A 144,179-nucleotide genomic window follows, 5' to 3' on the forward strand; every position below is an offset into this window, starting at 1 on the left:
AAGACCAAAGCTTTGGTGGTTAGTGATGAGCACCAATCAAGTCAAGGAGGGAAAAGTTTTAGCAACAAGAAGAAGAAGCAGTGGAAGTAGAAAACACAATCTGAGACACAACAATCCTCCTCACAGCAAGGCAATTCTTCTTCCAACAAGAAGGGAAGTAATGAAAAGAAGGACAAACTTTTTTGTGCATACTACAAAAAGCCAAATCATGACGAGCATCATTGCAAGACTAAAAGAATTGACAAGTTGGAAAACCTACTTAGGAAGAACAAGATTCAAGTGCCAGGTACTTCCAAGGATTCAACTCCAACCTCTTCATAAGGAAAATGGCAAGCACTTATGGAAAATTCAAGTTCTTCTTTGGAATGGATACTTGACTCAGGTGCCTCCTACCATATGGGTTCTTCAAAGGGAGACTTTTCTTCATTGAAGCAGTCAAAGGTACTGCACATCTTCGTGGGAGATAATACTATAAAAGAAGTTAAAGGGAAAGGACATGTGAAAATGGAAAATGGGGAATTCAAAGATGTTCTCTATGTTCCAAACCTTAACTCCAATCTCTTATCAGTTTACCAAATCACTCACCTTGGAGATGGTCATAAAGTTGAGTTCCTTCTAGATTCAGTGATGGTGCGCAGTTTAAGGGATGATTCATTGGTTGCGGTGGGGAGAGTCAATGATGACAAGTGGCTTTATTCCTTCTCCCACTTTGTGCCTAAATCTCCTTCTCAAGCCTTGTTGACTCACTCTAATTCACAAACTACATTATGGCATGAACGGTTTGGTCATCTTGCCTTCTGCCATCTTCAACAACTTTTCTTCAAACACATGGTCAAAGGTCTACCTAACATCAACTTTTCTAAGGTTGATTGTACCTCATGTTCAGTAGATATGCATATCAAGGAGAAGTATGATAAAGGGAAGTCTTCAAGAACTCCAATTGTTCTTTAGTTGGTTCACATGGTTTTAGCAAGTCCTTTTGTAGTGACTTCAGTCAGCCAAGGCCGCTACATGGTTACTTTTGTTGATGACTTTTCTGTAATGAACCCTTTTTGGAGGTCCATTTTTTATGTGTGATTTTCCTTTTTATTTGTCTCTCTTCTTCCGTAATTTTCCTTAAATGATACCCGATGCTGGAGTTCTGATTTAATTGTGATTCTATATGTATCTAATTATAAATATAGTCTGCAAAGTCGTAATCATTGTTGCTCCTAATTCTTGCCAATATGATTCCAATGATGGCTTGATATGATGATAATTATCTATAATGTCCTTTTCTTGGATCACCCTATACTCTGCCCTTTCTCAATGCTAGTTCTAGATCTCACTGAAAGATCATCATGGCTGTTGGGTTTATACATTTCTGCAACTGAATGATATCTTTGAGGAATACATGTTTTTATGTTCTTGATCGATATTCTTCTTGTTGGTTTGTTGATCTCCTTATGTCAGGTTCTAGCTTGCATCGATTTTGTTTGATTGCCTCTCTCTATGTCATTAGTTGGATACCCTTCCCTCCGCACTTTGCTTTAATGTCGTTCCATGCTTTTTATTTTGTGAATGGGATTCAGTGCGGTGATAGCTGATACTATCTCCTTATATTCGTCCAATGTGGCTACTTACTACTCGCGACTTGGTGTATATCCCGATGCGGTGATGATTCACGTCTTTGTAATTGCGAATGATGTATTCCATGGTGTATAAACTAATCCTCATTATTCCATGCCATTCACATATAAACCTCTAATCTGAAGTTCATTCTATCTAAATCCCTATTCAATGATTTATTAGCCAATTCTATATGTTCTTTCCTTCCTACGGCGATGGTGAATTTGATGTATTTCTCGTCTAATGTCTGCTCATGTCCAAACCTTTGACTTCGTTATATTTTCATCCATACCTTCGTATTTCTATCCTTACATTCTTAAATAGGTTGAATCAGTTTGGAGAGGCATGAATGAAAGGACGCAACCCATGTTTATGATTTGATTTGTTATTGACTTTGTTATTTATCGCATATATGTATGTTGAATATATATAAAAGGTGTTTGTAACATAATTATATAAAAGTTATAGTTATTTGAAAGAGTATTTGTAGTTGATGTATTTTTTATAAGATATTTGTTATCATAAGTGTTTAAATATGTTATATAATATTATATGTTATTATAACATATTTAATTATATGTTATGTAAATATAATACCACATTGTATTATTATTTATATTAATTCTTATATCAATAATATATATAATATTATACCGATTAATTTATTAATCAAGTTATTATCATTAGTTATTAATTCAAATGTGATAATGTTTAAATATATTGTAATCTTTTATTGGTTTATAGTGTAACTATAATATTTATTTATTATTAAAATATATGTAATACAAATGCTATCGGCTAGGCATATATTGCATATATTTTATTTATTCATTAATGTATATCATTAATAATTTTTATATTTATTATTATTATGAATACTATAAATAATTAATAAATAGTTCATAGATATTTATCCATATCAATATTATTTCTTTTTGGAATAGTATATGAATTATTATTATATTTTATCCAATAAGTATAGGATTCTCTTTAGGAGGGGTCATGACATTTTCACATTTCACATGGGTATACTTCCTTCATCATAAGAATGAAGTGGTTCATAAGCTTCAAGCCTTTAAGAGTCATGTTGAACACAAATCTAGGAAAGCCATCAAGGTTCTACGAGTGGACAATGAGAACATATATGTGAACAAAAGACTTAGACACTTTTGCAAACTTGAGGGAATTGATCTTTAGAATCCACCAGCATTCAATCTACACAAGACAGATGTTGTAGCTATGAGGATTAAGACTCTCAAGACCATGGCAAGTTGCATGATAAAAGCCAAGTCTATTGATCCTACATTAGAAGTTGAAGCCATTAGCAGTGCTACTCACATACTTAACAGGTCTCCTCATAATGCCTTACATGGAAAGACTCCTTTTGAGGCATGGTGTGGCAAAAAACTAGTTGTGAGTCACTTTAGAGTCTTCAGTTATCCAGCATGGGCAAACATATCTTCCAAGGGATGCAAGGTACCGTCACCTAGGCCTTATACCTTCATCGATTATGAAGACAATGTGAAGGCTTACAGACTAATGGATCCAGAGACATGTGAGATCTTTGTGGAGAAGGATGTTCACTTTGAGAAAAGTTGACCCAACTTATCCTCTACTCCTCTCTACACTTCATACATAGTGGAAACTGATAGTGACACCAGTGATAGTGGTTCAATAGATTCAAACAAGTGGGGTTCTATTAACAGTTGTAGTGAGAGGTCACTACATCAGTCTAGTCCACATGCTTATATTTCCATAGTGAAAGGTCCAGTAAAGCAGGGTACATATTGTCTTCCAACTCTAGCTTTAGTTGATGACTACATGGCATACATTACAAGTTTATTCATGGAGTCACACACTGCAGACTTGGGAGATAGCCTTGAGGACTTACATCTTCTCATTGATGTCAATGATCCTTCTATAGTTTTTGTGAGGGCTTACTCTAACCCTCATGTCCATTCTCTACATGATCAATCTTTATAGGTTGGCATGATTGTGGATCCTTATGAACAATAATTGTCGGAGGTCTCTTTGTCAGTTGAGGAGATAGATGGTTCATTGGGACAAGTTCAACAGACATCCTTGCCAGATTTGCATTCATTTTTTTAGCATAGTTGAAAGGGGCAAACATCAGCATCAGCATAGGGATATTTGAGTAGGTTTCAGGACCAAGATACATCTTCAGGATTATACCTTTGCCATTGTTTCTTCCAAAGGGGAGGAACATCATTCAACACTCTTGGACTAGCTTCTTCCTTGGAGTAGCATTCACTGATCGACATTCTTCATTTGGGGGAGGGGACTACCTTGCCTCTCTTCCTCTTCTTTCTTATGGGGGGACTTTTTCCTCTTATTAGGTTTAATTCTTCTCCTTCTTCACTTTTTTATATACTGGATGCATTTTGTAATGGGGCGGGGGGGATGGGGGTGGCGTTTGATTACTCCATCCATCCATGCATCCCTATTCATCTCTCTTTTTGGGGGAGAGTTTTTCCCATGAGGTTTTCCCTCTTTCTCTACTTTATGAGAGATTTCATTTCATTATGTACATGGGTACCTAACATGGCCTAGTAGTCGGGACCCATTATGCCCTTCATCCTAGTTTTCGTAAGCTTAAGGACATTTGTCTAAGTTGCACTTAAGGGGGGGTGTTGGTGTAAATAAGTATACTATTTACACTTTACTTAAGTTTAGGTTAATGCATTATTTTATTATTATGCATTATTTTATTATTTTTTAGGTGAGACACTTAGGAGTCTGCATACTCTTATGAGTTGTCATGTTGACAACACTGGAGTAAGCAACTCTAATTCAACACATGGTGTCTACAACACTGGAGTTTGCAAAATTAACTAAGTTGTCATGTAGACAACATAGTTATTCACACTCCTAATTTAGCACATGGTGTCTATAACATTATTTTGCATGCTACACCTTTGTAGGCTTATCCTTTCATCATCACACTTACGCCTGTACTAAATGGAGGATAACCCATTTCTGGTGGACATGTGCCTGGTTGTATGACTTATCATGTTGTTGATTCCTATGCATTCTAGAGGCATTTATATATAGGTACTCCTAGTGTACTTTCATATTAAATGAATATCATATCATCATTTTGATCACACTCTTTTTGGTCTATTGTTGTGCTTATGCTTGAGTTCTTTAGTCTTGGGTGATTTTTCCCTAAGGCAAACTCTTACATGGTATCAGAGCTATACCAAACTCTTACTCCATCTTCTTATTTGTGAAATGTTTTACTCCTACAACAATACTACTTTCATTGCAATTCGTTGCAATTAGTTTTAACAATACTACTTTCATTCTTCACCACTGCAGTTACTATGACACTTTCACCTCTTTGACTTGATTGTTTGAAAATTATTTCTATTTGACACTGCTTGTAGCCACTCATTTTGTTGATTCTAAGAAACATGTTTACTCTGTAGTTCTTGTTGTAGCTTTGACTATAACATATATTGCACTTATCTCAATTTTCAATTATCGATTAGACAAAAAGTTTCAAGTTAGAATGACTTGTTTATTTAATGTTTTATTTTTTGGCATAAAATTTCAACACATTTGTTGTAGGAGTAAAACATTTCACAAATGAATGTCTCCCTTTGATACTATTGTTGATCAACTATTCAAATGATCTTATCTCTGCTAACCATGCTACATAGGAATCAAACATTTCCACAATCCTTCATTCTTATGTCATCATATTTTCCTCTTAGAATTTTTTCTCTTGCTCTCAACACATTCTCATCTCTACCCTATACAAGTATTAACTCATCCCACATTTATTTTTCATTAGTATAGTTCTTGATATCATCAAACTCGACATCATTAAGGGTAGATGCAATCTCAATCATCAGACTATTATGTTCTTTCATCTTTTCCATCTCTTCCACAATCATAGGAGGGTCGGAGCAATGGATACATTTTTATAAGCTAATGTAAAGTATTATCTCCAATACCAGATACATGTAGCCTTATTCTATTTTTCCATGAGGAGAATGTATTCTCATTTATCTTCGACACTTCTCTCTTGTACATCTTTGGATCTTTAGCTCAAGTTCCTTCTAAGTTTTTATTCAAGCACTCGACATTGATGCCAATCGTTAGATAACTTACAGGATGGGTGAATCAATTATAATTATTTATCCTACATACCTTTAAAATAATTTAGTACCAAATTAAACTTCATACTCTTTCACAACAATAACTTTGGTAACCTTACTCAACATCATATCAAACTTATATCAATGTTACTTCAAACTGTTATCTCAAGTTATTCTTTACTTTATCGAGTATCAAAGTATTGACTTAGCTTATATCAAATTTTGTACTGACATGCATCCACACATTTTGACATAGATATCTAATGTGAAAACCCTAAAAGGGAAAAACCACATGGGAACTAGCAACCCAAAATTTTCACTCTTCTGAAGTGAGCTCTATCAGTAGTCAGCCTTGTTAAAGGTTTACAAGCACATTTATAGTATGGCCTTGTTGGAGGATTTCAACCAAAGATCATATAGACCTTATCACTCCTTGTCATTACTAAAGAGTGATTTTCTCTAAAGGATTTACAAACATCACTAATCGATGTTACCATATAGGATTTCAAAGACTTGCTAGGTCTACTTCGTTAAGATGTTTTATCTGCTACAATGGCAAGAAAGTAATAGTCAAATGATTTTCTAGGTTTACCACTACCTTTCTTGTTTGAATGTATTCTTCACTTGGTTTCTACCTTCTGATCTCTTTTTGGTTGATTCATAGACTATCTCTTTCACTTTAGCATCTCTCTTGCTTGATCTATTCACCACTATTCCACTTGGTTCACCTTGTCTTTATCTTCTTCAACTCTTGCACTTCATCAACAATATCAACAAATAATTAGCATCCAAAAATGTTCTTATTCATCTCCTTGAACTTCTTTCATCTATATCCTTCTAGATTTTTTCATTTAATTTTAATTGTAAATCCCATATTCATTGTATCTAGACATTCAGTCAATATTGGTTCACCTCAAAGTTTGTGTTAGTTCTAAAAATAGAAAGTATTCTCCATAGGATCATCTTTGAATTATTCCATCCATTGATCTCACAAAAAAGTTCATCCTCATGCTTTATGCTTCTCAAACATTCTCAATTTTCATGATTTGTCAACCTCAAATTAATCTTTTCTTTTGTTCTTCACTCAGTGAATGTTGCAACTTGACTCAGGTAATACATCACTCATTTAACACTAGAATTACTTCGGCCAAGTAGTCAGTGACAACTGTAATCATTTAGTTAATATTGCAGTCCTTTTTTCACAATCTTACCAGTTATGAACTTAATCACAACATGGCTTGATTGTAGAACAATCAAATAAACATTATACCATCATAGTCCAATTCATTCAATTACCCATTAGATATCAATACTTATCAACTATTTCATCATACTTTCTTCAAATCCTCTTCATCAATCAAAGGATATGGTATTCTACTAAATTAACATAATGTCTAACCAACTAAGGCTTGACATTAATGACAACATAATAACTAATGTAACACTTTTACATACAATAACAACATTGTCAAGTACATATCAGTTGGGGCTAACACCCATAAATGTTTGTACTCTTTTGGAATACATTTGGTTAAGAGCTAACCGAGTTAAGGGTTACAAAAGCACTCTTAAATGCTAAAGGGATTTTCGTAGAGACCTATTAGATTCTTTACCCTATTAAGAGAGTTTTAGACACTCTTTCAAGAATACCATCTGGTTAGACGATTTTACAGTATACCAATTAGGGTCACCTAATTAGGGATTTTATCATCACAATTTTTAGAGAGTAACAACCAACAAATGATCTATAGTTTGCATTATCCTACTAAATCAGATCCAATACACTTCCACAAACATTAACATATTTCCTTCTTCACTCTGATATCCAACCACACTTTTTCTTTTCACCTTGTCATAATACTGTGATGCAATAAAACGTCTTCCTTCTTCATCCTTAAGTACCAATAATTTGATCACAAACCCTAAACCTAAATTCAATTATCCAAATTAACTTCTTACTCTTTTAATCATTTAGTCGACCTCATATCTCATCATTTCTATAATTTGTTTTGACCTTGTACAAAATTTTCAATGAATCCATCCTTAAACTTATTTCCTCAATCTTTGTGTCGTCACTACATGCCTTGAAATACACTGTAGTCTTCCAATTGTCCAATACATTTCTTATTCTTCAATATCAATTCAATTTTTACTTCTTGATATTTATCCATTGATAAGACTTGCTTATTTTATAATTACCTTTTCCTTTATTTCAATAAGATCCTTTGTTTCAATAAGTTCACTCATCCTTTTCTCCAATAAAAACTTAGTTTATCGATAAGTCCATTTCAATTTGTCGATAATAATTGTCTCTTTGCCTATAAGCCTGCCAAGTTTACCTTTAACCTTGTATACCTTCTAATTGATTAAATCACCATCATATATACCCATTATATAATCTTATCTTGACCAAATCCTCTAAGCGTCTTCATAAATCATATCTAACAATCAAATCAATAACTCCCTTCATAAATTTGACAAACCATTCAAATCACTCAACTATGCTCATTGTCTTATTCTAATAGTTACCCTATTTGGTTCTTGTCTTCAAACTCTTCACAAACCTTTACTCACTATATAACCCAACTTTATCTTTCTATAGATATGTAGTAAACAACATTCCAAGAAGTTTGACATCAATGACACCAATATAATTGATTATCTTGATTATGTCATCCTTATACCATCATCCAATCAACATCTTTGACTTGTTAACTTAATAATCAATTATGCCTTACAAATGTTAGATAACTAGGGGGAGGTAGGGGTGAATCAATTATGCTTAGTAATCCTACATGCCTTTCAAACACTTTAGTATCAATGAACTCATTCAACTTCACAATTCAATCTTGTAATCAATTTACTTCAAACTGTTATCTCACTATTTATGTAATTACTGAGTATTAGAAATATAACTTAGATTTTACCTTAATTATTACCTAGATTTTACTTAACTATCACCGAGTTGTATTATTAAGTGAATACCATGAAAATCAACTTGCAAGATAAAAAACATTCACACATTTGATAACATGGTTTAACATGAAAACTCTATAAAGGGAAAAACCACCTGGGATTGGCAACCCAAATAATTTCACTCTTCTAAAGTGAGCTTTACTAGGATCCAACCTTCTAACTGATTAAATCACCATCATATATACCATTATAAAAGTTTGACATTAATGACACCAATATAATTGATTATCTTGATTATGTCATCCTTATACAACCATCCAATCAACATATTTGACTTGTTAACTTTAATCAATTATGCCTTACAAATGTTAGATAACTTGGGGGGTTGGGGGGGAGGTAGGGGATGAATTAGTTATCCCCAATAATCCTACATGCCTTTCAAATACTTTAGCACTAATTCGACTTCATGAACATTAATAGCAATAACTCGATGATCTCATTCAACTTCACAATTCAATCTTGTAATCAATTTACTTCAAACTATTATCTTATTTTTTATGTAATTACTAAATATCATAAATATAACTTAGATTTTACCTTAATTATTACCTAGCTTTTACTTAACTATTACTAAGTTGCAGTATTAAGTAAATATCATAAAATCAACTTGCAACATAAAAAACATTCACACATTTGACACAACGATTTAACATGAAAACCCTGTAAAGGGAAAAACCACCTAAGACTGGCAACCCAAATAATTTCACTCTTATAAAGTGAGCTTTTCTAGGATCCGACCTTGGTAAAGGTTTACATAAACATTTTTAGTGCGACCTTGTTAGAGGGTTTTAATATAAAGATCAACTAGACCTTATCACTCCTTGATCATGTCTAAAGAGTGGTTTGCTCTAAAGGACTTACAAACATCACTAATCGGTGTTACCATACAAGATTTCACAAACTAGTTAGGTCCACTTAGTTAACACATTTTTTTGCTACAATGGTAAGAAAGTAATAGTCAAATGATCTGTAAGACTTAGCACCACCTTTCTTGTTCAAATATATGTTCTACTTTGTCTTCTTCCTCTTTTGATCTCTATTTATCTAATTCACTTCCTTACACTTTCACTTTTTTATAACTATGCTTGATCTTCCTTCTTCTCTACTTGGTTTACCTTTCTTCTTTCCTTCTCCTTGGTTTGCACAAATCTCCAACTCAACAATATTGATCAACAACCAAAAACTTGTTCCAACATCTCCTTAAATAGTAAACTCTTTGCTTCTAGATTCTTTTAGGTTTTATCGCTTAACCACATTTGTCGATCTCAGATTCAATGGATTTAGTCACTTAGAAAATAGAACTTTCATTGAACTTTGTGTTCATCCTTATCTTGCTTAAATCTCCATCATTAGATCTTTATTGTATTTTTGTAGTTGTAGATCTTGCAACAAACTTTGACTTTAGCCTTTGAACTTCTCAAACATTCTTTATTGTCACCATAAGTTAGCTTCACATTCCATCTTTCTTAAATTGTTCTTCCAACTTATACTCGGTGAACATTACATTTTACTTAGGCAATACATCACTCGGTTAACACTGAACTTCAACTTTTCATTTCCAAATGCTTAGTTAATATTGTACTCCTTTCACCTTGTCACTCGACGTATCTTGCATAGCTCCGTGAATACATATATTTCATCATCACATGATTACATGATTGTAAAACAATAAAACCAATATTGCAATTACATGATTACATGATTGTAAAATAATCAAACCAATATTGCATTGCCCATTCAATACCATACTTATCAACTTTGTCATCATCTAACTTTCTTCAAATCCTCATTATCAATCAAATGATATGGAACTCTACATAATTAGCATAATGTTTAGCCAACTAAGACTTTGATATCAATGAAAATATAACAACTGTTATGAATATTTTGCATACATTAATAAAATTCTTAGTTACATCATTGGTTGGGGTTAACAAAAAATATGCATTATGTGCTCTTGTAATGTCTTATTTAAGATAAAACTATCATCTACATAAATTATGAAAAACTTACCCATAAACAATTTCAATACCTCATTCATGAGTTGCATGAATGTGTATAGTGCATTGGTTAGCCCGAAAGGCATGACTTCCCACTTATATAATCCCTCCTTTATCTTGAAGGCTATCTGCCATTCATCTTCTTTCGGATCTAGATTTGGTGATATCCACACTTTAGATATATCTTTGTGAAATAAATAGATTCACTCCAAAAATCCATAACATCATCCATCATTAACAAGGAAATTTATACTTGATAATGATCTTATTGATAGCTCAAAAATCTATATAAATCCCTCATTATCTATTTTCTATGGTGCTAATAATGTTTGTATAACGCATAGACTCAAACTCTCACAAATCAACCCCTTCTACAATAACTACTAAAGTTGTTTGTTCAACTCTTCATTTTATGTTGGTGTCATTCTATGTGATGTCTTGATTGGCAAATTGGATCCTAGAATCAAGTCCACCTGATGATTGATCTTTCTCATAGTTTGTAATCCATCAGGTACATTATCATATACAATATCCAAAAACTCATGCGACAATTTTGCAACTTCTATATATGCATCTTCTATTTTCTCTTTAATAACTTTTGGAATTAAATTAAGACACATATGTTCATGCCTCATACCTTCTAAGAACTTCTTTCCATTAACTATACATATTTTTGCATTACTACATACCTTTTTTTGCTTCCTTCAATGGCTTCAACTTGTGTCAAACTCCATCTCTTGTCAAAGAATATGTATTTGCATATCCATCATGTACTACATGATGATCAAACTGCTAGAGCCTTCCTAACAACGAATGAAAAACATCCATAGGCATAATATCACACAAAACCTCATGATGATAGTTCCCAATCTTAAACTTTATCATATATTATTCATTAACCAAGGCCTTATGATCCTATTGCAAGCAAGCAATCAAATAGGGACTCAAATGCTTATTTCTATCTAACTTCAACTTGTTAACCATTTCCTCATAAACAAAATTATTTATGCTACCATTATTAATAATGACATTTATACTTTACTATTACATTTGTACTTGGTGTGGAAGAAATTCTTCCTTGTTCAAGTTAATTATCATCACTCAACAAGGCTCTTCTTGCAATGAGGACTTCTCCTCATTCAACATCTTTAAAATGTAATGATTTGGCATCTACTTCTACATGTGTAACTCATACAATTGTTTATCCCTTCATACTAAGGGCAACCATAGGCTCTAGGACCTCCTTTTTTGCAATGGAAACATTGTTAGAGTGGTAATTGTTGTTGGACCTAAAGATTGACACATCAATGCCTGATACAACCATCAAACTTATAGAATTCAAATAAGGTGATTATTCCCTTGTCATGAATTCTGAGGGGAGTATTGAACATTTTTCTAGCAATCTCCCCCTCAACATTACTCAAGGAGATTAAAACCTGTGACCAAGTCCTAATACAACTTGTTAGAGTGGTGATTGTCATTGCACAAAAAGTTTGAATTGTCAATGGCCGATACAATTATTAAACTTATATAATCCATAGGAAGTTGCTAGTCCCTTGTCACAAATCTTGAGGGGGGCACTGACCAGTTTGCCAACAAACATGTCCCACAAAAACCTCTTCTTCATGGTCCTTGTCCTCTTCCTCTTCCTCTCTGATCCCTATTTTTATGATAATGAAAATGGTTAAAATTATTTCCCCTATGATTATGATTGCTACTTGACTTATCATTATTTTTTAATCTTCATTTTGACCTCCTTATGACCATCCACTAGATCTTCCACCAATACCTCTTCCACCTTACTTATTTTCAAAGTTCTTCTTCAACTTTTTTCTTACCCTTAAGGTATATTGGTATGCCTCTTTTTTTGAAAACAATTGATCAATTGTATATTGTCTTTGATGTTACACAAAATGTCATATCTTTACCAGTCAGTGTATGCTGAGCTCACTCGGGCAATAAAAACAATTTCCTATGTCAAGCATTCTAGTCTTTTCCAAGTTCAGAAGATAGTGCCTATCAAGTTCACTCAGGCGTCGAAGAGAAGCTAGCTGAGCTTGAGTATTAACCAAGCTCACTTGGTTAACAAAGGAAATTTGGATAGAACCAATGCTAACTAAGCTCACTCAGTTACCAAAGGAAGTTTGCAAAGATGCAGTGTTAATTGAGTTCACTTGGTTACCATAGGAAAATCATTTTTGAGTTGGTGTCTATCGAGCAAGGTTGGCTAATGAAGGATTTTATTGTTTTGGCATATTGAGATGAATTGATTTTTTTATTGGTTCTAGCCAACCAAGGAGATGAATATTAATTATTCTAAGATGTATTCAAGTTGACTTGACATTGTGTGTGATATAAGTGTAATGTCAAGTTGAGGACTGAATGTGTGTAAATGGATGGGAGAATAGAAGATTCTTAGAGGAAGAAAATTAGAAGGATAAGCATAATATCCTTGAGGAGTTGCAAAGATACATTTGATGAGGAAGGATCAATTATTCATGCTAGAATGATATGAAATCAACAATACAGTTGCATCAGAAATCAAATCATATCATTGTTACTCTCTAACCATAGTAGTAGTGTATCAAATCTCTTAATCGAGTTAGCTTAATAGTTATTTGCAAATCCTCTAACAAGGTGGCATTTCTAGATTGAAGTGTCAAAACACCTCTAACAAGGCCACTCCTAACACACAGATTAAATCCTCTAACAGGGTCACACTTAATAGCATGTTTTGTAACCTATAACAAGGTTAGCTCCTAACAAGACTCACTTTAGACGAGTGAAAATCAATAACTAGTTGCAAGTGGTGGTTTTTCCCAAATTAGGTTTCCACATTAAATCTTGGTGTCACTTGTGTTCATGCTATTTCTTTTATGTGTATGCAACTAAGTTAATTAAGGTTAAACACAGATAATATCTTAAGTTCTGCATGTTCAGTATTTTCCAAGTAACAATTATTATTTCAATGGTTATTCAATTACAACATATTGATAGTGTTAACTGAGTGCCTATGTGTTAACTGAGTAACAACAACTTCAACAGAGTTTATGTTTAGTATTAACATCTAAGGGATATGGGATTTATTTTTGTGGCAACTGATTCACTCCTCTTCTCTTAGTTACTCCTCTTATATTTCCAACATCTTTAATATTGGTCTTTCTAACTAGACTCAACTCCTCTTGAATACTTAGCTTTAATCCATTAAGGTAACATGCAACATTCTCTTTGTCAACTTTCACATGGCCTATTTTGATGAGGACTCAATAAAATTCTTTTATATACTCCTAAATAGATATTTTCGCTTGCTTTGACCCTTCTATTTTCTTTAGCAAATCAAACTCATAATCAACAAGAGCGAATGATCTCTTTAATTTCTCCACCATATGATTCAATCTTGTAATTTGCTCCTTTCCTCTTCTATTTCACTCCAACTAAATCTCTTGCCACTAAATTTTTGCATGACCCTTTAGTTTGGCCTTCCCAAATTTGACCCTCTAAGGATATTTAATTTCTCCATACTCAAAATACTCTTCTAGATCATTGATCAAGTCAATTAACTCCTCTAGGTTGAGATTTCTCAAATTTGTGGGGACTTTAATCTTGTGTCTTTTTCCAATCCTGACAATTGCCTTGAAAAGCCCATTCTCCTGAAGATCCCTATCCATTTATGTTCCTTCATGTTTAACATTCCCTTCTTCTTCAAAGTATTCCTCACTTTCATCCCTTTATGTAGTATTCATTCCTCTATGAGTCTCCTCTTGCAATGCTTGCACTCATTTCTAGAGGCTTCTAAAACCCTCTTCTATCATATCCCTACTATTTTTCCATGATTCCTCCATGGAGGTTATTTTGTGCTTATCACTCAAACACAATTAAAACATTTATCTTCTTTAAACAAACTTAACCATTCAAAAAAAGTAAATAACAACCATAATAAAATGCACATAGACAATTACACCAGGTATGTTGACTAGGGAAACCCTTGATCAGAGGAAAAACCCCAGTGGGAATGATGCCCATAAGATGATGTACTAATATAAATATTTCTTGTTAGAGGATGGGCCCTATTAGGAGTTTATTACAATATTTAGTACAATGCATCCTTATTAGGAGACTTTGAATCCCTGTTAGGAGATTCCAACCCTGTTAGGAGTTGTAGTACAAAGTATGCAAGATGAGCCCATTGCCCAAACATGCATTTTCAACTACAAGAAGAGCTCATTTCTCAAACAAGTAATTTACTATTATCTTCCTATTTTCTTTGTCCTATCAACTGGACCAATCACTGTCAGACCTTGTAGACCAGGCCACGAACCTTAGATCCAAATATCAAACCTTGGATCACTCAACAAAACCTCGACAATGAAGTTTCCTTCACTTTTGCACTCCTCTTCTCACTTCACATTCTGCATTCTCTACTGCTTATCATCAATATAATTCACGTCTTCTAAGATAAAGAAAAATTTCCTTCCTTTATACCAAGTCCTCAAATCAATTCCTTGAGTCAGTTGTTAGACCTTCTCAGTTAATTACTATAGGACCACATTAAGAACACATTACACTTAGTGATAACATTGATCTTCTGCCTTGCAACTTGAATAACTTTCCATACACACAATATTATAAAGAGAGAACTTAACCACATCATCCTCAACATGTCTTCTTCATGTCCTCAACCTTGATCCTCATAATAATAACTGTGCTAAGAGATATAACAAGTTTACTAGGACATGCCTCTGTAAACTTCATCTCATAAAAAACATCACCAAAACTTACATAACCTCTTCTAGACTAATCCTTTCTTCTTTTGACGTTAACTGCATATGCCAAATACTTAGAAGTATCTCCTATAACCTCAGATAATGTAAACACTCAACTAGTCGTCCATACCAACTTGATCTTTTTGTTGTTCTTCTATTATATACCACAGAAAATTGCAATGTTGACATCAATGACAAACTCAATCATGAATGTAACATATCATCATAGTAACATATCTAAAATACTCCCACATAGGAATATCATCAACATTCATGCTTGCAACAATCTTTTAACAATCTCCACCTTTGGCATTGATGGCAACATAGATGAAAAAAATCTAATTCCAAGAATGCCAACAAAAGATTGTTAATCTTCTTTTTCAAATCCTCTTCATCAATCATCTTCCCCTATTGATATACCTCAATGTGCTTTCTTCCAAAATGTCATTCCATGTTGTGCTTCTTCCAAACTTACTATACTCATGCTGAAAATCTTCCTCATCATAATTTTTTTCATGCAATATTCTCCCCCATTGACATCAATGTCAAAGGTTTCAACAACCAACATCTCTACATCAAACTCTGCAACAACTGATACTTACTAGCTTGAGTGTCAAAAGACACTATTCAAAATAATATCAACAACAGTCCTAGATGACTCTATCCATCACAAATACTCCCCCATACAGGAAGCATCAACATTTAGTCTAGACAACAATGGTGCTCTATTACATTGGACTAATGCACTTTTTCATCCTTTACTTTGACGTAGGAAGGGGCATAATGCCAAGCATACCTCGTAAATACTCAAAAGTCTCTTTGGGAAGAGACTTAGTGAAAATATCTGCAATTTTCTCTTTAGTGCTCACATACTCCAATCTAATTTCCTTTTCTGCAACTTTCTCTCTCAACATGTGATACTTAATAGAAATGTGCTTAGTCCTTGAATGCAATATTGGATTCTTAGACATATTTACTATGCTTTTGTTGTCACAATGTATGACAACAGGTTCACTGATTTCTATCCTTATATCCTTCAGCATCTACTTCATCCAAATGATTTGATTGCAATTATTTGTTGCTGCAACATACTTTGCTTTCACTGTACTTTGTGATGTACAATCCTACTTCTTGCTTAACCAAGAAACCAATCTTCCTCCAAGAAAGAAGGCTCCACCACTAGTGCTTTTTCTATCATCCATATTGCATGCCCAATCAACATTAGTATAAGCACTTAGAGTGAAATCATTGGATCTATCATACCATAATCCAAACTCAGATGTTCCCTTTAGATATCTAAATATCCTTTTGACTATTGCATAATGTGTTTCTCTGGGACCAGCTTGGAATCTTGCAACAATTCCAATAATATTTTTTATATCTGGCCTTGTGTGAGTCTGATATTGCAATCCTCCAATCATAGATCTGTACTTCTTCTACTCAATAGTAGCTTCTTCTGCTCAATAGTAGGTGTCTCATCCTTTGTAGATAACTTGTCTCCAATTACCATAAGTGTTCCAATGGGTTTGCATGTTTCCAAACCAAAGCTTTTCAATAAATCTTTCAAGTACTTAGTCTGAGAAATAAAGATTCCTCCTTTATTTTGTACAATTTGCAATCCTAGGAAATATTTCATCTCTCCTATCATACTCATTTCAAATTCTTTCTTCATCTCCTCAACAAACCTATCATTTCCTCCAAATATGATGTCATCAACAAATATTACCATCAAACCATCATCAATTTCTTTCCAATACAGATTACTATCTACCATACCTTTACTATATCCAAGCTTTGTCAAATGTTTGTCCAACCTTGCATGCTAGGTTTTGGGTGCTTGCTTCAAGCCATACAATGCTTTCCTCAATCTGCATACTATGTCCTTGTCATTTGTCAAAGGACATCCTTCAGGCTTCTCAATGTACACTTCTTCAAGTTCTCCATTTGAAAATGCTGACTTGACATCCATCTGATATACTTTGAATTTCTTTTGTGCTGCATAGGCTAAGAATAATCTTACTGCTTCTATTCTAGCCATTAGAGCATAAGTTTCGTCATAATCTATCCCTTCTTGATGTGAGTAACCTTTACATACCAATCTTTCTTTGTTTCTTACAACTTCGCCTTGTTCATTCATCTTGTTTTTGAATACCCATTTAGTTCCTATCACATTCTTGTTTGCTGGTCTCGGGACCAATTCCCATGTCTCATTTTTTACTATATGATCCAATTCCTCTTTCATAGCTTGTTTCTAATAATCATCTTTACATGCTTCATTTGCATTCTTAGATTCAACTTGAGATATCAAACATAGTTCTTCATTGACTCTGCTTCTTGTCATTACACCTTTGTCTTTGCTTCCGATGATTTGTTCAGATAGGTGATTCTTTATCATATTCTTTCCTAAAGTAGGAGTTGCTATTTCAACTCTTGGCTATACTCAAGGTTCCGAGATTTGTTCCTACCTTGGCTCTCCTTCATTCTACAAATCATTGTTAGTCTCAAGAAAAACCTCATCATTCCTTGGCTTAGTAACAACATCATCATCTGAATTGTAATCAACTATTTTCTCTTGTATCCTAAATTTCTCATCAATTCTCACCTTTGCACTTTCCATAATAGTCTTAGTTCTTTGATTATAACATCTATATGCCTTTCTTTTCAATGAATAACCAAGAAATACACCTTCATCACTTCTAACATTGAAGTTAGCAATATCATCATCTCTTTTGATATAGCACTTACTTCCAAAAATTCTAAAATACTTAACTATAGGTGAGTGACTAAACCATAGTCCATAAGGTGTCTTGTTTGTGTCCTTTCTGACTTGTACTCTGTTCATAGTGTAGACTGTTGTATTCACAACTTCTCTCCAAAATTTCTTAGATACATCATTCTCTGCTAACATAGCCCCTGTAACTTTTGTGATTGACTTGTTCCTTCTCTCTGTAATCCCATGTTGTTTAGGAGTCTTCAACTCAACTCTTTCTTTTGTTCTAAGATCATATCTTTGTTCTTCAATCTAATTCTCATTTTGCAAATCATTGTTAATGTTAACTTCCACATTTTCATGGTTAGCCTTTGAATCAACAATAGTTACCAAAGCTATCTCTTCTGCTACTTCCTTTCTCTTAACCAAATTATCTTTATCATAGTCATTCAAGAATCTTTCCATACTTGCTTTAAATTCTTCATCTTCATCATAAATCAAACTCTTTCAAGATTTTGTCATTCTCTTAGGGCATGTAGATGCATAATGACCAAACTCATGACATATCCAACAAGAAAAAATTTCCATGCCTTCTTTTTCTCTTTTCATAACTAGATCAATACCTTCCTCAATCTTCACGTCTTCTTCGGATAACTCACCAAGAGTTTCTATCTTCTATGTTGAAATTTCCACTACCTAACTTAGGACTATCTTCTCTCACCATGATCTCCCAAAGCTATTAAACTTTACCTTTAAGGACCTGATGCTCTGATACCAATTGTTAGAAACAATAGTCCGCCAAGATAATTGAGAGGGAGGGGGCGGGGGGGAATTAATTATCCAACAATTAAAACATTTATCTTCTTTAAACAAACTTAACCATTCAATCAAAGTAAACAACAACCATGATAAAATGCACATAGACAATTACACTAGGTATGTTGACTAGGGAAACCCTTGATCAGAGGGAAAACCCTGGCGGGAATGATTCTCACAAGATGATGTACTAATATAAATATTGCTTGTTAGAGGATGGGCCTTGTTAGGAGTCTATTACAACATTTAGTACAATGAGCCCCTGTTAGGAGACTTTGACTCCTCGTTAGGAGATTTCAACCCTGTTAGGAGTTGTGCCAACCCTATAAGGAGTTGTAGTACAAAGTATGCAAGATGAGCCCACTGCCTAAACATGCAATTTCAACTACAAGAAGAGCTCACTGCTCAAACAAGTAATTTACTATTGTCTTCCTCTTTCCTTTATCCTATCAACCAGACCAATCACTGTTAGACCTTGTAGACTAGGTCACAAACCTCAGATCCAAATATCAAACCTCAGATCACTTAACAAAACCTCGACAATGAAGTTTCTTTCACTTCCACACTACTCTGCTCGCTTTGCATTCCACATTCTTTGTTGCTTATCATCAATATAATTCATGTATTCTAAGATAAAGGAAAATGTCCTTCCTTTATACCAAGTCCTCAAATCAATTCCCCGAGTCAGCTATTAGACCTTCTCAATAAATTATTATAGGACCACATTGAGAACACGTTACACTTAGCAATAACATTGCTCTTCCACCTTGTAACTTGAATAACTTTCTATACATGCAATTTTATGACGAGCAAACTTAACCACATCATCCTCAGCATGTCTTCTTCATGTCCTCAACCTTGATCCTCAGAATAACAACTCTACTAAGAGATATAACAAGTTTACCAGAACATGCCTCTGTAAACTCTATCTCAGAACAAACATCACCAAAACTTACATAACTTCTTCTAGACTAATCCTTTCTTCTTTTGATGTTAATTGCATATGCCAGATACTCAGAAGTATCTCCCATAACCTCAGATAGTGTAAACACTCAACTAGCCATCCATACCAACTTGATCTTTCTACTGTTCTTCTGTTAGATACCACAAAAAACTGCTATGTTGACATCAATAACAAACTTAGTCACGAATGTAAGATATCATCAGTAACATATCTACAATACTCCCTCATAGGAATATCATCAACATTCATGCTTGCAACAATCTTCTAACAGAAGGGTACTCCCCTTAATAACACAAACACATAACAAAAACAAAGAAATGACAAGGAATTGGAAGAATATAACTTTCGCTTCTTATTATCTCGGAAAGCATGGAATTACAAATTTAAGAGATATAACATGCAAAGCCACATGAGAATTTTCATACAATCTTTTGTAAGCCAAAGTCACTATATACATCCCCATAACTATCCTAGACAACCCTGCAAACCTTTATACATGCAACTTTCCACAACCCAAGAAGATTTTACCAATTTTAACCCTAGACCCTAAAGTCGATCAACCTTAAATTTCTATTATTTATAGTTTCTTACATTAGAGTTGGCCCCAACAACTTTTGGAACTTTGAATTTTTTTTGAAGGAAATTCATTTTCGTCCATTTTAGGTGACACAACATCCGAAGACCAAAACTCATTACTAGTTGCTTTGATTGGCTATTATGACACTATTTTGGAAATACCATGAACTTCTCTACAATACTTGAATTGCACAAGCTCTAGTCAGTTGAGGTTTGACCACTTTCCATAGCCTCTAAAACCTTCAAAATTGAATTAAAAGTTTTTATACCCTGCTACCAATATAATATTTGTAAATCTTTAAAAACAGACTTGATCTTACAATGAAACTTTATTAGTAGATTGCTATATCCAAAGTGAACCTCCAAGGAAGAAATCAAAACATATTGAGCTCAAATGATTTACTTCCTAAAAATAGTAAGCTTCTAAGAATAGTAACTTTGCACTTAGATAACCCTTATTGAAAAAGACAAAAATAAAAATACTTTTTGGGTGATGCAAGATTGCCTTGAAATCTAAGATGCTTTTATATCATTATGCTACAAATAATAATTACCACACTAGCACACACATTCACAACTAAACACTAAGTTAGAGGAAATAAAAGAATGGTCTTGTAACATAGGAAAAACTCAAGAGCATTTCACAAAGTTAAAACAAGTAAATAAAGTTGGTAAGTGTCAAATTCACAATACACATGACATGAAATTAAGCTATTATTTGCACAAAACCTTAGCCATAATCCACATGCCCAATCAAACCATAGCATTTACTCTAGAAATTACCATTAATCACCAACTTAATAATTTCTATAATACTCCATAAAAACAACTTCAATGTTTTCGAAAAGCTTAAAAGCTAAAATTCCATCCAACGACCAATATGCAATTGACTTACTAAAAGAACTACTTAAACATTTTCCAATAGTCCTATATAAAATTAACTTCATTGAAACAATATAAAGAACATTATTTCATGAAGCACTAAAACCTCCTTACAAAATACAACTTATTCTAATTCAAACAAAAACGATTACTCATAATTAAAATCACTCCCCATCAACAATCTGCCATATTTGACCACCATAAACGAGAAACACTAGGTATCAATCGTACCATACCCACCTAATCTCCCATATGCAAAATTACCTCCGAAAAGAGGCCGAGAATCAGCTTTTAAAGAAACAAACATTTCTAATCATCAATTAAATTTTTTTTTTTTATTATCATCTATTATTCCTTTTATGAGAGCAATTTTGAATTTTATTTATTTAATATTATTAATTATTAATGTTAAGGGCAAAACCCAATTAATTGCCTAAAGAAGGTTTGACGTCTTCGAAGCTCTCACAAAACCCACAACCTCGGTAGAGATTTTGTCATATTTTCCTCCGCAAGCCGAGGCTTATCCTCTCTTACTCTTTCAGGGGTTGAAGCTCTCACACCATAACAATGGACGCATTTGCTTGAACACTGTTCTTCTCTAGCTAAATTCAAAGAGAAATCCCTTTTCTTCTGCATAATTAAGGTATTTATATCCTTATTCTTATGTACATTTTATGTTTATCTACATTATCCTGTTCTGTTTTGAAGCTGGGTCGTCGTTGTGCAAAGTGCCTCAAGTTAGTGTTTGTGCACAGACCAACAGTGGGGTAAAAGTCTGTTTATTCTTCTTTATGTAGAGTTTAAAGTGCTATTACATATGAGTTTTTAAAATATACGCGACAAAGTATAGGGCAGGATAATTTATGTTGTAGGAAAAAGCATGCGGGGAATTTGTATTTTGGAAACTCATTTGAGATTTCTTACGAACTTTCCGAGCATCTGAAGAATGGCAAATCCAGACAAGGATGCTGATAAGAAAGTAGAGGGTAATGATAGTGAAGAAGTACAGGATGTTGACGAGGAAGATTCAGAGGATGTTGATAAAGAAGGGGAGGACAGTGACTCTAACTCATTAGACGGAAGACTTAATCCGGCTCCAGGCTTTGAGGAATATAACTTCCCTGAGGATCCGGAGCAATGGACTGCAGAAGACTTGGGAGAAATTTGGATTAATGAAAAAGTATCAGACCCTGAGGATTCATTAGATGACAGTATAGATGACACGGAATCTTCATCCGAAGATACTGATGATATTACAACAGATATCTCAGGTTTTACATCATCAGAAGAAGACGAAGAAGAAGAGGAGGAAGAAGGAGAAGCAAGAGGAGGAAGAGGAAAAGTAGGAGGACGAAGAAAAGAAGCAGAAGAAGATGACGGCGATTGGGAGGATTTAACATCAGATGTTGACATGTCTTACTTATATCCAGGTGACGACTACCCACCAGACCCATGGTTAAAGTTTCAAAAACGCTCTCACCCAGATGGATATAAATGGACAGATTTTAATGAGGGCTTTGGATGGGACCCTGAGATGGCAGGCAGAAAATCAAAGAAGGCAAAGAGGATGGAGATATTTGATGATGATACAGATGATGATATATACGATGATATAGAAGATTATACGGAAGATGATACAGAAGATGATACGGAAGATGAGACAGAAGATGATACAGAAGATGAGATCTTGGACGATGAAGAAGAAGAAGACGAACTTAATTATGTGCCATATCATAGAACGTTTCCTCGTGTTCCACTTAATTGGTATGAAGTTAGCGATGAACATGAAGTGGTGGAGGAACTGGATCGTATTGAAGAAGCTCTAGTATGGCGTAGCTATGTTTTTGATAATGGATGCACGTGAGTTTTTTAAGATGCATCTGATTTCAGTCAAATTTACTTATGTTCTTTTGCTAATGGCTATTTTAGATCATTTTTGTAGATTAAATTGTCCAATTTGTAAACTTTTGTAAGAAAAGAAAAAATCACACATTTGTATTAAAATAACTCAAAATGACATATTATCGAAAACCCAAAAGTGGTAGCAGTAACTTGTATACGCAGTCTTACATATTGGCATAGAATAGTTATGTTTATTTTTAATGAAATGAATGCACTCACAGTCTATAATATACTAATATTCCTGTATAAATAATAATCTATTTGAGGTATCTCATCTCGCATTCCATAGTTTCCACCTAATTTCCCCATTCTTGCACTATCTGTGGGACTTGGGCTTTAGGGAGATACTATTAGTCAAATTTTTAAAAGGGTTTCAGTTTTCATGAAAGTTAACTGTAGCATTCCTACTTATGTTTTATGTTGTGTGCAGGGTTAGGGGGCTTTATCTTCTGTGATGTCAGACAAAATGCATAAATGACAGAGCTTATGCTTTGTGCTTGAGAGTATGCTGCATTTTAATATTGATGTATAATCAAACTAGCCCAAAGAAGCCAGGCCTATAATGGTTCACTGTGACATTTTGTTCTTTTGCTATTCAATCCTTAGCTTATCATTTTTTTAATTTTCTGGATTTTGTTTGGTGCGATTTCTTACTACACCCTCCCTCTTTACTTTGCTTGGTGATTAACAAGTTCTTTTTGCTCTTGAAGTGGACGAGCTTGTATTAGTTATAAAGCTATAGTCTTTGTTGGTAAACATACAAGCTTAGTGATTGCCACCCTTGCTGTCATGTTTGAGTGTTATAAATAATTACAGTGTTTGTTTGAGCTGAACACTTTTTGTTTGATGTTTGCAATTACTGACAAAAATGTTTATTTTGTATCCATAAGCACAAAGACAGCACAGGTAAATTATTTCAACATTAAATGAACTGCTTTGCAATTTGGATTTATTTCCTGTGCATTACTGTCTGATCGGATGATTTCTGTACATTATAAAGAGTAATTTGGCTGCCTTTAAAATACTCTGTTTTCAATTTCAAATTTTTTTTGGAAGATCAAATTTGAACCTGCTTCTGGTGGTTGTTTTCAATACTGTTTCCTCTATGTTGGACCAGGTATGAAGGGACCATTTGGGATGATCTTGCTCAAGGAAGAGGTGTATTTACCACTCCTTTGGAACTTTGCAGGTTTGTTAAAATCTTAAACTTTCAATGGCCTAATGTCAATAGACGAGGAGATGAAATACACTGTTGACAATATTTAATGAATTGAATTGTTTTGCATACACAGTATAATTTTATAATTTTTTCTCCAATATACAACTCAAAACAAATTATATATAATGCTTGGAAGGAATGATTGATGGAACTTAAATATTATGTTTGATCAGATACATATTTGTTTAAGTTGTATCCTTTGCCAGAAATGATAAAAATGAAACATAATAGACAAATGGAATGGGCGAGTTAGGGAGTTGCATGATTTTTAATAGATTCATCAATCTTACATGTTAATGGCTGAAAAATTGCAAAAATAACATGGTGGACTTGGAATTTGTTTCAACATGAGAAAGGACAAGGCAGCTAGCAACTAGCGAACACTGAAAAAACATGTTTGTCTCGAAGACATTTAAGAAATGAAAAAAAAACACCTGTAATTAGAAATATACATTCTCAGTATTAATCTGTTTTGGTGTTAGAAACACGAGCCAGTATGATTGCAGCTAGAGAGTTTAATATTTATGTTTAAGTTCTGGATTATGCTTTCATAGATTTTAACAATTGTTTAACAAAGTACAAGCACCGGAGAGTTCTGTTTGTTTTGAAATATATAAATGTTTGACATAATGTCTAACTATGCTTATAAGGAATAAAGGAATATCACGATTATAACTTCTAAAATCTGCAAATATAGACATACTTTGTTTTTGAAATTAAATACTTAAATGAAATGCTTTTCCAACTAAGAAAGAAATAAAACTTATAAGACATGGGGTTGCAGAGTGTCCTTGGTGATTTGGTTGCAGCTATCCAGAAATGGGAAAAGGTATCACTAAGGTGTTTATCCACCCAACGATGGATCATGCTTGATCCCCCTTGCCCACTTCAACTCCTGAAGTAGACCCGACCCTCCGCAAGGGATGGTGAATGATTGTGACAAGAATCTGGGATCTGTGTGAGATGACCTACAATTTTAGTTGGTTGTACCTGTTAGCTCATCTGCCAACTCAGTGGAGCACCTGACTACAAATGCATCCAGTGATTTTTATTCTGACTAACATCTAGCAGGGTACCTTTGTTCAAGTTTTTGTCTCAGAATATTGAGTCAGCTTCTCACTTTCTCTCTTGCACATAGTTTAAATATCACTTATTTGGACTAAGTCCTTGAAGGAGTTTTATGCTAGACCTTCTAAGTTTGGCTCAATTTTCTTTATCAACTAACTTGAGTAAGTCTGTCTAATTTGTTTGGAGTCCTACAGACCTGATCTCAGTTTAGTTTGTATGAGAGTAGTAATTAGTACAATCTCGGTTGACTAAGTAATGTTTTCTGTTGCAAATATGTAAGAGATTTAAGGGGCATCATATCTCCTCTAGACTGGACATCAGGGTGATTTCCAAATCCTTAATTTATTCAGTTTTATTTTGAACTAGAACTCTAAGTTGGTCTTACACTCCTAGTTTTATACTGTGTATATTCTTATTCATTAATATCCTAAAGTTAAGCTTTGGCTCAATTCTCTTTATCAATTTACTTGAGTAAGTCTGTCTAATTTGTTCCGAGTCCTACAGACCCGGTATCAGTTTAGTTTATATGAGAGTAGTAATTATTGTATTCTTGGTTAACTAGGTAATGTTTTCTGTTGCAAATATATAAGAGACTTAAAGGGCATCATATCTCTTCTAGACTGGACATCTTGGTGATTTCCGAATCCTTAATTTATTCAGTTTTATTTTGAACTAGAACTTTAAGTTGGTCTTACACTCCCAGTTTTATACTGTGTATATTCTCATTCCCTAATATCCTAAAGTTAAGCTTTGGCTCAATTCTCTTTATCAATTTACTTGAGTAAGTCTGTCTAATTTGTTCCGAGTCGTACAGACCTGGTCTCAGTTTAGTTTATATGAGAGTAGTAATTATTGTAATCTCGGCTGACTAGGTAATGTTTTCTGTTGCAAATATATAAGAGACTTAAAGGGCATCATATCTCTTCTAGACTGGACATCTTGGTGATTTCTGGATTCTTAATTTATTCAGTTATATTTTGAACTAGAACCCTAAGTTGGTCTTACACTCCTAGTTTTATACTATGTGTATATTCTCATTCACTAATATCCTAAAGTTAAGCTTCTTGAATACTCAGTTTGCAACAGGGACTAACTGAGAGTGAGTTCTATATGCAGTGATAGCGAGCATTATTCGATTGGAAGCTCCGTGAATTTAATCTGCTAGTTAGGATTAAATCTGCTATGATAGGATGATGGTCTTTCCTTCATTTTTTTTTGCCATGATTTGGACTATTGCTTGCTAAAGACGAAGGATTCAATTTCTTTTGATTATACAATGACAAATTGTTCTCTCAAATTGGACTGAGAACCAATTTTTTAGTGTATCTAAAGGAGTAAAAGGAGTTCTACTTCCTATGTTAACTGTCTTGTCTTTTGTTAAAATATTATTTGTTGCATAGTACGGTATTCCTTATCGAAGAAACAATATTTTCTTTTCCCCAAAGTAATTACCATAATTACCATTGTCTCCTGCTCAATCTACCTTACAGATACAGAATGATACAATGGTGTAATAACGGTATTCTTTTTGCAAGCTACGAAGCTGTAAGAAAATAAACTCAATCTGAGTGGTTTCTGTTAAAGGAAAACTAAAAGAAAGAGGTCCAGGTAACAAGATTATTGCAATTTAGGTTCCTACCGTCAGCTGGGTAAGGCCATGATAAATCCCCATGATTAAGAACAACTGTGACTTGAAAGGAATCGACCGATGGCAAACTAGAATCAAAGGTCTTGTCACCCTTAAGACTAAGGAAGAGAAGATATCGTTAGTACCTGCAGTGATTTAGACTTTCAAGAAGTTTGCTATGATGAGTATCCACGCAAGTCTATGTCCCAGCTACAACTCCCTTGTTATTTGTTGTGTCCTTTCCTTTGCTATCTTAGGAGCTGCAAGAATATCCTCCTACATTTTTTATCACCACAGACTGTTAAGCCTCCATGAATTATTATTCTCTCAGAGTGACAGACTGGATTAAGAACGCATGCACTTAATGTTTTTTTAAACGTTTTTCTCCAAGAAGGTAGCTCAAATCTCTCGAAACATTCTCATCACCTTCTTATCACCTACCCTATCTCTTCAAGGCGGATCAAATAAAAGATCTCAGCTGTAGGATGTGTGAGGTGGTCCTGAAGATCTGCCACCTGTCCATTGTGCATATAGTACATGGCGTTTCAAAACTTAGCAATTCAAACATAATTACCCCTACTAAGGCCAGCGATTCAATTAAATAATTCTTTCATGCTTATGGTGTCCTGCCAGCTTAGAAGACCCATAGTTGATAATAATTATAATGTAATATTGAGAGGCACGATTCCAAAAAGGAAATGGAAGTCAACTCAACTAGAATCTCCATTTTAACAATCAATGTGTTAAGGTTCATGAAATTAATATTCTAATTGCTCTTAACACCTAAATATGCATGAAGGCTTCCTTGTGGACAAGAAGATTTAATAAGATGAGTATATAAATGTAGTAAGGATCTTACTAAAAGCTTTGAAAAGATTTCCTTTAATAATAATTTTCTAATTTCTTAATTTACTATTAAAATTTGTTTAGTAATGAAGTGAAATGAGACCCATGAGAGAACATAAGGGGTGGAGGCTTTGTTAAAAGAATATAATGTCAAAAGTGATTGCCCGATCTTGAATGTGACAAGGCTTGGTAAGGAAGCGAAAGGTTTCGAACAAGGAGTTTCAAGTTTGCTAGGAAGGGGCATTGTTCAACAATCCTAGGACCTAATAACGTTAGGCACCTAGGTTCACTATTTCCATGATGTCTAGTCTTACTACCTGCAGTTTGTCTTTGTTCTTAACCATTCAACATCCCCGTTTCTGGGTGATACCTTCTCCACTTCCTCATGGCCACCATACTCCTGCGTCCAATTCCAGAATTGGTAGTTAGAGTAATACAATTAAACAAATCAAATATTACTTGACATTTATCAAAACTTATGCTATCCAATAGAAATGGTTTCCGATAAGCATTAAACCATTAGATCAAAGAAAGTTCATTAATATCCTTAATTACAATAAGAATACATCAAAACGTAATTATATCATGCAAGATTCATTAAGCAATGATCTTGAAACTAGAAACCGGAACTTGCTTAGGGCACAACTTGTGAAACTGTGGTTTAGTCCAAGGAAAACCATTTAGGGCACACTTGCAAAACCACTGCATAAAATAAAATTGAAATCATTTAGGGCAGAAAAACCATTGTTTAAGAAATTGAAAACCACCTAGGGCATATTTTCAAAATCACTGTTTAATGCAAAGGCAAACCGTGTCATAAAATATAGTAGTTCTAAAAACGGGTGTGACACCTATAATAAATAAGTTTCACTACTACTTGGCATTTTGAACTGCATTACCACTCATAATGTTATAGCAAATTGATGTTATTGTATTACATAGAGTAACAAAAGTTCCTTATATAGATTTACAAAGATGATGTTTCTAAAAAGAACAGACATTAACATTAGACAAAATAGGAGACTTTCCTAAACACGCTAAAGACGATTAGATGACCGTTAAGGAAACATTCTATTATCCTAATAACCTCCCTTAGTGGTCATCATCCAACTACCCTGTAGAAGACCACATCTCTTGTGGTTGTAAATTCTTCAAAATGTTCAACTACTACTGAGACCCTCCTTGGATCTACAAAACGTTAATGACCAAGATGCCATACAATCTGATGTTGAAATAAAGGTAGTACTCCACATAGCCAAATGCACCGAGATGAAACGAAAACCATGGTTTTGAGAAAAATTTGCTAACCCTTTTGTAGATTAGCTCTATGCCCCAAAACAAACTACAAGATGATTCACCAAGAACTTTTGCACATGAGCATTATGACCCAAAACAAACTACAAGAAGCCACAATTTTTAAGGAGAAACATCAGATTAAGTAGACACAATTTTTTAGGTGAAAAATCGATCAAATCGAAGACAATATTTGAGACATGGACCAAAGAATTCAAAACTTCATTTTTGAGAAAATAAAAAATTAGTAAAACCCAATAGATAAATTTTTGAGGAAAGCATTATTTAAACCCAACATATAATTTTTGAGGAAAAAAATATTAAAATTCGATAAATAACTTTTGAGGAAAAAAATATTAAAACCTAACAGATAATTTTATTTAAGGAGTAAAAGTAGAAAAGCCTATTAAGGGAAAAAAATCATAAGAACCCATCATACATTTTTTTAAGGGAAAAAAGTCATAAGAATCCATCAGCAATTTTTTAAGGGAAAAAATCATTAAAATCCATCAGGGAAACCTTAATGCTATTAGAATATTTTTATATTACTTTAATGGTCAACTATGCAATATTTGTAAACATTTGTAGATAAGTTCGTTTGTTAAGTTTCTTATTTCAATACTTTCTATTCTTGTAACCTTGTAAGTTCTTTATAATGATCTATTGGATCATTTGTTAGTAAAATCAAATGATTTACCAATTATTTCTGAGTAATATGGTATCAAAGCTTGCAAGATAAAAAATAATCTTTTCTAAAAATATTTTGATTTTTCATAAATTTTAAGATTTTAGAAAAAAACTTTTTATTGGGCCGATTTTGCAGAGCTGTTTTTTTTCAAACCGACCAGTTTTTGTGGATGCCATTTTTGAGTTGTAATTTGCAACTCACGTTCGTTTTCTCTCTACAAATAACATGAGCTTTCTTTGCAAATTGTACATGTTCTTTGCAACCTACATCGTTCTTTTTATGGTACTCCGTAATGTTTATTTATCTGCTACTGAGTGTTGTTCTTTGGTTTGCTATTTAGTGTTGTTTTTTGGGTTTGAATCACAACCATTTTCGGGCTCACATTTGTCTCAAACAAATATTTTATTTGAGAAGTTTCTCCACCTCCTAAGCACCACGATTTCTTCTACAACTCATGCAGCTTTGTGACTCGCATAGGTTTGCAACTCACAAATTATTTTCTTTCTGCTAGTTTTTTTTTGCATCTAACGGCCTTTTCCATCTTTTTTGACAAATTTGTGAGCTTGTATGGTTGTTTCTCTGCAACCAATTGTTGTTTTCTGCCATTTTTTGAAGTTTTTTGCAAACAAGTATGGTTTCTTTTGAACTCTCTTTTCGAGTACTAGATTTATAATCTAATTGCAAATTCTTGGTGGGTTTTTCGAAACCTCAACTAGATCGTTGTTAGAATTTTGTGGATGCCTCAAGTTTTGCTCCTCAAATTCCTCACCAGCCAAAATTTTATTCTAATTTTAGATTCTTTCTGAATTTTTAAAAATCTCTTTTGGGTCTTTGTCATATTGTTTTTGGTTAGCCATATTTTTTGCTCGAAATTCGTGCTACTTAATTATTTTTTGGAGTCAATACCTACATTTGCTTCTATGTTCTACATTGGATTCGTGTTTCAAAGTTTGTGCTATCGCGTCTTCTTTATTCTCGTTTTTTGTGCATTGGGAAACGTGCAAGATTGTTTCATTGGCCAACTTAATGTTGGAGGGCAATCAAAATTCAACGACAAAAATTATAACACCTAGAAGCAAATGCATATTAACAACCTTTGAATATTTTGGCCTTGATATGATTGTTTTGGGAATAGAAACTCACCCTACCACAATCCAAGTAGTCTAGGTCAAGTTTGATGATCGAAATTGAGAAGTTTTTATGCTTCTTAAGCTCTTTGTCACAGATGATTAGTTGTCTCAGATTTCTTCTAGCAAGTCTACATTAGACATCTGATAGCATATAAAGGAGTTGCATGTGACATTTGACAAGAGCCGAGCATTCTTTCTGAAGAGCCAATTGTTCTCCATCATGATGGATGAATGCATGTCTTTATAGGAACATCTTACAAAGGTTAAGGACATTCGAGGTTAGTTTGAAGTTGTTGGTCAGAAAATGGAGGAAGAAGGTATGATAGTCATCACCTTGAAGAGTCTACCTAAATCTTATAAGCAATTTATAGGGTCTCTCAACATTAGTTTGACTATTGTTGATCTCAAATTTCCAGAGTTGTTACCCCAGGTTCATTGGGAACAACAGTTTGGTAACAATGCTACCTTGTTCTCCTTAGAGCGAGCCTTTGCAGCTAAATCCTTTCATAAGGATAAAGGCAAATCTCAACAATCTCAGTTATCTCAGCAAAAGGGCCCAAGAAGTCATAAAATAGTTTGGAGAAGAAGGTTTAGTGTAAGTATTGTCACAAATATGCCCATTTTCTCAAGGATTACCGCAATCGGTTGGCTTCCAAACAATAGAAGCAGGGATTACCGCAATCGGTTGGCTTCCAAACAATAGAAGTAGGGAGGGTCTTAGCCAAAAGCTAATGTTGTTGAATGCGCAAAGTAGAAAGAGTCTGCCTTTTATGCTTTAATGGCTAAAAGACTTACATACCATGAAAACAAAATCCTGCTTGGTATATAGATTGTGGTGCTTCTTGGCATTTTACTCACAAACGTGATTGGTTCATATAATTTTCTCGCTTTACTAATTCAGTTATATTTGAAGGAGTTGAAGAGTATATTGCTGTCGGCAAAGCAACATTTAGATACAGTTTTGTGGGAGGAATCTCATTTTCCTCAATGTATACCATGTTCCTGACATGAAACATAACCTATTCTCAATGAGTCAGGTCATGCAACATTCTCCTCAGCTTGATGTGGTTTTCAATACACACAAGTGCTCAATTATTGATTGCGCGACAGACATTGCTGTAGCTTTTGGCATTGAGGATCATGGTCTATAGAGACTTGCGGACACAAATGATTCTTGTGAGCATGCCTTCACAATAAAACCATCTTCTATCAACACTCTTTGGCATCAACAATATGGTCACCTAAACATTCACTATCTTGCTCAACTTATTTTGGATGATTTAGTACATGGCCTACTTGAATTTCAAACTCAAAACCAACAAGATTGTGGAGCTTGGCAAGCTGGATAGCAACGCAAGATGTTTTTCAAGGATGACAACTTGTGGCAAGCCTCTAAGGTACTACAATTGGTCCATGATGATTTGTGTGGTCCAATGAATCCTGTTATTGGGTGCAAGTATTTTTAACTTTTTGTTGATGATTTCAGTCGTTAAATGTGGGTGTAATTTTTTAGACCAAATAAGATGTGTTTACAGTATTTTAGAATTTAAGGCCTTAGTAGAAAGGAATTTGGTTGTTCTATTATATCTCTTAGCTCTGACAATGAGGGGGGGGATGATGCAGAGAATCTAGGGTTCTAGTACTTATCTTCTCTTAGTTAGAGCTTGGCCCTTTGAGCCATCCAATGGTCCCTTCCTTCTATGTCCTCTCCACCAACCTTGATCTCCAAGACCCTTAGTTCAACTTGCCTCCTAGGTATAGTTGGGTTGATGTAAGAACAAAAACCAACTTGTTTAGGAACTAGTCCTACTAGCCCTTGCTTACCTTGCTCCTTCCCCTAGAACTCCAAACCCTTGCTTAGGATCTTTCCCACACACATATTAGGTCCTTACTAGGGTATTTGTTCCTATCCCTTTTAGTCCTTTCAAACACTTCTGGTCATGTTAGCAATCACTTTGCTATCGCTACCCACAAGTAGAGCTAATTAGGCCTAATTTGAATTAGGTTTGTTTTCGCTGTTTTGGTCAAATGCTGCCAATTCTTCCACACAATCCTATGGAAGACCATATGCTTCTTAAAGCTATTCCCTAGCACTTCAAGAATCCCAAATTACAGAGCTTCAAGTCAACCACAAGCCTAATTGCTCTAAGGCCTTAGTTCCTAGGCTATCTTTTAGGCCTCTGGACCAGTCACAACAAAAAGCATCCAATAGGCCTTCAAACTTCATAACAATTCCTGCAACCATTCAATCCTCTAAGATTCACTAGGGCTCTCAACCATTCCATTGAGTTGGTCATTTTAGATCATGGGTGCACTCTCCAAGCACATCTTCTCGCTGTCTTGGCTCACCTTCTCCAAGTAGTCAGCCTAGGGTATCACTCCAAAATTAGGAGGTCAGTTGCAAGAACAAAAAAGGAAACAAAATCACTACGTACAAGTCCTAACCTACCGTTCCACAGGATTTCATGCATTTTCAACCATGGATGATTAGGTTAGGGCCATTTTAGTTTCTGCAACTTTGCAAATGGAAGTTGTAGACACGGTCTCCTAAAATGTAGTATAAATTCTCAATCCCTCCACTTGGAACCAAACTTGAATATGCAAAAGAAAGCTCAAACAAAACTCTATATTGTCATGAAGTCAGATTATGCAATCCAATTTGTACATAGCCCTACAAGAGTGCAAAAACATTGTGAATGCAAGGAAAACTCAGAAAAACCTTTGTACAGTCTGCTCACATGTATGGTCTTTAATTGATCTTCATTCTAACCTCCAAAAATCTTCATCCCATGCTCAAATACTCGAGCATGGGTGGTTACAACCGCCCATTTCTTCATTTGACATGTTCTTGCAAAAATTGCAAAAGTTGCTTGAGTGACTTTTGAGCATTTTTGCAATTTTGAGCATTCTTGCTTTTTGAGTGTTTTAGGCAAGTGGGTGCTCCTAAACCTATCCTAGGACCCTATAGGAGACCATGTGCCCTAGTTGCTCAAACTTAGCAACTTTTGACCCACTTGACAACATTTTGACTCTATGAGCGACTTTTGCCCGTACAAACAAATTAGGACAAGTTTGGATCCAAAGACCACTAGATTTTATTAGACTCACACAAAGACTCTTAACTAACCCTAAACAACATCTAAACCAAAACAAAACCAAAAAGGGAGGTGCTCCGCACTAGGGGGTTCTACTGCTTTCTCTACTTCTGTGATACACGTCATAAAAATTTAGTTAACCACGCCATACAACCCTTAACAAAACGACATTGTAGAACAACACAACCACACCATTACGAAAATGACAAGGTCTATGATGGAACACAAGATTTTATGTCAAATATTGGGCAGAAGCAATGTTTATTGCCATTGATCTCCTTAATTAGTCTCCGACACATTTTGCACCGAGGAAGCATGGACTCGCCAACTTATTAGCCATTTGAAATTTTTTGGCTCTTTAGCATATGTAGGGATCTCGGATGCTCAATGCTCCAAGTTGGATTCCAAAAGTTAGAATCTTGTGTTTACAGGATACAATGACAACCGTAAGGCTTATCAACTCACTGATTGTCTTCTTTAGTTGAGATCTTGTCTTTGATGAAGAACATGGACCGTTTCAACTTTCCTTGTATGAGTAGAATTCTGAGGATCAACCTTTGAAGGCTTCTGATTTGGGTCCTAGTCTTTCATTGGGTTCATCTGATGGGAGGGATGATGCAAATTCTCCATTTGGTGATGCACTACCTGACTTTCCTTTGGATGATGCTAATCTTCCACACGCAAATCCTCTTTCTCCTCCAACTCCATTTATTACTTCTTCATGTAATGTTGGGACATCTACTCTCGGCCTAAATGGTGGGTTAAGACTACCAGTGCTCTTTGTCTTGATGAGCTCATTGAGGGTAGATCTTCTAGAAATAAGGGCAAGTGACAAAATATAGTTAACTTTGCTCTCATGGTCAACCTTCATAATATATACGAGCCTCAGACATTCGAAGAGTCAAAAGAGATTCCAAAATGGGAACATGCTATGGATGTGAAATACTAGAATCTTATGAACAACAACACTTGGGTTCTCTCTGATCTCCCTCCAGGAAGAAGCCCATTAGTTACAAATGAGTTTATAAGGTCAAGATTATGCAGATGGTACCTTAGATAAGTAGAAGACCAGATTAGTTACTTAAGGATTCAAACCATAGGAGAGCATTGTCTATGATGGATTTTTGCTCGTACAATGAAGATGAGTACAATTCATCTTCCTTTCACCATTGCAACTCAGTTTGGATGGAGAGTCCATTAGATGGATGTTAAGAGTACCTTCCTCACCGGTGAGTTTCAAGTTGAAGTCTACATGACACAACTTATTGGTTTCAAGCTTCTTGGCCAAGACCACCAAGTGTGTTGACGCAAGAAAGCATTCTATGGACTCAAACATGCCCCTCGAGCATGCCATCAAGATTCATCAGTAATTTCGTAGCTCATGGTTTTCAGCATTGCCCTTCTAACAATAATCTGTATATCAAATGCTCTAGTGATAATATTCTTGACAACTCGGTCATTACTGGTAGTTCAACACATGATTTCAAAAATCAAATAAGACCTATGGAAAGATTTTGATATGACAGATTTGGGGCTTCTCCATTATTATTTAGGTGTTGAGGTATGGCAGATTGATGATAGCATCTTTATTTCACAGTCTAATAAATATGCCTTGAACATGCTTGACAGGTTTCAAGTGCAAGATTGTAAATCTGCTTCCATGCTTATGGAGAAGGTACTGAAGTTGTTAGCCAAGTCTGCTTCTCTTGTTGATGAAACCACTTACAAACAACTAGTAGACAATCTCATCTATCTCACTTCTAGTAGACCTGATCTCAGTTTTGTAGTGAGCTACATTTCACGCTGCATGAGAGCCCTCAGTGCTAATTGTTGGGTAGCAGTGAAGAGTGTGCTGTGTTATGTGAAGGGCACCTCTGATTATGGACTTCTTTACAGTAGGATTCATGATTCTAGACCTAGTGGGGTCACAAATTCAAATTGGATAGGTCTGGTTGATGATAAGATGTCAACCTCTGGATATGTGTTTAGTTTGCAATCTGGTGCAGTCACTAGGACTAATAAAATGTAGCATGCAATTTCACTTCTCTATAGAGGCAAAGTATTAAGAAGCTATGAAGGCAACTTGTGAGGTAGTTTGGCTTCATTGAATACTTGCGGATATGCATTTATCTCAAGAAAGTTCAACTCCCTTGCTCTTTGATAATCAGGGAATTCTCACACTTGCCAAGAATCTTGTGTTCCACAAAAGAACCAAACATGTTGATGTTCATTATCATTACATTCGGTAGTTGTTGGAAACCGAAAATTCTATTGCAGTGTGTTCCAACAACGAATTAGATTGCAAACACTCTCACCAAGCCTCTTGGTCTAGATAGGTTTATTAAATTCAGGGGAAAACTTGGCGTTGTTAATAGATTGATCATTAAGGGAGGGTATGAGAATATTATTATATTACTTTAATGGTCATCCATGTAATATTTGTAAATCTTTGTAGATAAGATTGTTTAATTTTACAAAGTAATTGGAAAATATTTGTTAATATGATAGATTGATCATTAAGGGAGGGTATGAGAATATTATTATATTACTTTAATGGTCATCTATGTAATATTTGTAAATCTTTGTAAATAAGATTGTTTAATTTTACAAAGTAATTGGAAAATATTTGCTTGATATTAACAAAGACCAACAGGTCAATTTATATAAGAGACTGAACAATGTTTCCTTAAGAAACAATTGTAAAGAATAGGAACATTCTATTCTAGAAACAGATTACTAAATATTATAAACATTCTAATATTTACAGAAGATTACAATAGATAACCATTAGATCCTAGATAAAATATGTTGTCGATTTTTGGATCAGCTGGCTCGAAAATTGAGGCACAAAAATCAAGGCACCTAGAAAAATTTGACAACAACCCAGTTGAGCTCTTAAAAATCCCATGAAGGATCTGGAATAAAAAAAATTCCGAACTCGAATATTAGGGTTTTGAACAAAAGCAGCCTTGCTGCAAACAACTACAAAAAATGGCAGAAATATACAGAAAAAATAGATGGATCTGGACAGAAATGGGTTGTTGAACCGAACTAGAAGTTAGCAGATTCAAATCTCTTAGAACAGAAACCCTAGTCAGATCATAGAGAGAGTTGGAAGCAAATATGCATGTAAATAATTTCAAAAATAAAAAAGAGATAATTTCAGCCAAGAAATTATAATTATTTTCGAAAAAATTTAGAGTTTTTGCTCTGATGCCATATTACGAAGTAATTGAAAAATATTTGTTTGATATTAACAGAGACCAAGAGGTCAATTTATACAAGAGACTGAACGATGCTTTCTTAAGAAACAATCATAAAGAATAGAAACATTCTATTCTAGAAACAAAAAACTAAATGTTAGAAACATTCTAATATTTACAGAAGATTACGATAGATAACCATTAGATATTAAACAAAGATGATAGATAGCAATTTCTTTTCAGTAATAAATGTAGAAAAAAATGAGACTTCACACGGTAATTACAACACATGAGACTCACAAAATGCACATTCAAGCAACATGCAACATGTTATGGTAAATCAATGTTGTTGTAGTTGTATCAAACAAAAGAGATGAAAGCTCCTTACATAGATTTACAGAGATGATGTTTCTAAAATAAACAATCGTGAACTAAAGATAGAAATAGAAACTATTAAATAAACTAAAGACTTACCTAAGATGACCATTAAAGAAACATTATAATATTCTAATACCTTCCCTTAATGGTCATTAATTGATGTCTTTTTGTTCACAAATTCTTCAAAACTCTTTGCTGCTGCAGAGACCCTCCTTAGACTTGCAAAATGTTAATGACCAACAAGCCAAAATTCACTCATAAAAGAACATAGAAGGGTGACCCCTTTTTTAAGAATGTTTGGCAACAAGAGACAAGAGCCTGCCACTAAGATGAGTCTACCACTAACCCTCCTAGAATTAGCAAAACATTTGACTAGAAATCATCACAAAATATCCAACCCGATGTTTGATAACGAAGTTGTTTTTCTCTAGAGCCAGAGACAAACACTGAGAATATCTAGCACGATTTTGAGAAAAAATCAACAAACCATCTAAACTTTACAGATGAGCATGATGCCCCACAACAAACCACAATAAGCCATGATTTCTGAGGAGAAAAATTGATGAAAAGCCAACACAAATTTTGAGGTGAAAAATTGATCAAAACCCAACATGATTTTTGAGGTGAAAAATCAATCAACACCAGACAATACAAAACTTCATTTTTTAAAGAAAAACAGTAAAACCCACTAGATAATTTTTGAGGAAAAAATTATCAATTCACAAAAGAATCCCACACAACTTTGCGGATTACAAAATGAAAAATTTTTCTAGGGAAAAAATTATCAAAACCCATCAGAAATTTTTAAGGGAAAAAATTATGAAAACCCATTAGAATTTTTAAGGGCGGCAAAACATGAGACTTCACATGGTAAACAAGCACATGCAAGCACAGTACATGCAACAAGCATGCAAGTACATGGAACCCTAAAAAAAGAGACTTTTGCTGCAACCAAGAAATCACGGGATTAAAACCCTTAACTAGGCTTTCGATCTCTAGTAAAAATCCTCGAAGACGAATCACAAAAGTTTCATAAAATATCTCTAATGATTTTTATTTCTAAAAAGCAAAAAGAAAATTTCTGAAAACATTTCAAATCAAAAGATGCTCAAATTTTTTCAAAAAAATCGGCCAAATTTTATGAAATCCCATCCACATGCTTTGATACCATGTTATGGTATATCAATGTTGTTGTAGTTGTATTAAATAAAGGAGATGAAAGCTCCTTATATAGATCTACAAAGACAATGTTTTTAAAAGAAACAATCACGAACTAAAGACGGAAATATAAACTACTAAATAAACTAAAGATTATCTAAAATGACCATTAAAGAAACATTATAATATTCTAATACAACAAACATGCAACTTTAAAAAATTGAAGACTTTTGCTCAAACTAGGAAATTATGTGATCAAAACCCTTGACCAAGCTCATGACTTTCAGCAAAAATCTCGAAGATAAATCACAAAATTTTCATAAAATACCTTGAACAATTTCTTATTTTAAAAATTTGGAAAACAAATTTTTGGAAAAAATAATAGATTAGAAGTTTGAATTTTTCTTAAAAAATTCCCACTGTGGTACTATGTTATGGTAAATTGATGTTATTGGATTAAACAGAGGAACATAAGTTCCTCATATAGATTTACAAAGATGTTGTTTCTAAAAAACACAAACATACCAAAGACAAAATAGGAAATTTTCCTAAACAAACTAAAGACGACTAGATAACCATTAAAGAAACATTTTGTTATCCTAATATATAAAACTCTATAGACTGCTCTCAAATGCAAAATCCAAGAATAGTAACATGAAAGGACCCTTCTACAAGTTACAAGGGAATTATTGTAGCCTGTGCTTCATTTGCATGAGAAATTGAAGAAGCCAGGTGTTTGCAGAAGTTCAGAGTAATACTCATTTCCGTGTTCTCTGCTTGTCTTATTTTGATTGTCACCAAAGGGTTTTAACTGCTAGACTGTTTGACACTGACAGTTTTGACTGCAGTTAAACCACTAGTATATGGAAGTCTTTAAATGTTATGAAGTTTCCATGGGTGTCTGGATCACCTAGGATTTTCCCCTTGAACTATTTCATAGCCACATTCTCTTGCAAATCAGGCTTTTGTGTCATTCCTTCCAAGGTGAGTCTTGTATGTGTGATGTATTTGGAAGGATCTATTAAGCAACTTAAATGAGATTGGTAATTCTCTAGACCAACACAACCTGATCCATTTCAGATTAACAGAAGTTGAACTTATACAAATTACACTCTTGATAAGCATCAATGCCACAGGTTTTTCTTGAGAACATTATGTTTTGTCATTTTCGAATAATATGTAGCAGAAGCTATTTTTGATGCTGGAACTACATTAATTAAGTAGGTATGTAGGTGTTGAAATTCTTATTTTTAAATGTCATGTTAATCCAATTTGATGTAAAAGTATTCCATATCTAGGTATGAAGGAGAGTGGCATCAGAATATGATGGAAGGTCATGGTGTGCTTGAGGTGGACATTCCTGATGAGGAACCGGCACCAGATGATTCAGAGTATGTAGATCAACAGTTGTCATACACTTCTTGAATGTAGTTTAGCAACTCCTATCATTTTTCCTATATTTCAGGTCTTTTTTATTTACCGACATAAAATATTAATGATCTGAGAATTGTGTATGCTCTCTGGTTTTCAATTAGACTTGTGGAAGAGATGCGAAAAGAAGGGAATATATTAAAGGCAGATTATATGAGCCCAGAAGATCGGGAATGGTTGATAAAGGATATAAATGATCGTAAGTTAAAAAGAGTACGAAGGGATGCAATTTATGATAATCCAGAATGGATTGACTATTTTGGAGATCTGCCGTAAGTTTCCATCTTTGCCAAACTCTTAGGTTTTTCATTGATTGTATTTTAAGCTATTTGTGCAATTATTATTGGCTTGTGTGGCTACTGTGGCACATTTTATATGTCATTTCTCTGATACCATTCATCAAACAGTTGTATTAGATTCCTTTCATGTACTTCAGAATTTTAGCTGTTCATCCTTAAGTCATCTATGCATTATACTTCAATTTATGGCAATGTTACTGAAAGTAGTCATATTCAAAATAGTGAAAGTATGAAAAAATAAACTTAATGGAAAGAGACCAATAAGTAAATTCAATTTGTGTAAGGAAAGCTCTTTTTAAAGCATTTCCTGAGATATCTTGCATATGCTGGGCCCGGTGAGATTCTTTCTTAGTTGCATATGTTAATTTTTTCTTAAGTCAAAGTTTGTGATGGCATATAATATCCCTCATAATATTTTTAAAAATAAATACCTACTCCAGAAACAGTTCCAAAATTTATCATCATTCCCTATATTTGTTTTATGTATTCACAAAATATACTCTGTGCAATTCATATTTTCTTTCCCAAAGCAGTAAATTATAGCCAGAATCATAGATGCATCTGTAATATGAACCTTTGACGTTTCTTTTCCGGAATAATACAGGGGCTTAATTTAGTAATCAGACCAATAAAATATAGGAACCAATGTGCATCTCATCAACAACGATCTTTAACAACCTCATCTCAATGTTCCCTAAGTGCTCTTTTAGGCCCTGTTTAGAATGTTGTCAAAGAAAATGTGGACATTTTCTCATTGATAAATGAACACTTGGTTTATGCTTGATTGGAACGCAATTGAAGCATTAGTCAAACCAAATGGCATGATTAGAAATTCATATTGCCCGTAGTGGAATTAGAAGTCTGTTTTATGAATGCCATCTCACATGCAATTTTGGTGATAATCCAATATGAGATCGAGGACCATCTATGAGAAGTAGATTGCGACATGTAGTTCGTCTATAAGTTTTACAATCATGGGGACCAGATTTTAATTTTTATTGTCTTATTAGTTCAAGCTTTGTAGTTGATGCACATTGTCATTTGTGCCATCACTTTTCATGAGGACTATAGAGGAACCAAAAGAATCTAAATTCAAATGGATGTCTACTTGATTAAAGTTTCTTAATTTCTCTTTTACTTACCTCCTTATGCGTTCAAGGGTGGTAGTACATAATGGTGATAATGAGCTTTGCTTCTTCCTTGAGCTCAAGAACATGATTAAACCCCTTGTTAGGGGTCTTCCTTGGAGGAATGTTGCTTAATACTTTGTTGTGAAAGTCCAAAATATTACGCAAGTTTGCAGATATGTCTTCTTGTTCTCGGGACAGGTGGGTAGGCATACTATGCACTACTTGGGCCAATCTTCTTGTCCATGGCTAAAAAATCTCTTTATCATCTTTGTGGATACAATCTTAAGTGGTCCATTAAGCACCCTTCAAAGAATTATTTCCTTCCCTTTTAATTGGAATCTCAAGTCCATGATTTGGGGATATCATGTGATCTTTTCCAGAGAATGCAACCATTAATTAGCTAAAACAATGTTTGTGTCTCCTATGCCAGCAATATTGAAGTCGTCCTTTGCATTATACTCTCCTAAAGCTAGGTTTAGCTGTGAGATCTTTTGAGTGCGTTGGATGAAAAAATCAAAAACTGCTTTAGACTAAAGCTGTCAAAGTCCTCCATTTTGAGACCTATTCATGTGAGTTTTATTCCATCACAACATTCAGAAATAGACACTCAATGTTTTAAAGTGTAACACCAAATGTTCAATTCTCTCTTGATATAAAGTTACTTCTTTTGCTAAGCCTGCAAACTAAGATCACAAGGCAACTTCTGTTAATGCAATAGGATCTCTGATAGAATGAACTGTATTTCTGGCTGTAATAGAATATGTAACTTGCTCTCAGACTTGTATATTGCAGATCTTTAATTCAGGACTGTGTTTGTTGCTTGGAGAATCTTCTTACTTGAATAATAATGTGAACTTGTTCTTCAATAATCTGCAAGATAAACAGATCGCTGGGACTGCATATATGACTTGGATTGATATATGTTTGTTCCCATTGATGCATTACAATATTTATATATGATGAGTCATGTTCTTGTAGGGGCATGACTCTACATGGCCAAGGGCCACATAGGGTCATGACCCTATGATGGCATAACTGCCTCTTAGCAGCACAACTTAACAACAATGTTAATATTGCTGGCAGTAATCACGCCCAATACTCATATAACAATCAATGTTTAAATCCCGATATGTATCGGTGATAGCAGTATGATAACAAGCAAGGCCCGATCAGAATTGGTGGTAGAGATATTAATTCTCACATATAAATATATCTATATATATGTATGCACACACACACGCATGTATATATGTTATCCTTTCTTTCGATAATCATACAATTAGATTCAAATGTCTAGAATTACTTTGACTGAAGCTATACTTCAACACTCCCTCTTAGCAAGGGAGAAGTAATAATTTCTCAAGAATACAAAATGTCTGTATACATACCACATTATTTGACTTTAACACTCTGAAAAGCGTATATTATGATCTCTAATTGTCCGAAACAATATCTAGAGTAATCATAATGCATTCGTTATCAATGATTTCCAGCATGACTAGAACAAATGTCATGATAACGGGCCTATCATTTGCAAGATCCTCATCTTATAAAGGATTACCTTTTGAATATAGATGTCCATGAAAGATCGTCACCTTTCATTACATATCTGATGCAACTAAACAACCATAGAAGCATAAGCACACATAAATCGAAAATTTAAATTCAATATTCAATATTACAATTTAATTATACCAAGTTTTCCTTTGAAGTATTACAACTTCACTTTAGCAAGAGGCTTGGTAAAAACATCCATTGTTTGCTCATCAGTACAAATGTACTCAAGTATGATAACCCCTCAATCCACCATATCTCTAATGTAGTGATAAGGAATTTCAATATGCTTAGAACAGTTGTGGAAAATTGGATTAGCTAAAAGCTTGATACAACTCTGATTGTCGCAATGAATCATAGTGGGCTTCAAAGGCCTTTTGAACAAATCAACTAGCAACTTTAGTAACCACACAGCTTCTCAGGCTCCCAAAGTTAAGGCAATTTGTTCTGCTTCAGTAGGGCTTAACACAACTGAGGATTGTTTTTTGTTGAACCAAGAAATCATCTCGGATCCAAGTCTAAAGCAGCATCTAGAAGTGCTTTTACGTTCAGTGGTGCTGCCTGCCCAATCAAAATCTAAATATCCATGAAGATTGATGTCTACTTGATCATATCTGATTCCCATGCCAATAGTGCCGTTTAGATATCTCAAGATGTATTTAGCTGCATGGAGATGTATCTTCTTTGGTGCACACATAAACTGACTTAAAGTGTTAGTAGCATGACATATATCAAGACGAGTATTCACCAAATACATTAAGGATCCAATAATCTACCTGTAGTAAGTAGGATCCGCAGATTCAATTTTGATCATATCATTCTTTAGCTTGTGTAGATTGACTTCCATAGTAGTAGCTGGTTTACATTCCATCATTCCAAATTTTGTCAAAATATCAACAGTATATTTTTCCTGGTTTAGAAAAATGTAGTTACTCTTTTGCCAGACTTCCAATCCTAGGAAGTAGTGAAGAAGACCTAAATCTTTCATATCAAACTTTGCTGTTAGTTCTTTTTTGCACTTCTTTATAAGATGTTCTTCACCTATTATCAACAAATCATCAACATATAATACAAGAATAATCATGTCATCACGCTCTATCTTGAAGTATAGGTTAGGATCAACTTCATTTTTAGAATACCCTAACTTTGTTAGATAATTGTCTATTCTTTCATACCATGCTCTGGGGGCCTGTTTAAGACCATAAAATGCTTTCTTTAATTTACACATGTGAGATTTTCTGTCATGAGTGTAGAACCCTTCTGGTTGCTCAATATAAACCTCTTCTTCAATTTCACCATTTTGGAATGCTGTTTTAACATCCATTTGATGAACTTTCCATCCTTTGGATGCTGCAATAGCCAAGATAGTCCTAATTGAAGTGTATCTAGCAACTGGAGCAAATGTTTCTTCATAGGCAATACCTTTTTCTGTGAGAAACTTCGTGCTACAAATCTGGCTTTTTTTTTCCAATGCTGCCATCAGGTGCATGCTTGATTTTGAATAGCCACTTAGAAGAGACAACTGATTTGTTTTTAGGTCTGGGTACAACATCCCATACGTCATTTATTAGTATAGAGTTATATTCTTCAATCATTGCTTCTTTCCAAGTTTTACTTGATAAGGCTTCAACATTTGAAGGTTCTGTTTTTATAAGTTTAGTTAATAATGCTACATAACATGATTGGTTTCTTGTTCCTTTACTTTCTCAAATTACTTCATTAGGTTCAACATCATTCTTTTCTATCATTTTCCTAGTCCAAAGTGGCCTCTTTTTATTATTAACATTTTTCAGTATCCTCAGGATTTGATGTAGTGGTAGAAGAAGGTTCAATATCATTCTCCTGCTCAATTTCTGCTGAGTGATTTTCATCTATTTTAGTGACAGGTTCCATAAGAGATTCATCACTGTTTTTAGAAAGATTGAAGGCAATATCTTCCTCAAATTTCACATCTTTACTAATCTCAATTGTTCTTTGACCCGGAACAAAAATCCTGTAGCCTTTGGTTGTTTCACTGTATCCAATGAGCATCCCCTTCTTTCTAGATGGTTCTAGTTTTGTTCTTTTCTCTTTAGGAATGTGAATATAAACATGACACCCAAATATTATTAGATGACTTAGATTTGGTTTGATACTTGTAAATACTTCTTCAGGGGTGGTGTTTTTTAATACTGAGTGTGGACATCTGTTTTGAATGTAAACTGTAGTGTTAGATGCTTTAGCCCAAAAAGAAGTATGAAGGTTTTGATCGTGTATCATTGCTTTGGCTGATTCAACAATGGATCTATTTGTATATTTTGCAACTCCATTCTGTTGAGGATTATATGTTACAAAAAACTCCCTCTTAATCCCAACAGTAATGTAAACATTTTTGAAAATTTTAGAGATGTATTCACCTCCATTGTTAGACCTTAGTATTTTAATTTTTGTCTTGACTAATTTTCAACTAAAGCTTTGAATTCCTTGAGTTTTGATAATACTTCAATTGATTCCTTTTGTTTTAGAAAGTAGATTCAAGTTCTTGTAGAATAGTCATCAATAAAATTTACATAATAGAGACACCTATTTAGAGAAGGTACAAAAATAGGACCACAAAGGTTAGTATGGATAAGCTCAAGAATAGTTTTTGATTTGTGAACACTTTTAAGAAATGATTGCTTAGTGTTTTTTCCTAGGGCACATCCTTTGCAAATGCTTAAGTGATTAGTCTTGAGACTAGGTAATCCTTTTACAATTTTTCCTATAGATGATAATGCACGATAGTGAAGGTGACCTAGCCTCCTATGCCAAATTTTGGAAGAATTTGAGGTTTCAAGACTTAGGACTAAATTTTGGTTATTACGAAGTTTTTATAGACTCCTGTCTCTAAACCCAATAGATATAGCTTTCTTTATGTTAGAGTTCTTTTGGCCAAGATAGAACTCTGTCCTCTTGAAAGGTAACTCTGAATCCTTGATCAGCAAGACCGGAGATAGAGACCAAATTTCTTTTTATACGAGGGATGTATAAAACATTTTAAAGTTGAAGGGTAATACCAGAATTTAGGTGGATTGAGCAAGACCCAATACCTATCATTGGATGAGTAGAATTTTCTCCAATAGTTACTTCTTCCGAGGAGTATTCAAAGAAGCTTTCGAATTTGTCTCTAAAACCTGTTATATGCTAAGATGCTCCACTATCTATAATCCATGTATTTTTGTTTGAATTTAATTCACTTGAAAGTGCTAGATAAAATGCCAAGTTTTCTTTTTCCTCTTTCTCATCTTTAACTTATGCTAAAGCTGCTTGAATTCTTTTCCATTTAGGGCAGAAGTTGTGTGAATGTCCAATTTTGTCACATTTAAAACATTTTACTTCTGACCAATCTTGTTTCTTATATGGTTTGTCAAAATCCTTCTTATAACGTTTGAATTTTCTTTTCTTGTTTGAATTTGCATGAAGGGCTTGAATTTCTCCCTCTTGAGTTATGCTTAATCCTCTTGAAACTAGTCTTGATTCTTCTTGTGTGCACTCATTTTTGAGTAATTCAAATTTGGGAAGTTCAAGTCGAGAGTTTAGAACTCTAATAAAGGTTTCCTAAGATAGAGGAAGACCTCTTAAAGTTATCATGCTAAGTTCTTTGTCATCAACTCGATTTTCAATTGCTGCAAGTTGATCTTTTAGTTCAGAAATTCTTAGAAAGTAAGATGTAATTGATTCCCCATTGTTCATTCATCTTTATATATAAAAGATCTTGCTTTAAAGTTAGCAGTCTACTAGTATTATTGATTTCAAAAGTATCCCTAATGGTAGAGAACATTTCAAATGCAATTTTGAGACTGGATATGGAAGGGAGAATATGCTCGTTTACAGAGTCTATAATGATTTTCATAGCTTTGTTATTGTGTCTTTTCCATGTCGTTTTATTTGGATCATTTTCAGGAATGGTTTTGTTTGATTCTATGTACTCTTCTATTTCCATTTCTCTTAATATTATCATGACTCTAATTTTCCATGATGAAAAGTTTGATGCTCCCTCAAGTCTATCCTCCAATCTTACGTGATTAACCATTTTTGAATTTAGAGAATAAATTTAATTTTATATATCTGAGATTTAGATTCAAAGTTCTGAATAACAGAGTTTCTTATTAGAATGGCTCTGATACCATGTTAATGCAATATGATCTCTAATAGAATGAACTGTATTTTTGACTGTAATAGAATATGTAACTTGCTCTCAGACTTGTATATTGCAGATCTTTAATTCAGGACTGTGTTCATTGCTTGGAGAATCTTCTCACTTGAATAATAATCTGAACTTGTTCTTCGATAATCTGCAAGATAAACAGATCACTGGGACTGCATATACGACTTGGATTCATATGTGTTTGTTCCCATTGATGCATTACAATATTTATATATGATGAGGAGTCATGTCCTCGTAGGGGCATGGCTCTACATGGCCAAGGGCCACGTAGGGTCATGACCCTATGGTGGCATAACTGCCTCTTAAGACAACTTTACAACAATGTTAATATTGGTGGCAGTAATCATGCCCAATACTCATATAACAATCAATGTTTAAATCCTGATATGAATCGGTGATAGCAGTATGATAACAAGCAAGGCCCGATCAGAATCGGTGGCAGAGATATTAATTCTCACACATAAATATATCTATATATATGTGTGTGTGTGCACACACACACACACACACACAGATATATATATGTTCTCCTTTCTTTCGGTAATCATAAGATCAGATTCAAATGTCCAGAAGTACTTTTGACTAAATCTATACTTCAACAACTTCAAGATTCATCTACTATGGATACTCGCACAGTGGAAATGATGTGATTTGCTGGATCATCAAGGGGACTTACTCTAGTTCACTCAAGACTTGTCAACCCAACTCTAATGATTTGGCTTTATACTATGCCATGAAAAATATAGTTTGATTTTCGATTCTAACTTAGACTTAATTTCTGCTGCTACTTTACCCCCAACAATGAATGCAAGTGAATATTGATGGACTTGGACTCTACTAGGTGCGATTTCGTGAGTGACTCCACCCACCTAGTGCAAGCTTCTATGGTAGATACTAAAGATCTTCAAATCAATATTTCACCTTTAGTCCCATCAAGTACATGCAAACTAAAGATTCCATATCAATTGGAGTAATAGGTTTTAATCATTGGCTTACCACACAAGGCAATTCTTACAATCCATAAGAAGCTAGTGGCTCGGATTTCTTCGAGTCTAACAAGTAACCATCCACAATCCCTTTCATCCACCTAAACTACTCTAACAACTTGAAATAAAAATCTGTTCTAAACGAGAGATGTACATAACCATGCAACAATGCAAACTTGATCACAACGATTCACCATGCAAGACACAACAATGAAAAGTAAAGCGAATTTTGCATTATATTGGCTACAATTCTCCAACATCCCCTACAAATGAGAGGGGGTGGGGTTTATATATGAGCCCCAATTACAATGAACGACCAAAATTGGTTTAAAATCAAGGGCTTAGATTAATCTATTACAAAAACCCTAATTAGGGCAACCAAACGTAGCCAATAGAAATGAAGCACCACACAATTTGAAAAAATTCAAAGGCTTGGGGACCAATAAGAAGCATAGAAACCAGCTAGTCATCTTACAAGTCATCATCCAAGATGTAGACTCCCTTCTTCTCCCTTCGAGCAAAATCAAGGAACTTAAGCAAAATTCTACTAAGTTCCTCCATGTCAATACTATGAAGTCCTCCTTGTTGCATCTCCTTATTTTCTAGCTGCTCCATGTGTGTGTCTAGTGTGACCTTTCCCCACTTGGATACTATTGAGGACTCTAGATAAAAGCCTTTGGATAGCCTCTTGACAAGCACCATCCTTGTTGCAAATCCCTTTGGCTTTACCATGACTGTACGATGCTCGAAGTTAGTAAGGGTTAAAGAAATAAACAAAATCATAAATTTCAGACTTCTCAAGCCTTGAATTAGTCCATGAATTCTGTACAAACTTAGTGATCCTATCCCTTGAAAGGCTGTAATTAAAATAGGCGTCTAGATAAGAAAACTAACACAAAGTTTATCAAACACTTAGCTTCAAAAAATAACAATATTAGTCTTGCATGCAAATCTGATTTTCTGAGGACAACTTGGATAAGTCTGAAGATTGGCTATTGATTTAGCCCTAACGACTTGTTAAATTTATCAAATATCATGTTTGTGGATCCACTAGTGAATGATAACCCCGTTGCTTATGCATTAAAACCGTGTTTGCCATCAAAGCCAACCTTGAAATGTCTGAAGGCATAACTTAAACTGCTTTTTTGTGAATTAATTCAAGCACTAAACTTAGCATTTTGATGCCTAATAGCCTTAGGATTACCAAGCAATGTCAAACTAATGAGCCGGGAATTCATTGTGAATTTTAAAGGAAATTGCCTATGTTGCTTAAATCTGCAGACCTGGGTCTGCAACTCAAGGTTTTCAGAGTTCAGAGTGTCTCAAACTGAGCCTCAGGATGCCACCATAAGGTCTGCAACAAGTTCAAATTGAATAGCCATCACAAAATAAACCCATATTTAGGTACAAAAATACCAATTTTCAGTCCTGGTCTTCAGACATTTGCATGTAGCAGCCTTGCCTTAAACTCCAAGTGACTGCAAATGGTTGGAAATGCTAGTTTTTGGTGTGGGGAATTATTTGTGAACAAGTTTGGAATGCTTTGGGGACTCGGTGGTTTTATATCAAATTTCTGAAAATCACCCCTGTTTGAGAATATTCAGACCTTAGGCCTGCAACATACTTCTATTTCAGACCGCTGTGGCCGCAAAATGGTGTTGATAATGATGGGAGAGGTCTCGAATAAGTTTTGGATTAGGATGCAAACAAAAGCAAACCCAAATATTGTTTTTGGAAAGAAAATTAGGTTTATAGATCCAACCCTTAGATTTTTTATTCATGGCAGTCGTCGGTAAATTCTATATTTTAGTCGACGGGTAGAATTGTATCCGAAATGGCGTGTGACGGTTGAGTCACCCCTTTGGAAAAGTATATGTACACCATCTGGAAGGGACTTTGAATCATCATTGTAACGAGCATAATCATATTGTAAGCATTGAAGTGCATATTGCATATATGAATAAAATATCTTTTCGGTGTTATGTCTTGCTATACTACATGCGATAAGTACCCTTTTACCTTGTACGGTAAACGTTTGGCGCCGGTGCCAATGGAACTTGGAACGAAGGAAGTGTTATGAAGATTAATGCTGAATCTGCTTAACAAGGATAGGAATAAGATAAAAGATAAGGATGAAATACGCACAGCACAGGATGTTTTAATTTTAGCACAATAGGCAGAGCGCAGAAAAAAGCTTCGGCAGATTATCGGTGGACACCGAGGGGGTGAAGGAGCACAGACGAAGGGATTGCATTCACCTAGTAGACCAAGGAGTGCGAGGAATTGCTAGAAGAGACTCGACAGTGATTGAATTTTGGTGGAAGAGACAAAGGATGAGTTCCTTAACTTGTACACGCCGAGGGTAGAGAATCCGAATGGAAGGGAAGTAACTCGCATGGCTCGAAGTACCGAAAGAGCACGAGTGTGGAGTGAACTCTTCGTTCCCAATACACCCGACTAACGGATGCAGGCTTTGGACTCAGTAGTCAAGGAGTTGGAGAGAGTAGTATCCTTCATGAAAGGAGGATGCCCGGCTACCTTTATAGTTTGTTTTGAGGAACGGGGTTGGCTGAGTGTGGGTCTGACTATAGAGATGCGACAGGATTGGGCCATGGCGCGAGATCCTGGTATGGAGAGCCAAGTAGAGGCTTTGACTCAGGAGATAGTGGAGATAGACAAGGAGGCATATTACACCCTTTGGAGGAGCCAGGTAGATCAGGTAGCAGCGGAGAGTGCTCGGGAGGAGTCAGTTGCCAAGTTAGCTGCAGAGAGGGCTCGGGAGGAGTCAGTTGCCAGGTTAGCTGCGGAGAGGGCATCTTGAGAATTCGAGAGGGCAGCCTTGTAGCCAGACAGAGTTAGCTACAAAAATTGGCAGCGGAGAAGGAATAGTTAGCAACAGAGAAGGAGTGAGTAGCAGATGAGAAGGAGAGAGAGTTAGGAGAGATTGCTGGGATGATGCAGTCAGCTTTGGAGCTTCAGATGGAGGCGGAAGCGGAATCGAAAGTTCGAAAGGAGCAAGTGTACAAGCTAAGGGCAAAGATGAACGAATTGAGGGTGCGGACCACCACTACGTAGGGACGCACCCCTCTGCTTAGTATTTATACATTGATGTAATTAGTTGTTTATTTTGAGTTTTGTTGTTTTGTTGTCCAGAGACGACTTTTCTGTTTGGGGGGGATGATGTTGTCGGTAAATTCTATATTGTAGCCGACAGGTAGAATTGTATGCAAAAGGGCGTGTGACGGTTGAGTCACCCCTTGAGGAAAATAAATTTACACCGTCTGGAAGGGACTTTGGATCATCATTGTAAGGAGCAGAATCATATTGCAAGCATTGAAGTGCATATTGCATATATGAATAAAGTATCTGTTCAGTGTTATATCTTGCTATACTACATCTGATAAGTATCCTTTTACCCTGTACGGTAAACAATAGTCTTACCACAGACTTTCACTATCCGGAAATGGTTTGAGATGATGAGCAATGGGTAGGAGAACACTCAACAAACAAGTTTGGACAGGTTGGGCACTTAGGTGATTTGTAGTAAATTCTTTGACAAAATTGTGACAATTTATGAAATTTTCAGATCTGGGCTTGCCTACCTGTGATTTGGCCCTCAAATGGCTTCCAAATTGATGTCTTAGGATGGGGGATTTGTTTAGAACATGTGCTTGGCAATTTGGACGCTTGGAAAAATAAAGTCATGGATTTCTAAAAAAATCACCAATCTCAGAAGTCTGCAGATTTGGACTGTAAAATCCTTGTCTTTGGCCTTCCAATGTTCTTCAATGTCTTAGAATACACTCTCTATAAGTCGGGATTCATGGTTAGATTAGTTTAGTAGCTAGGATGAAAATCTCATTTCTGGCACAATATTACTTCCATGGAGACCATTCTTAGGTTTGAGTCACACCCATGGCTTACCTCAGACTTATAGCAATGCTAGGCCTCCTTTCAATGATAGCCATCGTCCCTCTTCACCTAGACTCCAATCACCAATGATGGGTCGTGCTTCACCTTGATCACTTGCTCCAGATTTTCCAACCACTTAGCCTTTGCCTTTATAAACGTTATGATTTCTTCTCAGTTCATGGCCTTTCAAAGGGGCTTAGCGTGTTGATTTACCTCCCATAAGAAATGTGGGATAAAAGTTTTATACCCTTCTAGAGGATTCTTACTTTACTTTATTAATTCCCCTTTTACTTTATTTAATGATAAAAATGACCATAAAAGGGAAAAACGACCCAGCCCCCCAAAAAAGAAGAAGCTTAAGTCCACATTTCGCTCTGCATCACATCATCCATGGATCCGAAGGTCACATCCACACTCTAATTTCATCCATGCAAAGTGGGCAAATCAATTAAGGTTTGGATAGGGTTCATCTTCTACTTAATTTTTTTTTTGTTCTTGCTTTGCCAACACAAGGGGGAAAATCCATTCTCGTATGGACATTCTCAACACTGAAAAAATTTCCTTATTTTCCCTTGGAGGGGAAATCCACCCTAGTTTGGAGATTTCCAACTTAGAAAAACTTCCACCTTTCCACACTCTCCTTAAGGGAAAAATCACCTTAGCTAGGACAAATTTGACACTTAGAAAATTTTTAGGCTCCATACTCGCCACTTAGAGTAAAATGATCCTAGTCTGGACAATTTCCAGACTTTGAAAAAATTCATGTTCTGCTCTTGGTCTAAGGGGAAAAACAATCCATCTGGATTTTTCCCAGACTTTGAAAAATTTCGAGTTTTAGACTTCCTTCGAGAGAAAAATTACCCTAGTCTGGATATTAGAAAGTTTTCAAGCTCACACTCAGGGAAAAAGCACCTCTTGTCTAGATTTTTCAACCACTTAGAAAATTTTCAAGCCAAGATCCTCTACCTCTAAAGCGGTGGAAATTCATGGTATGCTTGGATTTTGACCTCCAACACTTAAATTGAAAATGCCAAAATCATAAGGGAAATTATGCATAGTCCAGATTTTGGTCAAAATATGAAGGGAAATATATGTATAGTCTGGATTTTGTTCAAAAGATGAAGGAAATTTCATGTATTAGCCAAAATATGAAGGGTAATTCATGTATAGTCCGGATTTTGTGTATATTTATAAAGAAAAGTTGATTTTCCTAAGGAATTTAGCTATTTTAATTGTGAAAATTATTTTTTATAACTTATGCATGGAATATGACTTTTATACTAAATCTTGGACAATTGACTACCAAAATCTAAAAAGACTTGGGATTTTACGTTCAACCCATTATAACATGACTTGACAGACTTTAAGTTTAATGTTCCCATTATAAAATCATGACTTGGACAATTGGCCTTTGTGTTAACCCCTTTGTTTTAAAGCTTTCAATTGCACAATGCAATGCCAGAACTTGCCAAACCTAACTACTACAAGTAAAAAGGGGGGTCCGCATTTGCAATAGGGTGATGGTGTGAAAAGGTCATGCCAAGACCTTGCCTAGCTACCAGACCTTCATGTATGTTATTGTGTGTGGAATAGGTATCAATGGACATCATGATTTTTATCCCTTTACATCTTCGATTCAAAAAAGATTGTAGCTTGGAGTACTTGATAGCTTAGCCAAAGAGGTTCTTAAATTTCCATCTTGATTTTTCTGTTTATCTTCTTCCTTCTTCTAACTTGTTCTTTGGCCTTGGTTCTTTTTCCCTAATTTGTGGTTTAATTTCTCCAATTGTGAATTTTTCGCCATAGACTACCTCACTATAGTGTACTTGCACTTCAGCTAGGAATCTATGTCTTGGTGACCAAAGTTTCTTGAAAAGTGAAGCATAGTCCATTTCTTCTCAATTTATTCATTGCATCCAATTCTTACTTTGAAAAGCTGCTGAACATTCTAGGATTTCTTTTTCTTGAGGGAAGGTCTTTTGATTGACTCTGTTCCTTGGCATAATCTTCTCTAGAGAAAAGGTCCTCTTGATATCCTCTTGGAGAGATGCTGGTTTGGGGGGATTTAACCAAACCTTTGAGAGATTTAGTAAATCCTTCAGAAGGAAATGAACTTTTATAGTTTGTGATACAAGTGACCTGTTTTTGGGTCTTGTTGTGAGGTTTTGACACTATCGTTCCATTGCAAATGGGGACCTCTCCCCCTCTTTTGCTGCTAATTTTAGATGGTAGAGTGAATTTGGTGACAATTTAGGATTTAGAAAGCCTTCATAGAACATAAAACTTGAAAATTTGGCAAAATTTGGCCAAGTGTAAACTTTGGCAATGTTTTGGTAAGTGCCAAAAAAAATTGGCCGAGTCTGGAAGTAAGTAATTAAAATAACTTTTTTGAGCCAAGGATGTATAAATTTGCCTAAGCTGGGTGAAGGAAGCACCTCTTAGTCATAAGTTTGGGTGAAGGAAGCACCTTTTCGTCCTAAGTTTGGGTGGAGAAAGCACTTCTTCATTGTAAGTTGGATAAATGAAGAGATAATTCAAGAAGGGGAAGGTGGGAGTCTTTGATTAATCACAAACATCCCTTCTATGTAGTTCGAATGGCCTTGAGAATGCTAAGGCATGGATCAAAGTTTGAAGCTAAGCCATATATCAAGTGGGCTTGGATCTCAACAAGGTGAGCCTAGATTAAAACATGAAGGCTCAAAATTCTAAGAATCAGCTCCTATAAGGTAATGTGTGGCCTTGGGCCCATGAGCAACACTTAGAAAGCTATATAAACAGCCCTTGGGTATAATGTGTGGGCCAGGTCTATGTAGACCAGGCCATAATTTGATGGGAATGGACTTGAAATGGGCCTCCAAAGGCTAATGTATGGGCCTACAAGGGCCTAGATCTGGATAAGTCAAGGTCTTAATGTGGATATTGGCCATAAATTGCATAGCATGGGCTCAAATTTCTAACTAGAGACCTCATAGCTGAAACTTGAGGCTCTGATGGGAAAAATCAGGCCTAGTATATGAGTATAATTGCATTAGAATCAATGAAGCTCTGGCCACAAGGCTATAGTGTGTGGTTTCAACTCCGTAAGGCAGGTCCCATTCAGAAAAATGGTTTCAAATCTAGGCTCCAGATTCTATGCAAATTGTATGGAAGGCCCTAAGGCTAAAATGCATAGGAGTTTCAATCTGAAATGTATCGGACAAGAACTTAATAGATCTGGTGTAAACGCATGGTGGGTGGGTCTGATTTAGTGAAGTAAAGCCCAGATCTGGGTACAAAACTTGATGAAATAAGGCCTAAAAGGTAGCATGTGGCATTGAACTTTTAAATCAGATCCAAATTCATGTAGTGTGTGGCCTTGAGACCAATAAATCAGACATAAATTATATTAGGCCCAACCCAAAATTGAAACACATGGTCCTATCTATGTAGTGTGTGGCATATCTGGGCCTAAACTCGAGGTAAAGTGGCCTTAAAACAATTGGATTAGATTTGATTTGTCTTCAACTATGCCCTATACCATGGTTCATGACATTGAGGCCTTAAGGCCTATCCTTGAAATGTGTGGCCCATTTGGGCCTAAAACTAAGGCAAATCTGAGCATTAGACTATCTCTATATAAAACGTGGGCGGATAAAGGGCATTAAATTGCATTTGAATTTTGAATTAAGCCCTGCACTACACTTGAAACGTGTGGACTATTGTGCAGATCAAACCCAGGAAATAAAATGCCCCCCCTAAGCATGAGGTGTGTAGCCTAATTAGACAATAAACTAATTCAAAATTTGCCATCAGAATGGGATGAGGAAATTCGATCCAATAAGGGTGTCCCAAATTCAAATTTTGAATTGGCAAGGGGAACCAAATTAAATGGAGGCCATGGATTAAATTCAAGAATATGACTGCCATTAAATAATTGGTTGAAGGCATTCAAAAAATAGCAGATTATGGAGTTTTAATCATTTTGTTTGCAGGGCTATCAACTGAAGCTATATAAAGCTGTAAACCCAATCTGCGGCTCGTCTTACTTGAGTTTGCAGGTTGAAATCAATTTTTGCCATTACCTACCAGAAAATATAAGGCCAGATTCAAATAATCAACCACTATAGTGCCTTGATTTCAATCATTGCAAACAAAAGGACCACAATTCCAAACATCTATCAGCCCTGAAGTTCTGGTTTTGGAGACCTGAAGGCATTTGCCAGTCAATATAATTCTGATTATGGGTTTGATTGTAATCACTTGTCAGTAGATAAGCCCCTGATTCCAGTTAGTTGCCAGCAGACAAGGGTCTAAATCTGACTATCTCTAGCAAATTCCAGTTTTCAAATCTAATAAAAGAAGCCAACACCTCGATATTTTATCTTCTTATCATATTACCACCACAATTTGCAGAGGTATACATAATTTCAGATCAGACCTCATTTTCGGAACTGAGGCATGTTATTTTACTAACAGTGGAGTGAAATCAAATAAGAGTGATAGGGCGCCTAGGAGTGGAAATAAATCAGTTTTCTGAGTTTACTATGGTGTTACAGTCCTAGATCTGTTAATTTTATAGTTTGATGCAAATATTAAAAGTTATGATTTTGATTTACCATCTGGCATCAATCTCTGATTTTAGTCTAATTCTGATAAAATAAGCTAAGTCCTAAACAATAATAATTGTTGCAGGGCCAGCCATGGTGAGGTGAGCTGAAAACCCGAAGTCGAGGCCTCAAGCCAAGGAAAAGAAGGATTTGCCAAAGAAAAGATGAAGATAAAGAGGGAGATGAGCAAGCAGCCAAAGGAAAGGGAGCCAAGACCATTGAAAATGGTAAGATGCGAAGGGCAGCACAATTGAAATTTGATATACAACATATGACACCTGTGTCAAGCTTCACCTCAACATGGGAGAACATTGGTGATTCCAACCTTGGTCTGTTTGATATGAACATGATAAGGGATAGAATGTATGGGGGCAAGCAATCTAAAGAAATCAAGAAGAAAAAATTTGGCATAGTGCAAGCCTCAATTTTCCCACCAACGCATCAGGGGACAGAATTAGTCAAAACGATGGCAAAGAATTACAACCTGGCAACAAGGCAAGTCCTTAAACCAAAAGGAAATGTTGTAGTTTCTCTTACAATGGATGCCATAAGGGAGGCGTTTAACATCCCAGAACATAAGCTGGGCATCAGAAAAACAAAGAAAGTTGTTATGAAAGAGCATGAGAGCAGATCCAGTCACTACATTAGCCTTGTCAACAAGGAGTGGTTGGTAGGACCTGAAAGAACTTGTTGCCAGTTCCCCAAGTTGATGGAGACTGATTTAGGGGAGGATGTAGAGGATCTTATTTTGATGCTTAATAGAGTAAGGGGCATTCTGCCATCATCACTTATCAAATCTTAGACGTGTTACTACATGGAGGTTATACTTAATGGGAATGTGATGTTTGATTGGGCATGGATGGTTAGTAACAGCATTGACGGACAATTGAGAAAAGTAACACACACTATGGCTTTCTACCTGACCTCCTGCCTAGTCTACATGATGACATGGATGCGTAGGTATCCTGGATTGCAGTGCCTTCGGAAAATAGGGAACATGAAGGGAGATTTCATGGATTATGACTACTACCTTCAACTCTGTCTTGACAACAATGATGATTTCAGGATTGTCAATGATGCATTTTCTATCCATAATGCGAGTGTTTCAAAAGAGTTCATTTAGAAGGCTGTCAAATGAAACTATCTAGTGAAGAAGCACAGTTCTGTTAAGAAGTAAAGTCCACACAATTTTTGTTGGGGGGAGGGGGGTGAATCAGTTGTGAAAAAATATATTTAAATCCAAACTTACAAAACTGATCCCCAACAATTAGAAAAATGATGCACAACAATAAGAATCCATACACCATAACACAATGATTTTGTTGACAGCGGAAACCATTGATTAGAGGGAAAACCCCGGTGGAGATGATACTCACAAGATAATGTACTAAGTTCCTTGTGAAAGGATGTGAGTTTGTTAGGAGTCAAATACAATTCATTTAGTGCAACAGTCCCTATTAGAGGAAAGATACCTATTAGGAGACCTTGAACCCTTGCTAGAAGGTTCTAAACGTGTTAAAGGTTGAGAAGAACAAGAAGAGCCATTGTATAAGTACTCCAACAATAGTGAGAAACAAATCTTTCAGGATAACATATCCAATAATCACGAGCTGACTGATTTGCTATTTGCCAGTTCCTTTGAAATCTACTCAATCATCGAACATCATCTCTGCTCTGCTCTAATAATCTAGCATTAAGGCTCGGATCATATACATCAAGCTCATGCCCATACATACATCCCAAACAAGGAAAACATTTTTCCTTTATACCCTTGTCAAATAATTAATGAGGACGATGTATTAGAGCTTCCCGAATATACAATTAATTACATAGGACCATGCTAAGGCATACATGCCTTCATAAGCATCAATACAATCATTACATTAAGTTTCCCACACTTCACAATTTGAATAAAGCCTTTGTTAATGATATAACACATGCTACAATAACACAGTTGTTTACCAATAAAATGCATCACACTTTACACATTAGTGACCTTTCCAAAATAAGCCAAATGACTCACACATACGAATATGCATACACAAACAAGTCTTCTTCCATATTCCATGCTTGCCAGCATTGATTCCCATTCACCATTAAGATACAGCAAAAATGTTGCAATTGCCTCCATCATATTTTCTTGCACATTGGTCTTCTACAAGTCTTCACAAAATAATCCATAACTTATCCAAAACATCTCGTAAAGTATAGTGAACATAGACATGATGTCTACAGTCATTCTACTAAACAAATGTAAGGTCACATATCCAAATATACCAATCAATGTCTGCGCTGATCTATTGACTTTAATGACAAAACCTATCATTAATACAATATCTCAACACTCCCAAGTGCCAACAATATCCCCAAATTTTTACAAGGTTATGGTTAATCAAATTTCACAAATTTAATTACATTAAGATTTTAGGGAGCACGATTTGCCCAAAGAAGCTTCCCAGGTTCCTAACTAACAAGCTAGTGCTGGAGGTGGCAAGTCAGTTGTTAGCATATTACAAGATTCAAAAGCAAAAACATAAGCCACTTAGTCTTGGCAGTGAGAGTTGCCTGACTCTTTAAAAAACACAAGTGAGAGTTGCTTGACTCTTTAAAGACCTTAAGTAGCTGAGGGAGAATTCAAATCCTACTCTTTGGGATTGCATCATTGAAGAGCACACCTTGACCCTATCCATTAGATCAAGAGAGGATATGAAGCTCAAAATAAGCATATAACATACATAGAGGATATCATGCTCTAGAGTTAGACTAGTGCTAGTGATTGCATGGATAGAAGAGGATATCATTTTCTAGAATGTTAGTTGAGTTGACAAGAGCAAGCAAGTAGATGCAAATTCCTGACAAGGTGGAAGATGATAGGCAATACCTCTAGCCTGATTATGAGAAAGAAAAAAAGGATTGCATTCCTTACATTAATTGGATAGATAAGAGTAAAGAGAGTTTGGAGAGTTTGGATGCACTTATGGTAACAATAAGAACATTTACCAAGGCTTGGCTTTTGAGGCAAGTATGTTGCGTGCAATCCTAATAAATATCACAATTTGACATGCTATGGAAAAATATCTCCTACATATCAATTGATGAGCTTAAGGGGCTTTCTAATGAATGGTTCATGAGGCACAACACTTGTGAAGGTTTTACAAATGGGGTTGCAAGGAGAGTGGGTTTAACGATGGAAGAAACTTCGTAGTTAAGCGCGCTTAAGTTGGAGTAGTACTAGCATGGATGACCTCTTGAGAAGTCTCAATGCTTCACCTCTATGAGCATCACTTAGATTTGGTGAACACTAGGTGTTCCATTCATTCTCATGAGAGATGGGTTTGTGTGAATCACTACTCATGAAACATGAGTCAATGAGTTTGACTCAAAAACTACATAGTTGAATCTTAATAGAAACTTTACAATTTGACTTGCTGTGGAAAAATATCTCCTATTCGCAATTGATGACCTCAAGGGGTTTTCTAGTCAACAGTTCATAAGGTGCAACACTTGGTGAAGGTTTCCCAAATGAGCTTGCAAGTAGAGTGGGTTTTACTATAGAGGAAACTCCATAGTTAAGAGAGCTCAAACTGGAGTAGTATTGAGATGGGTGACCTCCTAGGAAGTCTTGGTGGTTCACCATTGTGAGCATCACTTAGATCCAATGAGTGTTAAGTGTTCCATTCATTCTTATGAGAGATGGGTTCCCGTGAACCACTACTCAGGAAACATGGGTCCATGAGTTTGACTCAAAAACTACACAGTTGAATCTTGAAAGCAATATCACAATTTGACTACTTGTGGAAATATATCACCTAATTATCAATTGAGGCTTCCATTGACTTATGAGCTCGTGAAAGACAATTGAACTTGAGGATGAATCATCTGGACAACTGCAAGTGATGAGTGGTGGCTTTGAGAGTTAGAACAATGAACGAGGTTGTACTGAACCTCGGCACGTAAAGGATAACATAAGGAAGGATTTATTAATCAGGAGCCACAATAAAAGAAACAAACACATCTAATAGAAGAAATAATTCTAACACAAACAATAGAAAAGCAGGTACCAGTTTTAGTTGCCAAAAAATCGATATCTAATAGGAGCTCTAGCTAGATAGACCCTCCAGATCCAAAAGCAAAATCAAGAAGAGGAGAAAATTGAGGATGAACTAGGAAAGATCACAACACTAGCATGGCTACTGAATTGAAGGGTAAAACATGTTACAATTGAGAAACCAGTTGACTGTGTAGAAGAGATAGTAAGGAGAGATGATAGTGAGAAGGACAAAGTACCAGCTAAGAGATTCTACCACATCATGAAATATGCTTCATCAACTTGCTTTGCTCAAGTTGTGGTTCCAAAGGTAAAAAGGGCAAGGGGAAAGATTGTGCCATGAGTATGACATAGAAGAGTATGAATTGAGGCAGACCACTAAGAAATAGAAAGTTCGGGAAGCTCACATATCCATTTGAGCTCTAGAGGATATTATTGTTATATCCCAATTTTTGACCTAATTTAAATAACTAAGAAATAGAAAGTTCAGGAAGCTCACATATCCATTTAAGCTCTAGAGGATATTATTGTTACATCCCAATTTTTGACCTAATTTAAATTTATTATAGTTGTTGAATTGAATGGATTTTCTTTCATAATCATGTGAAAATTATAGTTAAATATAACCGCTGTATTCTATGAAAACGTTTGTTGTCAATTATTTGTCTAACTATTTAATGATGATTGTCGTTATCTATTATTTATCATATGATGATGATGATAGTAGTTAACAGTTGCTTGGTTTTAGCATTGTGGTTAATAATTAAACTCCTTGCTAATATCTACGTTAAATGATATTATGGAACTTGTTATTACTGTGGAAAATGTTGCAGGGGTGATTGTAGGGGAAGATGAAGGGGAGAAGCATTGCTAAACGAGATCAACAGAATGGGGTACTATCTTAGTCCATTTATCTGTGATGCAGGAGCATCCTAGGGTAGTTGGCTATCCTGCATGATTTAGGGATTTTGGTGGGGTTGAGTGGACCTATTTGGGTCTTGGGTAGTTAATTTTGATGTATTTAATAATTATTATAAGCCTTTAAAGACATTTGGTATTTAATTTCTGTTGGAGGCCAACATGTGGCTCTCCAAGTATTTAATGTTATTTAATGTTAGGTTTATTTAGTTTTTAGCATTCCAGGCCGACTTGTGGCTGAGATTGGTATAAGTAGGGGTTGTGGTGAAGTCTTTAGTCATTATTCATTCATTTGGAGGAGTGAGTGTGGAGAGTAGTTGAAGAGCGAGTTTTTCAGAGTGTGTGGACAGAGCGCCGAATGTGAGACAGTTTACACTTGGATCTTGGATAAAGTTTGAGAAGAGCTAGTAGCTGCGGCTTGAAAACAAGGAGATTGCTTGGTGGGCTTGCGAGTACCAGTTGGATCTTCCTTGAGGTTTTTACTGGAGTGTGGATCTAGACTAGCTAGGGTTTGGATTGGATCTTGAGGGATCTTGCAGAACTATTATTTGCTTTGTATTTGGCCGTAATCGGGAATGCCTTACAACCCAACACATTGCATGCAATAGTTATTTTATGAATAAATTATTGTAATTTGGTATCAGATCTTGCATTGTCATTTTGTTTTCGTTGTGTGGTTATTTGCTGGGGGCTAGGACATCTCCTTTGGGGATTCTCTTGCCATGCATTGCGTCAAGTGGTATAAGAGCGAAGGTTGTTCTTGAGCGTGTAGACAAATCGCCGAAGTTGAGGCAGTTTGCACGGGACCTTGGGAGGACATGCAGATGGATCTATGGTTGTGAAGATGGAAGGTTGATCTTGTTGAGGAAGATTGATCTGTTGGTGATTTATTGCAGAGGGTTTGCGAATATCTTGGAAGATGGCTTCGAGAGGATTAGACCCTGGGATGATTACAAATCTCCGTGATATAGTGGAGAGGAGGATTAATGAGACAAGAGCTCGGGTGGACGCTGTTGTGGATGTTGCTTTTTCTAAAAGAGTTGAGAAACAAAAGAAGAAAGTTGTATGCTATTGGAGCTGGAGTCTACCGATTTCGGAAGAGAGTTGTTTGGCCAGTTAGAAGACTTGTTTGAGAGAGAAAATGGCATAGCAAGGTCGACGTGGAAGAGGTTGGTTTTGTTGATTAGTTTGTGGAGTCTGATACAGAACCTGCAAAGCAACTTGAGGTTGTTGCTGAGGATATTCCCAACCTTGTTGATGCTAGGATGAAGATTGGTTTTCATGATCAGTTGGTTGAGTCTGAAATGGAGATTGCAGAGCACTTGATTGTGGATGATCTAGTTGATGTTAGTGGTGACTTGTATGTTGCAGAGCATCTTGTTGTGAGCAATGAGATGGTTGGTGTTGAGAGTTTGGCATATGTTGTTGATGGAGATCTACATATTATAGTTGATATGGAGTTCAATGTTTGTTGGTGTGGATTCACTAGATGTTGATGTGAATGAGGTTTTGCTGATGAAGCATTATGTTTAGTTTGTTCTTGGAAGTGAGCATGCTGATTGGATGGTTGAGATTATGGTGTTTGACATAGTGATGCAGATGTGGATGATTCGCATGTTGGTTTTCTTGTCCCTGTTGGAGTGGAAACCTTTGGTGAAGATGAAGACAGTTGTGGATTTTTTCATTGGGCATCAAAGTGTGGGACACTTTTCTTTTTGCACCTGGGGAGTCTAATGCAGGAGCATCCTGGGGTAGTTGGCTATCCGGCATGATTTAGGTATTTTGGTGGGGTTGAGTGGACCTATTTGGGTCTTGGGTAGTTAATTTTGATGTATTTAATAATTTTTGTAAGCCTTTAAAGGCATTTGGTATTTAATTTCTTTTGGAGGCCGACTTGTGGCTCTTCAAGTATTTAATGTTAGGTTTATTTAGTTTTTAGCATTATGAGCCGACTTGTGGCTTAGATTGGTATAAGTAGGGGTTCTGATGAAGTCTTTAGTCATTATTCATTCATTCGGAGGAGTGAGTGTGGAGAGTAATTGAAGAGCGAGTTTTTCAGAGTGTGTGGACAGAGCGTCGAATGTGAGGCAGTTTACACTTGGATCTTGGATAAAGTTCGAGAAGCGCCAGTAGCTGCAGCTTGGAAAACAAGGAGATTGCTTGGTGGGCTTGCGAGTACTGGTATTAGATACATCTTCATTCTTTTATTCTTGCATTCAGAATTATAGCAGAAGGAAGTACGTCCATGATAAATTTATACTATATTATCAATGAGACTAATAATTCCATATTGAGTCAAGACCAATTGTCATGATAAGTCCAAACATCTTTATTTTACTACTGTAACTCAGATTCGAATTGTACTTTTGTAAGTTTTAAGATTATTTTCTCAAGCTATAAAAGCTGTGATACACTGAAACATTTAATATTCATACACTAGCTGAGGATCAATAGAATGAGTTGGTTTACTTTGAGATTTAAACACCTGGGACTCACCTGGCTATATGGCCAATGAAGAGGTGAAGAGGTGATAAAGAAATCTGCAATAACATGGAAACAAAATAAGAAATGACATAACAATTATATATTATTTTAAAAGGAAAATCGTTTAATAGCTCATGCATGTTCATATTTATTGTTCTCCCGTTGTCAAGTCAACCGGTGGTGATCGGGTAATAGAACCCATCCAAAAATGTTGGCCAAGGTCGTTAAAGGGCATGTTTGCCTTGATAAGATCACTTGATGTCAGTAGTGCCAGTTATTTAGACATGTCCGTTCGTAACTGTGCGGACATTCTAAACACCGAAAATGCATAGGTGGCTGGACTAGTAGTACCCCAAGCTCGATCTCGGGGTAGGGAGGGCTTTTCTTCTCAAAAAATTGTGGGGATGGATATGGTTTGAGGTTGGGAGGTTAAGCCTAAGTCAATGCTTTTCTTCTTACCGAAAGCCGAGGCTTGCACAATTAGTTAAATACTCACTAGTTACTTCTTGTATGTTTCTTCTTTCCATTCTTGTTATGCATTTATATTCCTCTTGTAACTAATCATGTATTTACTTTACTATAGGCAAGGAAAGATAGGAAATCGTTATTTCAGTTACTTCAATTAATTGTTATTTTAGTTACTTCAGTTAATCATTATTTCAGTTACTTTAGTTAATCGTTATTTCAATTACTTCAATTAATCATCAATTCAGTTACTTCAGTTAATCTTGATTCCAGTTATTTCAGTTGAATGGTTATCTTAGTTAATTGTTATTTGTTAAATTTGTTAATGTCTCATGAAAAGGATTTAAGATGTTTTGTTTCGAAAGTTGGTTGAAGAAAACTCTTTCATTTCTATATGAAACCAGATATTCTTCTTTATTTTGTTATGGAAATCCGTTTGTTACAATTTTAAGAAAGGAAGTGGGAAACAAGAGAGTATACACAGGAAAACAAGAAGTTAAAGGAAAGTCATAGACAAATAACAAACCCGCTTCAGAAAGTTGATCCAACTTTCATTCCCCCCATTGCCTAGTTCTAGTACATATATTGTAAGGAAACCTACAAGAAAATAATAACCATATCCACATAACCCATAATAGATCTGAATTAAGTATGCAATTGAAATCCACATACAAGAGATTAGATAACATACCCACAAAAATATGATATAAGATATACCTTAGGAAACCCTCATTGAGGGGAAAAAGCCTAACCTCCAAAAGCATCCATCACCATGTATTATTCAATAAAATATCATTGCAATACAACCACGGAAGCCTTCAAAGCCATAGCCACAACCAAGTAATCCATGTGAACAAGCATGAATCCACACATCCTATGCCATGCTTCCAACCATCACATCCACACTTTTTCCCAGATCTTAATTAACAACTAACATATCAAAGAAATACAATTATTACTTTATTTTCATAGGAAGACAGTTATATTAGTTATGTTCATGTGAATGAGATTAACAGTTACAATTATTTAAACGGAAAACTCATAACTAACATTTGAAAACACCATCAATGAATTTACTATGGAAATTAAAATCTACATACTATGAAATTCAAACCGAAAATCAATGTAGGGATGCTTTTGCAATCACCTAGATTTGTCCTCAAATATCACTTAGGATCAATTAATGATTACGAGCAAATACCACTATATTAAAATGAAATGACGATTACCATCATATACTGCTATATCAATATCAAATGACGATTACCATCAAATATCATTATATCATTTAAGGCATTACATACCATTGTATCAATTAGGGCATCAATTACCATTGGATCATTTAGGGCATCAGATACCACTGTATCATTTAGGGGTTCAGATACCAGTGTGTCTATTACCATTGGATCATTTAGGGCATCAGATACCACCATATCAATCACCATTGGATCATTTAGGGCATCAGATACCACTGTATCATTTGGGGTGTCAATACCATTGTATCATTTCTTCCTTTTGATTGCTTAACTACGGCAATAACATAAGTTTAGAAGATATGCTCATAATCATTATTCTTATAAATGAAAGACTAAAATAACAATCCATCAGATAAATCTATCTCTCAAAAATAAATATATTCCACGTTTAGTTAGAAAATCAACCGATCTAATTGGTTGCTAATTATATTAATGATAAGAGTTGTTTTCATTTAAAGAAATAATTGTAACGATGATACAATTCAATTAATCTTACCTTCTACTTGAATATATATCATAAAAATAAAAATACCTGTTTTCGACAAACATTTGAATACATAGCTTATCTTTATTTGATACATATTTTGACATCTTGTGAAGAGGGGAAACACTGTCAGGGGCTTAACCTCCCAACCTCGGACCATAACTTATCCCAACACAATCTCTAACGAGAAAGACACTCCCTACTTGGAATAGACATGGAACACTTTGTTAGCCATTGAGCATCCTGGTATCTAATCACATCACTTGACTTGACAGTAGGGGAAAATAATAAACATGATCATGCATGAGCTATTAAATAATTCCTTTTAAAAATAATAAACATTGTTATATCACATCTAATTCTGTTTCATGTTATTGCAAATTCCTTTCTCTCATTTCTTCACCCTTTTCTTTGGCTATATAGCCGGGTGAGTCCCAGGTGTTTGAATCTCAGAGCAACCCACTCTTTCTGTTGATCCCCAACTGATAAAAGAATATTATATGTTTTCGGCTTATCACATTTCTGTGATTTGAGAAAAGTAGCTATAAGCATAGCAGAATAATATCATTTAATTCTAACTTCCAACGGCATAATAAATATGAAATCATGTCATGAGTACTTGGCTTTTATTCATCTTAATCAATGATGTTATAAACAAGGATGATTTGCTTCACAATATGGATTTGTATCTAACTGCTATAAAAATCAGATTGCAGTAATAACTGTTATAAAACATATTGCAATGCTTGGGATTTGAACATCCACATAACTTGTAGAAACTTGAAATAAGATGGAGTCTTGCTGGGTGCTAATAATTAGCTTCTCCACTGAATGAATCTTCAGTTGTGATTTTCAATGTGATTAACAATCACGTCTTCAGCAAAAATTGATGAAAAAGGCATTTGTTGCAAGGTAAGTGCAGTAAATATCGGGCGGTAACAACAGGGATAACATATTAAAGAATGCAGCAGTATTTGATTCATAGGTGAAGAAGGAATCGGGTGGTTGAGAATGGAAGTCAGGTGCTTGAAATATATGGAAGTCAGATGCTTGGAAAATAATATCTCTCCCCGCCTCTCTTTCGATTTCTTAAATAAAAAGGTAATGCGTTTCCTTGGCTTCCAAGAAGCCGTAACATAAAAAGAATATTTTGGCTCTTGGGCACCAAATAAATGTGTCAAGTGTTCAATCGGTTTCAAGCAAGAAAAAGAATAAAAATATGGAAAAAGATTTGAAGGTTATAAATAAAAAATATTATGGTTTATATCTATCTACGTACACATAGATATATTGGTGAGGTGGCATTATTTTATTATAAAGAAAATAATATTTATGGTGTCACTTTATTTTTATATCTATGTGTACGTACATAGGTATATATTATAATAATATAGCGAAAAGATCAATTAAAAAACCTTTGAGGTACTATTATATTTTAATTAAAATAATTAATGTTTATTTAATAGTTCATGCGGTTCCATCGATTGTATCTTGATATTCATGATGCTAGGTCCTCAACTATGGTGATTCACGATTCATACCCATTTGCCCAGTGATGGTGATGCTTCTGTGCCCAATTCTTTTCTGACAATGCTTCCACCCCTTCGACGTGCTTCTTAAAAGGAAATTCTCCGTAGTTAAGTCATATTACCATAACAAGTTATTTAATCATAAATAATCATAATGGCTAACCGCCTTTTCAATTTCATGAATTCGTGATAAATAATCAATTAGCATGTTATCTTCACATGAAATTATAACGACTAACCATCTTACCATTTCACAAGATTATAACAAATTTAACTGTCAACTGACTTCATGTGAACCTCAACGGCTATATAAACATTTTAAATTAGGTAAAAAATTGGGATGTAACACAAGTTCCACAAAACCACCAAGTGGTATTACATAAACTATATGCTAAAACCATATGCTACCTAACCCATTGACTCCACATTTAAGATTGAACATTTAATTTTTTTTTCCCAATATTAAATAATTACATCAAATATTATCACAATGTTACAATAGAACTCATCAAGTATATCACATAGGAATCTTTCCATGTTGCACTTTCATCTAGGTGCTCGCAAGTGCAACATTACATGATAAAATAATACAATACAACAATATTATGCAATTTGTGAAACACACATAATCTCAACAAACTCTCATTTGTTGTATACATTGCATAGGGTCAATCTGTAGCCACTTAAATAGACAAAGAAATAGTTCCTCCTAACACATCCACCATCATCAATCAAAGTACACCAAATGCTCCATCTTTGTACCCACAATAAAACAAAGTATCCGACATCTCAAACATGAATACCTCCTATTATGTCATTGCCATTGGACATACATGGAAGCCATCCAGAGAAAGCCACCCAACCTGTCATATAAGAATCATACAATCCTATACCAACTTAAATACCAAGCACAAAAACTTGATCCAAAGGTAATCACATGCATTTGTAGTTGTCAAAACTCCGTAGTTGAAATAACATCCACAACAAATGCCAACCCATCCAACTATCTAGACCTCTGAAAGTATGCCAAGTAAGTCTCACATCTTCAACATATCCAATATGTAACTTGCAATCACAAGACTTGAGCAATACTTGCCACATATATACCAAGAAGCTCCCAGTGCAAAAGATAATGTCAAATCTATAATCAATCCACTCACAATATCTCAAAGAAGTGAATCCATGTAGTCATAAGGACATCCACAATACATAAAAATCAATAATTTGCAAGAATAACTCTCATAGAAAGTCTCCAACACTCTCTCAAGCCACAACCAACAAAGGAAAGAGATAAATAAATAACTATGTCATCTCTCACATGACATACATGAGCGCAAACTAGTAATCACAATCTCCAACCAATCTCAAATCCAATGTAAGTGAAACTGAACATATAGGAAGATAACTAAGACCAAAGAGAAACCATGCAAATCGTAACTTGTATCATATCTTACGCACACCTCTAGATGTAAACAGTGCCAAGTAAGATCTCCTCCATAAAACCCCAACAAAGAAGCCACAACAACACCCAAACAATATCATCTAAGCAATTGTGGATTCAAGCCTTTCACAAGAAGATCAAATTCATAAACCATTCCTATTCCAATGAATAACCATTTCTAATTCAAGGAATATGCCCAGTATAAAACCATCACCCAAACTCAACCAGCACACCAACATATGCACAAGGAGATAACTAATGCTAAACCATCTCTCAAATGAACCCTCCAGAACTAACTCATGTACCATAGCTCAAGATCCATATCTATGAAAGATAAACATAAACATATTGCACTTGAGAGAAACAATGGGCTATACCTCTCAAGTAATAAATCATTGAGTAGACCAAGAGTGGGGAATGAGAATGTTTATCAAGATATCCAATTCTCCAACCAAGACTTATCTAAGAACAATCTCCTCTCAAGTCCATACCAAGTGAATGCCCCTCAGACTTCTTGCTGAAACCATCAACCGTTCCAACACATACTTTTCTAATCCAAGAGAAATCAGCATCACCACTATCTCAAAGTATTCATGAGCACCTATAACCAATCAATCCATGCCAACTTCAAATGCAACATAATAATATCATGATGTATCCGACAAATGATCAATGTGCTCAATATCAAGAAACTAAACCAAGATCAATGTCAAAGTTCCAACCATGGTCTTAGGAACATAAACATGACAACATGATCTAAACCATCTCAACCAAAGAGATAGCATGCTCCATATGAACATATCATAACATGTCACAACTCTAAATGCGTATCAAGAGTATAACGTTACACACTAATGAAACCATCCTTACACCAAGGATAACATGTCAAATGAAAGCATAAATCACACCTTTACCAAGAACCCCATGAGTCCTCAAGATGCAACCATCTCCACACACTATGAAAAACTAAGTGCACCATGCAAACGCCAAAGATGCTTCTGCAGCAATAGGATCTAAGACAAACCTCCAACATCTACAAACACTCAACAAATATATCAGTGCTAACAACTCCCACTCAACTGTGGTACTGAGTCACCCATGGCATCATAACATCCATCTCCTATATGAAGATCCTCTAGGTTTGATCATTGTCAAAAGCTCCCACTAAATAGTGTACCCAAGCTATCCATGACATCATGATGAAAAACCATCCTCTAACCATGAGAATCAACCAAGGCATCAAACCATAAAAGAACTCAAAATGTACATTGTGAGCTCCTTTAAATAAACAAAAAACCATAATCCTCAACCAATCACCATAACCAAATCAGGAATCCAAACCAAAGAACATCAATGATGTACTTGTATATCTAATCTTGTCATGCTAAAAATCCATGACACCATGATCACATCTATGAACTGAGCATCTAACCCTCAAAGTGTCCAACGTGTCAGCATAAAATAGTCAACAACAATCTTCCACCAGGACTGTATCTGGTAACAACATCTCATCCCTTCTATATGAAGAGAAATCAACAAATCTTGTGACTAAGGGCGTAGACAACCCAAATCCAAGCCACCAATCTAAATATGCAACAATAATGAAAGATCAACAGGGAAAGACAACCCATATCGAAGGCATAAAATGCAACTTGTAAGTATAAACCGTTTACAACATTGCACAACTTGTAGATCCAACAAGTCATCATACATATCCAAACCAAACACTCATAACTATATCACGATGAGACCAATTTGAAATATTTTCAGAGTATACAATGAAATCAAACCTCAAATGTGCACCAAATTTGAACCAATGTGTAGATCTTTCAGAGAGCTTTTTGTTGACTACTCTAAGTTCAAAATCTGACTCCATATGCACAAGTTATGCCCAAATCTATGTTCAAAATAAACAACATCCAACTTGGAAGCAACGGATGCTAACCATCTTCGGATATTACGACAATAATAAGGTGGTTCAGGTTTACAACTGTCTTCTCAGTAGAGGCCCTCTGCTCCAGCTTCAGAAGGCTTTAGGAAAAAGAACATTCAATGCAACTATTGCCTAAGTATGAGCTCATGAAGGTTGAATGTTGAAAGTGCTTAGCTGTCCTATCTAAGCAATTTGGTTTGCAACCCACAATGAACAGTGCTAAGCACTTTGAACAAACAAAATCAGCCTTTCACTCTTTTTGATAGCTTCGTGCTCTGGATAAATTAACTATTAAGGGAGGGTGTTACGATAATAGATAATTTCTTTTTATCTCTGTTTAGTGTCTAATGGTTATTATCTATTGTAATTTTCTGTATATATTAGAATGTTGCTAATACTTAGTTTTCTGTTTTTAAGAATAGAATGTTTTTATTTTTTACGATTATTTCTTAAGGAAACATCGTTCAGTCTTTTGTATAAATTGATCTCTTGATTACTATTAATATCAAACAAATATTTTCCAATTACTTCGTAATATCCTCTACTAGTCTCCCTTTCCATTTGACCAGATACTTTTCATATGTTTTGTTCCTTGTGCTTCTTCCCTCATGAATGTTCAATATCTTCTCAATCTTTTGTCTAGCTGAAGTAGATGTCAGAATACTCTATTGTGCTTCTGCAACTTCATCTCCATCACATCTCTCATAATATTATGTAAAATCTGAAATCTTAAACATTAGTGAAATATTAAATTAAGTAGACAACTCCACCTCATAGGCATTTGCAAAAGCATGTCTTTTCACTATATTACATGGTCCAAACTTTTTCATTTTCAGCTTATTATATGTACCCATTGGAAATCTCTCCTTTCTCAAACGAACCATGACTTCATTTCCAATATGAAATTCCTTATACCTTCTTTTTACATCTTTCGTAGCTTTATATTGTGTATTCATCTTTGGAATGCGCTTCCTTACCTCCTCAAGGATGTTCTTCAAATGTTCAGCAAAATATTTTGCTTTAGCACTACTTATGTCTCCTTTATCCAACTGCCTCAATTCAAAAGCATTAATAGGACTGCTCCCATACACAATTTAGAATGGTGATTTATCAATACTCCTATCTATAGAATTATTATATGCAAATTCTGTCTGCGGTAAAATCGGATCCCAACCTTTTGGCTTATCTCCAATAAAGCATCTTAGCAAATTCCTCAAACTTTGATTCACAAATTCTGTTTTTCCATCAATCTGTGAATGATGGGATGAATGAACTTCAAATTTGTCTTCAATTTCTTCCATAATGCACGCCAGAAATACCCAACAAACTTGGTATCTTGTTCATAAATATACTCTTTGGAAGACTATGTAGTCTTACTACTTCTCTGAAAAACAATTCCACCACATGTACATCACTAGTCTTCTTCTAAAGTTGTCAACCACTACAAATATTGAATCATGCCCTTGCTGTGTCCTTGGTAAACCAGGAATGAAATCCATGCTGACATCTTCCCATGGCTTCTTAGGTATAGGTAATGGTTGATACAACCCCATATTTTGCTTCACTCCTTTTGCTACCTGACATACTCTAAGCTCTGCACAAACTTCTTCACCTTTTGCTCCAATTGTGGCCAATAATAATTCTTAGCAACCAAAGTAATGGTTTTGTCTCTACCAAAGTGTTCAACCAATCCTCCACTATGCTTCTCCTTGGTGAGATTCTCTCTCATAGAACTTTTGGGAATGCACAACTGACTTCCCTTGAACAACATACTATCTTGGATTATGAAATCCAACCGCTTTGTTCTGTAAAGTGTAACAGGTTCTGTTTAAGCTTTCCAAGCCTGACCAAAATATGGATCCTCCGGATACAAATCCTTGAGTTCCTTGAACCTAACCACCTCAATCTGCATTTTTGTCAGCAAAAGTTGTCTTCTACCAAGAGCATCTACAACTCTTTTAAACTGCCCACTCTTGTGTTTCAAAACAAATGCATAGCTCTGCAAAAACACAACCATTTCAAATGCCTTTGGTTTAGTTTTACTTCACTATTTAAATATTGCAAAGCTTGATGATTAGTTTACAAAACAAACTCCTTAGGAAGAAGATAGTGTCTCCACTTCTTCAATCCTTGAACTATAGCATAAGATTCTTGATCATAAACAAAATACTTTCTTTTGGCATCATTCAATTTTTCACTGAAATAAGCAGCAAGTTTACCCTCTTGGCTTCAAAACAACTCCTATTGCAGTACCACTAGCATCATAGTCTACTTGAAACGCTTTATTAAAATCTGGAAGTGGTAAAACAGACTGCTCTGCAACTTTTTGATTCAACAGATTAAAACTCTTATTTGTCCGTACAATCCACTTAAATTATTCTATCTACTCTCATTGTTTCAGTTAATTACTACTAAAACCTTTGATAAACTTTTTTTAAAAACTAGCCAGTCCATGAAAAGTTCTTATCTCTGTTGCACTTCTTGGAGCAGGTCATTTGAAGATAGCCTTTACTTTCGCAGGGTCCATTTTCAGACTTTCTATTGATACTACAAATCCTAAGTACATCAACTCCTTTAAAAAACTACACTTCTCCCAATTTATCAACAACTCTTCCTCAATTTGTCAAACACCTTATGAATGTGCATCAAATGCTTCTCTAATGTTTTACTAAAGATCAAAATATCATCCAAGTAAACAATGACAAACTTATCCGAAAACTCCTTCAGTACCTCATTCGTGTGCTTCATGAAAATGCTCAGTGCATTGGTTAGCCTGAAGGGCATGACTAACCACTCGTATAATCCTTCTCTTGTCTTGAAGGCAGTCTTGCACTCATCTCCTTCTTTGATGTGAATCTGATGGTACCCACCCGTCAGCTTTATCTTTGTGAAATACACAACTCCACTCAAATAGTCCATAATATCATCCATCCGTGGCAATGAAGATCTGTACTTGATTGTGATGTTGATGATAGCTCGAGAATCTATACACATCCTCCATCCTCCATTCTTCTTAGGTTCTAATATTGCTGGTACAACACATGGACTCAAACTCTTTTGAATCAAACCCTTCTGCAACAACTCACGCATTTGTTTGTTTAACTCCTTACTTCATGTTGGTGTCATTCTGTGCGCTGCCTTATTTGGCAAGCTAGCTCTTGGAATCAAGTCCATTTGGTTACTGATCTTCCGCACTGGGTAATCCATTAGGTACATTATTTGATACAATATCTAGAAACTCTTCCAACAAATCGACAACTTTCGCAAGTACCTCCTCTACGTCTTCATTACCATCTTTTGGGATTACAACAAAACACGTGCTCATGCCTCATATCCTTGAGAAATTGCTTACCATCAACAAAACATATTCTGGCAGCACTACATACCTTTTCTTCTTTCTCCCTCAATGGCTTCATCTTATGTGTAATTGTTAGAATATATAGTCCATTGATATAACTAAGGGGGGTGGGGGAAGGGTGAATCAGTTATCCAACTAATATCACAAATAACAACTTTAAACAATCTTAACCATATGATTAATATAAATTGAAACCACAAGAAGATACTCATACACAATAACACCAGATATGTTAACTAAGGAAACTCTTGATCAGAGGGAAAACCTCGGTGGGGATGGTACCCACAAGATGATGTAATAATATAAATATTCCTTGTTAGAGGATAGGCCTTGTTAGGAGTCTGTTACAACATTTAGTACATATGAGTCCCTGTTAGGAGACTTTGTGTCCCTGTTAGGAGATTCCAACCATGCTAGGAGTTGTGGAAGATAGCTGGACCCATTGCCCAAACAGCTTCAAGGGCAAGACCAATGAACCCACTGTCCAAATGATCTCTGTATTATTTCTTACAAAATAATAGAACTAAATTGTACTGCCTTCCTCTGTCTTTGTCCTATCAACTGGACTTCTGCTCAATCAGATCTTGTAACCAGATCACAAACTGCGCATCCAATAATCCCTTGGATCGCTTACATGCATTTAATAAGCACTTTGCTCCTTTTCACATTTCACACTTCAACAACGATCTCAATACACATCATACCTTTTCCAATCAAGGAGAACATCTTTCATTTATACCATCTCTTCATAATAATTCCTTGAGTCGGCCTTGAGCCTTTCCCAATTAATTAAAATAAGACAATTAATTAATTACAATTACAATTACAATAGCACTGTTGGCTCACAATCTATACAAAACTTCACACGTGTGATACTAAGGCTTGCACACTGTCTGACGTCATCACTTGACTATCTTCTGTTACCGCCTAATTGTGCATCTCTTCATCACATATCAGATGAAAGATAGCCAAAACATTAGGAATTGCTTTCCCAATACTTTGTCTCTAAATTGCTCTCTGTAAATCAGGTACAACTTTCGTAAGTCTTCGACTCAAGCTCTGCGCACTTAACCACGTCGTCAGGACACTATGTTGTACATGTCCATAACTGTGCATGACCAAACAATCAAACCATTGTCCATACCATCAAGATATTTGTCTGCTACTCTGCTAGTCTATATAGAAATCATGTTATGTTGACATCAATGACAAACACAATAATGAATGCAACATATCAATACTCTCCAATGCTCAGGATACTCCCACAATGTAGTTTCATCAACATTCATGTTAACATTAACTCCATCCTTTGTCAGAGTGTAGGTATTTGCATGCTCGTCATGTACAACATGTCTATCAAACTCAACGGTCTACTCAACAACAAATTACATATGTCCATAGGTATGATATCATAGAGCACCTCATCGTGGTAGCTTCCAATCTTGAACTTCACTGAGCATTGCTCATTGACCATGACCTTGTGGTCATCTTGCACCTGGGCAATGCATTATGGGCGCCAGTGTTTTTGCCTCTTGATATTAAACTCTGTGACCATATTTTTCTGACACCAGATTCTCAGTGCTTCCTCCATCAATGATTACATCACAACACTTATCTTACATTTGCTCTTTGTGCGAAACAAACTCCTTTGATCAGGTTCATTCTCACCACTCAACGTGGCTCTTTTGTTAACTAGGACTTCTCTTTTAACATCTTTAGAATATGATGATTTGGCATTTTCATCAACATGCACAAGTCTGGCCTAACCTACTATTCTTCTATTAGTCCTTCCTTGTTGCTGGGAACATTCAAATGCTCAATGCCCTTCTCCGCAGTGAAATCATTTTCGACAAAAATCTCCATTTCATGATCCTTGCCCTCTGCCTATTCCTCTTCGATCTCCATTATTCTGATCTGTAAACGATTGGAATTGCGTCCCATCTAGCTACTACTACTTGCCTCATCCTTGTTCTTTTGATTATCATTTCGGCTTCCATGAGATTATCCGCCAGATCGTCCACCACGACCTCTACCACTATTTTTGTTATCAAACTTCTTGTTAAGCTTTTCTTGAGCTCTTAGGGAAAATTGACATGCCTCTTCAATACTATTCATTTGGACCAGACTCAATTCCTCTTGAATACTTGCCTCAACCCATTAATGTAACAAACAACTTTCTCCTTTTCAGCTTTTGCATGGTCTGTTTGGATGAGAGCTTGGTAGAACTCCTCGGTATACTCTTGAACCGATCTTCTTGCTTGCTTCAACCTTTGCATTTTCTTCAGCAGATCAAGCTCATAATCCATAGGAATGAATTGTCACTTTAATTTGGCTATCATTCGGTCCCATCTTGTGATTTTGACTTTTCCTCTTTTATTTCGCTCCAACTGAATATCCTGCCACTAAGTCTTTGCATGATCCTTCAGTTTGGCCTTCTCAAATAAGACCCTATCTGAATCTTCAATATCTTCATAATCAAAGTATTCGTCCTATTCATTAATCCAATCGATGAACTCCTCTAGGTTAAGATTTCCCAAAAATGTGGGAACCTCAAACTTAGGTCTTCTTTCGATCTTGGAAATGGTGCTAAAAAAGCTCTCTTGTTCTGGGTTCAAGATTGCCTCTTCTTCAACATTTTCTTATTCTTCACCTTCGTTCTCACTTTCATCGCTTATGACAAGATTTATTCCTCTGCGCATTTGTTCTTCCAATGCTTGCATTTGTCTCTGGAGGTCTCTAAAACCCTTAGGCATAACACTTATGGCTCTTTCACCATGCTCCCTTCTTGGAGGTATTTTCACTCTTCCGCTGAAACCCTAGTGGAAACCACCTCACAATTGGCGATCTGTCTACACACTTAGCCCAAACCATGGTCCTGGTGTAACTGCCTCACAATTGACGATCTGTTTACACAACTAGGAAAATCGGCTCTAGTACCACTTGATGAAGGGTGCTTCCCTTAATACCACAACAAACAACAGAAACAAAGAACACCACAAATTGAGAGAACAAAATATAGGCTTCTTAGTATCGTTGCAAATGTGAAATTATAAAATTACAATATGCAAACCCACAGGGGTGCCTTCCTTACAACAATTTGCAAGACAGAGCTGTGACTATCACCCAGAATTTTCTTAGACAACCTACGTGCCCTCCTTATATAGACACTTTTACTGCCCGAGAAGGTTCTAAACACTAAGCCCTAATTCTTGAGGCTGACCAACCTCATATTATATCATTTCATTACACTTTATTATATAGGATCGTCTCAAGACAATTTACAAATTACATTTTCGGATGGGTCCACTTTTGGAGACCATAACTAGCAAACCGTTGAACTGATGGGCTATTAGAACCCCATTTTGGAATCCTCAACTAGCGGTCTACAACAAACGGTCACACAAACTTTCATTAGTTGACATTTCGCCTTGTTTTAGAGCCATTTAGGCCTTCATCTCTGGACTTGAAGTTATGATATGGCAATGAAACTCAACCAGCTGACTAATATGTCAAAGATGAACCTCCATATATGAGATTAGAACAATCTGAGCACGTATACCAACTTATTAAAACTAGCAAGCTCCCACAAATAGCAACTCTATACAGGAATAACCCTTATTAAAACACAAAAACTAGAAAATTGGAAATAGAAATATTTTGGATGGTGCAAGGTTGCCTTTATGCCCAAGATGCTCTTGCATCAACTCTTCATAGCCATTAAGAGCTCCTAAGATTCTCTGTCCAACCAAAACAACCCATAAGATGCAAGACTAACATTGACCTCTTCACCTTCACCAAAGATCATTAAATTGGAGCAAGCCTTGTATTCCTTGAACCAATATGTTATGTGTAAAATGTCGAGAAGCTCTAGAATCAATGTACCAAGCAGAGGATTTGGCATGGTTAGCTGGTTTTTGGGCCTAAACACATAAATGAAAGACTTGTACTCAATACGCTCTACACATGGGCCTTCTATTGAGACCCTTCCTAGTTGGGTTTTTCATCTGCTAACAATATCATGCATTGCTTCATCATATGACCAAGCTTATTACAATAATGACATTTGATAGCCTTCTTGGAACCATCCTCAATTTTGCATTGACCTTTTTGTTGAAAGGACTTCATTTACCTTTGCTTTTGTCTTTGATAGTAAATGCTTGTTTTACACTTGTTATCTAGTTACTACTAATTGTTGCTTAAACCTATCCCACCATAGGGGCTTGTTGCATAGTTCATCAAACTTGAGGTCAACATTGGTGGAAGTATCATTGAGAGTTTTAATGATCAAGAGTGTCCAAGGACATGGAATTGAAAAAGCTAAAATTATAAAAATTAATTTTTTTTTGGTTTTTCCTAGGTTCTAGTAAATTTCATTTTTCAAGGTCTTCAAAGAAAAATTTGAAGTTGAGACTTTCATTAATCCCCTAAAATTGGGGTACAGTAAGTTATGACCCCACCAAGTCGGGGTAATAAATTCCCTAGTTTTTGAATTTCTTTATAACTTACTTTGTTTTTATTACAACTAGACATTCATTTGAATTCTCATGGCTGTGGTGACTTTTGATGTTTTATGAATTGTTTTTTGTTATAGTGTTGAGTAAGGAGATGGTTTTTGGATTTCATACAGCTCTTTTGAGTTTACAAGTTTTTCCAAATTGAACGTAATCTCGCAGGTTTTTGTTTCACAGCAGATATTATTGTTTCAGCCCATTTCTTTATTCAGATCAGTGGTATCAGAAAGAACTTTTGTTTACGCCAATTCACACAATATTCTCCTACCAAAGATTAGGATTGGATACAAAAGATTTGTCATAATACCCTTCTTTGAGATGCACATGATCAAAGATGTTAGACAATTCATCATACGTTATTAAGAAAATGGTGGAACAAGCTTTAAATAGTCAGTGAGAAGAAATGATGAGTGAATTTTCACACATCATTCAGAACCAACAACCCTTTGGGTTAGGAGCAACATTTCATGGAAATACCCCTTTCAAAGTATATTTAAACTTTCATATCCCAAATTTTGAAGGAAACATTGATGCTGATGAAATTGATAATTCGTTATCAAAACTCGATTGATACTTCTTTGTAAATCATTACACTGATGTAGAAAATATAACATTTTCTCTGTTGAAAGTTGAAAGTAATGTGAAACTAGCATCAAAAACTAAGGTGGAGAATAAAGATAGGGAATTGCCTGCTGGAGAAGGATATGGAATACTGTGATAACAAAGCCCACATAAGGAGAATTTGTGGAATGCACAAAACAAGCATACTTGCCTAATGAACAAAAATATATAGAATGCCAGTTGCTTCGACATAAAAGGAACCAATCTGTGCAAGATTACACAAATACATTACATGCACTCACAATAAAAATGGGTATTGAAGATCCAAAGAAGCACCAAATTCTGAAATACTTCAATGGACTTCATAGATATATTCAAACCATGATGTAGTTCTTGAAAATTGAGACATTAGCAACTGCTTTCAAATATGCTACAAAAATTGAAGAGAAATTCCAGCAGAAAGGGAAGAGAAACTACTTTGCCAATAATAAGCCAAGTAGTGAAGCTAGCAATAAATTTGCAGGAAAACAAGTGGCCAAGGACCTCCCTCAAAAACACCGAAGAATACATCTCGGGTTGCTTAAAGGACACAAACAAATACATGCATTTGGTTGTTGAAGCAATAAAAATTTAATTATAGAAATACAAGGAGAGGAAGTCAAGCCTGAATCACTGCCAACAAAAACTCTTAAGGAAAAGGAGTAATTGACTTTTAGAAGCATACCCATATCATCATAGTTGCAACTATCAAAGTATTGCCTCGTGAAGATGAAGAGCGGATGTTCTATTTACAAATGTGGGTTGATAGAGAGACTCTACATTTTATTGTTGACAATGTTAGCCAAAAGATCTTAATCTCTAAGGAGACAGTTAAAAAATGACAAGAGACCTACAACCATACTCTATGGGATATGGGTAAATGAGGGGCAAGATTTTTAAATAAATCAACAACGTCGTCTGCCATACTCAATCAAACCATTCAAGGATGAAGTAATCTGTAATGTAGTACCATTAGATGTATGTGATGTCTTGTTGGGGCTGCCATACATGTGTCAAAGGCATGGGGTGTATGAATCTAGACCAAACAATGTCATAATTAAGCTTGGTGAAGAGAAATATTGAATACTAGAGGTATGCCCAACTCAAACTGCTTCTTCGATTAATGCTAAATAGTGTAAACATTTGATTGCTCAAACTAGAGCTTGTGTTTGCTCATGAGTTGTCCTGAGGAAACAAAGTTAGTTGTCCTTAATACACATGCTAAGGTGGCAACAATAGCAAACCAACAAAATGAAATGGATAATTTTTTTGAGAGTATCATAGTGTGTTTTAGTGAATAGTGGGGTTCCCAAGACATTATTGAGCACTCTATTAATTTAATTCCAGGACACCTCTAGAACATGAGCCAATATATAGGAGGTCAGTTTTGGAAACGACGAAATCAAGGGACAAATTCAAGAGTTGTTTCAAAAGGAATACATTCGACCAAGTGCTACACCATGTGGCAGTCCAATTGTTTTGGTTAAGAATAAAGATGGGACTTGGAGATTGTACTGATCACAGGGTGTTGAACAAAATTATTGTGAAAAACGGATATCCAGTTCCTCAAATTGATGACCTCTTAGACCGACTTAGGGGGCTAAGTTCTTAAAAGATGATTTGAAATCTATGTATCACCAATTACCAATTGATCCAACAAATGCGTGGAAGATTGCAAAGTTCAAGGAGGGTTAGTTTGAATAGTTGGTTATGCCTTTTGGTCTTTACAAATTAGGACCAAAATAAACATTTTATTTTTATAGTTTCATTTTGACTTCAATTGTTAGTCCCTTTTCCTTCTTTTTCTTCGTGCTTCCTTGTTCAATCAATCAATCAATCTATCTAACTATATATGTACCTATATTTACATATATCTATAACTACAAATACGAGATAAAGAAGCTAATATACAGATTGAACAAGGAAGCATGAAGAAAAACAAGGAAAAGGGACTTAACAACTAAAGTCAGGATGAAATTATAAAAGTAAAATGTTTATTTTATTTGTCCTTAATACACATGCTAAGGTGGCAACAATAGCAAACCAACAAAATGAAATGGATAAATTTTTGAGAGAGTATCATAGTGTGATTAAATTACTAGTGGGGTTCCCAACAGATATTTAAGTTGAGCACTCCATTGATTTAATTCCAGGATACCACTACAACATGAACCAATATAGGTCAGTTTTGGAAAATGATGAAATCAAGAGACAAATTTAAGAGCTGATTCAAAAGGGACACATTTGGCCAAGTGCTTTGCATCCAATTTTCTTTGCTAAGAAGAAAGATGTGACTTGGAGATTGTATTGATTACATGGCATAGAGTGAAATTATTGTGAAAAAAAGATGTCCAATTCCTAATATTGATGACCTCTTGGACCAAGTTAGGGGGGCTAAATTCTTGAAAAAAATTGATTTGAGATCTGGGTATCACCAAGTACCAATTGATCCAACAAATGTATGGAAGACTGCATTCAAGTTCAAGGCAGGTTTGTTTGAATGGTTGGTTATGTGCTCTTGCCACATTTATGAGGTTGATGAATGATGTCCTTAGACCATTCATTGATTCTTTTGTGGTTGTTTATTTCAATGACATACTCATTTTTAAATGCCTTTTGGTCTTACAAATTAGGACCAAAATAAACATTTTATTTTTATAGTTTCATTTTGACTACAATTGTTAGGTCCCTTTTCCTTCTTTTTCTTCATGTTTCCTTGTTCAATCAATCAATCAATCAATCCATCTATCTAACTATATATGTACCTATATTTACATATATCTCTAACTACAAATATGACATAAAGAAGCTAATATACAAATTAAACAAGGAAGCATGTAGATAAGATAAGATAATGATATTAATGTCCAACAAAAGACCAAAAAGAGGTCATGGGACTGAAAGATTACAACAGTTAGGCTGCCACCAGCAGGAACACACAAAGGTGTCCGAAAATAAATGAATACAACCAAAGCAATAACAACAAACATAGAACAAAGACAGAGAAAGCACTAGGAGTCTTTCTTGGGCGAAAAGAGATCACTCACTAAATGATACACATGCCGATGTGTAGAGGCCTTGTATTGTCTCTGGGCACTCACAGAGGAGTGTCGCTGGTGCAAATAGTTAGAACGAGATCTAACACATTTGGAAAACCCATTAGATCGAGTAAAACTGGAAGGCCTTTTTACACCTTGTAAAGGAGATAATGGTGTAAAAAAGGGCAGTAATGAGCTGAGTAGATGAGTGCTGGTGAGGAAGTAGTGATTGGATCGTGCTATCACAAAGCATGGTGGCCTCACGAAGATAAAGTGCAAGGCATCTCTAATCATAATAGCTGAAAAAGTCATAGAGAGAAAAGCACTCCCAGAACAGACAGAAGAATCTCCCTTTGATCTCATAGTAAATAGGGCATCGAAAAAGGAAATGAGACTCACTCTCCACCTCCCCTAAAGTACAATGCATACAAATCCGCTCCCCACTATCAATGTGATGATTAGTATGAGCTCGAAGACGGTGGGAACGAACTCTGAAAGAACCTAAGGAGATTCGCAGGGCATGTGACCACCTTTGTGAAAAAAAAGGGAAAAACAAGGAAAAGGGACTTAACAATTAAAGTCGGGATGAAATTATAAAAGTAAAATGTTTATTTTATTTGTCCTTAATACACATGCTAGGTGGCAACAATAGCAAACCAACAAAATGAAATGGATAAATTTTTGAGAGAGTATCATAGTGTGATTAAATTACTAGTGGGGTTCCCAACACAAATTTAAGTTGAGCACTCCATTGATTTAATTCCAGGATACCACTACAACATGAACCAATATATAGGTCAGTTTTGGAAAATGATGAAATCAAGAGACAAATTCAAGAGCTGATTCAAAAGGGACACATTTGGCCAAGTGCTTTGCCATGTGGCAATCCAATTTTCTTTGCTAAGAAGAAAGATGTGACTTGGAGATTGTATTGATTACAGGGCGTAGAGCGAAATTATTGTGAAAAAAAGATGTCCAATTCCTCATATTGATGACCTCTTGGACCAACTTCGGGGGGCTAAGTTCTTTAAAAAAATTGATTTGAGATCTGGGTATCACCAAGTACCAATTGATCCAACAAATGTATGGAAAATTGCATTCAAGTTCAAGGAAGGTTTGTTTGAATGGTTGGTTATGCCTTTTAGTCTTACAAATGCTCTTGCCACATTTATGAGGTTGATGAATGATGTCCTTAGACCATTCACTAATTCTTTTGTGGTTGTTTATTTCAATGTCATACTCATTTTTAACAAAACTTTGTTTGAGCATTTATAGCTTGTTGAACAAGTGCTTTAAACTCCACAACAACATAAACTCTATGCCAACATAGAAAATTGTTCTTTTGGTATGCAAAGTATTTGATACTTAGGGCATGTCATTGATAGTGAGGGTGTTAATGCTTGTGATGTGTCGAAGGCACTTTGGGCAGTACGACTCCCTCCCTTTGCACCCTCTCACCCAAAACTCAACATAGAATAACCTCCTAAGACCATGGTGTTGGCTTTCTGTGCTCATCATACTGTCTTGTTGTACTGTATGACACTATTTTGTTGTGCAACACTTGTTGGTTGCCAACATTCCCCTTTGGGATTTGTGACATGGCTTAATTGCCTCTTGTGTTCTATAAGTCTAGTGGCTGTATCAAGCATCGATAGGTCGATCTTTTGTTCCAACAACCCTAGCTTATAACAAGTGGTATCAGAGCTTGGTCATAGGTTCAGATCTCCTCGGGTAACGCTGAGGGGGGATTGTTGGACTAATAGATATTCCCCTTCGGGATTTGTGATATGGCTTAATTGCCTCATTGTTCTATAAGTGTAGTGGTCATACTAGGCATTGACAAGTCAATCTTTTCATGCAACGACAACCCTATCTTGTAACAACACCATATGGTAATAACACTACCCCCATCAACATACAACACTCATGTACACCCTTAGGCTGCTTTGTACGATCCACAACACAATCACTTGTATGGTCCACAACACAACTGCTTGTACGGTCAAATGTCTATACGACAATAACACGATCTCCTACGTCAACCTACTTCCTCGATACAATATGAACATATTGCCTTAAGTGAAGTTTGGATTATTATTATTGCCAAAAGTAAAACGAGTCAATGCTAGAGAGAGGCGGTGCTTAAAAAATGGTGCATTGCACAAAGATGAAGATTTCCACATGCAGGAGGAAATAATGATAGTACTCTAGATCACAATAATCTTAGAACAAGAGTAGAATAGGGTGAGGCGTTACTCCCATTGAAACTGTAAATACCAAATAGGGAGGATCTTTCACCTCTAAAATAGTCGACAACTAAATTCCAGTTGGAATTCACAATCACACATAAAATACCAAATTCATATGCCTACAATAACTAACCTGGACTTAAACATGACTTTAAGGGAAATTCTTGCAGGATTACAAAAGGTGTTGACACATCCAACATGCTACCAACAAAAAAATTAAAAAGGGCCCACATGAGAGAATGAATTTAATTTTGGGGAGTTACAAAAATAAGTAAATTAAATTATTTAATGACATCGGGAACATCATAGTCTTCCTGGCCTGAGAATGCTTGCCTTAGAATAATTGTAAACTTGGATGCTCCAAAATCTGCTCCCCTTTCCAAGTGGGATTCTCAATTTTAAGATCCTTTCATCGCACAAGGAATTCCTTGAGTGTGCTTGATCTCAGCTTCTTTTCTCTGACGATGATCCTAGCCATTTCTAGAAATAGTTTATCTTTTTTGCCAATGGGTCACAGTTCCTTCAACAGAGTGGTACGTTGCTGTTGATGCGAGTTTTGTGTCACTACATAACATATTAGTAATTGGATATCCGATATGGAGTATCAAACATACAATTCCTCTCTTGAAAAGTTATTGCTCATGGGATATGAGAATAATTCCAATGTTCCTTACACTTGTGGATACTCATTCAGTTTTATCGATGTGATTCACTAGTAATCATGTAGGTGGCCTTACTCAAATTGTTGTGGATGACTTGCACTTTGGTGGGATGATGGAGATGGTGGTTCAGTGTGGATGCTAGATGGTGTTGATGGGAAAGGTGATAGTGGTGGAGGGTGAATGGTTCTTATGATTGGTATCTATCCAGCTCTCTTCTTCTAAACTCTTAAGTCCTAAACTTCTTGCTATCCTACTCTTACTCCTATGGATGGAAGACTAGCAAATGGACTGGGATTGAATCTAATGAAAGCTAACCAACGGCTCCACCTTCATAGACGCAATGATTCAAAGGAAAAATAAACTAGTTTTCCACACAGGGTTTCCCAACAAGCCGCTAGGATGCTAGTGGTCTAGTGTTAATCCTTATCAAACATCTACTAACGCTACCAGGCAACTATCCATCTACTTTACTTTTACTTAGCAACTTGAAATAAATTTTGCTTCAACAACTTGGAAAGAAATCTACTCTAACTATTTGGAAGTAGAAACCATGCAATAATATCAAAGGCTCTTAATCACCATGCAAGTCACAACAATGAGAAAGAAATAGCGAATTTTGGCATTATCTTATGCAACAATTTTCTCCAACTCTTACAAATGAGAGCAAATGGCCTTATAGAGGCCAAAATGTACAATCGACGGTAGAGATAAAGAGGCAAAATTTACGATCCAGATTGAACCCTAGAAACCTTAATTAGGGTTGCCACCCCATCGGCCAATGAGAAGATGCCACCTTGTTAATGGACCAATGAAAAAAATGGAAAAGTGGCAATCAATGAGAAGGCACCAAAATGATGGCCAATCAGAAATAGACACTTGTCCTATCCTAGAAAAAAGAGAAATCCACTTGGGCTTACGTTAAATGATCTTCTAATATAACTTTCCCTTTTTCTTTCATTCTTTTAGCTAAGGCAATGAACCTAGCTAGCCTTGCGTTGACTTCTTCCATGGGAGGACAAGGTGTATGCTTTATCTTGAGCTTCGCCAATCTCATCACACTGTTTGCTGCTTGTAGTGTCTTTTCATGATCCTTCTCATACTCTTTTGCGAATTCAACAAAAGCATTTAGGGAGGAAAGGGTGTTCAAATGTTTTTTCTTGATGGCAACCTTTCCTAGCTCATCCAATCTTGATCCAAGTCTTGTCTCATTGATATCCTCTTCTCTGATGTTTTCAAAATCAAGTGCCATCCCAACGTCGCTCATCATGGTTGAAATGGAAGTGTCGACGCTTGGGCTGTGCTGTGCAATTGCCTTCTGTATCTCTTCGAGTATTCTCAATTTGGTAGTCAAGGCGACAAACCAAGATTCAACTGTACCCAATCCTCTCTCATCAACCAACTTGGCCTTCTCCAAATATGCTTTTGGTAGCCCAATGAACATCTGCAGCCTGGGAATAACTAATTCTTTGATGGGAAGGAAATCCTTCCACTCTTCTTCGAATAATCTAAACTTGTTTCTAACAGTCACCAATGACCAGAATGTCGAGATGAAGGAAGGCAAGAAATTTCGCCCATCTTGGATTGTATCATGGATCCAACCCTTGACTTCATGCAACTGAGCTGATATCTCTTCCATATTGCTCCCGCTGTCTTGAGGAAGGGCTGCCTGGTGCAATTGTTGGATAGGCTGACAATCCCTCCAATACTTGTTCTCGGCCTCCAACTTTACGATTCTTTCATTTGCCTTCTTCAACCTTTCTCTGATTGAAGCTATACTGTCCTGAATCTCTTCACATTCCATAGCATATGTGTTTCTTCCTAAGTTGTGTTCTACTATCTCATATTCCTGGGCCACAATCTCATCCATTGCCTTATTGACTGTTGGTATAGCAATTTGAACCTTTCGGTGACCATCATTGTCGCACTTGATTACCTTTGCCATCGTCTTTGCCATTTGTTTCTGGTTCGTGCTATCACCCTTTTCTATTAATCCTCGGATGTCTTCCGCTGTTCGGGCAGTTACTACCTCGCTTCTTGGCATAAGAATTTGCCTTAACCATAGTGGTGCGGTGCATCTCCCCAAATTTGGATTTGGTTCGACTAACAAAGCATCACCAACGGCCTTGGGTGCTTGACTTATTGCTTCAATGTCAATCACCCCATCTTCTTCTTCACTAGTAACTACCATATCATCTCCTTGTTTGTTTTCTGAGAGAGGGGAGTACTCGGTGCTCTCACTGTAACCACTTGATTCTGAATCAGAGCTCACCTCTATTGCGGCCCCCTTTATCGCTTGAATTGACCTCTTGACTTCTAGCTTCAATTATGCTCTCTCTTGATGGAATTGCATGCTGTCTCTTGGTTGGAGGTTCCGGATGTTCTTTACTCTTCTCAACCTCCAAGGCTCTCGTCTTTGGCTGTTTCTTGTTGCCGGCTACTTCTTTCACCCTTCTGTCCGACTGACTTTGTTGGACCCTCTTTTGGCTTCATCTTTCTATAGGTAAGGGGAATTCTGTCTTTGTAGCTTCCTTAATCTTTCATTATACCACGACTCGGTATGCACATCAACTGCTCTTGTAAGTGCCTCCAAGGAAGGATCTTGATGGTCATCCCAATCTACTGGATTCAATTCTGTTCCTTCTACCATATTATAATCTTCCCTCAATACGTTTCCATCATCTTCCAGTTGATTGGGAATATCAAGGCCTCTCTATTTGATATCTCTCATCATGTTCACCGACAACCTTGAGAAAGAAAACTTTCTCACACGGAAGTCATCTTTGGCATTGGCCCAAAAGTCCTCTATAGTGGGAACATGCTTAAATGCATTTTCATGAGATACTTTGATAAGACCATTAGGATTGAACCCTTGCCTTGCTCTGTACCACCCTAGATGATACCATTCCAATTCCTTTTTGCTGCAAAAGCGGTCTGATCGGGGCAACTATCATTGCCAATTTCGATTGAGAAGGTAATCCCTGCTTTACCTTCATGTCTCATTATTCTATCATAGTGCTCAAGTTGCCTAGCCAATTCCATTAAAACTACCTTGTCGGGTGGGTATCTTGGAAGCCTCTTGGGACAAACTGTGCTTTCTGCTACTTTGATGTAGGTGAATTGCGGAAATTGGATGAACCAACTCCCAAACTTCTTTATCTTTGCCTTTGCTTCTGATGAAAGTCTCTTAGCAGGTGTCCCTTGTAGTACCCTTACTGTCTTCATGGAAAAGGCATCGCAAAATATCTTGTAATCCTTGTTGTGCAAATGAAGCTATGGATAGCATTCATGCACCAAATATGGCCCTGGCCCATTGCCAACTTCTCTTAAGGCCTTAAGTCCCGGACTCTTATATAGTCTAGCAATTAGGTAAAACAGATAGGGCCCCATATAGAATTGCTTTTGGTTTTGTACGGTTCTAAGTCGCAACTCCAGATTCTCACTTATGATCCTAGCCCAATGAAATCTTTTTTTTCCTTTTTCAATTTCATCAATGAAGAAGTACATCCAGTTTTCAAATTGCGTACCTTGAGCTAGGCCCATGATCCGACTGAGAAGCACAATGAGATCTCCATATTCTGACTTGAAGTTCGCCACTGTAAGCTTTGATGACTTAGTCACGCCCTTCTTTCTTTCATGTAGCCAATCTTGCTTTAGATGTGTGAAATAGGCCTCTTGGTTCTCCTGAAATGATTTAGCTGCTTGATCCATCATCACTATTGTCATGTTCTTGCACTGGGGAGTGTTAAATGCTTCTTCGATTACTTGTTCGCCAATATTGGCCAACACCCTCTTCCCTTTGTCAAAAATGATGGATTTACTAATCATATCGAACCTGGATGCGCATTCCATGACCAATTTCGGACAGGGCAATGTAGGAGGAAAAGCTGCCGTGTGTACAATTTCGCTTCTGTATATCTTCTTTGCCAAGGGGGATTGACCTTCTTTTAGTCTGTCCTTTACTTGTATCATGTTTATTGTACCAACATTGGTATTAGTTATTCGTTTTATTTTCGAGAAGAAAGTTGTTTTGGGCATCATATCCTCTTTGTCTTTCTTAGTATTTGTTCCCTTAGGATTCTTGCTTGCACTACCATCCTCCATCTCGTCGCCCTATTACAAGATGGTAAAGTGGTGGACAATGAATGCAAGGAGAACCACGGGAGACAGTATCTAGACAAGAATGAAAGAAAGAAGTCAGCTTAAGGACCCCGTTCAACCTTAAATGATTAAAAGTCACCTCTACCAATAGCCAGATCTTTCTTTTGGAATTTAGGATCAGACTTCAAGAACTTCAAATCCCTTGCAAATCAGAATTTTAATCTTTTAGAATTGTCCACCATTTGCCCCAAGAAATATGATTTTCATCATGTATTTCTTTTCCAAACTAAAATTGCCCAGCTCTGATGTAAAAATGCAGTCCCAAATGGAGAAAATCAGACCTCCATCATAAATTGCCTAGGGCATAAAAATCAGATCTACCTTGAAAAATTGCCAAGAGTGGAAAATTCTACCCTCAAAAACCAATTTGCCCAAGCATGGAAAGTTTCCAATCTGCCCTCCAAAAGTCACCTAGGTCATAACTCGCAGCCCTAATAGGAGGAGAAAAATCACCAAATAATGCAAAAATTTGTCTCCAAAGAGAAATCACCAAGGTCTGAAAATGCTTAATTGCAAGCAAAATTGCCCAAAAATGCAAAAAAATCTGCCTCCCAAGAGGAATCGCGAAAGGAAGAGGAGCTGCTCCAAGATAAAATTCGCCCAAAATGAAGAGAGGATTGCTTTTGCCAAAATCGCCAACACTTTGAGGAGGAAGAGTGAGAAGTAAGGAGGAAAGGGGAAGGAGGCCTCCTCTTATATGCAACTTTCCTATTTTCCATAGTTGGCTGACTGGGACCCTGGGAGCAAGAAAATATTAATTAGACCACTAAAGCTGGCCCCCAATTAAATGCTTAGCACAAAATTAACTTTGCCATGATGAATTTTACTTTTTAAATTTGCCAATTAGACCAAAATTGCAAAAAGAAATTAAATAATGCCTTGGAGATGCTAAATATTTCCATTTAATGATGATTTAGCAATTAATATGTCATTAAGATTGGATTTTGGCTAGCCAAAAACTGTTTTTTCCATATTAAATTACCAATTTTCATTAAAGGCTTAGAATTTTTCAAGGCAATTTTAATCCACTAAAGCCGATTTTTTTTTTTTTTTGCAATTCAAATCATATTGATTTTGCTAAGCAATTTTAAAAATTATTTCTAGAGTCTAAAATTGATTTTGCAATTTGATCTCATCATCACAAAAATTAATTTGTTCACCAAAAAAAATTCAAGATTTTCCAAATAACTTAAATCGAATAAAAAAATTATTTTTGAAAATTATTCAAATTACACAATTATGTCCAAATTTTCAAAAGAAAACGTTTAAGTACGAATTTTACAATTTATCTTGCCAAGTGTTGCTCTTTGAAATTTTTTTCAGTCTAAGGATGAAATTGGTTGTTCTTGGAAAATCAAGTTGAAACTGGGTGAAAATAAACCTAGCCCTCTCCCCTTTGGCCCTGAAGGTGTCCAAGACTTAAAAAGTTTTCAAAAAATCAAATCAAAATTTTTTTGGACAACTCAAAAATTTGCCATGGCGACTAAAAAAAGGGGGGTCCCCAAAATTTTGGGGCGATGGTGTGAGAACCTCACAACAGCTACCCATTGGCCTTCTTGAGATAGGACACATGAAAAACATTTTGAATCCGACTAAGGAAGTTCCAACTCGTAGGCAACTTTCCCACCAATTGAACCACATTTTACAGTCCATAGAAATGTGGCTTAGCATCTCCTTACTGTATCTACAGGAAGGATTATTTATATGGTTGAAGTTGAAGGTATACTAGATCGCCAACCTCAAAACTCCGCTCACTTTAGTGTTGGTCAATAATCATTTGCTTTTGGTTCTGAGTCCTAGGTTATCCTTGAGAGATCTCAAGATCTCCAAACTCTTATGTAGCTAGCTTTTGGCCCTGGTGCGTGATTGTCACCCAATGTGAGATCCACAGATGAGTAAGGTTCATAACCATATATCCCTATGAAGGGTGCCATACCTATTGACATGAGGAAGGTGGTAGTGTAACAATGTTCTCCCAATTGTTACCAATAGACCCATGCCTTCGCCTTCTACTCTGCTGAAACATAGTTTTTAAGGTTAATCCTCTAGCTATTTGTTCACAATCTCTGTTTGTCCTTCCTTCTGTGGGTGGTAGCTCATGCCTGGCGACAAGTCTGATCTTGCCAACAAAAATAACTCCATCCAAAAGGTGCTAAGGAAGTGGCTATCCTTGTCACTCACTATGTTCTGTAGAAGACCATGCAAACAAAATACCTCATGAAAGAACAACTCGACAAATTGAGCTGCCAGGTATCCGACGAAGATTTTAAAGAAATGGGCATACTTACTCAAATGGTCTACCACGACGAATGTGCAATCCTTTCCTTGCACATTGGGAAGCCCAGGAATGAAATCCATTGAGGTGCTATACCACTTGTGGTTAGGGATTGTGATCGACCGAAGTAGTCCTATAGGTAAGGTGTGCTTGGATTTGTTTTCATGGCAAGTGGAGCATTTTCGCATGTACTGCAGAGTGTCATTCTTAAGGCCCTTCCAAGAAAACCTTTCTTAGATTTGTCTATAGGTCTTTATGTATCGTGGGTGTCCAACCTTTTAAGGAATGTGGATCAGAACTAATACTCATAATTCAATTTGATATACTCAAATGCTCTTAATATAATGCTGATATGTTCTCCTTGATGATATATCTGTCTTGCTGATGTGTTCTTTGTGCAGGGTTCTCAAAACAAAATGCAATTCTTAGAGGAGCCTGCTACTTGTAATGGTATTGCTGTGTGTCTCAATATTTTCCAAGAGCAGTTACATGTAAATAATATATATGATACAAAGGGACATGTCTCATAGAGAGGCATGTCCCTACGTAGACCACACCCATGTAGGGGCACACCCATGTAGGGGCATGTCTCTCCATGGGGCATGCACTATTAGTAGTAGTCTAATACACGGATGCTGTTTTCATGTAATGCTTGACCGATAATTGTTATCGGGCTCAGATTAGTAAACACATCGCTAATGTTAATCGCTGATAACATTAGTATGTTATCAAACATAACAATCAGCAGTATATTATTCGAATGATCATCGACAATAACAATTCTGTTATGATTATCGAGCATTATATTATTTCAATAATCATCAGCAATAAAAATGATGTTATGATCATCGGGCATCATACAATGTTTATTATTGGTAGATAATAACTCAACACAGTGATATTAATGAATTAATCAAACTACTAATCAGTATATTGCCTATGTTAATGATTGTTAAATATATATTTGGAAAAAAAAATTGTGTGCGCGCATGCGGATTGGCATCAAGTCTCATGATGCCTACCAAGGAAAATATCTGTACATGGTGTCTCCATACACTAAGTCTCATAGTACACACCATGCCATATCTCTATATCTACTAATTCAATTACATGAGAGATATGCACTACTGTGATGTCCAGGGACATCATTATAACATGCATCATGATAGCAGAAGAAACTAATCCAATATCTTAATAACTACCAACTTAGTTACAAGAGATATGTTCTATCATGATCTCTAGGGAGATCATTATAACTTCCATCATGATATCAGGTCAGACTATTGTAAGGTCATCACCTTACTATAGTAACCACAAACAAACATATATGAAAGATTGTCACCTTTCATGATGTTTCTGCAGAATCATATCTTAATAACTACCAACTTAGTTACAAGAGATATGTACTATCATGATCTCTAGGGAGATCATTATAACTTCCATCATGATATCAGGTTAGACTATTGTAAGGTCATCACCTTACTATAGTAACCACAAACAAACATATATGAAAGATTGTCACCTTTCATGATGTTTCTGCAGAATCATGTAGTAACTCACATGCATCCAACATAAACGATATCAGAGGGTGGATCCACCATGGATATTCCCAGAGGGTGGAAGAAGGGCTTTCATATCAAACATCTCTCTCTCAGAGAAGGATGCATTCAAAATTCAAATGCATCTCAGATAATCACTGCTGCTGAGGCTTCCTCTGAGTAAGTGCTTTGATTCATAACTTCTAGCTTGTCTTCAGTAATGCACAAACTTGACTTTTGTAGAAGGCTTGGAGAAAATATCATTTGTCAGATCTTCAGTGATACTATATTCTGAATGAATAGCATTCCATCTTAGGCATTTGTCTAAAGGTTTTTCAGCCTATACACATGGAACTTCATATCATGAATCATGGTCCTCAACTTGCTGCAGTTTCTGGATCACTAGAGAAACCATCTCAAAATGGTCTACTCTCTCTAAATCAGTATGACATAGGAACCTCGAAGATTAAAAATGAATTATACCCTCTAGCTGCTCCCTCTGTCACAGGAGCATGCCCTGTTCACATTTCTAATTATGGAAGATGTATTATTTCCAGAGACTCTCAACATCTGGCACATATCCACAAGTATTCACAACATTGTTTGCAAGAGCAATTTCCTGTATGCAGTTGTACACATCTGATTCCATAGTAATGTGGGTGAATGTAATAAACTGTGGATTTATCCTCAGGCTTGACAACTCCAAACATTTATGATAATGTGACTTCCATTTGAAGCTCAAGTACATGCATCAACCTCCTAAATTCTTTGTTCAAGGTTGCCTCTAATGAGCTGTTAAACTCCCTTTGAGTGTGAATTTCTTCTCTTCAAAGAAGCGTCTTAACCATAAACTCAGTCCCATGATTGCAAACATCTAGTTCTTTCTCTTGAATTTAAACTCTTATGCCTCTTGATCTGTCCTGAAAGTAATTCAGAAGGAGGTTGCAAATAGTTCATAAAATTATCTATCCCTAAGTGGAATACCAATGATAGAAGGATATAAAATTTACTATTCATGAAATTACTACATAAAATTTATGATCAATATTCAGGGGTAGAAATCCTCATCTCTTATAATCAGTCATCGTTGCCCTCTTGGAATTCTCCCACTAAACTTGTACGGTCACAAGTAGATAGAACAACTATAAGAATGACGTCATGAGATGCTACAGTCAAAAGTAGATATAACAGCTAATTAAAGTGACATCATCAGGCTTTACACCTGATTATTCTATTTGATGGATCAGTGTCATAGAATCTTGGGTATCGTCATGCACGTATTATCTGAAAAAATCAATGTACTCCAAGAAGCCACATTTTTTTAATCTTACAGGTATATCCTTGAATGTTTTGTGCGAACGTTTCGTATGCCCACACTTGACATACATGTCTATAAGTGCACTACTGACGTACAAATTTGACTCTCTTCTTCTTTTGAGAACATAATAATGAATCACCAGGCCTCTCACAGCCTTTCAGTGGGCAAATGCAGGTATAACAGCGAAGATGTTATGAGGGTTTGGTTTCATTGCATCCCACAGTATCTAGTAGAAGACTTTCAATGCTTCATTAGAAATTTCATTCTGGGCACTCCTGCAATTAATAGTTCAAGTTCAACAGTAGTTGTTGATATAACTAATTGGTACTACAAAGTTTTACAAGTATGGCAATAGCAGTACAATGGGATGAACAATTTTTTTAGACTAGACTCGTTGTTCAGCCACATCTAGTTGCCTATCAATACTCAATAGTTCCCCAAGGAAGAATCAAGCGAATAGATGGGAGAGATAAGCTTCAGTCAGCATAGAAAAGACAGGCCCATCTATGAAAGGACATCAAACCACGTAGTAGTATATTCGAACTTCCTACTTCCACACAATGGAAATTACATCAATTGGATTATTTCCTTCAAACTGGTCCGTGTAGCCAGCTTTATTACTATTGCTGGAGATAGATGTTGATGCAAATTAGATACCTCACACACACACACACAGATATATATATATATATATATATATATATATATATATATATATATATATATATATATATATATATATATATATATAAATTACATCGATTGGATTATTTCCTTCAAACTGGTCCGTGCAGTCAGCTTTATTACTATTGCTGGAGATAGATGTTGATGCAAATTAGATACCTCACACACACACACACACACACACACACACACACACACACAGATATATATATATTCAATTTTAGAGTGTATATATCAGCATTTTTTTAGTTCAATTGCAGTCCCATCAAATGAGATCATATATCTCATATATACAATTGCAATTGACAATGCCTCTAGTGAGCTCTCGACCCAGCTTCCTGTCAAATATATCGCATGCGTTCTCCACACTTCTCATGCATTTGTGCATTATCTTTGATCCAACTGCATCCAGTTTGAATTTATTTTCTATATCCTATATTTGGCATTCGGTAATATCCGTCCAGAAGATAGTGCTATGGATTTATATATATGCCCACGCCAGAATCCCAGTATACAGATATATATATATATAATATGTTCCCTCTTGCTAGCGATTTTATACCGATGCCTCTGTGTTTGTCCTGATGCTTCTTTTAGGTTGCTTGATAGCCAAAATTATGTCTAAAATATTAAAATGAAACAACGCAACTATAGTCTCCAAAAGAATACTAATAATGAATGCTCCGATGGTAATATAAATGCTCAGCAACACCACAGTCATCAAATGTTGAAGTCCCCTTCTCAACACCAACAGATGCGCTCCAAAAGACATCTCCAAGCTTGAATCTGTGCTAGCATCTAATGAATTATCCCCGTGACTGCAACTGTATCAGTATTGAACCATTGATTATTTGCTTGGCACAGAATAATAGTTTCAGAGAGTAACAGTCTCCTCAAGAATATTAATTCTCAATGTCTCTCCACTATGTGCCAGTCCCACAGTTTTGCAAAAGTCTAAATATTTTGATCGGTGGGTACAAGGAGAAACTACAAACTCAAAGGCCAAGCATTGGTGCCTCAACTAGGAAAAAGGCTTCAAATTGAACCTCTTCTCTTCCAAACAATCAATACCATCATCCTCACACAGTGCCTGATGCTTGTGTAGGAATATGCTATGCTTGATGTAAATTTAATTCATCCTGGAGTTTCTCAACTGAAGTCTCCACATAACACAATAACCATGACAGGCAATGTTATTTCTCCAGATTTATACTTTTTTTTAATAAAAATTATTCACAATATTAAATAATAAATATGAATATTGTGTCGATATTTTTTTGGGGCTCAGCAAACTCCATGCTAAACCATATAAACTCAGAGTAAATGTTTCCTTACGTAATCCCAGAATTATGAAGTAACAAAAACTTTGCAACATTAACCGCAAATCTCCAAGGCCATTGTAATTTGCTTCCACTGCTGGATATTGTAATCTCTCTTGCAAATCACAGAGCAACAACAATAAGAACTTATTTCCGTGTAAATGTGTTTATAATGACCAAAACAGTGCAACCAGGTTTTTGTCCTGCTCTGATACCATGTTAAGGAACGTGGATCAGTAGTAATACTTCTAATTTAATTTTGTTGTCCATTTTGTAATGTCCATTTTGTAATCACAAAAGGGAGGCAACACTACAGAACTTTGACATTAAAGTTTTCAATTTCTCTAAGTTGATTTACTATATGATTTGTGAAAGTTGGTCATTTAATCCTTCCTAATTCATATTGTGAGTCCTTTTATTGAAGGTTCTTTTCAAGTTACCATCTTTTTTTAAAGCTTGATTAAAATTATCAAATCTAGTAGCATATGCTTGATTCTTGAGGCCTTAAAAATCCTTTATTGCATTTTAGTGTGTTTGTTTTGGTCTTTTTGTTTCCTTTAATCTCCTGCTTTCAGTCACACACCTGTTTCAAGCTATCTTAGGACTTAATTTGGGTTGTCAATCAAAAGATTTTAAGGTTTTAAGTGGATATGTAATCGGACTTTAGAACCTTGATTACATATTATAAACTTTAAATCTTTTATTTTGTTGTTATGTTGCAGTTTTTGATTTCTCATGCTCATAAACAGACAATAGGGAACAACAACAGCATAACAGAACCAACCAGCACTTGCTGAATGGGATTACATTGATGCTGTTGTCCTAATTATTTTTTACAGAACCAAACAGAAACATTTTTTTAGGACTGCAGCCCAAATTTTGGAATTACTTTTTCTTAATTAGAACTTCAGCCTATAAATTTATATCTCTCATCATCATGTAACTAAGCATTTAGAAACAGAATCATATATCAGCATTTCTACTCTTTATATTTCTAATATGTTGTTGGTACTCCAAAATAATTGAATACAGGAAGGGCATACTTTTGTAATCTGATGAATATATTTTAACTCATACTGTGTGTGATTTTGCATATGGTAGTGAAACGGGGCATTACAGATATGCTGGACAGTGGAAGCATGGCCGAATGCATGGATGTGGAGTTTATGAAGTTAATCGCCGTACAGTATGGGTAATGTCTTATTTGATGTCTTCTAATTTTTAAGTTTTACAAGCAATCAGGAATTCGCGGAGAAGGTCAAAAGCTTTACTGTTGGAACCGTCGACAATTGTAATAACTAATAGCAGAATATGCTAGTTTTTCTTGTATGGTCCTTCTGAATTGGAGCAAAGCTTGAGCAAGGACCTCTTTGATTACCTACAATTAATCAGATTACTCGTTGCGTTTGGTTATGGTGCCTGCAGGGTAGATTCTACTTCGGTGAGATGGATTCTGATTATGGAGAATGCAATGCTGAGATATCAGCTGTATGATGAGATTCATCATCCTTTTGTGTTTCATGTCTTTTCTTTCCCATATGTCCCAAGACACATGGTAGAGAGATATATTTACCTTCTCTTGAAGTTCCCTTTTAGTGATTATTTTAAAATTTTGATCTAATTTAATTTGCAGATGCATGCATCTTTAGCTGAGGTTGCAGCAGCAAAAGCAAGGATGTTTGTTAACAAGCCTGACGGAAGTAATTTCTCTCACTCCCTAGACATTTGCAAGACTGATTAAATCATCAATTAACGTTAGAAAACATATATAAAAGGCTGAGGGTTTGTGGTTATAATGTCTCTGAAGTGGTCAGGGAATTGAAAGGTCCATACTCTGATCCTCAACATCCATACATGTATGATGAAGAAGATGTGTGGATGGCGCCAGGTTTTATTAACCAGTTTTACGAGGTATTCAACTTATAGCAGTAAGTTTAATTTTTCATTTACTGATATATAACATTAAATTATAACATAATGGTTTACAGGTTCCAGAACTATGGAAAAGGTATGTAAATGATGTTGATCAGGAAAGACAAATGTGGCTAGACTCATATTACAAGTCACCTTTGAGAATACCAATGCCTGCTGAACTGGAAAAGTGGTGGTGGGATGGTATGTCTCTCCTTTAGCACAAATGGAGATTCTGAGCACTTTAAACTGATCTCTTTTGGGGTTAATACTTCCTTGTATGATTTTAAGTTGTCATGATGCTTATCTGAATCTGAAACTTCTTGCAGATCCTGAATTCCTCGCTATGTCTGATATCAAGGATCCAGATAGAGAAGTCCTCATCCATCTACCAACAAATCGGCTTATCAATTGGACTGAAGACTCTGAAGGACATGTTCGACTATTTTGGGATGAGTCTGGTGAGAACAAGCCCGACGGTCAATTTCTTCCTCTTGATTTTGATGAATTCGTTGGAGAGGAAGAAAAAGCTAAGATGGAGGAAGCCAAGCGTAAAGAAGAGAAGGTTCAAGCGACGACTAGAGTGCTGCAGCAAAAGTTGGGCAAGAAGAAAAATGAGGAGGAAAAACGTAATCGTGTTGATTTAGAATTTCAATTTTTTAAAGTTCAGGAAGAAACGGAAGGTTTGCTGGATGATTTAGAAAATCAAGTTGATAATAAGCATGAGTATGAAGAAACTGTGGAAATTAATGCTCAAGAAAAGGAACCGAAAGATACACCGGGGCCAGAAGACTCCGAGGGTGGACCTTCTCAGGATTATGAAGAAGAAGAGGAAGAGGATGATGAAGATGAGAAACCAAGGAGTTTTGGTACAGTTGCTTCTGCTGAGTCGCAATGCAATCAAAGGGTTTCTGATAGAAAGATGGATAATCATGGACCACCAACTCCTCCAACTCTTTTTGCATCTTTGAGCATGGTTTCTACGGTGAAATACATCATTTTCCTATTTTCCTTCGGATATCCATGCTATCATGTTTTTCTTTTTGCTTTCTTAACCATGTGATGAAAGTGATCTAATATTTATGATTATTATAAACATCATGTTGCAGTTGCAGTTTCATGAAACTGCATCTATCAACCAAATTTTTATGGTAGAATGAAGTCCAGGTATACCATATTTCTTTTTGAAATTAATATTGACTCTATCTTAATCTTGAAATTACAGGTTGCAATGCAGCAGCTAAATCCCTTAACTTCATGGCTTAAAAGAAAACAGCATGGCTCTTCAAAGGTAGATTCTCCACATATGGAAGGTCCTGGCTATGCTATTCGGAAGCAAGAAAATTCATCTGGTTTAGCATTAATGGATTGTCCAAAAGTCATAAACTATCCTCTGTCAAGAAACAGGGCGGTGAGACTGAAAGCAAGGAAATTGGATCAGAAACTTTCTTGTAGAAACACTAGATTTTCGATGCCATGCACAGGACTGGGATTTTCTTGTCATGTATTATCGAACACACAGAACTGTTTATCTAAACCCAATGAGTCTTATGGAAGGAAGAAGTGCCAAGGAAATGAGAAGAGGGAGCATAAACCAAGCAGAAAATATTTTTATAGACAAGAAAATATTGCACTCATCTTTTCTCTTTCCGTACCTGTGGAGGAACTTGGGTGATGGAGCTCTTGATTAGTCCGCTTAATTTTCTTGGTATACCTATGATTAATTGTATTTCAAAATTGTGAGTGACTCAGAATGTCATCTTTCCTCACGAAGGATAATAAAGTTGTCTGGTCAAAAGGATTAGTGATTACATTAGAATGGGCTGCATTCTGATAACTGATTAGATTTTTGGCCATATAAGACATCAAACATGGTCTTCTTTTACTCTTTTCAATGTTCCTTATTATTGAATCCTTTTAATGATAAACAACTTGCATAGTTGCAAGTCGCTTAATTTACTGTTTTCATAGCCAAAATAATATCTTACTGATATGAAACTGATCAGCTTGATCTTTGTGAATGGAGATATTATAATGGTGTGTTCTGTGACACCTACATTAACCTTCACAAATTTGAGATTAAACAAAATTCATTAAAGGGTCGTGACTATATTGAAGGTGACAAAATCATGGTTCTTTTCTTTAATTGTGGGACGAATAGTTTTGTTTTGGCAAAAGAGGGTTTATTCAGAGTTTCTTAGGAGGCCAGAAGGCATGGTATTTAGTTATTATGGTGGGTGCCTGCAGCAATGTTCGTAGTGCTTTATGCCTGTAACTTTTTGATGTTTGAATTCTCATTGAACGCATTGTGACAAAACCTGTACCATCATATGTTTGTTTTAAGGGCGGAGGATTCACTTAGATAAGTACCCGGTTTTAAACCTTTGTGCACTCAAGGTAAAAGTCTACACAGAGCATGCCCTTACTATGGAGGTTTTGAATCTTCAACTTGGAATAAATAGATTTGTGAAGTTTTACGTGATTATTGGTGTGTGGATATGCCAGAATTTATGGGATACCCGTTATGATATCTGATTCGTGGCACCAAACGTTTGTTAATTGGATGCATGTTGCTCCGCATTAGAGAAGATCGAAAGACGTACAAGAATATCAAGTGGTATCAGATAGTCAGCAGACAATAATTTTGGTCTAAGCTCAGTGTAATGGTGATGCTTCCGAGTTCAGGTGTGTAGAATTTTGCAGCTATAGAAAGCTTTGATGGAAAACTAAATTTCAGTCTTGTCATTCCATTCTCAATAAGAGGCGCAAGTGTCAAAGTTCCTGCCATATGCATAGACGTTGAAGTGTTGCGAGTTGGGAAAATGAGAATGAGATTTCAAAGTGTCAGGGAATCTTATGGTAGGGCAATTTTTCTCCTCCCATAGAATGCATATGGGTGCAAAGTAACGCAATAGGAGCCCCCCTCCATGTATATCATTTCACCTCCTTGAACTCCCTTCTATCACATTTGTCAAAAGATCCACAAATGCATACATGCATCACGAAATTGCTTTTAACTTCAAAATATTTTATGGAAGTACATATTTTTCAAAATTAATACATCAAAGAATGTAGAATGAAGAACTAATTAAAGAATTTTATACATGAAACAACATAGTTAACTATAACTGATGAAATGGAATAATCAATTTATTTATTTGCCAAAAAAAAATGTTAATATTTAAACTTATTAGCCATACAATTTTTTTTGTTGATAATGTACGTGTAAGGAAGTCCATAAATTTAATAACATAAATAGACAACTTCATAACCTAGAGATTTTCTTTTAAAAAATTCTTACTAAAAAAGAAATACTAATTCAAATCATGAATTAAGAGATTTAGCATTAGATATGTGAAAAAAAATGCAACTCCTACTTCAACAATAAAAAAAAAAGATATCCAAAATATTTTTTATAAATAAAAATAATAAGAATTAAATTTTATATTAAATAAATTAAAATTAGTTCAATAAAATAATAGTGCCTGTTATAATTATTCATTAAATAACTAATTATACCTTTTTCTTAAAACATAAGGAGCTAAGAATTCTAGTAATTTATGAAAAAAAATTAAACAATTTTTTTCAATAATAAATATAAACTCAAATTGGCAACATTATTTAAAATCCAAGGGAATGGTCAATGAAATTTTGACTGATTAATTTTAAATGTAAAGTATGATTCATTACACCAATATAAATAAAAAATCGAACCACGAGTATAAACCTTATTAAAGTTAATGCATTTTAAAAATACACTAACTTGTTTAAAAAGGATGGAAACAAATGAAATCTCTATTTTATATATTGAGATGTCATAAAATAATCAATAAAGTTTTTAAATATAAACTTTTGCAAGGGCTTGTGAATCATCAATCATTTAAATGCTAAATTAGAAACATGTGACTTGTAGACCGTAGTTCTTATAAATGCAATTAATTTTAAAAACAATTATTAATACAACAATTTATATTGTAAGAGTTATTTGATAAAACACTTGAATTAGATTTATTAATAATAACATTAATGATATTTTGATCCTTTGAATCTTTTGAATATTCAATTTTATTGATTTTTTTCAAATGAAATTTAATTATTTCATTGCCTTTTTCACTCATACCAATAGAATTCTCAATAACTAGTGTTATTTAAATTTTAAAAATATGTTTAAATTATGAAACTTTACAAAATGTAAGTAAGCTTCAAAAATCTACAAATTTGATTGGTTCTCCAAAAAGTATTGGCATCTCATGATTCCAATAGTTACCGAACTAACAATATTACAATGTATATTATTTATCCAAAGTTGAACCACCATTTAAAATAGAAAATTATGGTAAAAGCTATAAGGAATAATTTGTCATTCTCCTCTAGTTAAAGAGATAATGTTGGATTATAATTTTGATGAAGAAGAAGATAATCCTAAACCTATTAGAGAGAATATTGAAGTTCTCTTTGAGACTAACAATGATTTGCAAAATGATGCTCAAATTGTTGAACAAAGAGAAGAACCAAGATATGAACCTAGAGAAGAAGTAAGTATTGAAACAACACCTACACCAAACATGAATTTGACAAAGAATCACCCCGTTGATTAGATTATTGGATGTAAAGAAAAATGAGTTATGGAAAGAAATAAAGTACATGAAGAATTGTGTTTGATTTCTCAAGTTGAACCAAAGAGTATAGATGAGGCATGCAAGGATGATCACTGGATTCAAGCAATGAAGGAACAACTAGATTAGATTGTGAAGAATGAAACATGAGAATTGGTTCCTAGACCTAAAGACACAAATGTTATAGGAATTAATTGGGTTTTCAAAAATAAGATGAATGAACAAGGTGGGGTTGTGAGGAATAAAACAAGATTTGTATGCAAAGAATATTTATAGCAAGATGACATAGATTATGAAGAGACATTTGCCCCCGTTCCCAGACTTGAAGCAGGAAGGATGTTCTTGGCTAATGCAACAAGTAAGAAGTTTAAAGGGTATTAGATGGATGTCAATTCAACATTTTTGAATGGAGAACTTCGAGAAGAAGTCTACATAGAGCAACCTGAAGAATTTCCTTTGATAGAGGAAAAGGAAATGGTATGTAGATTAAAGAAAGCATTGCATAGAACCTGATATGCACGATTTGAAAAATATTTGGCATAGTTGGGATTTGCTAAAGGTACGACATAAAGTGATTTGTATTTGAAAGGAATTGAGAATGGATTATTGATTATTGTGATATTTGTGAATGACATAATCTTTGGAGGAAATGATGAAGCAAGTGATAATTTTTTTGATGAAATGAAGAATGAATTTGAGATGAGTATGATTGGTGAGATGGAATACTTCTTAGGTTTATAGATTGTATAGAACAATGATGGTATTTTCCTATCACAAGCTAATTATTTGAAATACTTGTTGAAAAGATTTGGTTTGGAAAGTTGTAAGCCTATTGGTACGCCCATGATAACCAGTCACAAGTTATGTAGCAAAGATGAGACACCTACCGTTGAACAAAAGAAGTACTGATCAATGATTGGAGGTTTGCAATATTTGACTCACATCGGACCAGATATAGAAAATGCAGTTGGTATAGTAGCAAGGTTTCAAGTAGATCCTAGAGAAACACATTATGCAACAATAAAGAGAATATTTAGATATTTGAAGGCTACACCTGATTTTGGTTTATGGTATGACATATCAAGTGATTTTACTTTGTGTGCATATACTGATGCAAATTGGGTAAACAATATGGATGCCAGAAAGAGCATTAGCGGTGGATCATTTTTTCTTGGAGGAAGATTGGTTTCTTGATTAAGCAAGAAATAAGACTGTATCTCATAGAGTACAGTAGAAGAAGAGTATGTAGCAACAATAAACAACTATAATCAGATCATGTGGATGAAGATGATGATGAAGGACATTGGGATAGAATTATTAGAACTTGTTATCATACATTGTGATAACACAAGTACAATAAGTATGTCTAATAAACTTGTGTTGCATTCTAAGACTAAATATATATCTATCAAGTATCATTTTGTGAGAAAAAGTTGAAGAGAAAGAAATCAGATTAGAGTATGTAATTACTAAAGAGCATATTGCAGATATCTTTATGAAGCCTTCACCTAAAGATAAATTTGAGTATTTGTGAGGTAGTTTGGGGTTATGCCTGTTAGAAACAATAGTACACCAAATAACTAGGGGGAGGGGGGTGAATCATTTATCTGATAATTAAAACATTTATCTTCTTTAAACAAACTTAACCATTCAATCAAAGTAAACAACAACCATAATAAAATGCACATAGACAATTACACTAGATATGTTCACTAGGGAAATCCTTGATCAGAGGGAAAACCTCAGTGGGAATGATGGCCACAAGGTGATGTACTAATATAAATATTCCTTGTTAGAGGAGGGACCTTGTTAGGAGTCTATTACAACATTTAGTACAATGAGTCCCTATTAGGAGACTTTGAGTCCCTATTAGGAGATTCCAACCCTGTTAGGAGTTGTAGTACAATGTATGTAAGATGAACCCACTGCCCAAACATGCAATTTCAACTACAAGAAGAGCTCATTGCTCAAATATATAATTTACTATTGTGTTTTTCTTTCTTTTATTCTGTCAATTGAACCAATCACTTGTTAGGATTAAACCACAAGTAGAAATAACAATTACATGCAAATATAAACAATATCACAAAATAATAGATCATACATAAAAGAAAACAAGACACCAAGATTTGACGTGGTTCACCCAATCCCTGGGCTACGTCCACCAAACAACAAGTCCAATATTATTACGATCCAGTGATTACAAATTGATTACAATTCGTAATCCCTTACAACTCAATATCGCCGCAAGGACCAGTTTACACATCACTCACAATGAAATAATCCCTAACCCTAAGCCCTTTTATATAAGTATTTTTATGCCACTTTAGGGTTACAACATGTCAGCCATATGTCAGTGATATGTCAGCCACAACGTCGACCATAACCCAAGAATTTATGAAGTATGTATAATACTTTCCTGATCAATCACCACAAACTAACACACTGTCAGACCTTCTATACTAGGTCATGAACCTCAGATCCAAATATCAAACCTCAGATCACTTAGCAAAACCTCAGCAATGAAATTTCCTTCACTTCCACACTGCTCTACTCAACTTCGCATTATGCTATCTCTCTACTTACAATCTCTTCGCATCAATATAATTCATTTCATATGTCACACACCACGATAAAAGAAAATGTCTTTCCTTTATACCGAGTCCTCAAAATAATTCATTGAGTCAGCTATTACACCTTCTCAATTAATTATTATAGGACCACATTAAGAACATGTTTCACTTAGCGATAACATAAATCTTCCGCCTTGCAACTTGAATAAATTTTCATACATGCAATATTATGATGAGCGAGCTTAGCCATGCCATCACCAACATGTCTTCTTCATGTCCTCAACCTCGATTCTTAGAATAATACTTATGGTAAGAGATATAACAAGTTTACTAGAACATGCCTCTGTAAACTCTATCTCAAAAAAAATATCACCAAAACTTACATAACTTCTTCTAGACTTGTCATTTCTTCTTCCAATGTTAATTGCATATACTAGATACTCAGAAGTATCTCCCATAACCTCAAATAGTTAGAATACTCCACTAGCTGTCTGTACCAACTTGATCTTTCCGTTGTTCTTCTATCAGATACCATAGAAAAATTGCTATGTTGACATCAATGAAAAACTTAGTCATGAATGTAACATATCAGCATAGTAACGTATCTACAATACTTCTCCACAAGAATATCATTAGCATTCATGCTTGCAACCAATCTTCTAACAATCTCCCCCTTTGGCATTGATAGCAGCATAGATGAAAAACATCTAGTTCCAAGAATACCAACAAAAGACTGTTCAAATTACTTTTTAAATCCTCTTCATCAATCATTCCCCCCCATTGATATTCCATGCTGAACTTATGCCAAAAATACTATTTTTCATGTCGAACTTCTCCAACAACATAATGTTTTTCATGCAATATTTCTCCTCCATTGACATCAATGTTAAAAATTTCAGCAACCAACTTTATTGCATCAAACACTACAACTGATTCTTACTAGCTTGAGTGTCAAAAGACACTATTCACAACAATATCCAACAAGAGTCCTAGATGACTTTGTCCATCACAGATACTCCTCCATACAAGAAGTATCAACATTTAGTCCAGACAACAATAGTGCTCTATTACAATGGACTGTTGCACTCTTGCATCTTTTACTCTAATGTAGGAAGGGTCATAACCTCAAGCATACCTCTTAAATACTCAAAAGTCTCTTTGGGAAGAGGCTTTGTAAGTATATCTGCAATCTACTCTTTAGTGCTCACATATTCCAATATGATTTCCTTATCTACAACTTTCTCTCTCAACATGTGATAATTGATAGAAATGTGCTTAGTCTTTGAATGCAACACTAGATTGTCAGACATATTTATTGTGCTTGTGATGTCACAATGTATGACAATAGGTTCATTGATTTCTATCCTTATATCCTTTAGCATCTGCTTCATCCAAATGACTTTACTACAACATATTTTGGTTCTACTGTACTTTGAGATGTACAATCCTGCTTCTTTCTTAACCAAGAAACCAATCTTCCTCCAAGAAAGAAAGCTCCACCATTGGTGCTCTTTCTATCATCCATATTGCTTACACAATTTGCATCAGTATAAGCACTTAGAGTGAAATTGTTATATATGTCATACCACAATCCGAACTCTGATGTTCCCTTCAGATATTTAAATATTCTTTTCACTATTGCATAGTGTGCTTCTCTGGGATCAACCTGGAATCTTGCAATAATTCCAACTACATTTTCTATATCTGGCCTTGTGTGAGTATCTATACTTTTTCTGCTCAACAATAGGTGTCTCATCCTTTGTAGATAACTTGTGCCCAATTACCATAGGTTTTCCAATGGGTTAGCATGTTTCCAAACCAAATCTTTTCAATAAATCTTTCAAGTACTTAGTTTGAGAAATAAAGATTCCTTCTTTATTCTATACAATCTGCAATTCTAGGAAATATTTCATCTCTCCTATCATACTCATTTCAAATTCTTTCTTCATCTCCTCAACAAATTTTTTACTTTCTTCATCATTTCCTCCAAATATGATATCATCAACAAATATTACCAAAATCATCAAACAATCATCAATTTCTTTCCAATACAGATGACTATCTGCCATACCTTTTCTATATCCAAGTTTTGTCAAATGTTTGTCTAATCTTGCATACCATGTTCTGGGTGCTTGCTTCAATCCATAAAATGTTTTTCTTAGTCTGCATACTATGTTCTTGTCATCTATCAAAGGAAATCCTTTAGGCTACTCAATGTATAATTCTTCTTGAAGCTCTCCATTCAGAAATGCTGACTTGACATCCATCTGATATACTTTGAATTTTTCTTATGTTGCATAGGCTAAGAATAATATTACTACTTCTATTCTAGCCAATGGAGCATAAGTTCCCTCATAATCTATCCCTTCTTGCTGTAAGTAACCTTTACATACCAATCTAGCTTTATTTCTTACAACTTCGCCTTGTTCATTCATTTTGTTTCTGAATACCCATTTAGTTCCTATCACATTCTTGTCTACTGGTTTGGGGACCAATTTCCATGTCTCATTCTTTACTATCTGATCCTATTCCTCTTTCATGGCTTGTTTCCAATAATCATCTTTGTATGCTTCATCTACATTCTTAGGCACAACTTGAGATGTCAAGCATAGTTCTTCATTGACTCTGCTTCTTTCCATCACACCTTTATCTTTTCTTCTGATGATCTGCTTGGATGAGTGATTCTTTATCATATTTGTTCCTAAAGTAGGAGTTGCTATCTCAACTCTTGGTTCTACTGAAGGTTCTAAGCTTTGTTCCTACCTTGGCTCTCCTTCATTTTGAAAATCATTGTTAGTCTCAAGAAATACTTCATCATTCCTTGGCTTAGTAACAACATCATCATCTAAGTTGTAATCAACTATTCTCGTTTGTATCTTGAATTTCTCATCAATTCTCACATTTGCACTTTCCATAATACTCTTAGTTCTCTGATTATAACATCTATATGCCTTGCTTTTCAATGAATAACCAAGAAACATACATTCATTACTTCTAGCATCAAACTTACCAATGTCATCATCTCTTTTGATATAGCACTTCCAAAAATTCTAAAATACTTAACTATAGGTGAGTGACCAAACCACCATAGTTCATAAGGGGTATTGTTTGTGTCTTTCCTGACTTGTACTCTATTCATAGTGTAGACTACTGTATTCAAAGCTTCTCTCCAAAATGTTTTGGATACATCTTTCTCTACTAACGTAGCTCTTGCAGCTTCTGTAATTGACTTGTTCCTTTTGTCTGCAACATCATTTTGTTCAAGAGTTCTCGGAGCTGACAACTGCCTTTTAATTCTGTTTTCTTCACAAAACATGTTAAACTCATTTGAAGTAAATTCTCCTCCTCTATTTGATCTTAAACATTTAATCTTCATACCAGATTCATTCTCAACCCTATTCTTGAATATCTTAAACTTATCAAATGCCTCAGATTTCTCTTTAGGAAATGCAAACCACATCATTCTAGAAAAATCATCAGCTAGAATTATAAAATACGTTTCACCATAGAATTCTTTAGTCTTTGTAGGACTGCTAAGATTTGTGTGCATAATATCTAACTTTTCTGTAGTGGTAAACTTCTTACTAGGAAAAGAAGTTCTGTTATGTTTAGCCAAAACACACTTCTTATGAATTGTGTTAGTTAGCTTTATAATCTTCTAAAAATCTCTAACAGCAAAAATTCTACTAGTCCTCACAATATTGTCAAAGTTTATATGAAAAATTCTCTTATGCCATAACCAACTATCATCTACCTTTGCAACCAAACATGTCATTTCAGTAGGATTCAATTGAAATACATTACCTCTAAATTTGGTTCCTATTCCAATTATCTTTCCATCTTTGTCTTTGATCATGCATGTCTTTTCTATGAACTGTAACTGATAACCTTTGTCTACTAATTGTCTAGCACTCAAAAGATTGTGCTTTGAACCATCAACAAAGTATACATCTTGAGTGTTAGTCTTACCATCAAGAGTTATATATCCAATACCTTTAACTTGACATGCTACATTGTTTCCAACTCTGACAATTCCTCCATCCTGACTTTTGAAGTCAATAAATTTGTTCATGTCACCAGTCATATGTTGTGAACAACCACTATCAATTATCCAATTAGATTTCTTCTCAACCTGTGACACCAAAGCTACCTTTTTTGGACTTTCTTCTTTAACTGCCACAAGTCCAATTTCATCATCACTAGCACTCAATGCTTGTTCATCAAAATCATTATCTTCATTTGCATACAAACACTCTCTCTTTACTAGGCTTGTAATTTCCCTTATAATTTTTCTCTCTTTTAGGACACTTAGATGCATAATGACCATATTCATCACAAGTCCAACATTAAAATTTTTTCTTACCTCCTTTTTTTCTTTTTACCAGAAGGGCTACTCCTTCAATCTTCCTATCGTCTTCAGATCTTCTTTTGCTAGAAAAATCTCCTCAAGCACTTGTGCTCCTTGATAGACTAGGTCAAATATTCAGGGCACTAAAAGTTCTCTTTATTCTAGTCAATTATCTGGACTGTCTGAGATCATTCTCAACTGCTTCAAGTCTTCTAAGCAATGTCTCCTTTGTGAAATCTTTGGTACAATATATCAACAATTGTATCATCTGAATCGTTGACTTAAATGGTGGTGTTAGTCTTCAATATCTTCCATATAACCTCATCATCTTCTTTGTTTCCTCCTTGGGATCTAATACCTATAGTAATATTTGATATTCTACCTATATATGTTCTTAAAATTTCATCTTCCATCATTTTGGCATCTTAAAACGCATAAATCCAAATTTTTAGCCTCAACTTCTTAGAATGTGCATCACCTTCAAAACTATTTTGCAAATCTTTCCAAATCAAATTTGAAGTATCAAGTGATTTTACCTAATTGTACTCAATTTTAAGAAGTGCAATCAATAATGCTTCTCTAGCTCTTGTATCACACATGAAAAGATCTCTTTCTGCCTCGGTGCAAATTCCCAAATCCTTTTTAGCAATGATTGTCTTCTCTGATTTTGTTAAGATCCAATATCCCAAACCCATACATAACAAATGTGTCTTCATCTTTACTTTCCAGGTGTCATAATTTGTTCCATCAGACTTCAAACTATATTTCCTGAACATATTTGCCATGGATCTCCCAAAGTTGTTAAACTTTATCTTCAAGGACCTGATGCTTTGATACCAATTGCTAGAAACAATAGTCCACCAAGATAACTTGGGGGGGGGGGGGGGGGAATCAGTTATCTGATAATTAAAACATTTATCTTATTTAAAAAAACTTAACCATTCAATCACATTTAACCATAATAAAATGCACATAGACAATTACACTAGATATGTTGACCAGGGAAATTCTTGATCAGAGGGAAAACCCCGACGAGAATTATGCCCACATGATGATGTACTAATATAAATATTCTAGGATGGACCCCGTTAGGATATTCCAAACCTATTAGGAGTTGTAGTACAATGTATGCAAGATGAGCCCACTGCCCAAACATGCAATTTCAACTACATGAGGAGCTCACTACTCAAATATGTAATTTACTATTGTGGTTTTTTTTTTTTTTCCTTTCAACTGAACTAATCACTGTCAGACCTTGTAAACTAGGTCACAAACCTCGGATCCAAATATCAAACCTCGAATGACTCATCAAAACCTCGGTAATGAAGGTTCCATGACTTTTGCACTGCTATGCTCAACTTTGCATTTTGCTGTCTCTTTACTTACAATCTCTTCATAAATATAATTCATATCATATGTCACACACCACGATAAAGGAAAATGTCCTTCCTTTATACTAAGTCCTCAAAAAAATTCCTTGAGTCATTTGTTAGACCTTCTTAAATAATTATTAGAGGACCACATTAAGAACACATTACACTTAGTGATAACATAAATCTTCTGCTTGCAACTTGAATAACTTTCCATACACGCAATATTATGATGAGTGACATTAGCTAGGTCATCACTAACATGTCTTCTTCATGTCCTCAACCTTGATTGTTAGAATAACAATTTTGCTAAGAGATATAACAAGTTTACTAGAACATGCCTCTGTAAAATCTATCTTAGAACAAACATCACCAAAACTTACATAACTTCTTTAGACTTTTCATTTCTTCTTTCGACGTTAAATACATATACTAGATACTCAGAAGTATCTCCCATAACCTTGGATAGTTAGAATACTCAACTAGCTGTCTGTACCAACTTGATCTTTTTGTTGTTCTTCTATTATATGCCATAGAAAAATTGCTATGTTGACATCAATGACAAACTCAGTCATGAATGTAACATATCATCATAGTAACGTATATATAATACTCCCCCATAAAAATATCATTAGCATCAATGCCTACAACTAATCTTTTAAAAATGCCCCTACCTACTTTTGAGTAGATGATGCATAAAGTGCATCAGTCTAGTGGTATAGAGCACTATTGCCTATCTGGATTGAATGCTGATGCTTCATGTATGGGGGAGTACCTATGATACATAGAGTCATCAAGGACTCTTGGTAGTTGGTATTAAACAATGCCTTTGGACACCTAAGCTGGTTAAAGACATGGAGTAGAAGACTGACATAATGAAGCCTTTGTCATTGATGTCAATGGGGGAGAGATTGCATGAAAAATATCTCCTATGTATAGGGGAGAAGTGTTATAGATGGAGAATAAGCTATTTAACATAATGGGAGAGATATTGTAACATAAAAGAGGAGAAGTTGTGAACAATTGATTTCCAACCATGTTTAGAGTGTGAACAACTGATGTCAATTCTAATAATGAGAAAGCAAAGAGAAAAAAGTTCCCATGAGTTTCAAATTTGATTGATGAAGAGGATTTGAAATGAAGAGAACATTAGCAACAACAACATAGTTAATTTGGTATTCTTGGAACTTAGGTGTTTTCCAACTATGTTTCCATATATGCCAAAGGGGTAGATTGTTAGCATGAATGCTGATGGTATTACTTTGGGGGAGTATCCTAAGCATTGGAGAGACTGTGTACTTGATTGACATGTTGCATTCATGACTTTATTTGTCTTTGATGTCAACATAGCATTATTTCTGTGAAGATTGATAGAGTAGAAAATAGAGAACAAGGTTGTATGAACTATGTATTGATAATCAGGTCAAGTGTAGTTGAGAATGTATTCTACATTGTGTCTTGATGAAGTGGACAATTGCATGTACAAAGAGTTGAAGATCTGGTATTAAGATTTGAAAGAGGATTGGTCTGATCAAGAGGACGTAAGAGTTTGAGATTATTCATTTCTATTTTTCTTTAAGGAGTAATACATAGATTAATTGGATAGTGAGTTTAGTGGTCTTTCCCCTAAAGTTGTTTGGATAGTGGGTCTTTCTAGCTTCTACAACTCCTAATAGAGTTGGCATAACTTCTAATAGGGTTGTAATCTCCTAACAGGGATTCAAAGTCTCCTGATAGGGACTATTATGTATTGAATGTATTTCATTGGATCCTAACATAGTCCATCCTCTTACAAGAAAATTTTATATTAGTACAACATTTTGTGAGTACCATTCCCACCAGGGTTTTCCCTCTAATCAAGGGCTTAACACATTTGGTGTTATTGTGTATGTTTATCTTCTTATGGTTTCTAATTATATTGTTCACATGGTTAAGGATTAATAAGGTTGATAAATGTTCTAATAGTTGGATAACTAATTCACCTCCCCCTATTCTCAGTTATCTTGGTGGAATATACTTTCTAATAATTGGTATTAGATCTTGGTCATAGGTTTGAATCTCTCAAGCCATGCCGAGTGATACTGGGAGGGGGATTATTGGTAGTGGGCTTGCATCCCTCACAATACTTGTGAGATGGCTTAACTACCTCCTCTGGTTCTATAAGACTATTGGTTGTATCGAGCAATGATAGGTTGATCTTTTGGCGCAATAGAAACCCTAACCTTTCTAATAGTTAGAACCTCAGGAAAAGGTGAAAACAAGTACATTATTGGGAGTGCTCTTTCTCCTTTCCAACATCATATTCTATTAGCAAACACAGATTTTGAATTCAATACTTTTGTAAAAGAATTTGAACAAACCCAAAATAAGAATAAGAATAATAATAAGTCATTGAAGAAGGATGTACTTGATGTGACTCATTTCAAGAATCTACATCAAGTAAGGTATTTCCAACATATAACCCAAATAAATAAATGTTGGAGCTCGTTGTTGTTTCGTCCCCACATATACACCAAAGAGTGAGATAAATCCACTAGATTTTTATGTTAGAATCCTATCAATGGATTTCTCCAAAGTAAAAAATGTGGATAAAGTCATGAAAAAAAGACTAACTTTGTTGTCTACATTTCACTGCTCAAGACAGAGAGAGAAAGAATGGTTGGAAAAGGAATTTGAAAAGTTACAAGAAGACCTAGTCAATGCAAAGGTAAAGGAGAAAGTAATAGATATCAGGTGACAAGAATTAGAGAAAATGATAAGAAATGCTTCCTCTCAAGAAGCAATTTCACAACCATAAAATATGGAGTCATAAGTCAAATTTCTGAAGGAACAATTGGAAGACACAAACAATAAACTAAGCGATGAAAATATGGATGTAGAAGTAAAATTCAAATGGCTAAGGGATTTTTTTAAAGAAAGTTGTTAGAAACATTAATCTTCCCTTGGATGTATTTAATTGGGATATTCCAAGGATCCCTAAATGTAGTTTGTCCTATTGTACACATGTGGAGGACATGTCATTATTTGTCCTTTATTCCACATGTGAGGACAACTCATTTTTATAATTTCTTTATTAAGGAATTTAGTTTATCCTCCTTAAGAGGATTGTGACACTTTGCACACACCTATTATGAATGTGGCATTCATAGAAATGGGAGTTACACATGCGAACACATGCAACTCCTTTCTCATCTCTTTAAAAGTGATGCTCCTCTTTCTTTCTTCTTTACACACATCAATTTGATGTTATTGTATTGAGCTATTTTGCTCCAACTCTCTCTCTCTCTCTCTCTCTCTCTCTCTCTCTCTCTCTCTCTCTCTCTCTCTCTCTCTCTCTCTTCTCTAGGCATTTGCCTTCATTCATAATAATCACAAAGGGTTTTCTTTGCTTTCCCCTTATAAATCCTTGTCTCCATTGTTGAACCATCTTGGTGTATGCTCTTGGATTTTGCTTATCTCATGGTAACATTGTTTCACACTTAACTTACTTGGATTATTTTTCATTCCTTGCTCTATCTTATCATTTCTTTCATGGTATCAGAGCTTGGCTACTAATCCTCGTTTTAAGTTTTGTGTTGAAGGTTTCCATTCATTGGAGCACACCTTATTTGGAGACGTTATTGAGAGAAGAAGTTCATGTTGTGGTTGTTTGCTCATTCTAACATCTTTTGTGTGTAGGTTTTATTGTATCATTTTTTTGTCATTATTTACTAACCCTCTTTGGAAGGCTTGCCGCCAAAGGGTTCTCCGTTCAAAAAAAATACATTTTTTTTTGCTCTTGTTTTGGAAGGCGTGCTGCCAAAACAAGAAGCATTACTTCGTAGCACTTATTTATTATAATTGTGCAAATTTTAATTTTAAAATATTTAAAATATTTATTATAGTGTATGTGGTAGAGTAGCATTAACTGTGCATTTTTTGTAGATTATTTATTATCATTTAATTAAAAAAAACCTTAGTTCTCAATAGATGAGTTAAACAATCTAAAATATTTATACTTTCTAAACAATCTAGAATATTTAAATCATATCCTATTCATATTTAAAAAAATAAAAATAAAAATCTTGCTAATCTCTATTTTGAAATTTAAAATATTTTATGAGATTTTAAAATTTTAATATCTCATTCTTTCTAATCCTTTTGTTCAGGTTTTTTTAGAAACTTGCTTTACGCCTTCATATTTCTAAATCTCATTCATTTTTTTCCCCATTTTTACGCCTTCCATTTCTCTGTATTTCCTTTCCTGTAAATCATTGTGTCTAGGGTTTCATGTGATTTCTTGTTTCATCTTTATTCTTCCTGTATTTGTTCTTTGTCTTCGCCCTTTGTTGCTGCAATTTTTGGGGCTGCAGGGGTACAGTAGCAGGATTGCTTGTTGCCTTTGTTTTCCCCAAAACAGAAGCAATTGGGCTGTGATTTCCTTTCGTTATATTACTTCCTTCCAACGGAGCCAAACCTTTTCATTATTGCCTTGTGAGACGTTTTTTCTGCAAACAGTTATTTCATTCTTGTAGAGACGTTTTTCTGTAGACGTTTTTATTTCTGCAGTCGTTCTTCTCCTTTTAGTCATTTTTTTAAAAGAAAAATGTTTTGGGCTATCCAAAATGTGAGCTCCAGCAAATAACGTACTGGTAGGATGTTATAAAGAAGAGTTTCTTTTGCAGACGTTTTTTGTTTTTTTTCAGACATTTTTTTTTAAAGAGAAATGTGTAGTGTGTTGTCTATCCAACCTTTTTCAACCTTTATGTTATTTTATGATTTCATTTATTTTGCTTTTAGCCACGTAATTGTTTCTCTGCTCTTAATCTGTGCTCAGTTCTAAAGATAGGAGTCTGCTTTGTGATAATTTTTTTTGTTAACAACTCTACTCTTAACCCGCGCCATCCAATTTTTTTTTCATCGTTTCTTTCAATCTCTTTGGTCATTTTGACCAACATTTCAATAAATCCTTTTTAATAAAGTGTTTTGATTCAACTTTTTATATATCTATTAGTATCATTTAAAAAAAAAAAAAAACTTTAGTTTCAATCATTTCTTATAGTTTTTTCTTTAAGGAATTTACTTATAATTTATTAAGTGGTCTCATTGTAGAGTTATAAAATCAATTTATAACTTCCTCATTTAACCTCTTATAAATATTTTTTTCATTATAGTTAATTTTTTTTTTACGTAATAATCATTTAGTCTTTCTAAAGCTTCTGCATTATTCTTTTGTTACAGATTACTAATTGTTTCTAATATCTGCTTGCAAAGTTCTATTATTCTGTTTCAGCTTAAATCATTATATTCTAACGTCTTATTTTGCAAGATTGTATCTTTTATTCAGACACTTAAATCATAGTTCTATTAGCAAGCTTTAATTTAATTAATTCCAGTTAATTTTTTTTAAAAAGTCATATTTCTATTAGGGGGGACATTTTTTTTCATAAAGATGTCAACCTTAATTCCAGAAATAAAGCTTAATCATATTAATTATCACTCCTGGAAAACACATATTTCATTTATATTTCATTTTAAACACTTTTTCGAGATAGCCACTGATCCTTCTGTTGAACCTGGTTCAACAACTACCTAAGATGAAAAAGATACTTGGAAACTTAAAAATGAAGAATCTTTAGGTTTAACTGGTATTTCCATTATTCCAGAATTATATGTGTTAATTGCACACTGTTCTAAAGCTCATGATGCCTGGTTAATTTTGCAAACCAAGTATGACAATGGAGATGAATACTGCAAAATACAGTTGCAGGATCAACTTGAAGATCTCAGATATACAAATTTTAAGATTATGGATGAATTTTTGTTGAAATTTGATTCTATTAAAAGCCAAATTATTGCTTTAGGTGTTCAATTAGATGACATTCGTTTAATTCATATTATTCTTAAAAAGTGTCTTCCTAGATAGTTTCAATAGTTTATAACTAATGTTCATGCACAGCTTGCTATTCCTACATTAACTACTTAGTTAACTTATGTTATTTTTCAAACTTTATTAAGACAGGAAGAAGCTAAGCTAATTTAGTTTGGTACCCTTAAATCAACTGAACATGCATTTATGTCTCGAAATTCAAATAATAATAATTTTCGTTCAAATAATAATAATAATAATAACAAACACTATAATAATAATTCTAATAATTTCAATAATAAATCTCATGCAAAATATAACAATAATAACAATAACCATAACAATCATCATAATAACAATCGTAATAATAATAATCAAAGGAATCATTCAAATTCCAAACCTCATTGTTCTTATTGTGGCAAAGATGGTCATGTTGTTAATAACTATTTTAAAAAGCAAAATGATGAAAAGCCTATGAACAACAGTAATCATAATAAAAAATCAAATCATAAAAATAGTAACTCTACTGGTTCTAATTCTCGTCATGCTTTTACTTGTAGCTTTAATCTTTGTAGACCTTTAGAATGGATTGTTGACAGTGGTGCATCACAACATGTAACTTCTCATAAAGAAATTTTTGATTCTCTACAACCTGATATTGCTAACATTCCTATTTAGTTAGCTAATAATCAGACTTGTAAAGTTGAAGGTTTAGGTGATGTCACTATTCCTAATGGTAAATTGCATGATGTACTGTTTGTACCTGATTTGAAAACTAATTTGGTTTCTATTTCAAAGTTATGTCAGGACTATAAACTTGAATTCTATAAAGATACATGTTATGTCATAGATCCTCAAACTAAACAAGTGATTGCTCATGCTAAAATGGATGATGACAACTTATTTAAATTCCATGAATTTGCTAGTTCACAATATTCTTTACATACTTCCATTGATTTCAATATATGGCATGAAAGACTTGGCCATTTAAATTCGAATTATATTACTTTAATGCAAAAAAGCAATATGGTTGATGGCTTGCCTCACATTATTCCTTCTAAGATTGCTTGTACTAGTTGTATGAGTGGTAAGATGCATAGGGAGCCATTTCCAATTGGAAAATCATGGCGGGCAACTCATAAGTTGTACCTTGTCCATAGTGACCTTTTCGGCCCCATGGAGTAACTCCATCCAAGGTTCTCGGTATGCACTTACCTTTGTTGATGATTTTTCTAGACGAACTTGGATCTATTTTTTGCATAGCAAGGATCAAGTTCTTGATATATTCATTGAATTTCAGTTATATGTTGAAAATCAATATGGTTTTAAACTTAAAATTCTCAGAACAGATAATGGAAAAGAATATGTGAATACTGCTTTTCATTCTTATTTGAAATCATGTGGAATTAAACACGAGCTTACTATTCCTTATACACCATAGCAAAATGTTGTGGCGGAAAGAAAGCATCGGACCATTGTTGAAATGGCTAGATGCATGTTGCATGCTAAGAATCTGCATTATAAATTTTGGGCTGAAGCCATGTTTTGTGCAACTTATATTCTTAATAGGACTCCTACCAAAGCTCTCAAGGATATTACTACAGAAGAGGCATGGTCTGGTAGGAAATCTGATTTACATCATTTGTGGATTTTTGGATCTATTGCTTATGTTCATACTCCTAAACAGAAAAGGCATAAATTAGATGCTTAGTCTTCTCCTTATATGTTTGTTGGTTATGATGAAAACACTAAGGGTTATCATGTTTATGATTCTACTACTAATAAAGTTCAAGTTGCAAGAGATGTTTGCATTGTAGAAAATGGTGTACACGATTGTTCTACTACACATGATGCAGAATTCAGTGGCACTAAAATTGTGCTAGTGGAGGACCAACCTCCTTCTCTTAACCCTACTCCTTCTCTTAACCCTACAACTCAAGCACCATCTATTATTTCTTCTTCTACTAGTAATGATATTCAAGTAGCTACTAATGATGCTTTTATTGATAATGATTCTTCCTCTAGTGATGATTCCATTACAACTAAACGTAAACCTAAATGGGCTCAAAACTTAATAAATGAAAGTGATGACTACATTTCTAGATTTGGTGGAATTAAACATAGAAGGATTAATTATTGTAATTATGCTTTGATGACTACTATTATGAATTCTAATGATCCTAAGTCTTTTGATCAAGCTAATTCTCAACCTAATTGGCAAAAGGCCATTCAAGAGGAATATGACTCTTTAATTGCTAATCAAACTTGGGACTTAGTCATGTTACCTCATGGAAAGAATATAGTTTCATGTAAATGGTTATACAAAACAAAATTGAACGCTAATAATGAAATTAGTAAATTTAAGGCTAGATTAGTTGCTAGAGGTTTTTCTCAAATTGAAGGATTAGACTATAATGAAACCTTTGCTCCTGTTGCTAAAATGCCTACTATTAAATTAGTTCTTGCTTTAGCATCTAAAGTGAATTGGCCTATTCATCAAATGGATGTTAAAAGTTCCTTCTTAAATGGTGATTTACATGAAGAAATCTATATGGCTAAACCTCCTGGATTTGTTAAGAAAGGTAGTGAAAATCTAGTTTGCAAATTGAAAAAATCTATTTATGGTCTTAAACAATCACCTAGAGAATGGTATTCTAAAATTAATTCCTTCTTTATTTCTCAAGGCTTTTCTAGAAGTAAGAATGATCCTAATTTGTATATTAAACATACTGAAGATGACATTATCATTGTTATTGTTTATGTGGATGATCTAATTCTCACTTCTAGTTCAAATGCTTTGATTTCTGATATTAAGTTTCAACCTAAATAGAAATTTCAGATGACTGATTTAGGTATTTTACATTACTTCTTAGGTATGCAAATTTTCCAAACTCCTAAGGGTATCTTTCTTTCTCAAAGCAAGTATGCTCATGATCTTTTAGAAAAATTTAAGATGAATGATTCTAACCACGTTTCAATTCCATGTGAATTAGGAACTAAATTAATGGCTGATATCAATACTCCTTTTGTTGATGAAACTTTGTATAGGTAGTTGGTAGGAAGTTTAAATTATTTAACTCTTACTAGACATGATATTGCTTATAGTGTTGGTTTAGTTTCTAGATTTATGTCTAAACCTCAACAAACTCACTTTAAAGTTGCTAAAAGAATCTTAAGGTACATTAAAGGAACTATTAATATGGGATTATTCTATGATGCCAATTCTGAATTTATTTTACATGGCTATACTGATTCCGATCTAGGTGGAGATCCCAATGATGGGAAATCCACTTGTGGCTATTGTTTCTTTGTTGGTTCAGGTGCCATTTCTTGGAAAAGTAAAAAATAATGCTCTATTTCCCTTTGCTCAACTGAAGCTAAATACAAAGGTTGTACCAATGCAGCTAAAGAAGCTTTATGGCTTAGAAGACTTCTTGACGATTTGGGTCTACCTCAACAAGAACCTACCCCTCTACATTGTGACAATCAAAGTGCTATTGCCTTGGCAAAGAATCTAGTCTTTCATGCAAGGACCAAACATATTTCACTTCAACATCACTTCATTCGAGAACAAGTTGAAGACAAGCAAGTTACTCTTCTTTATTGTAAAGGTGAACATCAAGTGGCTGATATTTTGACTAAACCACTTTCTAAAGAGAGATTTCAATTTTATTGTAAAAATTTGGGTTTACAACCTTTTGATGTAAACTCCCCAAGTAAAGATTACGGGGGGATGTTAGAAACATTAATCTCCCCTTGGATGTATTTAATTGGGATATTCCAAGGATCCCTAAATGTAGTTTTTCCTATTGTACACATGTGGAGGACATGTCATTATTTGTCCTTTATTCCACATGTGTGGACAACTCATTTTTATAATTCCTTTATTAAGGAATTTAGTTTATCCTCCTTAAGAGGATTGTGACACTTTGCACACACCTATTATGAATGTGGCATTCATAGAAATGGGAGTTACACATGCGAACACATGCAACTCCTTTCTCATCTCTTTAAAAGAGATGCTCCTCTTTCTTTCTTCTTTACACACATCAATTTGATGTTATTGTATTGAGCTATTTTTCTCCAACTCTCTCTCTCTCTCTCTCTCTCTCTCTCTCTCTCTCTCTCTCTCTTCTCTAGGCATTTGCCTTCATTCATAATAATCACAAGGGGTTTTCTTTGCTTTCCCCTTATAAATACTTGTCTCCATTGTTGAACCATCTTGGTGTATGCTCTTGGATTTTTCTTATCTCATGGTAACATTGTTTCACACTTAACTTACTTGGATTGTTTCTCATTCCTTGCTCTATCTTATCGTTTCTTTCAAAAGAAATAAAAACTTGATAATGAAAGAGTATCGTAACTAAATATTTTTAATATGTTGGAACCTAATAGACTTACAATCACTAACTTAAATAAGGAATTGGATAATGAGAGGGAAAAAGAAAAAAGTGGAAAGACAAAGCAAAGAAAATAAAGAGATAAACTAAAAATCAATTGTCAAAATTGGTGCAAGAGATACAAAAGGAAATGAAAACAATCACAACTGACAAAAATAGCTTGAATGAGTCAAATGGAAAAATTAAAAATTTATGTGAAGCAAATTAAAGAAAATATGTGGTGGGAAACTATGGAAAATGCTAATAGGTTGTGTGATTGGTTTGAATTTCATGAAATTGTTAAGAGTTTTTTAATGGGAATATCAAAGAGTGCATTGAGGAGAACAAAGACCCTTTTAAGCTTAAGAAGACTGCAAGACATATTATATACATAGTCAACACAAACAACTTGATAGGTATTTGGTGAGTAGTGACATTTATGACCGCATTTATGCATCAATAAAGATGTCAAATATCATAATGTCATAGTATAAGAGAAATAGAGGAATATTTGAACTCATTTGTGAGAAAGATCAACAAGATAGTATGACTAATATGTCAGAGTATAAGAGAAATAGAGGAATATTTGAACTCATTTGTGGGAAAGATCAACAAGATGAATGATAGAGAAAAATTAATGATAAGTCTCAGTTTTCCAAATCCTTTCCCTAGTAATTCATCAACACAATTCATTGGAAGGGAAGCTTACCTAAAAGAGTTGGAGGAAAAAAATAGGTTTGAAGTAGTCAAGTTTCCCTAGAACACAACTTCTTAAGGCAATGTGGATTACATCAAACCATTGACAAATTTGAATGCACTATTGGATGTAGAATTTATTTCAAGTAAATCTTCCAAATATGGATGTCTAACAAAGTTGGAAGTCATTTACTATAATATTAACAAATTTTCAAATTCTAAATGAAGAAAAATAGAACATTCTAAAAATGATGAGAGAATATTAAATCATTTCATAAGTGATCAATTAAAATATGTGAAACCTGGAAGGTACTTTTAATCATCTTTATAGTGTATATATATATTTTTTTAATGATTTGAGACAAGTTTAAAGTTTGTACTTTGTTCCTTGAAAATGATAAATATAGAAGAATCCATATGTTAATTTGTTGAACAAGCTTGTCAAATGCAAATGCAAATACCAAAAATGTTTATGATACTAAATTTGATGCTACTTTCTTCCCATGCAACAAATTGACCTGAAGCTTTTGTTGCTCCCTATTTCTATAAAAGGGAATTTAGGGTCATTTGCTAAATCTAATGGTTTATAACTTATGATTATGAAATTGAGTATCAAAATTTAACTTTTATAAAATGAATTCATTAAATTGTATCAATTATCATGTGTAAGTAAAGTAATGAGAATAAATATGAATTTTATCATATGAATTGCTATATTTAAAAAAGAAGAAGAAAATATTCAAGGATTGTACCATAACAATGTATCGTATGAGCATAATAATACAACTTAAATTTCTTAGTAATGGTAAAATTGTTAGCCCTAACTGATATTGTAATTGATTGTTAGGTGATGATGTTATCAATATATGTAAAAGATTCATATCAGTTGTTATATTGTCATTGATGTCAAAGTCGTAATTGACTAGACATTATTGTAACTCATAAATGTATCATATCATTTTATTGATGAATATGACTCAAAGAAATTATGATGAATTCATAGTTGATATATAAGGTATTCAATGGGTACTCGACTAAGCTAGATAGTGATTATGTAATATTGGTTTGACTTTTTTATAATCATGTAATGTTGAGAATTATTGAAGATCACAAGCTTAATCGAGTCACTAGGTTAATTAAGGGAGATTACAGTCATCAAGTGACTATAGTATTGTTCAAGTGATTACAAAGAAAAAGGAAGAAAACAATGTTGCCCAAGAAAGTCAATATTAACAAAATTAGATATTGTTAGAATGAGTTAGAATAATTGGGGCGGGGGGGGGTGAAATAGTTATACTCAAGTCCAAATGCACCAATTGAACTTTTTAATACTTCAAAAAAATTAGAGCTATTCATTAAGTACCTTAGTCACTATAACAACTTATCAATAACATAAACTTGTAGTCCATTGTCCCAATAGTAACTAGCTTGAAAAATGTAAAACATTAAACAAAATATCTCAAACAACATTCGCACAAGTATAACACCAAGATTTAAAGTGAAAACTCAATTTGGGAAAAACTACTAGTAAGATGATACCAAATTTTAATTCTTCTAAAGTGAGCTCTATTAGGAGCCAACCATGTTAAAGGTTATAATACACATTGTTAGGTGTGACCATATTAAAGGATTTGATCACCTTATTAGGACTAACCTTGTTAGATGACTTAAGAATATTCTATTAGAAGGTCAACTTGATTAAAGGATTTACAAATTACTATTAGGTCAACCTTGATTAAAGGATTTTAATTGATACAATGGTTAGAAAGTAAGAACAAATTGATTTGATAAATACAACTCACTTTGCAAATACAAATAATGATGTATCTCATCTGCTAACTAATTAAACTCCATTCATGTCTCTATCACCGATCTCTAATCTTCTTGGAAAATCCTTCAAGAAATCACATTTCACCTCTCCTCTACTCCTTCACAACCTTCTGCTTCAGTCAATAAATTCTGCAATTGCTAACATCATTAGCTTAATCCTTATGCCTCTTTAAATTAGTAGCTTTGATCTTTTATCACTTAAACATCATTATTGATCTTAGGGTTAGGTCAAATTTATTGAATCCTTCCATCATTTTGTGTTCTTCCTTCTCCTTCTAGATACTTCTCAAAACTTCTCTTTGAATCCATGCCTAGGAATTCTGAAACACAGTTTCCCTTGCATTCAATTCTCCATCTCATTAATACTTATCCTTCACATGCTTTGACTAATCCAAAATTTTAACTATGTTAGCTAGGAACCTCAACATCTTCACAAACTAACAAATGTTGACACTCGATCAATATTGTGTTCCTCAGCCTTGGTTATCACTACATAAATTGATCATCACTAAGTTTCTTGCTTGGCTTAAACTATCTTTTCTCGGTCTAATTGTTCTGATACTCAATCTTTACTAGTGTTCGGTCGATGTTATATTTCTCGACTTCTATTGTTCATTCGATCGACACTAGCACAACTCGAATTCAACTATAAGTTCCTTAATCTTTTTCTCTGTAGCTTAGTTTAGCCTATGCATTTTTTCCTTCATTGATCATTTCAACTAGGATTCAACTCAACTGTCTTCTTCACTTGGTATAACGATTAAACAATACATTATCTTGTCAATGTCTTTTTGATCAAGTTCCCATTGTAGTTCCACATAACTCAACCTTTCCACTAGGTCTTCTTGTTACCTCTTCTTCTCAAATACTCTTCATCAATCATATTGATAGGGAACTCTTACTAAGGTAGAAATTATCTCACCAAGAAGGTTTGACATCGATGACACCATAACATTTTTTCCAATAACAACTTCCAACAATCTCTCTCTTTGGCATTGATGACAACACCTCACTTCAAGTTACCATGTAATCCAAAACACTTGACTTACTTAAATCAACTCCCCCTATGTTTAGTAATATATATTCATTAATGTCCTTAGTTTCATTTTGATTCTCACCTTGATCTCATCTATTAGTTTCATTCTAATTCTCATATATGTAGGTCTAATATGAAACACTTCTAGACATCGATTATAATATCTCACAACTTCTATTATCACATCTAAACATGAAATTTCTTTTTCATGCACACTCCTTTCGTATATGACTTCTCTCATCTATAATCTCTCTCTCTCTTTGAATTCTTGCTTGGTAACTGCAAATACAACCTCACCCTCTTTGACAACAATACCAAATACACTTCAACATCTTCAATTAGCTTTGGCTCATAAATCTTCAACATGTAGATATCTATTTGTCATGTTTTTGAACTAGACTCTTCCTCTATCATCTTTCTTATGATTGATTCAACATCTTGTATTTATCTCTTTACAAGTTTAGGTATGTTCTAAACTGTGAACTTCTACATCAATTTGTAAGATATTTTAATCAACACATTTGATGGAAAGCTCCATGTTAGCTTAAGTAGCCTTGGTTAATGGAATTAACCCTAATTTACCTCTTTGATGGGTTAGTGCAAGAAGTTGGGTCTCACTTTTGGCCAAAAAGTGGAAGTGTTTTTTCTGTTTTTGAAATATTTTGTCAATTGGTGCCAAAATTTGAGGCATTTAGAGATTAAATATCAAAAAATCTAGAAATAAAAATTGTAGTGTTTGGGATGTTATTTTTGAATATGTAATTTATTTGTATACTCATATGATAGATTATTTTTTTAGTATGGATCTTTGAAAACCAAATTTTCAAAATGCCTGTTTCAGGACCATACCATGCTCGTGTACAAACACTATAATTTGACACAACTAAATGAATTTTTGTGAATCCTTTCAAAAAAAGTTACCTGACACACCAAAGATTGATGAGAATATTTTTCTTAAATTTTTTATTAATTTTAATTGACGATTAAGCTAATTTCTAAAATGTCTCATGTATAGACGCCATAATTTAATAATTTTAATTTTAATTTTTAAAACTTTAAAACAATTGTGTGAGGATTGATGACATGTAAATTAATTAACAAAACAAGAAAAATTAAAAAAGTTATTAAAGTTTTAGTGAATGTCACTATTTAATGTTTAAAAGATACTTTTGATTAATAAATAATGGAAAAATAGCAAATGAACTCATAATACTATACAATTTACATTTTTGAAATCAAAATAGTAAGACCTATAATGGGTTTTTGTTTCATCAAAAAATTCAATGGGGACGATCATATGAAAATTACAACAATCCTTAAAATTGTTGATTAAATGCCTTAGAAAAAAAATGGTTCATGAAGGCATGGCTTGGTGGGACCAAGCCAATGCCATGCCTTTCCCCAAGGCAAAACCTGAAGCAAATTCACAGCCATTCCAAAATTCTTGCCTATGTCAACTAAAATCGGGCACCCAATTTGTAATTCAAAAATTGGGTTTCCAATTCAGTTTTAACCCTTGATAGAAATGGGTACCTGATTGCTTAAGAATCAGGTACTTGATTTATAAATCAAGTACCTGATTGTATATAAGAATCGGGTACCCAATTTTTAAACAATTGGGTACCCAATTCTTATATACTCGTTGGGCCCCAAAAGATGCTCCATAGACCACTTTTCAATGATTGAAATCATTGAATCACAGTTTCGATCTGTAACAATGAATTCTGTCATAGTTATTCTATTTTCTTGTCTTCTTCTACAATTTGCAAGCTGTTAATTTGAATTCAAAACTAGTGTAAACATAGGATCAAAACAACGAAGAAAGAAGAAATTAGAAGTTTAGAAAAATGAGGAGATTGCAACAAGTAAAGAGTGTGAAGCACAACGTCGAAAAGAGAGAAGACAACAAATTAGAGAATTGAGTAATGTTTCAAAGGAGAAAGACATTGAGGATACCACAATGGATGAAGAGGCTGAAGAAGAGAACCCATTACAAGGAGATTTAGGTGCACATTCTAATCAAATACTCAATATAGGTGTGTCTCCAAACCCTCAATTTTTTTTCTCATGATGAAATTGGTGATTTTTTAGAAGAAGGTTATGATTTAAACAATTTAGATTTTCTTCATGAGAATAGATTGTCAAACGATCATGCACAATAGACTCCAATGGAAATGCGTGCCCCAAAAGGAATACCAAGAAAAATTGAAAATGTGATTCAAATCCCAAATAACAGTGAAAATAAAATGCCAATTAAAAATAACAATTGTATGAATGTAGACATAGAAACACCAATTACTGAACAAACATGTAAGAATGATGCTAAAGTGCTTGAACATAATTTTCATTTTTCTAATGATGTGCTAGATAATCTTGAGGGATTGGTTTCATGGAGAAATATTAGGACACATGCTAATAAATTATATAGACATTTTTTTTAGAATAAGAAATTTGGGTTTCAATGTCAGTTGATGTTGCAACTAATTAAAATGTCTAAAATGTGAAAAGTAATGAAAAGGTTAGGAATGTATACAAAACCCAAGAATAAAAATGAGTTTTTAAAACAAGTTGTATCCACTGTTGATAGTGCCTTTGATGTTATTGAAAAGAAAAGTCGCTCTAAAGATAAGAATGCAACACAATGAGAAATAACAACAACTTTAGTTAAGAAATCAACATCTGAAAAAAGATCAGTTAGCAACATAAGTGGATATCTTAATGTGAATTGTAAGAGTTTAGAAAGATCTATAAAGAGAAGGGTTAACTTTGAATGTGATCCAACAAATATTTTGTGGACTTCTAGTGGTAGACTCTCGAGATGTGATATGAAACTTACTAGTGAAGTCGAAAGTTTGGTTAAATTTTTTTGGCATGATAATACAAGAGTATCACCTAATTCAAAAGATGTTCTTAAATTGAGAGTTGGGTCAAAAATATGTGATCCACATCATAAACTCCTTTTGGACATGACTCAAACTAAACCATGGTATGCAAGGATTAACAAGGACATAATCACATGTTGGAAAACTCATATTCAATTTTATTACTATTATGATGTATTTCAATTTATATGTGGTACCATGCATAGTAAAGAAATGTTGCAGAAATGTGGTATAAAAATACCACCTAAAACTATAAAGGATTTCATATCAGGTTTGTTTTGTAAGCCACCTAATAATCAATACTTTGTTTTCAATGCATGTCTTTTTGGTACATGTGATATGTTTGGCAATCTTTCTTTGTTGGATGAATGTTTGCATGAAAATTTTTTGACTACTTTTGGACAACAATTAGTTGAGCTAAAAAGATTCAAAACTATTGAATATCCATTGAAGGATGGGAAGATTGCAAGAAGGTGTGATCTAGTTACATATAAAGTTAGTTGTTATGCATTTATGGATGAGTTTAAGACTATGATCATACCAAAATATGTTAAACACTCTCAATATGCTAGATGGCTCGATGTACAATTTCATATATGTAAGAATACATTTCCAATTGGTACTACACTTTCAGTTGTTGACTTTCTTGAGAACTACACACTTGCACTGCAAGATGAGGAACAACCACAATATTACAATTCAGTGCAAGTAACAATTTACATTCATATAATTTATAGGCATGCACTTGATAGTACATGGGAGGATCAAAAAATATTGAGAGAGTACCATTTTTATATGAGTGATAATAAACTCCATTCATCTGAGTTTGTCCAATATTGTTTCAAGGTCTTTAATGATAATTTAAAAGAGAGACAAATACACATGACACAACATTGGATATGGTCAGATAATTGTATAGGACAATTCAAGAATGCTAGAATGTTCTATTGGTTGAGTAGGACACATAGGCAAACTAACATCCAACATGTGTGGATTTTTTTGAGGCTAGACATGGTAAAGGAGAACATGATGATGCTGGTGCATGCGTGAAGAGAGCCCTTAGTAGAGAGCAATTAAAATTTGAGGAAAAATCCAAATTCAAAAAATGCACATGAGATTGTCGAATGATGTGACAAATATTTATACGTGGGATCAAGTGAGAACTCTACAATCAAACATTTCTTCTACCTAGATGAAGAGAAGAATATCCTTTCAAGATATGATTGTGATACAATTAGTGGGTCAACTAAATGACATTCATTTAAGAGTTCAAATTCTAACACTTGGACTATATGGACTAGGGAGCTTGCTTTTTTTATATCAATTTTGTCTTGCAAGTGAATGGGAAGAATGTGAGAATATAGAATGGGTTGAAGATTGGCAAAAAAAATCATTAGCACCTACTGACACACATTTTCAAGATGATATAGTAAATGAAGGACAAAATGTTATTTTTGCATCAGAAGATTTTTGCATCAGAAGACTATGATCATATTTCAGACCTCATAAAACCTGGTATCACAATTTAACTAGATTTTGTTGTGATCATGCTTCAATTTATATTATTTATTTATGTACATGTCATTAATATAATTAAAGTGCATACATGTATTTAACATATTATTTATATATGTACACATGTGATTAAAGTGTTTATGTACTTTATCTTATCTTGTAGGACATGTTTATGCTGTTATTACACCTAATGATAATGATGAACAGACTGAGTATTGGCTAGCTAGATGTGTGGAACCTAAGGAAAAAATTGATATGTCATCAAGTAGACAATGATGGTTTTGAGTATCCAGTTGGGTTTTCCATTGTAGCTGGCACTTGTTACATAGATACCTAACAAGAAGAAATGGTTTACTAGCATTTGAAGGTTACCAATCTGAAAAGAAGATATTACATTATTCTCATTTTGTTGTGGAAAAAAATATCAAATTAGAAAGATATAAAGGGAGACCTTCCAATAAGGTATTATGGACAATTTCAATGGACAAGCACGAGACAATCATAGATGCATTACAAAAGAGAGAGGATACAGATGGTACAGTTGGATGACTACATTTAAATCATACAAATGTAAGCTTTTTTCTTTATTGTGCTACTTTTATATATGTCCTTAGTATATTTAATTAAATGTATGTATGTGTTCTCAATAGAAAATTAGAGAACTTATATATACCTCTTATTCAGGTCTCAATTACAATTTATGCAAATTGAAATGCTAAGGTGGATCGAACATCAACATCTTGTGCAATTACACATAGTGAGTACATACAAATTGCACATATTTACATAGTTTAGATAAATTTATGCTTTTATTAACATGTGTTTTTGTTTTACAATTTTATTTATAGGACCTCATTTGAAGAAATGTGTTGAACTAGTTTTATATTTTGAGTTTACTTCTATAAATATGTCATTGACATTGTCTTACATGTATTGTAAAACATGTTGTAAACATTTAGAAATAGGAGTTTACTTCTATTTGAAAGTTAAAGGTGTGCACTTGATATTATAAATTAATTGTCAATTCAAGTAATGACTTCCTAATTTATTCCATTACTTTTACATTCAAACATGTTTAAATTAATGTTTGTATATATAAATAGTTAAAATTATTGTTAAATTACCATATACTTACAAAATGTGTGATAACATGAATAAAATATGTCACAATAAAGAGAACGGTTTGAATACTTACAACATGATCTAGCATAATAATATATACTACATACACTCGCATGATAAGAAGTCGTACAAAAATAGTGCATGGTCTAACATGTCATAACATGATCTATGAAGTCAAAAAATACATATAATATAGTTAGTGTCCTAATACAAAGTGTATTGAAATAAACAATGTGTCATAAAAACACAATCTAAAGGTGCCAAAAAGACCTAATCTATTTGATCTACGGTCCTCTTTAGTCCACACAAAGAGGACTCAAATGGATCATCTTGTGTAACATGAGCTATCTCATCACGTGGGACACCCTGTGAGGCAGATGGATCATCCTGTGTAACATGAGCTATCTCATCATGTGGGACACCTCGTGAGGTAGATGGATCATCTTGTGTAACAAGAGGTGTCTCATCATGTACATGCTTAATTGAAATGGGTTTCAAAATCTAGCTTGCAAATAAATTAAATATTCATTACATAATAAAAATAATACCACATGACATGGGTGCCCCTTTGTAATGGTAGGAGGTGCACTGTAAAAGCTACCAAATGCGGCAGTCGTGAGGTCCTATAATTTACAATACATACATTTTTAAAATTTGATAAAGAGCATAATGAACTATGTATGTACATAAATCACAATACTGACCTCAAAGGATGATGTAGGTACCTCCATTTGGCTTAGTCCTATACTCTCAACAACACTCATGGCGACATAGTCCTAAAATTATGGATCCATAAATGTTAAGTCAAAATTATATATACATGAATTACAAAGTACATAAATTAAAAAGTACATAATTTGTTCACTACATTTTGTATACACTATAAAAGCATGTATACATATCATACCTGAGTAGTAGCCACTATCACAGATGTGTCTTAAAATATGCTAGCACGATGATCATTGACATGTCTTGCATGGCCAAAAGATAGAGTAAAAAATAAACTATACCAGGGCCTATATGGATAAGTATGATCCATCTCCTATTTGTAAAATCCAAACACATAAAATTATACACACGAATCAAAGTTGTTTAGATTACAAGCTAATAACAATGTACATTCATAAAAATATTACAAACTATTTGCCTTGAGCGAAAAGTTCATATCGTAGGTATTTGAGGCTATGCCTCAGTGGTCAATGAATCAGGACCTGTACCGATATCAAATTGTGTAGCAGTCGACAATTCCTACAAAATTAGATAAAAAGAACATATGAGCACATGTTATTAAATTTGAGTTTGAATGTACATTTTTACAGTGTAATTCAAAGTGCATTTCATATGAGGGATGCCAACGTCTATAGGTCTCAAAAAAAGACTATACTGCCTTCTAGAAGGAACAATATCATCCATCCTTTGTTATTTCAAAATCAACATACATTAATATGGTTAATACAATTACACATGCATGTAGAAAGTAAATAATTATTTACTTTATATTTAAATTAAAATTAAAATTTTACCTGCTACTCCTGACTATCTCTGGGCTCTCCCTGCATGAGGTCAACAAATGATGACACATTAATATCATCACCACAATCACCATGGGCAGCGTATATGTCATCATCAAAATCATAATGTTTTTCATGTGCCGCATCAAAATCACTTTAGCAACCTTTGCATATGTCTCCACAACTAGTACAAATGTGTCCAAGTGGACGAATATCCATCGTGTGCGTCCACTGCTATGCTAAATTTCCTAAAAGGGCACTCAATGAGGTAAGAGTAGATGACACTGCTTGATGATGGTGTGGTTCTGGGACAACTGGTGTGGGAAGAGATACAAGAGGCTGAGGGCATATGCGATTTCTCATTCTATCACTCAGCTTTGCCCTAGGCCTATCTTGAGGCATCCCTCCACCAACCCCCTGAAATGCTCTAATATCAAAATAATTGGGTTTCAAACCCAATTCAAACTCAGCCCATAGTTTCCTAAGGAAGTACATGGGCACCTCATGATCAGCGTGTGATGGATGGCCAAATATCATCCACCACTACTCCCAAAAGTGTGCTGCTATACATGGATGCATGAACCATCTAATAGAAATGTGAGGCTTCTTATCACTAATTTTCTCATCTATCTTAGGGTTTATAAAATACGTAGTAAAATTTCCTTTATTAATTTTGAGATTATGGACCTCTCTATAGGATAGACCATTAGAATAATAGGCACACATGTTTTGCCTCCATAATCTAAAGCTATCAATATCAGAATCCAAATGCTCTATAGAGAGAATGATGCATTGCATGCTATCTACAAGGCATAGTAGATGAGGAGGGGGGTGGGCCTCACACCTAATAGTCTCAATATCTCACATGAGGTCACTAAGACTACACCTCATGCTTGCATGTAGATCCTCTGTGGTAGGTGGTGGAGGAGGACTAGGTGGTCATGAAGGTGGGGGTGGAGGTGGAGGTGGAGATGGAGGGGGTGGAGGCGCGGGGGTGGGGGAGGGGGAGGGGTTGGTGGTGGGTCCATCAAATATTATTTGCATATATGTTTAAACAACATAAAAAATCACAAAATTACTATTTAATAAAATAAATCTAAAATATAAATTTTATAAATGCACAGATATTTAAAACCATATCAATTAAATAAATAAAGTTAAACACTCAAGTAAACTTTAATGTTAAGGCTAATTGAACATTATACCAAATTTAAGCCTAATCATAAAATAATACTCCAAAAAACTATATTAATAAATTAACTTAAATGTGAATTCTAAAAACATCTTATATAAATATGTTTATGATTATGCCTTAGCAAATTTGTACGATTAAGGAACAATATTAAAACAATTAGTCCGTTGAAAATATAAATAAGATTGTGGTTTGGGTTAGGATTGAACATAATATAATATCACACATAATTAGCCTTTCAGATGGTGACATCTATAGGGAAATGTTTTGGTTGCTAAGGATTGAATAAATAACTCTTTAAGTAGGTTTAAATAACTCTTTAAGTAGTTATGTTTAAAGTATCTATGTAGATGGTAGATCTTTATTTGTGTGTCTCTGTTATAAGGAGGAACTATAAATCTGGTTTTTAAGTTAAAGATATGAACTTGTTTTGTCTATGCAAGTTCAAAGGAACATGTTTTTGATATTAAGGAAAAGGATGTGAAAGTGCCTAATAGTTTAACCATTGTTTTGTTAGATTATGAACTAGATCCTACATGGAATTACTTTATGAAAAATTGTAGTGATTTTATTATTAATAATATTTATATCATGCTAGAGTAGTTACATTCCTATTCTATTTAGTTTTTGAAGTCTTGTTGAAAATAATATTACAGTTATATGTTTCTGTCCTAGACCCCTAACTGATCTTATAGAAAGGGAAAATATATTTTGGTAATCCTATAAGATTTTTCATTCAACACTATTTATGCATTTATTTGGCCTACTAACAATCTAGTTCATATATTTGAAGTGGTTCCTATGAAAAATATAGTCAATTCTCCATCCAAGAATGAGAAAAAAATAGACAGAGACAATGATGGATGGTCTATCTACAATCTTAAACTAACCCCATTGATGTATTAATAGGTAAAAGATAATATTAAGACCCTCTTCCATCTATAAGCACTCCGTTAGGTGCTTAGTGGACTTCATAGTTGTTTCTTGGAATAGGCCCATGATTTTGAGATTCAATTATCTTTTTTAAGTTGTCCTTATTAGCTTTTTTTAGTTCTCCTTATTAGCACCATGGTTTTCATCATTGATAAATGGTAAAAGTTCATTCTATTCAACAGAAGACCATATTGGATAATTTATTACTATTTTAGACTTGGCAATAATTGATAAGATTTGGAATCAATGTACTTTAGATTCAATTCAAGTATTCATTAAGCATTACATAATCATCACTATAGTTTAATGCTATGGAAATTAATGGATACTTATTTTTATGTATAAAGCATTCATTAATTCATCAAGCATTACATCAACACTTTCAAATTTTATGTTTACTTATTTTGTGACACTGGGGGATTGTATTCTCATTATGGATTATATGGTCATCTTGGGATCAAAAAAAGTTTAGTGATGTTACCTTTGTTGGCTTGAAATCTTAGTAATGAATGGGTTAAAAAGGTTATAAAAGAATAGAATCATACAAACTCATAGCTAAAGTTGTAACAACTGTAGACTTATATCACAAATTGAATGAGTAATGGACAATTATAAAATATACTTAATTTAATAGTTTGATAGAGGAAGTTTATAGTTAGTATAGTTTTAGTGTCTCAAAATATCAATGTACCAAGATCTAGTATTTAACTTAAGACAATTATATGCAATTACTATTAAATAACTACATTAATAAATGAATATTTATACACAATCCATTTCATTATTTAGAACTAATTATTAATAACATATATTCTCAAAATAATATTATTCATATTATCCATAATATTTCTTCAACCCAATTTAAAATTTAATTAAATATAGTTTTCAAACCTAGGATTAAGATTACTTTTGGACATTATGGACGTACTATTACATATGGTTACCTGGCTAGGGATCAATTGTTAGGTTTAAGATTTAAAGTTACAATTAGAATTAGGGTTTAACATTTAGGATTAAGTTTATTTATGATTAGAGTTAGGCTTAGAATTAAGGTTATCAATTTTAATTATATAATTTGATAAAATTTTAATCAGTGTTAGGGTTAGGTTTAGAATTATGGCGAGAGTGAGATTTTACATCAAGGTTAATACTATGTTTAAGGTTAGTGTGTAGTTTTATTAAAAAAGATATGGTTTTAAGGTAAGGGAACACATTATGTAATGCCTAGCCAAGGGATCCAAAGAACTAACCTAAAGTTTTACTAAGTAAGCAAAAACATGTACAATAATACATAAAAAACATAAGAGATTACATTGCTTAAGGATACCAAAATGTTGAGTCACATTTCATTTTAAAATAATTATACTAGAAGTAAAAATAAATAACACATCCACATGAAAGTATAACTACAAGTTCAATCCATTTAAATAATATACATTTGTTCCGAATGTCTCTTAGCATTAATTGCGAATGCACAATCATCCACTGTACATGTCACAGGGTATGAAAGGCTGAAAGAATATACATTTATAAAATAGTTTACATCACCCCTTTGTGATCCATGAAAAAAGGTACAATACAATAAGTAAACTATTTAAATACATAGTTTTGTGTTTGGATCCCTTGGTGGGGCATTACACATTAAATACTTAGTTCTATGTTTAGGGTTTAGATTAAATTATTGTATAGTTATGGTTAGGTTGAGGTTAGACTTACAAATATAGTTAGTTTTACTTTCTTTGTTATATGCTTTACAAACTAATCTATAATTAATTACTATTTATTTGAAATAAATATAAAATATTGAATGTAATTACATGTTTAAACAATCTAATTTACATCTATCTAATAATTCAATATTATAATTTGCATTAAATACATTGAAACATCTAAATTTATAATTTTTAAATGAACATCTACGAAACTATTATTTAAATTAATGGATACAATAATCTAAAGATAATACTGTTAATGTAATGGAAATTTACAATTTTACATATTAAAACTGAAAAAAATAAATAAAATGATGGAAATATAAAGCGTAAAATTGAAAACAATTAAATAAAATAGTATAAAACAAAATAAAATACCTGGTATGCCGAAAAATAGTAGTGGAGGGGGTTAGTAGAACTCCAAAATGGGCTTCCATATCAATCCTAAAATCAGGCTCGCATTTTCTAAAAAGTTAAAATGAGCAAAAAAGCCCCAAAAAAGGGGGATTTGTAGTTTGCCACAAACGGGTACCTGATATTTTCAAATCGAGTATTTAATTTTTAACATATCAGGTATATCGGGTTCCCAATTTTAAACATATCCGGTACTTGATTTGTTCAAAATTGGGTACCCAATTTAAAAAAGTTCGAGCACCCGATCCATGTTGCACCAATTGAATACCTAATTTTTTGAACATGGATCAGGTGTTCAATGCTAGTTTTAAAAATTGGGTACCCAATTCTAAGCAACTTGGGTAGCTATTTTTGAAGGTCTCATTCCGTGGAATTGACTTCTATGGAATTGCGACCCAACTTTGTGCTCTTACCCAGATATTCATGTGCATCCTTAGGTAAATTTTTTGTGAAAATATCAACTATCTATTCCTTTTTATTCACATATTCCAATCTCACTTCTTTGTCTTGTACCTGTTGGAGTTTGAAAATGTTACCCATTTCCAATTACCCTGATGAGAACAAGATGCATCTAGGGGCAGCTAACTCCCATTATCAACACATCCATTCAGACACCAGGCCAACTATAAGGCTATACTCCTTCTGCACTTCAGGGTCTGCAAAACCTAGGCGGGTGAACCTATAGATTTCTTATATGGTACCAGTTATCAAAGCATACACTGAATCTAAAACAAAGCAGATAGAAACCCTTATTTCTCCTAATAACTTATGAAATAACATATATCTACAGTAGCTAGATGCAAAACAATGAAATTCATAGGCTGAGTGAGGGCATTCTGTTTATAGCTCTTCAACATGAAAGGGAAATTCATTTGATTAAAGATGTTGATATCAGCAAGACCCAAGTATGAGCAACAGAACTTAATGATCCTATCTCTGACCAGTGCCTTATCTATTGGGCAATTAAATGAATCATAACCATACATCTCCTGGAAACCTCAAATGTATCTCTACATTAAGATCCCTGATCTATCTTTCACCTTGTGAATAGACATCTGCTACAGAATGAATCTCATACTCAGAAAATCCTATCATGAAATCTGCAAACCCTGTGACAAATATCAAGCAATTACATGGTTCTTTGTTCCATAAGCAAGACATTTTAACCACATACATTTCAAAATGTAATGCAACCTAATTCATGCTCTTTGATCACAAATTAGAAGAAATAACAGAGCCATAATCAGGAGACAAGATTCAAACTGAACTTCAAACTTTTGCTGCACTTTATTTGTTTTCCTTGAAATCAAATACATGAAATGTACAGAAAATAACTCATAGATCACCTAACAAAAAAGAACTATCTGCATAAAACTTAAAATGTTGTTCAATACAAGAAGAAATGCTGAAGAATGGTTTCTCAGTGCAAAAACTGGAACTCTTACAAAGTAAAGAAATAAAGAAAGATATAGCAAGAAATGAATTCCCGGATCTAAATCTTTACTTGACAAGTGTCCACTTGAAAATCAATCTTCTAGCAACTGAAAACTTCTTCCTTCCATCATCCCTTTTGATCTGATTTTGTTTCATCATTAATCTATAACAAACTTGCAAAATATCCTTGTCTAATGATGAAAACCTTTTACTTGCCAAAATATCTGATTGCCCCATGAAAAAGCCAGTGAAAATGAGTTTTTACTGAGTAAATCAAAACAAATTCGACCCTAATTGCATTTCCATTGCCTTCTACTGATATCCAGGTCATTATCTTGACAAAAAACAAATCTGAACTTCCTGGTATGAATATGGTTGCACTTTAGGTACCTGATAGAAAACCTCGTGTAGCTCAAACTAACTGATACCTATGCAAAAACTGACTTCAGAATCGGAAAGTTTGTCTTCTCCCGATTTCGACGATATATAACACTTCATATTTTGGTTACCGGAAGCGCCTGAAATTGCCATTTGAAAAATGTCCCCTCCGGCTGTAAAAAGCTTAGGTCTGCAACTCAAGATTTTAAAAAATTCAAAATTTTAAAATCTCTAATTTTCAGACTTTGTGAAAATGACCTCTTGAATTTAAAATTTTTTCTGAACGTGCACACCCACTAGAAAATAATTAAAATATTATTTTTTAATTTCTTTGAAATTTTCCCTTATCCTCTGAATTCGGGATCAAATTTCTATTGACCAAGTGCCACGTGGCATTTTTTGATTTGCTTCTTCAACATATAGTCATTGCCCAGTCACTCACGCCACGTCATCATCGCTACCTCGCTATATTAAACCTCATGCATCTTCTGCTTAGCGATTTAACGAGAGCCACTGGATCGGCCACATGGCGCAATCTGGTACGCTCCTGACATTTCCCTGCCACATCATCATCTGCCTTGGAACTTGCTGCCACGTGTCGTATGTTGATTCACTGACGCTCCTCCAAGCGGGACCCACATAACACTTTGAATCTCGCCGGAGTTGAGGTTTTTCGGCGACCTCGCTATGTCGCTAGCCGAATTTTTTGAGATTTTCCGGCTAGCGACATAGCGACTAGCCGAATTTTACGCTTTTTTGGCCTCTCCATGTTTGCTAATGTCATCCATTTTAATTGTGTTTGTCTTCAAAATTAATGCTCTAGTTGGCATCCACTTTGCATTACCACGGCATCCATGACGGGCCCACCACGTAGACACTTGTCCTCTTCATTTGATACACCAAGCCTTCTCAATGTATTTCATTTAAACAATTAAGAAGTTTACCACATAGCTAATGTGGGATAAAGGAAAAAATGAAGCCCATTCCCTATCTGTGAAAGCACACCCGTATGCTTTGAACTGCATTGTTACTGCGGAGTGCCTATGCTTGATTTGTACACGATTTTATTGCTGAAGTCATCTTCACCTTTCTTTTCAATAGCTTCATAACTATTTTGTCTTTGACTTGCGGATTTCCTTTTAATGCTGTGGATTTTCAAATGCTGCCCCTATAACTGTATTTTCTCAGCGTGAAATGGGTCGGGGTGGCCTGTGGTTTCAGGATCCTATGGAAAATGCTTCTCACATGCCTTGGGAATTAGCCACAGCTTGTATTCATCCAGTCATTCTATCTCTGGACCTCGTTCCCCAATATTGTTACTTTTTCATGCCGTGTCTTGGGAACGTTTTTGGTACCTCCTATTTAAAATGTGTCATGTATTTTGTTCTGATGAGGCTCTTCTGTATGTCCCTCTATCGCACAGAATCCTTTTGTGTATGGCGTGGCAAACTTGTTCCTCCTTTTTTTACTAAATGCCCTTCATGCGGGCTTCCAAGACGGCTCTCTTTTAACAAAACTTTGAACCTGCGGTTTCCTTGCTATTTTGCATGAGTTTCTTTGTTTGATGCCTGTAACTGCCCTTGAGTTTGTCCTCTTTGGGCTGGTGTCTTCTAATAATGCGTATCTTTTAAGAAAGCATGGGTTTTGCTTTTCATTCTGTGCCCCTTTTTTAAAACGCATTGAGCTCCCTCAAACATTCCACTAAACATGCCATTATTGTTTTTATTTATCATATGCCATCATATGCCTCATAGTTTCTCTTAAATCTTGCGTTGGCATTCCACTTAAATGATATCATCTTATAATGTGCGGACTGTTGCTTGTCTTTACCTTTGACTGGTAACAAGTCCCCTTTTCTTTATATAAGGACATACAAACATATACATCCTATTCTTTGAATAATCTGAAGCTTGGATTTCTAAAATAATCACATATTAAGAATAGGTCATCTTTTATCAGATAGCAACACCCTAATGATCTTGAATCAACCCTTCAACCTGGAGCATTCAGTCGGATCCCAAAGTGGGTCCGACTAAAAAAAAAAATCATTTTCGAACAACTAAAATGCTGGAACGATCAACTGCACACCTTGAACTGATCAGAACCAAATTTGACCATTGACTAATCAAATAAAACTCACTTTATCATTTTCTTGCAGACTGTCAAATTTGCGCCAGGAGGTCCGTTGACTGTCCTTGAAAAATTGACCAAAACACCTAATCGGGCTATGAGAGCTAGCACACTGACTCTTTGTCCCGCATTCTTTCCCCTTGTCAAATCTCATTTCATGACGAATTTGGAGTCAAAAGATATTTGTTTTCAAAGTTGCCTGCTAAGAATCACCTGCAGATAAACAAGTCAGAAAACACTAAACTGGGTTTAGAAACAGCTCAAAAAATTGGGTAAACGGGCACATAGGAAGACGAAAAATGGGACATTCATTCTTTGTCATGAGGATATTATGGATCTATGATTTAGGCTCATGATGAATCACAAGACACAAATGGCGGACGTTCAAAGTGGGCTACTCAGAATTTTGTAAACTGGGCATGCTGATAGAAAGCATTTTTTGCGAATGGAATCGACCTGAAAAAAATGCAAAAGGATTAGTCAAGACTTAAAAATTGAAGCATAGAAAGTCTTTGATGCCTGGAACACAATGTAAAAAGAAAATTTTTATTTGGGTCAACTGGGTCAAAGATATGATTGGTCGAATAGGGCTTCCCAGAATTGTGAACAACTAGTCAAATGCACAAAACAGGAAATGACCAACTTTGGGGGTATGAAACTTAGTCAAATGAATTTGAAATGACTTGAAAATTGAAAAAAAGGTTCTTTGATATGCATACTAATCATCCCCAAAGTGACTAGTCATGACACAGTCCTGGGTAAGAGATATTCAGATGCAAACTGGGCCTCTGATCGCTATTTGACACTTGGGTAGAATTGCAAATTTTGACACTAGCTCAAAATGGGACTTCGCAGAATGGTTCAAAATGTCAGTTTAACTTCATAGAACACATAGATGCACTAAATGAAAGGTGTTAGAAACATTAAACACCTCTTAGGCCTCAGACTAACAACTGGGTACAATCTCATTTAAAAGCATTCAAGGGCTTGATTTTTTCAATGGTTCTCAAAATTGACCATGCAATTTTTAGTCCCAACAGTACCAAATCTCTCAAGTAATGATACTTGGTAGCAATATGCATGGTCTTTCTGTGCATCATAGGATTTTAAGGTAGTTTATGGCACTTGCATTAACATAGAATATAACAACAAGTTTAGTGATCTCTTCATTCCTTTCAATAATTGTTTGATTAACACTATGTTATAACAATTAATAGTTGTTGCTACATATTTAGCCTCTATTGTAGATTAGGAAATGCAATTATGTTTCTTGCTTGTCCTTTAAATTGGTCTCTTTCCTAGAAAGAAAGCTCCACCACTTATACTCTTTCGGTCATCGATATTTCCATCCCAATCTGCATCAGTATAGACTCTCAATTCAAACTTGTCATTCTTTTTGTAATACAATCCATAATCATTTGTTCCTTTCAGAGATTTAAATATTCTTTTCATAGCCATCATGTGATTTTCCTTAGGATCTATACAAAATTTAGCAACAATCCCAACTGCTAGTACAATATCTGGTCTACAATGAACAACACATTTTAGTTTTCCAATGATTGATCTATATAAGGTTTTATTCACATCAATAGAATCATCATTCTTTGAAAGATTATGTCTAGTAGCCATGGGTGTTTCAATTGTTCTTGAGTCTCCATACAATTTTTTTCAGTATCTCCTTGATATACTTTTATTGTGTAATATAGATAACTTTCTTCATTTGATACATTTTGAATCCTTTGTAAGCAAGATATACAAGAAAAGTTATCACTCCTTCTAACCTTGGAACATGAGAAAATGTCTCCCTACAGTCAATGCCTTCTTCTTGTGCATATCCCTTACAAACTAATCTTTCTTTATTTCTTATGACTTCATCTTTCTCATTTATATTATTTATGAATATCCACTTTGTTCCAATGATATTCTTATCCTTTGATCTAGGTACTAGTGACCAGGTTTTCTTCTTCTCTATTTGCCCAATCTCTTCATTCATTTCTTAATCTAGTGTTCATTATTTAGAGCATCTTACATTGGTTTAGGATCAAATTCACATAGTAGGTATGTGTCACTCTTCAATCATTTTCTTTTCATAACTCTTGAATCTTTGTCTCCAATGATTTGATCTGGTGCATGATGTCTTCTCACATATTTTTCTATTGTAGGCTTTGGACCTCTCACTTCTTCTTCAGGTTCATCTTGTAGATTAGCTTTAGGTAGCACTTCATGTATCTTAGCTTGTTCTTCAAGTTGTTTGGTAATCACTTGTTGATGCTTGACATGCTCTTCCTCGTGCTTAGCACCAGTTGCCTAATGCTTGCCACATTCTAACTCAACATACACTAGTTGTTGCAACTAAAATTACACTAGTTACTACTACTTGGCAACTTTCTTCTTAGGTTTAGGTAAGATGTTGCTCTCATCTTCGTCGATTTATATAAAATTTCTATAATCTTCAAGTTCCTTCTTACATTCAACTTCATTCTTTTTTGCGTATCCATAAAATTTCACATTTTCACTTTACACAACTTTGTTAGTGTTAGAATTCAAACTCATGTATGCTTTACTTTTAGTACCTTCATCACTCTTTGCATCAAGTTTTCCATTTTTTTTGTCCTTCAATATATATCATTTATTTCCAAAAAAATTGAAATATTTCACATTAGGTGTATATCCATACAATAACTCTAAAGATGTGATACTTTTACCTTTCTTGACTTGTACTCTATCCAAGGTATAAACTATTGCACTTATAGCTTCTCTCCAATACTTAGGTGCAAGATTCTTCTCCATCATCAATATCCTAGCACAGTCTATGATTGGGTTGTTCCTCCTTTCAACTATACCATTCTATTGAGGAGTCCTTAGTACATAAATCTATCTCTTTATTCCTCTATCATTGCAAAATGTATTGAATTCCTCATATATGAATTCACCTCCTCTATCAAACCTTAGGCACTTCAAGCTTTTACTG

At 34.7% G+C, this 144,179-nt stretch overlaps 1 protein-coding gene across 1 annotated transcript; it reads left to right on the forward strand.

Annotated features, from left to right (window-relative positions):
- Positions 1-21,859: 21,859 nt before the first annotated feature.
- On the forward strand, positions 21,860-101,244 carry EMB1211 (MORN (Membrane Occupation and Recognition Nexus) repeat-containing protein). Its single transcript, XM_089802122.1, has 11 exons — positions 21,860-23,279; positions 24,439-24,510; positions 40,325-40,417; positions 40,562-40,729; positions 98,480-98,570; positions 98,804-98,866; positions 99,012-99,078; positions 99,186-99,289; positions 99,367-99,493; positions 99,619-100,274; positions 100,515-101,244. The coding sequence occupies exons 1-11, from the start codon at positions 22,366-22,368 to the stop codon at positions 100,962-100,964; spliced, it is 2,805 nt and encodes a 934-aa protein (XP_089658248.1). The 5' UTR covers positions 21,860-22,365; the 3' UTR covers positions 100,965-101,244.
- The last annotated feature ends 42,935 nt before the right edge of the window (positions 101,245-144,179 follow it).

Source organism: Cupressus sempervirens, chromosome 9, assembly GCF_028749045.1.
Source record: "Cupressus sempervirens isolate cs-2001-9-10 chromosome 9, ASM2874904v1, whole genome shotgun sequence".
Taxonomy (NCBI): Eukaryota; Viridiplantae; Streptophyta; class Pinopsida; order Cupressales; family Cupressaceae; genus Cupressus; species Cupressus sempervirens.

Bases quoted from the DNA above. Each gene is read 5' to 3' on its own strand.
- EMB1211 (XM_089802122.1), top strand. From the start codon at position 22,366: ATGGCAAATCCAGACAAGGATGCTGATAAGAAAGTAGAGGGTAATGAT. The intron at 24,511-40,324 runs GTTTGTTAAAAT...TTCCATATCTAG, and splicing joins ACTCCTTTGGAACTTTGCAG to GTATGAAGGAGAGTGGCATC. The intron at 98,571-98,803 runs GTAATGTCTTAT...TGGTGCCTGCAG, and splicing joins TTAATCGCCGTACAGTATGG to GGTAGATTCTACTTCGGTGA.